Source organism: Nicotiana tomentosiformis, chromosome 8 (assembly GCF_000390325.3).
Source record: "Nicotiana tomentosiformis chromosome 8, ASM39032v3, whole genome shotgun sequence".
Taxonomy (NCBI): domain Eukaryota; kingdom Viridiplantae; phylum Streptophyta; class Magnoliopsida; order Solanales; family Solanaceae; genus Nicotiana; species Nicotiana tomentosiformis.
The window spans coordinates 77,115,848-77,237,743 of NC_090819.1; the positions used below are offsets into that span (position 1 = coordinate 77,115,848).

The 121,896-nt window shown below is 39.7% G+C and overlaps 3 protein-coding genes and 2 long non-coding RNA genes across 7 annotated transcripts; 1 reads left to right on the forward strand and 4 right to left on the reverse strand.

Moving 5' to 3' along the window:
- Positions 1-32,409: 32,409 nt before the first annotated feature.
- On the reverse strand, positions 32,410-37,528 carry LOC104117292 (pre-mRNA-splicing factor CWC21-like). 3 transcript variants are annotated; one of them, XM_070182434.1, is made up of 3 exons: positions 37,200-37,528; positions 33,826-35,869; positions 32,410-32,739 (listed from the first exon to the last, which is right to left on the reverse strand). In XM_070182434.1, exons 1-2 carry the CDS (start codon positions 37,511-37,513, stop codon positions 35,245-35,247), a joined length of 939 nt encoding a protein of 312 aa, XP_070038535.1. In that variant the 5' UTR covers positions 37,514-37,528; the 3' UTR covers positions 32,410-32,739; positions 33,826-35,244. The 3 variants fall into 3 exon arrangements, with proteins under 3 accessions (XP_070038535.1, XP_070038534.1, XP_070038533.1); XM_070182433.1 differs by having other exon boundaries at positions 32,410-32,733; positions 33,826-35,884; XM_070182432.1 differs by having other exon boundaries at positions 33,826-35,884.
- Positions 34,230-35,085, reverse strand: LOC117273006 (uncharacterized). The gene is made up of 2 exons (XM_070183707.1): positions 35,074-35,085; positions 34,230-34,973 (listed from the first exon to the last, which is right to left on the reverse strand). The coding sequence occupies exons 1-2, from the start codon at positions 35,083-35,085 to the stop codon at positions 34,230-34,232; spliced, it is 756 nt and encodes a 251-aa protein (XP_070039808.1).
- A 43,746-nt stretch (positions 37,529-81,274) lies between the features above and the next one.
- LOC138896891 (uncharacterized) lies at positions 81,275-81,601 on the reverse strand. The gene is made up of 2 exons (XR_011410413.1): positions 81,482-81,601; positions 81,275-81,348 (listed from the first exon to the last, which is right to left on the reverse strand). It is a non-coding gene; the product is annotated as an uncharacterized lncRNA (long non-coding RNA).
- Positions 81,602-81,713: 112 nt separating this feature from the next.
- On the reverse strand, positions 81,714-82,415 carry LOC138896890 (uncharacterized). The gene is made up of 2 exons (XR_011410412.1): positions 82,330-82,415; positions 81,714-81,801 (listed from the first exon to the last, which is right to left on the reverse strand). It is a non-coding gene; the product is annotated as an uncharacterized lncRNA (long non-coding RNA).
- Positions 82,416-103,413: 20,998 nt separating this feature from the next.
- On the forward strand, positions 103,414-117,193 carry LOC104100958 (DDB1- and CUL4-associated factor homolog 1). The gene is made up of 14 exons (XM_009608339.4): positions 103,414-103,851; positions 106,464-106,545; positions 106,648-106,764; positions 106,853-107,031; positions 107,117-107,999; positions 108,083-108,180; positions 108,310-108,730; positions 108,903-109,499; positions 109,582-109,761; positions 109,837-110,433; positions 113,357-113,467; positions 114,340-114,458; positions 114,557-116,171; positions 116,306-117,193. Exons 1-14 carry the CDS (start codon positions 103,589-103,591, stop codon positions 116,987-116,989), a joined length of 5,946 nt encoding a protein of 1,981 aa, XP_009606634.1. The 5' UTR covers positions 103,414-103,588; the 3' UTR covers positions 116,990-117,193.
- The last annotated feature ends 4,703 nt before the right edge of the window (positions 117,194-121,896 follow it).

Consider the following 121,896-nt stretch of genomic DNA (forward strand, 5'->3'; position numbering starts at 1 on the left):
TTTCCACAAATAAGTTCGGGAACGTACTCGTCACTTCGCGTACACGGACTACAATTAGCATAGAAGACTCAAATCCTAAGGGGTAGTTCCCTCACACGAAGTTAGGCAAGATACTTACCTCAAAGAAGACAGACTGATACTCTAAAATGAACTTCTCGTGTGAAATAACCTCTAGACGGCTCAAATATAACCAAAAGAACTTCAAAGAATTGAAATCTACCACTAACTCAGTTATGTCAATAAAATCACAACACTTACTGAACTCTCACCCTAGTAGAGTATTAAATCACAAATCGTAACCAATTATTGAGGAATCACGTCAAACCTGCAATAATTGACAACATGCATTCGCTTCTAGTCTCGCAACTCTCAATAATGGATAAAAACAAATGATACACACGGGCTATCCCTCATAGAATCTCCCAATAGGGGGAAATACATAAACATAATACTAAGTCATGAACTCACCCATAGGTGGAGAAACCAAATAAGGGGACTCACCTCGATAAGCAAAACCAAATCAAAATATGAATGGTGCCCCTCTATAAAAAATCAAAAGCATACCTGTAAGACATCATCTGTCGTAGCGACCTCAAGCCAACTATATGAAACACATCAACGGGTCGGGCCTTCCCCTCTTGGGCACCCTCTACCCGCCTGAATACCCCACTATGACACATCTGTCTGGAGTCTAGAACAATCTCTCACCCTGTGGCTAGTATCTCCACACTCGAAGCAACCTATCTGCTGACGTGGCTATGGAAATTGTGAGGTACGGGCACTCTGAGACCCATGAGTACCTGAAACACTGTGTGAAGCCTGAAGTGCAAACTGAACTAGCTGACCCACAAAACCTCTACCATGTCACAACCTGCCTCCAAAATAAGGACCATTAGATCTCTCAGGTCTACAAGGCCTCCACGCCTCCCTGTCCTCTCTCTCCTGACCTCTCATGTCCTAGCTCTCATGGCCTCGCCTGTCCTCTCTCTCCTGGTCCCACATGCCCTCTACTCGGCGAGCAATCCCTACCACCTGCTGAAACAAAACATCTGACTCTAACTCCCGAGCCATGCTGAACCGAATATCATGCCTGATCCCCTTAATGAATCTACGGACAAGCTCTCTAACTATAACGACCAAAGAAAGTGCATGTCTGGCCAAATCACTAAATCTAACGGCATACTCTGACACTAACATAGTGCCCTGGCGCAGCTGCTCAAAGTCTGCGTGCCATGCATCTCGAAGGGACTGAGGTACGAACTCTCTCAAGAACATCTCTGAAAACTGACCCCATATAAGTGAAGCTGACTTGGCCGGGCTAGCCAACTCATACGCCCGCCACCACTGATAAGCCGCTCCCCTGAGCTGGAATGTAGCAAAAGAAACCACGCTATCTCCACAATACCCATAGTATGGAGAATGAGGTGACACTCTTCCAGAAAACCCTGAGCATCGTCTGTCGCCAACCCACTGAAGGTAGGAAGGTGGTACTTCTTGTACCTCTCAAGTCTAAGTTGTCCTTCATCAGATGTTGCTGCCCTAACCACGGCCTGAACTGAAACCACAATCTGTGTTGCCATGACACCTAGAACCTGACCAATATGAACTCGATGCTCTGAAGTGTGGGCGGCGGGAGTCTAGGATACTCCCATGGTCTGTGAAGTAGTTGGTGCAACCAGAATCAACCCCGCCTGAGCCAATGTACCAAACATGCTCAGGAACTATGCTAAGGTCTCCTGAAGTCCGGGGGTAACAGCAGGTGCCTCTGGTACCTGCCCCCAACCGGAGCTACTGGCGGCTCCTCAACATCTCGGGTAGATGCTCTAGCTACGGCGCGTGCTGCTCTTCGTCCTTTGCCTCTGCCCCTAGTTACATCTGCTCTTGGGCCAACGTCATCAGTAACTGCAGCTCGTGTCCTCGCCATCTGTGAGAGAATGGAATGATAAAAGTTCGAACTTCGAGATCAATGAACTCGCACAATAGGAATGAAGGAAGTGAAACTGTCCTAATAGTTTTGTAGCCTCTTGAAGATGTCACTGTACCAATCCGCAAGACTCTACTAAACTCGCTTATGACTCGTAGCACCTATGAACCTAGAGCTCTGATACCAACTTGTCACGATCCAATTTCACCTCCGTTGGGCGCACCTAGTCTTAAGGACTAGGTAAGCTTAATGTCTTCTGAATAACAACAATAATTAAATAACATCTAACAATTTTTGAAATGGGAATCTCTATAAAATTTATAATTCCCAAAACCGGTAGTACAAGTCATAAGCTCTACAGAGTTTGCTACAAATTTCTAAATAAACCTGTTTGGAAATAGGTAAAACAATGTGAATACAAAATAGGAAGGTGACTTTGAAGCCTGCGAATGCAGCAACAGGTTTAACTTGAGTCTCCACAGTAACAATCAGCACAGCTAGCTAATGATCAACTGAATTTGAAATACCTCGATCTGCACAAAACAATGTGCAGAAGTGTAGTATGAGTACACCACAGCGGTACCCAGCAAGTATCAAGACTAACCTCAGTGGAGTAGTGACGAGGAACAGTCAAGACACCTACTGGACTAAATAACCTGAACAAGTATAAGTATAGGAACAACAATGTATGATATCTACATAAAGAATACGCGAAGTGGCAAATAATATGGTAATTGCAATAAAGAAGGAAAACAACAACTATCAGCGGAACACCATAATAATGACATAGAAGACTGAAAGGAAACATGGACTAAATCTGATAATCACAGATAAAGAAAGGACAAGTAAAAACTCAACAAAACGACAACTTTCACATCGGGTTTTATTTTTTGTCAATAATCTCCACGATGTACCGAACTTCATATTATTCATAACTCATGGGTTCCAATACCTGAACCCTAACACTTGGCATCTTGTGCCCTCATTACACTTCATAACCGCACTGACGACTCATATGCCAAATAGATCCATTCTCACATAGAAGGCAAGTAAACGAGAGTATTCATCTATACTCACCAATAACAAGGAAACTTCTTAACCGATAAGAGTGCTCAACAACGTGTATGCTTGTGCAAGTGTCCTCACATAGTTCATAACTGCTAGCAAGTACAGGAAAAGAAATTGGCAGCACGTAGAATGTTTTTCACATAATTTTCCACAAGATATAGCTCACACAAGTAAGTGTACCACTACAAAAACATCAACAACAAGAACTCCCCCAGGCCATCAGAAGTCATCACAAATCAATCCCTAACATAGCCCACCTTGTCTCACCACATGTGTAATAGTAAAACAAATGCCCGCCTTGTCTCGCCACACGTGCATAATAATGTTCTCACCTTGTCTCGCCATATGCACAACCCACATATATATATCCCGCCTTGTTACGCCGCATGTGAAAATATCAATAGTAACAATAGCACGACAGAAACCTCGTGCAACCCCATAACAACAATCGTACAGCAGAAACCTCGTGCATAACAATAACAACAACCGCACGGCAGAAACCTTGTGCATCACAATAACAACAACCGCACTGTAGAAACCTCGTGCATCACCACAATAAGTACAACAGCAACAATGACAATAATACAAAGGTACGACAAATAAGTCAACTCAGAAATTCCATAACTCAAAGTAATGTAGAAACTAATTCACAAGGAGTAGCCAAAATAGAGAATGCTAGTCATAATAAGAACCGCTCAACAAGGGAGAAAATAATATGTATCAACGGTCCCACAAAGTACAGTTCAACAACAAGGGAGATATGACGAGTCAATAATTCCAACAAGGATAAGTCAACTAAGATATAGGATACCTAAACTTCTTTTAAGGTTGAGAAATTACGAAAGAAATACTACAAATTTAATTAAGTATAGGTAGCGGGAAGATAATCATAACCTCAATTTAGGATGAACAATTACAAAAGACATAATATAACTTCAAATAAAGATAAGCAGTTAGGGAAAAGACAACATGGCAATAGAAGAGATAATAATTTCAGTTAAGGCACATATGAATCAAATGAACAACAAGAGTATATCATGAAGCAGTTGATTCTAATAAAAGTAGGTAGAAGTAAAACTAGTAACTAAGAAATGTAATCATAACGAGAACAACTGCATATTCAGTGAATACAAGGACCTGAGAACCCTAAAAGGCCAATTTTCCACAAATAAGTTCGCACACGTACTCGTCACCTTGCGTACACGAACTACAATCAGAATAGAAGACTCAAATCCTAAGGGGTAGTTCCCTCACACGAAGTTAGGCAAGATACTTACCTCAAAGAAGACAGATTGATACTCTAAAATTAACTTCTCGGGTGAAATGACCTCTAAACGGCTCAAATCTAACCAAAATAACTTCAAAGCACAAATAAAACTCATAAGAAACTATTTTGGATCATAAAGCCTCAATCTTTATCAAAAATCTAAAAATCGACCCAAAAGTCGACCGCCGGTCCCGCACCTCGGAACCTGACAAATTTCACAAGACCCGAACACCCATTCCGATACGAGTTCTACCATACTAAAATTATCAAATTCTGATACTATTTCGTCCTTCAAATCATGATTTTTCATTTTTAAGTTTTTCTTCAAAAACCTCCATTTTCCTCAACTAAAAATATAAATTAAATGATAAGAATAAGGATAAAATCATGGAATATAATAAATTCTAGGTGATGAACACTTACCCAATCAATTTTTTTGAAAAATCCACGAAGAAGCTTCCATAACCAAGGTCTAAAACTCAAAATATGGAGAAAATGGCCAAACCCTCGACTTATATGATTCTGCCCGGGACATCCGCATTTGCGGGCAAGGAAGCGCATTTGCGCTCTCGCATTTGCAAGAAATCGTTTGCATCTGCGAACTCAGCTATCCAGGCCTGGATCCGCATCTGCGGAGTTACAGTCGCACCAGCGACACCACAAAAGCGCAAGAGGGGATGCAGAAGCGATCGAGGAACCGCAGAAGCGGCCTTCGCATCTGCATGCAAGCTTCCACAGAATCGAGCGAGCTCCCAGGCCTCAAGGATCGCAGAAGCGACTAGGCTCATGCAGAAGCGGAGCCGCATATGTGCTCCAAAGCATCGCAGGTGCGAAAACACTAGAACCAAACCTGTTCAAAACCATGAAAAACATCTTAAACTCGCCCGTAACACATGAGTCCCCCGGGACCCCGTCCAAGTATACCAACAAGTTCCATAACCTAACACGGACTCGCTCGAGGTGTCAAATCACATCAAATAACATCAAAACTAAGAATCGCACCATGAATCAAACTTATGAACTTTCAATTCTTCCAACTTCTAAAACCCAGGCCAAAACCTATCAAATCAACCCTGAATGATGTCAAATTTTGCAGGCAAGTCATATTCAACGTTATGGACTTACTCCAACTTTCGGAATTAGAATCCAACTCCAATATAAAAAAAGTCTACTTCCGGTCAAAATCTTCAAATATTTGACTTTCGCCATTTCAAGCCTAAATCAGCTACAGAACTCAAATTCACATTTTGGACATGCTCCTAAGTCCAAAATTACCCAACGTAGCTAACGGAAACAACAAAACTCCATTCCGAAGTCAGCTTCACATAGTTCCAACTACGGTCAAAATCCTAAGACTTAAGCTTATATTTTAGGGACTAAGTGTCACAAATCACTCTGAATCATCCAGTAACTGAATTCAACCATGCACGCAAGTCAATACACATATAATACGAAGCTGATTAGGCCTTATGCCACCGAACGGGACTTAAATTCTCAAAATGACCGACCGAGTCGTTACAAGTAGCTCCTTACACTAAATGGGCGCAAGGAGCATGGGGACTACAAGGAGACTACTGGTAATTCCTTCAAATATTTATTTCTATTTTTATCGAACCATATTTATCTATTTTAATTTAGTGGACATGTTTTATTATATTTATAGGAAAAATAATATGGGATGAAGATGATTCATGATGAGTTCTTCATGGAGACTCATGTCCAGAAGAAGAAGGCACCGACAGATCCAAGTAGATGCGTCGAGGATCGGCTGGAGACTACATATGTAAGTTTCATAACATGAAATTAATGTTTATAATATTATATAGTTAATAATTTTCTATCTTCTAAATAAAGGGTCGCTACAAGATTAATGTGGAGGAGTACACTCAGAGCTTGCCACCGAATGAGCAAGGCGATCGACCACCCATTTCAGACGAAGAAGCACAGAAGATATGGTTGGATGTGGTCGGTGGTCCTAAAAAGGGGATAGCATACGGCTTTCCATAGAGATCATTTCGGCGCTACAGGGTCGGATTGCAAGGTATAGGGACTTCCTCCCAGGGCGAGGCAATTGATAGGTCGACTCTCTCATCTATGGAGAAGAAGATCGCAAAGTTGAAAGTAGAGCTTGAAGAGATAAAGGCTAGAGAACAAAAGAGAGATAAACAATTTGATACCCTTAAAGTTTTGCTAGAAAAGAGCGACCAACAATTTAATATCCTTCAAGGTCAACTAGCCAATCTTCTTGCTAGTGGTGTTTTCCCCATTCCCTGGTCTCGTGAGCCTTCCCCAAATGTTAATCCTTTTAACCATGCCGACGATGAATGCTATAGTAGTGGAGATGAAGATGATGTGGTACAAAACACTCATTGAATGATGTTTGAACTTTTAACTTGTGAAACGTTTTGTTGTTAGGTATGAAGTTTGTTAATCTAGTTTAGTGGAGATGGAGATGGTGATAATGTTTTGCTAATATAGTTTTGATAGTTGTTATTGTTGTTGTTATTGTTGTTATTGGTTGAATGATAGCAATATAATCCTGTCATTATAGATGATTGGTTGTTAGCAAGTGGTGCAGCCATAAAACAGCTGTATTCTGCCAAACAATGCCCAGAAAACCGACCGACTATGGTCGGAAATGTTCATCAGATTTCCCAGAAAATCAAATTTACCGACCGACTTCAGTCGGAATTTTATTTTAAATTTTAATTATTTACATAATACCGACCGATTTCGGTCGAATTAACAATTTTAAATAAAATGAAAAATTATATATTTTAACGATGCCGACTAATTTCGGTCGGAATTGAATAGTTTTAAAAATGAATAATTAAAACTCCGACCGAATTCGGTCTGAATTTTAAAAATTATTTAAAATTATTTTCACCACTACCGACCAAATTTAGTTGGTAGCTTGGTCAAAGTTCGTTGACATTTACCGGCCGAAGTCGGCCAGAAAATATCGACTGTGTGCGATCACTCCTCGTTTACGACCATTATTTTATCGACTAATTGAAAACGATCGGAAATCGGTCGATTTTTGTTAGATTTCGACCGATTTCGGTCAGTTATTGTGGATGATTTTTGGCAGTTTTTTAGTAGTGAATCATAATTCGCTCTTGGCTTAAAATGACTAATTGATTTATCTGGATCGTTGATTGGTAGGGTTGATAATGCTCATAAGAATCTGTCAAGTTCTTACTAGCCTATTCAAGCTAACTTAATGCTTATATGTCTATGGAATTAAGTTTAACAAGAATAAATTTACACTTCCTGTATTTCAACCAAGCAAGGCAATCAGGTATATTTCTATCCTATTTGCGAATTCATTCCCCGATGCTCGGGTTCAAGAACTTGCTCTATTTATTTCTATATGCAATCTAGAATTTCCATTTTCAAGTTCAACTCTAGATTCGTAGATAGTATTTCACTGTTGGCTACTCAGCAAAATAATTAAAAATGGAATTAACTAAACAACACAATATGATAAAATCAAACTCGTCAATTTAAACTTCAAACGTCAACATTCATGTAGCACCCATGACCCCAGAACAATAGGGTTCTTAGCCACTCATGTTCATACAATCATCAAAAATAATGTTTTTAAACATAAAATCAATGAATACTAGAAGAAGAATGGAAGAATTGATCAAATTTATGCTCCCGAGTGTTTTGTACTTTTGTTCTTCTCACAAAGTCACATCCCCCACCCCCCCCCCCCACCTCAAAATAGGTTTAGGTTAGCTTTTATATGAGTTGGGGCATCTTGGGGTCGAAATAACCGAGTCCTAGCCGAAATATGTCCCGTTTTGAGCATCCAGAGCAGCATGGTGCGCTGGACCTGGCGTTTAGCTTCCCAAGTTTCTGTTTTGTGCGCCCCACGCTACTTGTGGCCCTCAAATGCGCACTTTTGCTTTTTCTTCTCATTTTCGCTCCAATTTGCGCATTTTCATCCCAAATCGCGTCCGAATGATTCCTACACATAGAAATACAATCCGAAATCTACGAGACATGAGCACAATATGAGGCAATATACATCAAAATATGCATACTTTAAGCCAAATATGATTAGTTTTCTGAATATTCAGTCGGTTTAATTTTAAAGTTTTTGTATGTGTTAAGCAATTGCGTAGATTGTTTATTCTATTAAATCAGAAAATATAGTGTATAATAAAAAATTACAAACTATTCATTTAAATTAATCCATACACTGAATTACAAAGGATCCACATTTATAATCAATCCATTTCTCCAAAGGATGAACTAGCAGACATTCTTACAAAACCTTTATCATCGGCCAGGTTTCAATTTCTCAAAGATAAACTCAAGGTGAAAGATCCACCTTTAGTTTGCAAGAGGAGTGTTAGACCATATTAACCTTATCTTGTATATTCAAATATTATGATAGATCTCCACATGAAGAGTTTACTGTCCTTCAGAGATATTCGAGGTAGCTGCCCTGGCGTCCGCAGACCTCGACTCTCCTCCCCTATCCCTAAGTCTTATTTATTCAATTTCAGTTTTCTTAGATAGTATTTCTGACTTGTATTGTATAGATGCTCATGTATTCATTGACACCCTAGTTTTGGGAACCTCTGTATTGCGTTGCGATAGTTTAATCATTTTTATGAGATTTTTATTTATTTCAACCTGTTTTAGCATATCTTAAATTTGAAAGTGTTGGAATTGTCTGAGTAGTCGGCCTAGTACCATGATATGCGCCATCATGACAGGTTGAGTTTTGGGTCGTAACATCCCGGTTCCACAAGTCATTCTATCATTCGAGTATTAATGTGAACTGATTTTACCATATACAATTTTCTACGTCCTCTACCATCCTCAGCGCCACATATTCTTAGTCTACTCACTAAAAATGTCCATCTTCAACCTCAGTACCACCCCCGATAACACCACCCAACTCTCTGTAACACTCAACCTCATACTTCATACCGTGAACCCAAACAAGAAGCTCACATATGACTACAACACTCTCTCTATAACTACATTGGCAAATGAAGTTATTTTAGCCAGTGGATCATTTTCTGGGTTAGGTAGCCGTCCAAATAACATTACCATTACTGTTAGATCATCTTAATCTTATCTTGTATATTCTAATATTATGATAAATCTCCACATGAAAATCATCCACCTTTGTGGCCGATGCTTTTCATTTGAACTTGAAGATCTTTTCTAGAAACTTTATCCCTCACAAAATGAAAATCAATCTCCACATGATTTGTTCTTGAATGAAAAACTGGATTGATAGATAGATAGGCTGCACCAATGTTATCACACCATAAAGAGGGAGCATTAGGAAGCTGAATACCAAGTTCAAAAAGGAGGGATTGGATCCAAGTAAGTTCAGTTGCGGCATCGGCCAACACTTTGTATGCAGATTCAGTGGATGAGTTGCATTTTGGATAACCAAGAGATAAGATTTTTGCCTAGAAAAATAGCATAACCACCGATGGATTTGCGATCATCAATGCAACCAGCCCAATCGACATTCGTGAAAGCTTGCAAGTGAAGATGTGAAAATCTGGAGAAGAAGAATTGTTGCTTCTTTGTGTGTTGGACATACCTTAGCACCCTTTTCACGGCTGTTCATTGATTCAAAGAAGGACAGTGCATAAATTGGCACATCTTGTCCACAGCAAATGCAATGTCGGGCTGTGTAAGAGTAAGATACTGAAGAGCTCCAACGACATATCTGTAGAGGGTAGGATCTCGAAACTCTGGACTGTCACCATTGAAAAGTTTTATTGTTGTGGCCATTGGAGTGAGTAACGATTTACAATTATGCATGCTAGCTCTATCAAGAAGATTGTTAACAGCACACCTGAACGCACAGTAAGGGCAGTGGCACTGCCACGAGTGCGCTTCTGCGCACGTGACAGCTGAACGCGCAGACAGTGCATTATCCAGTAAAACGTACATAACTGTTTACACGAAAAACTATTCTGGCTATGTAATATATCACTGGAAAGGTATTTCAAAGGGCTAAAATTTTCATGTTTTACATTTTCTCAAATTCCTAATAGACTTTCACGAAATAAGGCTGTAATACAGACCTTTCATAAACTTCATCGATTTTATCGAATCTTATGCACCTCACTCTCCATCTTGATTCAAAAACAACTATTTCTACCCATGCTTATCCCTATAGGACTTCACATAGACTAATAAATATGCAACAATATCGTGAGAGTTGAAGATGAAGAAGGAAACATCAGTTTTAGAGGGTGAGAAATCTATAGAGATAAGAAACTGTTGGAGCTCGTGTACCATGCCCTCGGAGCTTGCTTGAGTCCGTACAAGGATTTTTTAATCTTACAAACATGTTGTGGATTTGGTTGAGAATTAGTCGATCCTTCAACAAGATATAAGGGTGAAGGACAAGGATTTGTTCCATCTATGAATCCTTGAAGATTCTATCCTCTAAGATATGGCAGTAGTTAAGTTTTCCAGAAGAGATAATTGGTTGGTGTTAGTTTAATTGAGATAAAGTGGTGAGCATGGTTTAGAGTGTTGGAATTAGTAGATGGCAAGAAGTTGTTTGAAGGTGAAGAGGTTAGAACTGTCAGAGAAGAAGAAGTTACCATTGTGTTGTGGAAAGAGACGAGAGATATGGTGCTAGAGAAAGAAGAAGAAAAAAAGAAGGATCACGGCTTAGTCTGATACCATGTTAAATGTAATACACAGAAGAATTCAATAGTTGGAAGCCCACACTTGTATTCTTTATTTCATGTAGTTTATATAGTACAATGTACAAGAGATAAGTCATAAAGAGTCCTAAGAGTCTAGACTACAATTCTACGTCATTATCATAATATTTGAATATACAAGATAAGATTAAGATGGTCTAACAATAATGGTAATGTTATATGGACGGCTACCGAACCCAGAAAATGATCCACTACTAAAATAACTTCATTTGCCAATGTAGTTATAGAGAGAGTGTTGTAGTCATATGTGAGCTTCTTGTTTGGGTTCACGGTAGGGAGTATGAGGTTGAGTGTTACAGAGGCTTGGGTGGTGTTATTGGGGGTGGTACTGAGGCTGAAGCTGGACATTTTTAGTGAGTAGACTGAGAATATGTGGCGCTAAGGATAGTAGAGGACGTAGATAATTGTATAGGGTAAAATCAGTTCACATTAATTACTCGAATGATAGAATGACATGTGGAACCGGGATGTCACGACCCAAAACTCAACCTATCGTGATGGCGCATATCATGGTACTAGGCAAGCCGACTACTCAGACAATTCTAACACTTTCAAATTTAAGATATGCTAAAACAGGTTTAAATAAATAAAAAACTGATAAAACTGTCGCAACTCAATACAGAAGTTCCCAAACCTAGGGTATCAGTGAATACATGAGCATCTATACAATACAAGTCTGAAATAATGTCTAAGAAAACTGAAACTGAATAAATAAGACTTGAGGGATAAGGGAGGAGAGTCAAGGTCTGCGGACGCCAGGGCAGCTACCTCGAATATCTCTGAACGACAGTAAACTTTGAGAATCAGCAACCACCGTGTTCGGATACACTTGGATCTGCACACGAAGTGCAGGGTATATCTTGAGTACAACCAACTTAGTAAATAACAAGTCTAACTATTTGGCTAAAAGTAGTGACGAGCTTCATAGGTACAGTTCAATTACAAGATTACAGTACAGAACTGTAGGCATGCTTTCAAGTTTAACAGTTAAAGCCCAAATAGGTAAATCATGTCGAGTTCAATTGAAACAAGATATGGTACATCTCGGTATTTACATGACAATCATATATGCCAACTGAAGTATAAAAATAGTAATGAAATCATATGCATACTCTCTAAGTATCACTCACTTAGTCCTCCCATTCACTCCATCCTCACAGCCACTCAATCCTTCACGTCGCCCGCCACTCTCACTCGCACTCAATAGATACCTGCACTCACTATGGATGTGCAGACTCCGAAGGGGCAATTCCAGTCTATCCTTACAGCCACTCAATCCTCCTAATCGCTCGGCACTTGCACTCGCACTCAGTAGATACCTGCGCTCACTGTAGATGTGCAGAATCCGGAGGGGCAATTCCAGTCCAAGCGCTATAATAAGAAAATCATGGCATAAATCAAATAAACATGTTGCGGCATACAGCCTGATCCCATAAATATCCTCACAGTCAGACCATCGGCCTTACTCAATCATCAATCTCTCCAGTCTCTTGGGCTCACAAGAATCATGATAACCAGCCCAAACAATGATGATATAATGTATCAATAAAGAACAACATAGACTGAGATATAATATGTAAATAATAGTTGTGACTGAGTACAAAATGGAAAATTAAACAAATAATCTAACATGTAACACGACCTCTGTGGGTCCCAACAGTACCAATATATAGCCTATGTATGATTTCTAACATGATTGGCAGCTCAACTTCTCTAACACATGGTGAAAATACGGGTAATGAGAAGATTGTTCAACTATACATTTCCATGGAATTGATCAAGTCACAATTCCTACGGTGCACGCCAACACGCCCATCACCTAGCATGTGTGTCACCTAAACACTAATTACATAACACGTAGTTCGGAGTTTCATAGCCCCAGAACTAACTTTAGAAGTGTTACTTACCTCAAACTGTGCAAATCCCTACTCCAATAAGCCCTTGCCTCGTGAATCATCCTCCGAATACTTCGCATCTAGCCATAAACAATTCGATACAATCAACACGAGTTAAAGAAATCAATTCCATAAGGAAATACTAAATTCTTAATCAAAAATCAAAAAGTCAACTCAAAAGCCGACCCTCGGGCCCACATCTCGGAATCTAATAAAAGTCAAACAATCTTAAAGTTCATTCAACCACGAGTCTAACCATACCAAATTTACCAAATCACCACTCAAATCCCCAATTAAACTCTCCAAATCACTAACCTCAAACTCCCAATTTCCACTTCAAAAACAAACAAACTGGGTGGAAAATTCAATGGGGAAGCAATATTATTGAATAAAAATGATCACAAGTGACTTACCTCTAAAATTCTCTCAAAAATCTCCTTAGACCGAGTTTCCAAAGTCCAAAATGAGAAAAATCACGAAACCATCGAATTTAATATTCTACCCAGTGCTTTTGCTTCTGCGGATCATTTAACCGAACCTGCGGTTCCGCTTTTGCGGTAATTCTTCCGCTTCTGCGGACCTACCTCACCATGCCCCCTTTCGCTTCTGCGATGCTTCCTCCACATCTGCGAACTCGCAGGTGCTGAAAATCCCTTCGCACCCGTGCAACTCCCCCAGCTAGCCAATCTTTGCTTATGCGCCCAGTGCGCCGCATCTGCGACCACGCAGGTGCGGAAAATAATCTCGCACCTGCGACCACTGTCCACTTCCCTCCAGGCTGCTTTTGCGATCCCCTGATCTTTACTGCGAGCTCGCACCTGCGATCAAAACTCCGCATGTGCGATCGCACCAGACCTGGTGCACTCCAACATTCTTTAATTTCCAATTTTGATCTGTTAACCATCTGAACTCCACCCGAGGCCCCCGGGACCTCAACCAAATACACCAATAAGTCCTAAAACACGATACGAACTTAGTCTAGCCCTCAAATCACATCAAACGACATCAAAAATATGAATTCACCACAATTCAAGCCTAATGAAAACTAAGGAAATTCCAACTTTTACAATCGATGTCAAAACCTATCAAATCAAGTCTGATTGACCTCAAATTTTTCACACAAGTCATAAATGACATAACGGACCTACTCCAACTCTCGGAACCATAATCTAATCCTGGTAACTACAAAGTCAACTCTCGGTCAAACTTTTAATTTTCAAAGCTTCTCATTTTTCAACTTCCGTCATTCAAGCCTAAATCAGCTACGAACCTCTAAATCACTATCCGGACACACTCTTAAGTCCAAAATTATCCAACGGAGCTATCGGAACCATCAAAATTTCATTCCATAGCCATTTACATATAAATCAACATCCGATCAACCTTTTCAACTTAAGCTTCCAACCTTGAGACTAAGTGTCTCAACTCATTCCGAAATACCTCCGAAATCGAACCAACTACCCGGCAAGTCACATAGCAACTAATAAACATAAAACTAGCAGTAAATGGAGGAACGGGGCTACAACACTCAAAACGACCGAAAGGGTCGTTACACGAGAATAGGCAAAAGACTTTTCGGAATAACTATAGGGTTTAACAAGGGTATTAACTTTACTTCAAATAATAATAGGGTCTTATAAGTCACCGTAAATTTTGACTATGTAAATGAATTTTCGAAATAACTATAGGGTTTAACTATACTTTTAAAATTTTATATTAATCATGTTTAAAAATGCACCGGATTTGCGCGTGCCTCAATGTGAAAATAATGGTAATAGTAATATTATTTGAATTGCTAGTGAACCCTAGAGACGATCGCTAAAACAGTTTTATGTGATCGTGCATATATAGAGTTTGAGGTTATGGGGATGAGATTGTGGTGTTTTTTCAGAAATTTGCAGTTACTGAAGATCTCCTATGTAGCGCTAAAACAAAAAATTTCTATTTAAAAACTTCTCAGTAGTTTTCTTTTATTTCATTTATCATTATTATCCCAAAACTTATCCCAAAAAGTTTGTTTGGATGGATGTTATGTGTCGTTTCATAATATATCGTACTGTATTATACTGTATTGTTTCAATATATATAATGTCTGGATAAATTGTATTGTTTGTCGTCGCTTCATGATGTAATGCACCAATAATATGAAAATAAACTTGCAACAATATAAAATAAAATTAAAAAAGACAAGGTACGAAGTAGATTTATTATATAAAAAAATAGGGTAAATGATAAAATAGGATTATTTAATAATAAGGGCAAGATGAGGAAAACAATAAGGTAATGACGTGACCAAACCAAATCGGTTGTTCCGTAAAGTGACATTTTTTATCGTTTCGTAACGACGAATTTAACGATATGAAACAATAAAATTTGAATAACAATAAAAATAAATATTATATTTAAAGTAACAATACGATACAATACAATAGGTAATAATTATCCAAACAAAATGTTAATTTGTACATCGGCTTCCATTCTTTTGCATTTTAATTGATTTTGTCTTTTGTTTCAAGAAACTCTTAACTCTATTCACTTTCAACCTAGTCTCTATTATCTCAGTCAGGCCAAACAGGGATTTGGAAAAAGATTTGACCCGCGTACTTTTCTTTTCCCTAATTCGCAATGTGACAGTGACAAACCATCAAACGCTAAAACGCTCTTCCTCCCAAGAACCCTCAAACTCTTCTTCCATTCTTCTTCCTCCGGGCTCGGGGCAAAGTTTTCTCCAGCAAACTACCAGATAATGCTCTCAATTTCTCTTTCTCTCAACTTCTTACTTTCAACTATTTCGTTGCTGACAAGATTCCTGTAATGTTATGCGAAAACCTTATTTTTTTCAATTGTTTAAGTGGGCGTTTGGACATAAAAAAAAATTTTAAAAATGATTTTTTTTTTGGAAAAAAGAAAAAATTTTCTTATGTCCAAACGGGCTTTAATTAGAGTTGTGTTTGGACATGAATATAATTTTGAGTTGTTTTTTATGTTTTGTGAATGATTTGAGTGAAAATTTTGAAAAAATAACTTTTTGTATTTTCGAAAATTTCCAAAATGTATATTCAAGTGAAAATTAAAAATTTTATGAACAAACGTTGATTTCAGAAAAAAGGGAATATTTTTTGTAAAAAAGAGAAAATTTTCTTATGTCTAAACGGGCTCTAAATCTCTTTGACAACTTTAAAGTAGTATTTCTGGAAGTTTCCATTTTTGTTAGAGTGCAGAGTAGTTGTGCAGTAGTATTTCTTTTCATGACGTAGAAAAAGTATTTTTTATCCACAAAATGAGTACTTTTTTTTCAACTGTAGAAAAAGTAATTTCTGTTTTTTTCAACAAAAAGAGTATTTTCTTTTCATAATGTAGAAAAAGTATTTTCTTTTTCACAAAAATGAGTACTTTCTTTTCCTATTGTAAAAAAATTATTTTCTTTTATTTCAACAAAAAGAATATTTTCTTTTCTTGTTATAGAAAAAAAAAATTATTTCATTTCAATAAAATGAGTACTTTATTTTATTTTATTGTGATACTTAAAAAATAGCTCAGTACTCGTCCTTTGTTTTATTGATATAAATTTTATTTGTTATTTTTTCTGTTGTGATACTTGTTTCTTCTTTATTTACAGATTGTTTTTCATGTTTGATGATTATTTTTGTCAACAAGGTTGAAAAAGAGTTTTGGAAAATGTTCTCTTCTCTTGATAGAGAAATCATTTTTCGAAAAATATTTTCCTTCAATTGGAGAAAAATAAAAGAAAATATTTTTCAAATATTTAAACCAACCAAACATGAAAAAATAAGAAATTATTTTTGTAACGACCCTGCCGGTTGTTTCGAGAGTCATAGTCATGTTTCCCCCATTTATGCTTCTTTTAATGTAATTCAGCTATATTGTATTATATCGGGTTAGTTGGTTCGGGTCCGGAGAGATTTCGGAGTGGATTGAGACACTTAGTCTCAAAAGTAGAAGCGGAAGTTGGAAAAGTCAACCGGACGTTGACTTATGTGTAAACGACCTCGAATTTGAATTTTCATGGTTCCTTTAGCTCCGATAGGTTATTTTGGAGTTAGGAACGCTTCCGGAATGTGATTTGGAGGTCCGTAGTAGAATTAGGTTTGAATTGGCGAAAGTTGGAAATTTGGCGACTTTGGTCGGTAGTGAAAAATTTAATTTCGGTGTTGGAATAGAATTCTAGAAGTTGAAGTAGGTTTGTGGTATCATTTGTGACGTGTGTGCAAAATTTGAGGTCATTCGGACGTGGTTTGGTAGGTTTCGGAATCGTTAGTGGAATTCGGAAGTTTAGAAGTCCTTAGGCTTGAATCCGAGGGTAAATTGGTGTTTTGATGTTGTTTTGGGTATTTCGAAGGTTCGACTAAGTTCGTATGTTGATATATGACTTGTTGGTATGGTTGGTTGAGGTCCCGAGGGTCCCGGGGTGATTCCGGGTGGTTAACGGATTGTTTGAAGTTGGAAAAATGGAGCTAAAGTTGCTGCTACTGGTATTTCCGCACCTGCGGAGAGGGAGCCGCAGGTGCGAGGTCGCTGGTGCGCATGTGAGGTCGCAGATGTGGATAGTGTTGAATTGTACTGGAACCGCAGGTGCGAGAAGGCTATCGCATATGCGAGCTCGCAGGTGCGAGACCTTGAGCACAGATGCGGAACGGAGGAAAATGGCTGGCTACACAGATGCGGAGAGTTATGCACAGGTGCACGAGCGCAAGTGCAAAAGGTTGGCCGCAGATACGGAACCTGGGATCCTAAGTGAGTTCCGCACCTGCGATGGAAATTCCGCAGATGCGGCGTCGAAGAAGTGGAAAAAGGGTCTACAAGTACGATATTGCTGGGCAGAAAAGCTCCACCTCGAAGTTTTGTCTTTCATTTTCAATTTTGGACTTGAGAAACTCGGGAGAGAGGCAATGTTTTGAGGGTTTTCAAGGAGCAACATTGGAGTAAGTGATTCTAACCCATAATGGTATAAATTTCGTGAATCTATGATTTTGTTCATCAATTAATTAGTAGGATTTTTGAAGTGACTTAAGGGGTTAGGGCTTGGGGGTTTTGGAGAGTATAATTTGAGAATTTGAAGGACCAAATCATGTTGGATTTTGATGAATTTTATATGGTTAGACTCGTGAGTGAACGGGCTTTCGAATTTTTTGACTTTTGTCGTATTTCGAGACGTGGGCCTAGGGGCCAGGTTTGAGACAATTTCGGGTTTTGAGTCTAATTAAGTAGTTTTTCTTGTGGAATTTATTCCTTTAGCATATACTAATGGTATTGTACTGCTTTTGGCTAGATTCGGGATGTTCAGAGGCCGTTTCAAGAGGTAAGAGCATAGCAGAGTAGAGATTTGCTCAGATTGAGGTAAGTAACGATTGTAAATCTGGTTCTAAGGGTATGAAACCCTGGAATTTTATATCATTTTACTATTTTGATGTGGCGCACATGTTAGGTGACCGGCGTATGGGCGTGCGCCATTGGGGATTGTGACTTGGTTCGTCCCGTATTGTCATGCCCCAAAATTGAGGAGCGCGACCGGCGCTCAATCGAGTGAACCCGACCGAGCAAGCCTGTTAGATTCCTTCTACCCAAACTCATTCATGAATAAAGAGAATATATGTTTTCCTTAATTAAACAATAATGTGGCCATGTCTGCAATTACTAATTTCTTACCATAAGCTTCACCATTTTTAAAGTCTCAAATGGACAAGTAATACAACCACAACATAGCATTGTTTGTCCTTCCCAGCACCAATACACAACCCACACTCAGGGGCGAAGCTACATGCAACCAAGGGTGGTCAACTGACCACCCTTCGCCGAAAAATTATACTCCGTATAAGGTAAAATATTACTTGTTATTGATTAAAAATAGACTTTGAACACCCTTACATAGCCCACTGGCAAAGATTTGAACACCATTGCTAAATTTCCTGGCTTCGCCACTACCCACACTATGTCTACAGAGCCTCTATAGATAAAGATGAGTACAATGATAATGTCGGTAACAAGGCCCCGGCTATACCTCAAACAATATACACAAAGAACAAAAGATACACGACCCAGGGATGAAGTGGGGATCACCAAGTCAGCTGGGAAGAAGGTGTACTGCTATCACTGATCAATATCTCCGTGTGTTGGAACCACCTGCATCCATTTAAAGATGCAGCGCCTCCGGCAAAAGGGACGTTAGTACCGTCGAATAGTACAAGTATCAAAACTAAACACCAATTTAAAAATTCAGAAATACAAGATGAATATGATGAACCAGTGCGGCAATAGTATAATATAGATAATCGTTTAAACCAGAGCAAGCTTATTAAGAGCTATCAATAACATTTATAGGATTTAATATGAGATCCTCTGTAACCATCTTCACATAAAGCGGCCCTGCCGCCTCACCCGATGTATGCAGGTGGAAGTGTACGTATAATACCACAACTCTAATCAAACGGCCCTGCCGCCTCACCCCAATATATGCGGGTGGATATATATAACCACAGCACTAAGAACTTACACAAAGCGGCTATGCCGCCTCACCTTAATATATGCGGGTAGTGGTGCCACAAAAATACCAAAACTATATACAAAGCAGTTGTACCGCCTCACCCCAATGTATGCGGGTAGAGGTGATGTCCCACAATACCACAATCACTACACAAAGAGGTCATGCCGCCTCACCCTAATATATATACGGGTGGAGGTGTATCACAATCATAATATCTATACCCTAATCCCCACACAAAGCGGTCATCCCGCCTCACCCCAATATATGCGGGTGGAGGTGTATCACAATCATAATCTCTACACAACTTGGCATAATAACTTTCACATAAATCACGACTAGAAATTATAACATGTGGATACATAATCCATTGTTTGGGACATATCCTTAATTTATAATGAAATATGATAAGAGCATTTGAAACACGAATTGAACATATATCTTCATCACAAAACTTATCGGAATACTCCATTTATAATCCACATCTCGGAACTTACAAGGATATTGGGAATTCCAATTCTTAAAGAAATGTTTAGCCAACATACCTCACTTGAGCTTCCTTACACTCTACATGTTCCGTAATTCTTAGCAACTTCAATCTTTTTTAGAAATGTAACAAATTAAACCAAAATTAGGAAGATGATCATGGTTCTAGCTCATTTGAACATTTTATCAAACACAAGGTGTGCACAAAGTTACAAGGTCTTTTTATGGAGGATTCCATCATCCCACAACCCAATATTTACCATGCTTAGTTCAACAATCTTCCTACACCCCTTGATATCACATGCACGTAAAATAATCAACTCTCATGCCCAAAAATTATCTTGCTAATTACCCATTTTCAGATGATTTCGAAATTAAGGTTTAGGGTGTAGAATCTTACCTCTAGGATGAAGACCTAGTGAGTTTGCCTTCTTAATCTTCCAAAACTTGAGCAAGAATTGAAGAACACCTTCTCACTCTAGGGCACTCTCTCTCAATCTAAAATGTCAGATTATCTCTCAAAAATGGCCCAAAACGTGTATTTAACGAAGTAGGGTCGGGTTTTAAAAATTCAAAAATGAATCTGGAACAGGTTCTACGGTCGCATATACGACCGCATAATGATTATGCGGACCGCATATCGGTCGCATAATTGGTTACAAAATAGCCAAAAGAAGTGCATGTGTATGTGGTCACTATGCGGTCCGCATAACTGTTATGCGGTCGCATAGTCGACCATATAGTTGCTTCCAACTGACCCAATTAACTGCCTCACTCAAACACGTAAGCCTAATCTGGAACCATAAAATATTATTTTCTTTGCAAATTTTACCAAGCCTTACACTTAAGTACTTTGAAAGTTTTCAGGGTGTTACACGTATCAACTGTAAAGTTGAATATTTTATTGAAACTATATGATTCATAGGTGTTTTAGAAAGAATTTTTGTAAATCAAGCTGGATGCCATGTTTAGGCCTTATGCCAGTGTTGTTATGACCCTTAGAGGTCTTTCCTTGCCATCCTCTCATTATTTTTTATTGAAAATCTATACTTAGTCATGTTTATACATATTTACAGCATAACTCAGTCTCTATTACTCTATTTTGATGCATCATATAAATGTTGTTTGGGCTGAATACTTTGTTTTCTAAGAGCCCGAGAGGTTGGAGAGGTTTATGACTGAGTGAGGCCGAGGGCCTGATTTGTAAGGATATTTATAGGATCGGGCTGCATGTTATAGCATGTTTAATATAGGCCGAGGGCCTCATTGATATATACCGTGATTGGCTTGATATAGCGCTTGGGCTGAAAGAGCCCCTCCGAAGTCTGTACACTCCCCGCAGTGAGCGCAGGTACCTACTAAGTGTGAGTGCCGAGTGTTGAGTTACCGGGAGGCATGAGTGATGGTGAGGTATGCCCAAGGGGCTGTATACGAGTGATTGTGAGGTTTACCTGAGGGGCTGTATATGAGTGAGGTTTCCCGAGGGGCTGATTATGATTTCATTATTTTTGCTCACCTTTGCATGGAGCCTTTGTTTGAAAACTGTTGAAAGATATCTTTAAATGATTTTACCGGAACTGGATTTAAAAAGAGCTGATGTGATTCAAACTCTTGTTTTAAAAGCATGTTGTATTTTACTGAATTTTATGATATGAACTTTACTTGCATTATTGCTCGTCACTACTTCTCGGTCTTTATTTACTGTTGTTACTTACTGAGTTGGCGTACTCACGTTACACCCTGCACCTTGTGTGAAGATCCAGGTGTATTTGGACATGGTAGCGGCTGTTGACTATTCTGCTTGCAGATTTTCTCGGGGATAACAAGGTAGCTGCCTCGCGATCACAGCCCTGCTCTTCTCCCTCTTATCTTTCTTTAGTTGTATTTAGCTATTTTCAGACTATGTTAGTCTCGATATTGTCAGACATATTGTAGTAGATGCTCATGACTAGTGACACCCCGATGTCGGGCTTTTTTTTTCCGCACTTTTCTTTTGATTTGAACTCCTTTACGAAGGTTTTTATGTTAAATAGCCTTGAAATTATCTTTGAAATGAAAATATCAGTTTTTTTTAGAAATGAGTCGGCTTGCCTAGTTCCACGATAGGTGCCATCACGACAGGGTTAGTTTGGGTCGTGACAAGTAGGTATCAGAGCCTAGGTTACATTTGTCTCACGAGTCATGAGCAGGTTTAGTAGAGTCTTACAGATAGGTACTGAGACGTCTGTACTAATTTTCGAGAGGCTGTAGAACCCTTGGAAACTTCACATTCTTGAATGCTTATCGTGCGAATCTGTTTATACTGGTAACTAAACTTATGTTATTCTATTCTCTCACAAATGGTGAGGACACGGGCTACTAGATAGGATGGACAGCCACCAGTACTATTAGCCAGGGCCGCAAGAGGACGAGGTCGCGGTAGAGGTCGCGGTAGGGGCAGAGGTGCAACCCGCACAATAGCTGGGGTAGTACCTGCTGACCCACCAGTTGCCCCAGATCAGGATCATGTTCCAGTTGTTGATGCACCAGCTCAGTCACCACCTGTGCCTATTGTGATTCTAGGCCTTCAGTAGGCCCTAGCTCAGATTCTGTCAGCGTGTACCAGTCTTGCTCATGTGGTCTCTGTTCCGACCGTATCAGCCACTTCTCAGGCCGGGGGAGGTGCTCAGACTAACGCTGCCCACACACCAGAGCAGGTGGTACAGGGATTCCAGACATCGGAGGCACCACCAGCCCAGCCAGTTGCAGCTGCTCAGGACTATGTGGTTCCTGCTATGCCTGAGGATGATCAGCGTAGGTTGGAGAGGTTCGGGAGATTCCAGCCTCCACCTTTCAGTGGCATAGAGAGAGAGGATGCTCAGGACTTCTTGGATAGGTATCAGAGGATACTTCATACAGCTAGTATTCTAGAGACTTGTGGGGTCTCATTCACTACCTTTCAGTTTTTTGGGGCTGCACTCAGATGGTGGGAGACTTACGAGAGGCGTAGGCCTGCTGGCGCAGCACCCCTTACTTGGCAGCAGTTCTCTGTGGTCTTTTTGGAGAAGTTTGTGCCTCAGTCCCACAGAGATGAACTGCGCAGACAGTTTGAGCAGCTTCGCCAGGGTGATATGTCTGTGATACAGTATGATATGCGATTCTCAGAGTTGGCCCGTCATGCTCTATGGTTGGTTCCCATAGACAGGGAGAGGATCATGAGGTTTATAGATGGTCTCACTTTTCAGCTACGGTTGTTTATGACTAGAGAGAGGGTGTCCGGTGCTACTTTTGATAAGGTTGTCGACATTGCTCAGCAGATTGAGATGGTTCACGGTCAGGAGAGGAATGAGAGGGAGGCCAAGAGGCCTTGAGGACAGGGAGTATTTAATGGTGCTCCTTATGGGGGTCAGTTCCATCATGGCAGAGGTCATCCATTCAGGCATGCTCAACCAGCCCGTACAGTTCACCGTGGTACATCATCGGGCCATGATTCTCACAGTTCTCATCAGGGCCATTCATCACTCAGTGCCCTTCCAGCCCAGAGTTTGTCCCGTGCTCCATCAGTTCAGGGCTCCTCTATGTCAGGTTCTTCTACCAGTTATCCCGGTGCTCGGGGGCCCCTTCAGCCCCCGCCACCAGCACCAAGGAGTTGTTTTGAGTGTGGGAAGTTTGGGCATATGTGGAGGTAGTGTCCTCATCTCCATGGAGGTCTATCTCAACAGAGGAGTCAGCCTTCGACTTCTGCACCAGTTACTTCAACACTCGCGCAGTCAGCTCGGGGTAGAGGTCAGTCAGTTAGGGGTCGCCCTAGAGGGGGAGGCATATCAGGGGGTGGCCAGGCCCGTTTATATGCCCTCCCTGCCATACCATATGTTATTTCTTCAGATGTTGTGATTATAGGTATTGTCTAAGTTTGTCACAGAGAGGCCTCTGTATTATTTGACCCCGGTTCCACGTATTCATATGTTTCCTCGTACTTTATCCATTTTCTGGATATGCCCCGTGAGTCTTTAGTTTTATTTGTTCATGTATATACTCATGTAGGCGATACTATTATTGTAGACTGCGTATATCGGTCATGTGTGGTGACTATTGGGGGTCTGGAGACCCAAGTGGACCTTTTGTTGCTCAGTATGGTTGACTTTGATGTGATATTGAGTATGGATTGGTTATCTCCATGTCATGTTGTTCTAGATTGACACGCTAAGACCGTGACGTTGGTGATGCCGGGCTTTCCGAGGGTTGAGTGGAGCGGTACTATAGACTATGAACCTAGTAGGGTGATTTCATACTTGAAGGCTCAGTGTATAGTTGAGAAGGGTTGCCTGTCTTATTTGGCTTTGGTGAGGGATGTTAGTTTAGAGACTCCTACTATTGATTCTGTTCCGGTGGTACGTGATTTTTCGGATGTGTTTCCTGCAGACCTACCGGGCATGCCGCCTGACAGGGATATTGACTTTGGTATTGATTTGGTGCCGGACACTCAGCCCATTTCTATTTCACCATATCGTATGGCACCATCGGAGTTGAAGGAATTGAAAAAGCAGCTTCAGGAACTCCTTGATAAGGGGTTTATTCGGCCTAGTGTGTCACCTTGGGGTGCATTGGTTCTATTTGTGAAGAAGAAGGATGGTTCCATGAGGATATGCATTGATTACAGGAAGTTGAACAAGGTCACAGTCAAGAACAAGTATCCCTTGCCTCATATTGATGATTTATTTGACCATCTTCAGGGAGCGAGGGTGTTCTCCAAGATTGATTTGAGGTACAGGTATCACCAGCTGAAGATTCGGGATTCGGATATTCTTAAGACAGCTTTCAGGACCTGATATGGCCATTATGAGTTCTTAGTGATGTCTTTTGGGCGGACCAATGCCCCAGCAATGTTCATGCATTTGATGAATAGTGTATTCCAACCCTATTTGGACTCATTCGTTATTGTATTCATTGATGACATCCTGGTGTACTCTCCTAGCCAGAAGGAGCATGCTCAGCATCTGAGGGTTGTATTATAGAGATTGAGGGAGGAGAAGATTTATGCATAGTTCTCTAAGTGTTAGTTTTGGCTCGGTTCAGTAGCATTCTTGGGGCACGTGGTGTCCATTGAGGGTATTCAGTGGATCTGAAGAAGATAGAGGCGGTTCAGAGTTGGCCTTGACCGTCCTCAGTCAAGGAGATTAGGAGCTTCCTTGGTTTTGCGGGTTATTGCCATCGCTTTGTGAAGGGATTTTCATCTATTACATCGCCCTTGACCAAGTTGACCCAAAAGGGTGCTCCATTCAGGTGGTCGGATGAGTGTGAGGAGAGCTTTCAGAAGCTCAAGACTGCATTGACCACAGCTCCAATGTTAGTTCTACCATCAGCTTCAGGTTCTTATACCATGTATTGTGATGCCTCGAGGATAGGCATTGGATGTGTTTTGATGCAGGAAGGTAGGGTGATTGCCTATGCCTCGCGCCAGTGGAAGACCCACGAGAAGAACTATCATGTCCATGATCTTGAGTTAGCGGCCATTGTTCACACCTTGAAGATTTGGCATCATTATTTGTATGGGATTCATTGTGAGATATATACTGATCACCGGAGTTTGCAGTATCTATTAAAGCAGAAGGATCTTAACTTATGTCAGCGGTGATGGTTAGAGCTTCTTAAGGACTACGATATTTTGTACCATCCGGGGAAGGCCAATGTGGTGGCCGATGCTTTGAGTCGTCGGGCAGAGAGTTTGGGGAGTCTAGCATATCTTCCAGCAGCAGAGAGACCCTTGGCATTGTATGTTTAGGCCTTAGCGGACCATCTTGTCAGATTGGATATTTCGGAGCCGAGTCAGGTATTGGCTTCTGTGGTTTCCAGGTGTTCTCTTTATGACTGTATCAGAGAGCGTCAGTATGATGACCCCCACATGCTTGTTCTTCAGGATAGGGTTCAGCGAGGTGATGCTATGGATATGACCATTGGTGATGACGACGTGTTGAGGATACAGGGCCAAATATGTGTGCCTAATGTAGATGGGCTCAGGGAGTTGATTCTTGAGGAGGCCCACAGCTCGCGGTATTCCATCCATCCAGGTGCCGTGAAGATGTACTAGGAATTAAAGCATCACTATTGTTGGAGGTGGATGAAGAAGGATATAGTTGGGTTTGTGGCTCGGTGTATCAACTGTCAGTAAGTTAAGTACGAGCATCAGAGACCGGGTGGCTTGTTTCAGAGGTCGTAGATCCCAGAGTGGAAGTGGGAGCGGATCACCATGGACTTCACAGTTGGGCTCCCACAGACTTCGAGGAAGTTCGATTCTATTTGGGTTGTCGTGGATTGGCTTATCAAGTCTGCGCACTTCATTCCAGTTGGTACTACTTACTCTTTAGAGCGGTTGGCGGAGATTTACATTCGAGAGATTGTTTGCCAGCATGGTGTCCCAGTTTCCATCATTTCAGATAGGGGCACTCAGTTTACATCGCAGGTTTGGAGGGGCGTGCAGCGAGAGTTGGGTACTCAAGTTGAGTTGAGCACAACTTTTCACCCTCAGACGGACGGGCAGTCCGAGCGCACTATTCAAATATTAGAGGACATGTTGCGTGCTTGTGTCATTGACTTTGGGGTTCATGGAATCAGTTTCTGTCGCTCGCGGAGTTTGCATATAAAAACAATTATCAGTCGAGCATTCAGATGGCTCCATACGAGGCTTTATATGGGAGGAGGTGTAGGTCTCCAGTAGGATGGTTTGAGCCGGGTGAGGTGAGGCTAGGCTCTTGGGTACAGACTTGGTCCAGGATGCATTATATAAGGTGAAATTAATTCAGGAGCGGCTTCGCATGGCACAGTCTAGGCAGAAGAGATATACGGATAGGAAGGTCCGTGATGTGTCTTTTATGGTTGGGGAGAAGGTTTTGCTGAGGGTATCACCCATGAAGGGTGTTATGAGGTTTGGGAAGAGGGGCAAGTTGAGCCCCCAATTTATTGGGCCTTTTGAGGTGCTTCACAGGATAGGGGAGGTGGCTTATAAGCTTGCCTTGCTGCCTAGCTTGTCGAGTGTGCATCCAGTGTTTCATGTTTCCAGGATCAGGAAGTATGTTGGCGATCCGTCCCATGTTTTGGACTTTAGCACGGTTCAGTTGGAGGGTGATATGACTTATGATGTGGAGCTGGTGGCCATTTTGGATCGGCAGATTCAGAAGTTGAGGTCAAAGGATATAGCGTCAGTGAAAGTGCAATGGAGAGGTCAGCCTGTGGAGGAGTCCACCTGGGAGACCGAGCGGGAGATGCGGAGCATATATCTACACCTATTTGAGATTCCATGTATGTTTTTAGAACCATTCGAGGATGAACGATTGTTTAAGAGGGGGAGGATGTAATGACCTGGACGGTCGTTTCGAGAGTTATAGCCCCGTTTTCCCCATTTCTGCTTCTTTTTATGTAATTCATCTATATTGTATTATATTGGGTTAGTTGGTTCAGATCCGGAGTGGTTTCGGAGTAGATTGAGACAGTTAGTCTCTAAAGTCGAAGCGGAAGTTGGAAAGCCCAATTGAACGTTGACTTATGTGTAAACGACCTCGGATTTGAATTTTGATGGTTTTATTAGCTCCGTTAGGTGAATTTAGAGTTAGGAGCGTGTACGGAATGTGATTTGGAGGTCCACAGTAGAATTAGGCTTGAATTGGCGAAAGTTGGAAATTTGGCGATTTTAGTCGGCAGTGAAAAATTTGATATCGGGGTTGGAATAGAATTCCGGAAGTTGGAGTAGGTTCGTGGTATCATTTGTGACGTGTGTGTAAAATTTGAGGTCATTCGGACGTGGTTTGGTAGGTTTCAAAATCGTTTGGTGGAATTCAGATGTTTAGAAGTCCTTAGGCTTGAATCTGAGGGTAAATTGGTGTTTTGATGTTGTTTTGGGTATTTTGAAGGTTCGACTAAGTTCAGATGTTAATATATGACTTGTTGGTATGGTTGGTTGAGATCCCGAGGGCCTCAATGTGATTCCGGGTGGTTAACGGATTGTTTGAAGTTGGAAAAATGCAGGTGAAGCTGCTGCTACTCATATTTCCGCACCTGCAGAGGGGGAGCCGCAGGTGCGAGGTCGCTGGTGTGTATGTGAGGTCGCAGATGCGGGCAGTGTTGAATTGAACTAGAACCTTAGGTGCGAGAAGGCTATCGCATCTGCGAGCTCGCAGGTGCGAGACCTGGAGCATAGATGCGAAAGGGAGGAAAATGACTGGCATCACAGATGCGGAGAGTTATGCGTAGGTGCGCGAGCGCAGGTACGAAATGTTGGCCGAGGATGCGGAACCTAGGATCCTAAGTCAGTTCCGCACCTGCAATGGAAATTTCGCAGGTGCGGTATCGCAGAAGGGGATAAAGGGGTCGCAGGTGCGATATTGCTGGGCAAAAAAGCTCCACCTCGAGGTTTTATCTTTCATTTTCAATTTTGGACTTGAGAAACTCGGGAAAGAGGCAATTTTTCGAGGGTTTTCAAGGAGCAACATTGGGGTAAGTGATTCCAACCCATAATGGTATATATTTCGTGAATCTATGGCTTTGTTCATCATTTAATTATTGGGATTTTTGAAGTGACTTAAGGGGTTAGGGCTTGGGAGTTTGGAGAGTGTAATTTGAGGATTTGAAGGACCAAATGATGTCGGATTTTGATGAATTTTGTATGGTTGGACTCGTGAGTGAATGGGCTTTCTGGTTTTTTGACTTTTGTCAGATTCCGAGACTTGGCCTGGGGGCCGGGTTTGAGCCAATTTCGAGTTTTGAGTCTAATTTAGTAGTTTTCTTATGGAATTAATTCCTTTAGCATATACTAATGGTATTGTGCTACTTGTGGCTAGATTCGGGACGTTCAGAGGAAAATTCGAGAGGCAAGGGCATTGTAGAGTAGAGATTTGCTCGGATTGAGGTAAGTAACGATTGTAAATCTGGTCTTGAGGGTATGAAACCCCGAAATTTTGTATCATTTTACTATTTGGAGGTGGCGCACATGCTAGGTGACGGGCGTATGGGAGTGCATCGTTAGGGATTGTGACTTGGTCCGTCCCGTATCAACTATAAAGTTGAATATTTTGTTGAAATCATATGATTCTTAGGTGTTTGAGAAATAATTTCTATAAATCAGGCTGAATGTCATGTTTAGGCCTTATGCCAGTGTTGTTTGGACCCTTAGAGGTCTGTTTTTGGCATCCTATTATTTTTTATTGAAAATCTATACTCAGTCATGTTTATATATATTTACAGCATAACTCAATCTCTATTACTCTATTTTGATGCATCATATAAATGTTGTTTGGGCTGAATACTTTATTTTCTGAGAGCCTGAGAGGCTGGAGAGGTTTATGACTGAGTGAGGCCGAGGTCCTGATTTTTGAGGATATTTATGGGATCGGGTTGCACGCCGCAGCATGTTTGATATAGGCCGAGGGACTCATTGATTTATGCCATGATTGGCTTGATATAACGCTTGGGCTGAAGGAGCCCCTCCGGAGTCTGTACATACCCCTAGTGAGCGCAGGTACCTACTGAGTGCGAGTGCCGAGTGCTGAGTGACTGGGAGGCATGAGTATTAGTGAGGTATGCCCGAGGGGTTGTATATGAGTGATTGTGAGATTTGCCCGAGGGACTGTATATGAGTGAGGTTGCCCGAGGGGCTGATTATGATTTTTTTTTTCTCACCTTTGCATGGAGCCTTTGTTTGAAAACTGTTGAAAGATGTCTTTAAATAATTTTACCGGAATTGGATTTAAAAAGAGCTGATATGATTCAAACTCTGGTTTTAAAAGCATGATGTATTTTACTGAATTTTTGTGATATGAACTTTACTTGCATTATTGCTCGTCACTACTTCTCAGTCTTTATTTACTGTTGTTACTTAGTTGGCGTACTCACGTTACTCCCTACACCTTGTGTGCAAATCCAGGCATATTTGGATACGGTAGCGGCTGTTGACTATTCCAGTTGTAGATTTTCTCGGGGATAGCAAGTTAGCTGCCTGGCGATTGCAGCCCTGCTCTTCTCCCTCTTATCTTCCTTTAGTTGTATTTAGCTATTTTCCAGAATATGTTAGTCTCGATATTGTCAGACAGATTGTAGTAGATGCTCATGACTAGTGACACCCTGATGTCGGGCTTTTCTTTTCCGCACTTATGTTTTGATTTGAACTCATTTACGAAAGTTTTTATGTTAAATAGACTTAAAATTATCTTTGAAATGAAAATATCAGTTTGTTTTAGAAATGAGTCTGCTTTCCTTGTTCCACGATAGGCGCCATCATGACAGGGTTAGTTTGGGTCGTGACAATTTTTCACAGAACTCTAAAATTGAACATTTCTATGGGTCAAGGTTGGGCATCATCATGGGTCCATTTGGGCCGATGATATTTTAGAGAAATTTACCCGGAATACAATATTTTGAAGAGTTATTTATAAGAGTTACAACTATCTTAAAATAATTACAGTATATACAATTTAATACATTTTTTAACTTAATTAGATTATATACCACTTTTCAATTCCTTAGATATCTCATTTTAAAACGTGAAAATAGGGATTATGATTACAATTATGAGAATCTTAAATGCATAATTATCTAAGATTCTCCTAAAAGTACCTCCACTTAACATAAAATTAAGGATTTCTTTTACTTCAAATTATCAAATTTTCTATCTCATTCAATATCTACTTCATACTTGAATCCAATTAATACCGATGTGGTGCTGCTGCCAACAATCCCTTCAGTTGGGATTTCATGGTTTTTTTTAGAGCTTGCCGATGGGGGCTTTATTCTTGTGAGCACTATCAACCCCAGTCCAAACTTGTAGATTTAAATTTGATTTTTCAATTACTTCAAATGGTGATGATTTCAACTATTTTCATGATCTTTCCCAGCCATGGAATAAAAAAATTTAGGACTTAACTTCCTTAGGCTTCGTTTAAGTTCACTGGTGGGAGAATGAATATAAATTTGTTCTTCAACTCTCCATCTCCTTTATTCTAGAATATTGAATTGTCTTTCAATGAATGATATTACTTCTATCAACTTATATATATTTGGTATACAAATATAATGAATAAATGTTATATATTGGTGCTAATATAAATTTTATATATATATATATATATATATATATATATATATATATATATATATATATATATATATATATATATATATATATATATTATTTATATTGCATGTATGCAAATAGATTATGTGATATATTACTTCAAATGTAAAACATATATTGATGACATATACGTATATAATATAAATATACCCTATCATTTTAAGGAGAAGGAGATATTGGAGTTGAAATGCAGATACGTAGAACTATCTTGAAAAGGCACCAAAGGAGAAGGAGATTGTTTTGGAAATAATTGATTGAGTTTGATATTGATTTTCTTTATGTTACCCTAAATAAGGATACTCCCTTATTTTTAGGTGTTTTTTTTAATTTCATACTTTTAGAATCAGTTTCCTAATTAATAGGAAATCTACCGTGAGGGTTAACTTTTATACATTTACTATAGTTATGTTATAGAATATGTTATTTGATTAATAGTTGTAGATTGTGAAATATATTTTTATTTCACTAGTAATTATGCAAAAAAATTATTTTTTTATGGGTTAACTTGAGCTAGCCCAAAATATTCTATTTCAAAAGCATTCTAGCCCAAAACCATTAAAACTTAGACGGGTTAAACGGATCAAATGAGTTTGGATTAGTTGTCACCCCTAGGATCAAGGAACAAAGGTAACACATGTTCGACACTAAGGTTGCTGATTCAGCGTAGATTAGAGTACTAAAGTCTAAAGGTCCTCGAACTAAGGCTGTTTTTCAAAGGCTTCTGCTGACTTTATGTTGGCAATATAGTTTTTCTGTCATGCAAAATATCTCTCTTTTTTTCGGGAGAAATTCAAAAATATCAAGATTTACAAGTGGTAATTGAAAAATAGACACAGTTTCAAAATTAATCGAAATTTAGTCACTTTTTATGTAAAGATAAATCTGAACGAAAATACTGTTCAAAATACGAAAAATATTCCAGCATAATATACTGGAACTCCAGCATATTATATTGGAGTTCTAATATACTATACCGATCCAGCATAATATGCTGGAAGTTCATAAACAGGTGCTCCAATCTCCAGTATATTATGCTGGAACTTTTCGCGTGTTGGAATTCCAGCAATTATGCTGGAAGTTCATACAGAGGTGCACTAATTTCCAGTATATTATGCTGGACTAAGATTGTCCAACGGGACGGGTCATCCCGTCCCGGTCCACTTAAATATAAACGGGATGGACCAATGTTAAACGGTATATGGGATGGGATGGGATGCCCATTTCGTCCTGTTTATCCCGTCCTGTTTATCCCGTTTTCGTCTCGTCTGTCCCTATTACTCAGTCGGGAAAAATGGAAGAGCTACTGCTAAACCTGCTTGTATCCACATCTTCCATACCTCGACATCTTTAGCAGAATATATTGGCCATTTTCAGCCCGGAAAAAGCCGGAGCTTTAAGGTGTCAACACGGCATTCGAAGCGACATGTTTGGGAAGGCACGTTCAAAATTCACCAGAAGATGCAACATATTATACATGAGCCTACGAACCTTACTTCACAAGTAAGCCACTGTAGCACACTCCCAAATAGGAAATCACAAAAGATTTGAAAGAATGGTAACAGAAGAAGAATCATTACTTATTACAGCTAACTCTTGCACACCAATTTTGACGGTCAATAATAAAGATAGCGATTCATCAATCCTGTTTAGGTACACTGAAAAGTGTTTCGAGGACCAATCCCCCACATATAGCAGAAAGCTCTGATACCAAACAGCTAACCAAGCTTTTCCTCTTTATGCTTGGCATCCGCAATCTTTCCTCCACTGACTGCTGAAACTGACAAAAATACAGATTGTGAGAATGTTAGCTAATCACATTATGTAATTCTTCTAAAGGAAACTGACAAAAATACAGATTGTGAGAATGTTAGCTAATCACATTATGTAATTCTTCTAAAGGGTATCACCACGGCACACTTTTACAACTTTTCTCTGAAGCATAGCGTTTGGAAAGAGCATGTTTCAAAGCGGTAACGACAAATTTTTAATTTCCATATGTATTATGTCAAACAAGAGAATTGGAGTCCAACGGTGTACAGCAGTATGAGAGGGGCATCGAGCAACTGTTATGTCAATGTAGGGAATTTGGGCCCAAAAGAACAAGAGCCTCTTTACCCTTTTTTATGTTAAACAACAACAAAGGAGTCCATTGATCAAACTTATGTATACATGCCAGCTTTAAAACCAGGTTCTCTACATCGCAATGCCTTGTGAATTTTTCCTTGACCAGCAGTTAAATTCCCCTATAGAGAGCTAACTCTCGATAAGGAACACCACTAAATAGCAGCAAAACACTCATCAAATTAAGAGGAACCTTCCTTCTCAATCAATCATGCACATTTTATGCAGCTTTCTTTCCTGGGTTCACATTGTAATTTTGAAACAGAAGAATTGTACAGTCAAATGCCAATGGCAGCTTAGTGCGGTCAAAGCTCCACTTTCCATGAAAAGCATGTACACCTAAATTAAAATTTATTGGAGGAAAAACCAAAGAGGGATGTAAACCATAAGATATAATAAACCCAGAGCCCAGATGTAAACAGAAAGCGATTTATCCCATTATACTGAACCCGTTTGTGGAATTAAATCTGTAAAGTTCTACTGTTATCATCTCCACCTTTTTTATCAACACTTGTGTCTTCACTTCCAACATTATATTATCCATATCCAAATAGTACAAAGTTTAATGGGGTATATATTTGTCAATAGAAAGACTTGAAAGGAAATTAAGCAGTACCTTAATCATAAAAGAAACCATACTCTAACAGTTTCTCTATTAAATTCATTTTTAAAAAGGGATATCTCCCTGTGATTGGCATATAATAGTAAAGAAAAAGGCAAGTGTATCTCAGTTTGAACCCACCTCTTGATATCCTAGCATGACACAATCTAAAGCAGCTTTCACCGCCTAGTCCACTTGTCTGCATACTTGTCATCAGCATATCTTCTCTTTCCACCAGAATGTAAATCATCATGTCTAGCCCTCTTGAGAGAATCATGACCTCTATAACTATCACGTGTTCTGCTTCTATGTTCCTCCTCTTCTTGTTCATGCCTTCCACGCTGAGAATCCCGTTCTTTCTCATGCTTCCTGTACCGATCTTCCTCTTCATCTCTTCTTTGCTTCATTTCCCAGCGATCATCATCCCTACTTTCTCTTCTCTCCCGTCCAGGCACTTCATAATCTCGATTCTCGCGTAGACTTTCACGGTGCAGTTCATTCCGACTCTGAATTTTAGTGTCACGTTCTCCACCATCACCTTCATATTATCCCCCAGTTCTTGCTTGTTGATCTTTACTTCTGCCCTTAATACTCCTGTATGACCTACTTTGATTCTCAGTTTCACTATTAGGCCTTCCATGCTCTTCGTCTTTTCTAGAATCTATCTTCCTTGACTTCCCGTCGGGTTCATCCAAGTTTTCGTTATCTAGTTTTCTCTTACCCCTCAACTCTTGACTAGCACTTGATCCAGCAATCACATCTTCCCTCGATTGATATAACTTCTCCAATTTCTTGAACGTGTCCAATCCTTTTTCAGAAGCTTGTGCACCTTCCCTCTTTTTCAAATCATCCTCCTGAAATTCCCTATCTTTCATAACCGAACTCTCCCACCTACCACCAGAATCATCTCCACGACCACTTCTATTGAACTTCTCAGACTTGGTCCTATCTACACTCTTATGTCCACGATAACTCCTCTCGCTATCTGAACCACTGGTGCTGCGAGAATAGTCACTACTGCTGATTTCACCTTCGTCCTTGTCAGAATTGCATCGTTTACTTTTTTGAGTCTTATTTTTCTTTGCAACATAGCCTTCATCATACTCGCTGTCATCAGACTCGTACCTTCTCCCTTTCTGAATCTTCTTGCTTTTTACATCATGATCATTACTATCATCATCATCATCAGAATCATGTCTTCTACCTCTTTGAGACTTCTTGTTTTTAGCATCACGACCATCATCATGCTCACCCTCAGTAACATGTCTCTTCCTTCCTGAATCTTCTTGCTTTTTACATCACGATCATTACTATCATCATCACCAGAATCGTATCTTCTACCTCTTTGAGACTTCTTGTTTGTAGAATCACGACCACCATCATACTCACCTGCAGTAACATGTCTCCTCCCTTCCTGAATCTTCTTTCTTTTTACATCACGATCACTACCATCATCGTCATCATCAGAATCTTGTCTTCTACCTCTTTGTGACTTCTTGTTTTTAGCATCACGACCATCATCATACTTACTCTCAGTAACCTGCCTTCTCTCTTTCTGAATCATCTTGTTATCGACATCACGATCATTTTTGTAGTCATCCTCATCAGAATCGTGTCTTCTACCTTGTTGAAACTTACTGGCTTTTGCATCACGGCCATCATTATACTCACCCTCAGAATGTCTCCTACGGGATTTTGCATGTTTCTTCTCCTGATCAGACTCTGGATAAGAATCAGTATCTGAGGAAGAATCAGAGAGTGAATCACTGTGATGCCGCCTTCTACCCTTTTTTTCCCTGGCAGACAACTTTTTTGACTTATTATCAACAGCAGTATCAGAATCAGAACTAGAATAGTGGGCTTTTTCATGGGGTTCTTCTTCTTAGGCTTTTTGGCATGGCTGTCACCGCTGTCAGTGTCAGAAGAATCCGCACGTTTTTTCTTCTTCTCTGTTTTCTTATGACGCTTACCCTCGTCCTTCTCTTTTCTCAAGTCCTTCCCCTGCCACTTCCTATCAACAAGCTCATTATTATCACCATCTTCATTCTCTTCAGAATCTAAATCTAAAGCCTCATGCCGCTTCTTCTGGGTCTCGTGTTCAGCCCCTATCTTGAGAGCAGCTTTTAAGGTTTCCATCTGCCTTTCCTTCAAAGCAGCAATCTGGTGTGTCTGTGTTTCCGAAACCCTGAAAATGAACAAACTAGCTATTGCATATCAGCCATGCTGTGTGTGTGTGTGTATTATTTATTTATTTGAAAAAGAATCTTGCAAACTATATATTGGCCCGTTAGCTAAACATTTATACGAAAGCAGGAAAGGAGAAGTCAACAAAACTTGGACCTCTAATAGCCCAAATCCCAGTAGCTTTTGCTATACTGAAACCTGCTTTGTAAGCTCAAAAACCTTGCTTTGTTCTATCTAACAAGCCAAATTACCTATCAATTTTTGGAGGTCAAAAAATATTGGTAAAGACATTATGACATAAACACATCACTAAAGGGTTTCGGCTAAATAAGAGTTATATCCCACAAAACCAATTCTTTAACTTCTGAACTGCTGAAACTGCAAATTGCTGACCAGGTTATAACAATCGGACTGACAACAGTCATACAAGTTAAAAACTGTAGTAACTATAGTTGTGATAAAACTGCCCATCAGAACAACTTATACATGATTTCCCTTTTCTACCTTTTCAACCAGAAAGATAGAAGTGTAGAACCACAAAACAAATTCACCAATGAACCTCAAGCTAAATTTACTTTAAGATTTTTGAAGCTGCTCAAGAAATGAGAATGTCAAAGGACGCAAGAATCAAACCACAACCTAATCATGATAATATGTATCTAAAACCTCCTCATCTAGACCTCTCATACAGACAAAAGGAAAACAAAAATCATTTTCAATTTTTATCTCCTTAAAAAGTCTACTAATTCATATAGATCATTAACTTCTCAAAATTGTACCATATTCCATAACGTATTCTTAAAGGTCAAAAACAAAACAAAACAATGTAAACTCAACACCCCAAGGTAGGCCCATTGGTCGATGAGGTGGGAGTAAAACCATGAGGTTAGTTCAAATCTCAGGAGTCGAAAAATCCTAGGTGATTTTTTCCCATATGCCTAACTGTTGGTGGGTTGAGGTAGCAAGTACCTGGTGGAATAGTCAAGGTGCACATAAGATGACCTGGACACCACCATCGTCATTTTAAAAATAAACAACAATATGAACTCAGAAAGAAGCATTACAAAGTTGTAATAACCACACTTCTTTCCCCTTTCCAATTTCTTTCGTTTCTTTCACTTCTAATGGAAAGAACAATAAAATATCTCATATTTCCATTTCCCAACAATTCTGCTAGTTCCAAAGATAATGCATGGAAAGTTCTCTAAGAAACGACTAGTAACAACATCAACTCAGTCAAAACTATAAATCTGTAACTAATTCTTCAACAATAATTGATCCAATGCGTATATTATGCAAAAAGCATAACTATAAATCAAAAAATAAGTTACCTTTCATAGCCAATAGCAGTGGATCCACCAGAATCTTCAGATGTTGCCTCCAGATTACGTCGAGCTTCATCGAGCTTTTCCGCAATCTCAGCATCGGTGTATCCCTGATCGGTAAGCTTATCCTCAAGGACTAGAAGTTTGAGCTGAATCTGCCGTTTCCGGTCGTGTTCGAGAATGTCCTTGTTCGCTTTCCTCGTCACTCCAGCAGTTCCTTGGCCGGACTCAAAACCTTTACCGCCGTCTACGAGGACTTTGTTCGTCTTTGGCTTGACGAAGAACTTGTTGGTCTGGATGTGGCCGTTGGTGCCGGCCATCCCATCCCCTCCCCACCCATCCCATCCATCCCACCCCCAAACCACCCCTAACCACCCTAACCCCTTCCCCCACCATACCCAACTCACCAATGTCACTCACCATCCACCCTAAATCGAAATATTATTAAAAATAATTTCTTTTTATTTGTAAATAAAATACTTTTTTTATTTTAACAAAATGAGTATATTATTTTCATGATATAGAAAAAATATTTTCTTTCATTTCAACAAAATGAGTACATTTTTTCGTGATGTCGAAAAATTATTTTTTTTCATTTCAACAAAATGAGTATTTTCTTTTCATGATGTAGAAAAATTCTTTTCTTTCATTTCAACAAACTAAGTATTTTCTTTTCTTGGTGTAGAAAAAATATTTTCTTTCATTTCAACAAAACGAGTACTTTCTTTTCATAATATAGAAAAAATATTTTCTTTACTTTCAACAAACTAAGTATTTCCTTTTCCTAATGTAAAAAAATATTTTTTTTCATTTCATCAAACTGAGTATTTTCTTTTCATGATGTAGAAAAAGTATTTTCTTTCATTTTAACAAAACAAATACTTTCTTTTCATGATGTAGAAAAAGTATTTTCTTACATTTCATCAAACTGAGTATTTTCTTTTCATGATGTAGAAAAAGTATTGTCTTTCATTTCAACAAAACGTATACTTTCTTTTCATGATGTAGAAAGGTATTTTCTTTCATTTCATCAAACTGAGTATTTTCTTTTCATGATGTACAAAAATTATTTTTTTCATTCAACATGATGAGTAATTTCTTTTCATGTTGTAGAAAAGATACTTTCTTTTTCAACAACAAAAAAATATTTTCTTTTTAGTTATCGAGCTCAAATTTCAACGTTGTTCGTGTGTGAAAAAGTAAATTAACACATTAGTTCCTTTGGTTTTGTGTGAATTTTGAAAAGAATAATTAAATTTTTGAAAAAAATAGGAGGGAGGGGGTAGGGTACAGGAAACATGAGTATTTTGGGGAAGGTGGGTTGAGGAGAGTAGCATAAAAAATTATTTTCCTAAAAATATTTTATACTCTCCAACCAAACAAGGGAAAATAAGTGATAAGGCCACTCATTTTCCATGAAAATAAGTGATAAAACCACTCATTTTTCTTAATACTAAACACACCCCTATACTATAAATTTATTTACCTCTCATAGAGACAGAAGCGGATTTAGAATTTTAAGATGATTGATAAGTGCATTTTACCAGATATTAATCACATAATTTCTCTCATAAAAACATATAAATTATCATGTTTCCTCCGTATTCTTAACTTTATTTTGCAGGAATAATTATTGAAGAATTGTTATGCGCAACATGAAAAAAGAAAAATAAATATTCAAGAAAAATACAACGAAGAAGTGTAAGATCGAGATATGATTCATTACTACTATGAGTGCACTAAGTCTCGATTTGCCATGATGAAATCGACGAAATCGAAATTTAGAATGACAGAATTCTCATCTCTGCAAATTCAAAATCTAGATTAGTCATGGAAATATAGCACTAAATCGAGAAGTCGAATTCTCATTTTTGATTGACATCAAATTTTGCACACAAGTCACAACTGACATTATGGACCTACTCCAACTTCAGGAATCGGAATTTGAGCCCGATATCAAAAAGTCCACTCCCGGTCAAACTTTTCAAAAATCATCCAGCTTTCGCCAATTAACGCTGAAGTGACCTACATACCTCCAAATCAACATTCGGACACACTCCTAAGACCAAAATCACCATACGGAGCTATTGAAACCGTCAAAACTCCATTCCAGAGTCATCTTCATACAAATCAAACTACGGTCGAGTCCTACGACTTAAACTTCTAATTTAGGGACTATGTGTCCCATTTCTACTCTGAAATTCTCCCGAACCCGACACCGAGCACCCCGGCAAGTCAAGTAGCCATAAAATGAGATAGAGGGAGAAATAAATAGGGGATCAGGGCTAATACTCTCAAAACGACCGGCTGGGTCGCTACATCATCCCCCTCTTAAAACAAACATCCGTCCTTGAACGAGTATAGAGACATACCTGAAGTGGTAAAAAGATGAGGATAACGGCTGTGCATATCATGCTTGGTCTCCCAAGTCGCCTCCTCGACTGGATGACCCCTCCACTGAACCTTCATTGAAGCGATTTTCTTTGACCTCAACTTTCGAACTTTCCTGTCCAAAATGGCCACCGGCTCCTCAACATAAGATAGATCCTTGTCCAACTAGACTGAGCTGAAGTCTAACACATGAGACAGATCACCGTGATACTTCCGGAGCATGGAAACATGGAATACTGGATGAACTACAGAGAGACTAGGTGGTAGTGCAAGTCTGTAAGTCACCTCTCCAACCCTCTCAAGTATCTCAAAAGGTCTGATATACCTAAGGCTCAACTTTTCCTTCATCCCGAACCTCATAAAGCCATTTATGGGCAAAACCCGGAGCAAGGTCTGCTCCCCAACCATGAATGCAGCATCGTGAACCTTCTGATCTGCATAACTTTTTTATCTGGACTGGGCTGTACAAAGTCAATACTGAATCAATTTAACCTTTTCCAAAGTATTCTGAACCAAGTTTGTACCCAATAGTCTAGCCTCACCCGGCTCAAACTAACCCACCGAGGACCGGCACTGCCTACCATACAAAGCCTCATACGAGGCCATCTGAATGTTCGACTGATAACTGTTGTTGTAGGCAAACTCTGGAAGTGGAAAGAACTGATCCAAAGAATCCCCAAAATCCATCACACACGCACAAAGCATATCCTCAAATATCTTAATAGTGCACTCGATTTGTCCGTCCGTTTGAGGGTGAAATGTTGTACTCAACTCCACCCGAGTACCCAACTCATGTTGTACGGCTCTCCAGAACCGCGATGTAAACTGCGTGCCCTGGTCAAAGATGATCGATACCGGCAGTCCATAAAGCCTGACAATCTCGCGAATGTAAGCCTAAGCCAGTTGTTCTGAAGAATAAGTAGTAACCACATGAATGAAATGAGCTGACTTGGTCAATCTATCCACAATCACCCAAACTGCATCAAACTTCCTTTGAGTCCGTGGGAGCCCAACAACGAAATCCCCAGTGATCCGCTCCCATTTCCACTCCTGAATCTCTAGCTTCTGAAGTAGTCCACCTGGCCGCTAATGCTCATACTTCACCTGCTGACAATTTAGGCACCGAGCTACATACTCCACTATGTCCTTCTTCATTCTCCTCCACCAATAATGCTGCCTTAGGTCCTGATACATCTTCGTGGCACCTGGGTGAATGGAGTACCGCGAACTGTGATCCTTCTGGAGAATCCAAGTATTCAAACTTCGACGAACGCGTTTGATTCATACTTAAATATTTGACGCCAAACTTTACGCACAAGCCACAGATCATGATACAAACCTATTACAAGGCTCGGAACCTCAAACGAACATCGATAATACCAAAGTTTACTTCAAATCAAACTTAAGAAATTCTAAAACCTTCAAAATGCCAAGTTTCCATATTAAGCGCTGAAATATCCCCGGATCACCCGATACTCAACCCGAACATACGCCCAAGTACAAAATCATCATACGAACCTATTGGAACCTTCAAATCCCGATTTCGAGGTCGTTTACTCAAAAGTCAAACACCGGTCAACTCTTCCAACTTAAAACTTCCGAATTTAGAATTTTCTTTCCAAATCAACTCCGAATTTCCCGAAATTAAATTCCGACCACACGTACAAATCATAATACATGAAGTGAAATAACCCAAGGCCTCAAACCGCCGAACGATGCGCTAAAACTCAAAGCGATCGGTCGGGTGTTACATTAATAAGCCTCTCTATTTTATTTCTTTCACTAGTATCGAGTTATCTCTTCTAGAATCATAATAGAGGTTTAGTTGTTGTTTTTAAATAAATTCCAGTGTAGAAAATTACTCTAGTTCCTATTTTTAATTAAATAAGAGGAATTATTCTTCTTGAATATTTCTTTCTATTTTTTTATTTAATGGACAAGAATATTTCTATTGTTAGTACTAATTCCAATATGGAGTAATTTTTCTTGTGTTGGGAGAAAGACAGATCTTAATATTTCTATATAATAGTAGATATTATTCCTCAAATTCACATGCTTGAGCAAATTCACATGTAAATATAGTTTACAGTTAGATGTTATTTAATTTATTAATATCTATCTATCTTGTACTACATATTAATTATTTATTAATTCTATAATCGAGAGAGGCAAAAAAATAATATAGTTAATTGTAGTATTGATAGATGTTAATATTTATTCAGTAGCATCGATCTCTTCTATGTTATAATTAATTTTACACTTATTTGTAATCGAGATAGGCGAATAGTGTAATAATAAGTTATAACAAGTAGGGTAACCGAAAGAGACTTACTAACAAGAGCATATTTTAGATCAATCATATATTTATGGTTCTTTAGTATTACTATTTTGAAGGTTAATTTGTATAACCGAGAGGAGCGCAATTAATTATTCAATTTGAGTAATAATATATATTTGTAATCGTGAGAGGCATTTATACATTTTTGAGAAATAGAAATTGAAGAATAATAATTCTACTATATAATAGAAATATTAAATGAAGTCAAGATCCCAACACCTTTTTGTTATATTTGTGAAAAATAAAACATTTTCTATTGCTCTATTCATGCATTTTTAGTTAGTTAATTCACAACTCAAATCTTTCTGATTTTCTCAAATAGTAATTGAAATAAGAAACGTCTGTAGAATAGATAAACTAATCTTTGTGGATTCGACATCTTTCTATACTTTTATTTGACAGAGTACAAGTTAGAATTTTATATATGCTAGACACTCGTCAATGATGGGTGCACTATTATGAAGAGGTGAATCTAGAATTTTATGTTTGACGGTTTAACTTTAGTCTCTAACCATGAATTTGTTACACCTTTAAAATTATAGGTTCAAAATTATTGTCTTTTTAAAATTTTAGTGATTTTCACACACACACACGCATATATATATATATATATATATATATATATATATATATATATATATATATACTCTCTGCCGAAACAAGACCGTCTGAAGTTGGATTTGAACCATAAATTTTACTTGTAGAGATGCACTCAATAATTATTGCACCATATGACTCTTTGAACATGGATGCTCACACATATATTTAAGTAATTTTAAAAAAATATATAATATTGTTATACATGATTTAGAGAGAGGAGTATGGGTTCACGTGAACTCATATCCTTAACCTAGATACACCCTTATATAGAGAGATTATTACTTAATTACATTAGATATATAGTTTATCATTTATATACAAAAATATATATTAGACTCCAACCTTACCCATTTTAGGCTTCATTCTTCTTTGTGTAGATATTTCTCTCTCATTGCCTCTTCGGTTCAACTTTTGCAGATGAACATGCTTGGAGCTTTGGAGAATGATGAAGAATAATGATTCAGCTGGTTCAAAGCCATAGAATACATACATGAAGCACCAAAATGGGTTACCAAAAGTTTTTTTTTTTTATGAATAAACAAGATATTGTTCGCAGGAGTGGCGCTTTAAACTGAAATTAATTGACGGTATAATTGAAATTAAATTGAATTAGGCCGCGTATATATGAGCTTAAACTCCATGGATATACATTAGAACGCGTAGAAGCTTTGAATTCGAAAATCGAATTTTGTGAAATTATTATTTGTTTAGATTGGGTGTTGTTGTAAATAATTGGAATATCCTTTGGAGTTTATATCTCAATTTTGAGAAACTTTGATGAAGATTCTGAGGTAGTTTTGGTTGGAATTTCAGATTGAAATTTGAAGAAGAGGACATAAACACATTTTATATATTTTGTATGCCGGGTGTAGAAATGTCATACAAACTATATATACAACTAACATAATTATATACAAATTGTATGTAAAATATAGTTTTTGACCGGATTCTGTAACAAAATTTTGTGTTTAAGTTGTAAAACATTGTGAATTTTGATCGGATTTATATATATTTTGTAAAAAAAAAAATTTAAATACTTTCTGTAAATAGAAAACTTAGATAAACTGGGTAAATAAGTTTAAAATCTAGTGCATATATATATATATATATATATATATATATATATATATATATATATATATATATATATATATATGAAAATGCAAATTGTTAGGTACGACTAATATCATTTTTCATGAAAATATTTAAAGTGAGAAAGTTATTTTTAATCTATTTCCCTTACATATGAATGGAAGTCATTTTCGTGCAACTACTTTAACTTTTGGTTTCATATTATTTTGCTCAATTAACAGTTAGATAATATTATCAATCCTTACTATAGGAAATTTCATCAAAAAGCTATTCAATTAACTAATATTTTTAATATATTTCTTTAATAATATTTTTCACCGACTAAATATTGGAAAATATCTTGTTAAATAATATTCTGGAAAAAAAAAAGACTATACCAGACATAATATTATGATAATTCACATTCTCTTAGGATAAGGTATAATTGGAAAAGCAAATGTATAGAGATCTGTGTTGGCTGTATAGCAGGCCGCGAACTGTTAGATATAATTGAAATTAGTAGTAATAACAATGATATATGAATATCAAATAATTATTAGTAATTTATCCAGATTGCGTCACTAGTGATTTAAAAGATCTTGTGAGTTTTCATTTTTAGGGTCCATAAGAAATTCCGTAGATAATTAATGACAAATTTCGTGGGAAAGATTTTGTTTACCCTAAAAATTGAGTAACAATTGAACTTATATAGTGGTTTTAAAGATATGTGACTTAACCCAATACCAATTGATAAACAAAGAATTAAATAAATAAATTGGACAATAAAATAAATCAAACTGGCCTGCAAATAGTGCCTCGACCTCTGTCACGACCCAAAATCTCATCTGTCGTGATGGCGCCTATCTCAATACTAGGCAAGCCAAAAATCACAATAAACCACTATTTCTTTTAAATTTAAAAAATAAAATAATTATATTCAACGGAATAAATCTCAAATTTTCAAATATATCACTCCCAAAATCCGGTGTCGCTGAGTACATGAGCATCTAATATGAATACAAGTATGAAAAATATGGTCCAAAACAGTCTGAGACCAAATACTGTAAATAAGGAGATAGGGAAGGAGAGGCAAGGTCTGCGAAACACAACAACTACCTCTGAATCTCCGAAAAATTAATTGTGCGAAAGAATCAACACCCGCTATAACTGTGAACACCTAGATTTGCACACGAAGTGCAGGGTGTAGTATAAGTACAACCAACTCAGCAAGTAACAATAATAAATAAGGAACTGAAGATAATGACGAGCTACACAGTTACAGTTCATTTCTAGTAATTCCAGCAAAGAATAGACATGCTTTCAAATCCGACAGTTTAAGTCAAATCAATTTTATACTGTTCAAGTTCATATAATCCAGATATGAAATCTTTCAGAGAATTTCACAACAATGACAAATAGCAACTAAGTACAACAACAAATGAAAAGCAAGTACAACCTCTCAGGCCAACAATCACACCACTCGCCACAAAAACTCATCAACTCGGCTCTCAGCCCCCAACACTCACACTCAATGGGTACCCGCGCTTACTGGAGGTGTACAAACTCCGGAGGGGCTCCTACAGCCCAAGCGCTATAATCTGCACGGACAACTCACGTGCCATAATATAAATATCTGGATCCGCACGGCCAACTCACGTGCTATAGTATAATATAATGATCTGCACGTCCAACTCACGTGTTGCACGGCCAACTCACGTGCAATAGTATAATATCTCACAATCAGGCCCTCAACCTCACTTAGTCATAAAGCTCTCCAATCTCTCGGGCTCTCAAAAATCATATAAATCAGCTCAAACAACAATGATATGATATATCAATAATGAACAATAGAGACTTAGATAAAATGATCAAGTAAGTGGTGACTGAGTACAAAACAACAATTTAAACAGATAATTCAACATGTAGACGACCTATGTGGGTCCCAACAATACCAACATATAGCCTAAACATAGTTTCTAGCAAGACTTATAATCAAGTTTCCATAACACATACACATAACTATCAACTAGTTATTCAGTTTTACAGTTTTCACGAGTCGGACCAAGTCACAATCCCTTCGGTGCATGCCCATATGCCCATCATCTAGCTTGTGCGTCACCTCCAAAGTAACCCTATGATACCAAATTCGGAGGCTTCATACCATCAGGACCAGATTTAAAACTATTACTTATCTCAAACCGTGAAATTCTTATTCCTCTAAGCCTTTGCCTCGTGAATTGGCCTCCAAACGCCTCGAATCTAGTCACAGTTAACTCATTTCAGTCAATAAAATTCATTGGAATTAATTTCATAAGAAAATACTAATTTAAAATAAAAGTCCGAAATTTAGCTCAAAAATCACCCGTGGGGCCCGCGACTCGAAATCCGACGAAACTCATAAAATTCGGCAACTCATTCGATTACGAGTTCAACCATACTATTTTCACTCAAATCCGACTCTAAATCGGTGTTCAAATCCCAAAAATTCATTTTATAAAATTTCTATAATTTTCCCTAAATTTCCATCTCAAAATACTAATTACATGATGAAAACAATGATATATTCATGTATATTAACCAAATCTGAGTTAGAATCGCTTACCCAGATGAATTTCTTGAAAAACCCACGAATAATCGCCACAAACCGAGCTCCCTAGGTCCAAAATGTCAAATAATACTCTAAACCTCGTTTATATAGTGCACCCTCTGAACTCCCACTTCGCGATTCGCGAAATTCCGAGCGCGGCCGCGAAATTCTGCTGCGGTCCACGAAATTCTTGGTGGTTGCACTGCCAGGCTTTAGTATTTTGGCCATAACTTTCCCTACAAATGTCCAAATGATGACTTCTTTACCTTTCTGGAAACTAGACAAGAAGGGATACAACTTTCGTTTTTGAATCATCTCAAAATTCCTTGTAGATCAAAATATATAGGCTTCCGAAATCGGACTAGTGAATCTGCAGAACACCCTAGAGCGCGGCCGCGGACAGAATTGTGCGGTCCGCGAAATTCCAAGCGCGGCCGCGAAATTTTGTTGCGGTCCACACTCTTATGTGCGGTCCGCACCCCTCCTTCACCTCAGCACCCAAAAATGTGCAGTCCGCACCTCCAAAAGTGCCAGAACAATATTAGAGTGCCGAAATTCCCGGAATCTCCCGGACACAAACCATATATGAATTTCAATCATAAATGTAATGACCAGACCAATCATTTTGAGCATTTACGCTCCTTTCAACTATTTGAAGTATTGAATAACTTCCTACGAGGTATTATGACTTGTGTAAATTATCGATTTTGGTTTTAAGGTATTTCGGAGTTAGCTTGGAAGAATGAACTTTCATGTTGGAAGCTTAAGTTGAAATAATTGATCGGATATTGACTTATGTTTATACGACCTCGAATTTGAATTTTTATGATTCCAATAGCTCCGAATGATGATTTTGGACTTAGGAGCGTGCCCGAAAAATTATTTGGAGATCCGTAGCGGAATTAGGCTCGAAATGCCGAAAGTTGAATTTTGGGAAGTTTGACCGGGGGGTTGACTTTTTGATATCGAGGTCGGAATCCGATTCTGAAATTTTGAATACCTCTGTTATGTCATTTATGACTTGTGTGCAAATTTTAGGTCAATCGGGCGTGATTTGATAGGTCCCGGAGTCGTTTGTAGAAATTAGAAATTTCAAAGTTCATTAGGCTTGAATTGGGGTGTAATTCATGGTTTTAGCGTTGTTTTAGGTGATTTAAGGGTTCGACTAAGTTCGTACGATATTTTAGGACTTGTTGGTATAATTGGTTGAGGTCCCGAGGGGCTCGGGTGAGTTTCGGATGGTTAACGGGTTGGGTTATGGACTTGGAACTCTGCTGGAATTTTTCTGATGCACCATCTGGTTTCCTTCATCAAGTTCGTGAGTGGAGCCTCGCATTCGCGAAGAGGAACTGAGAGGCTGGCAATATTTTCTCTTCGCATTCGCGAAGAGAAGAACATGTTCGCGAAGGGTGGACTGGGTGTACATCACGAACACGAGAGGTGTTACGCGTTCGCGAAGAAGAGAGGAAGCAGCTGAGGACCCCAGGCAATTGGTCTACACGTTCGAGTAGGGGTTGTCGTGTTCGCGTAGTGAGGGGGAACGAAGCATAGCGTTCGCGATGGGTTGAACGCGTTCGCGTAGAAGGCATTAAGGCAGAGGCATTTTGTGCTTCGCGAACGCGAGGGTGATGTCGCGTTCGCGAAGGAGGAATTTGGACGGGAACTATTTTGTGCTTCGCGAACGCGAGGCACTGACCACATTCGCGAAGAAGAAAAGCCTGGGCAGTGAGCTTAAGTTCTGAAAATGGGACAGTTTTTGGCGGATTGGAGCTCGGAAGGAGGCGATTTCGGGAGTTTCTCAAGGAAAACAACGGGGGTAAGTGTTCTTAACTCAATATTGGTTAGATTACCCGAATCCATGGTTGTTTTTATCATTTAATTATTGAATTGAGTTGGGAAAGTTTGAAAACCCTCTTGGTTTAAATTGAACATTTGAGGGTCGAGTTGGGGTCGGATTTTGGTAAACTTAGTATGTTTAGACTCGTGGTTGAATGGGCTTCCAGATTTTATAACTTTTGTCGGGTTCCGAGATATGGGCCCCAATATTTGGATAAAATTTCGGATTTTGATGGGAAATTTGTATTTTCTTATGGAATTAATTTCTATCATTTTTATTGACTGAAACGAATTATTTGTGGCTAGATTCGAGGCATTTGGAGGCCAATTCACGAGGCAAAGGCATAGCGGAGTAAAGAATTTCACGGTTTGAGGTAAGTAACACTTCCAAACTTGGTTCTGAGGGTATGAATCCCTGAATTTGGTATGATATGAATTGTTTGGAGGTGACACACACGATAGGTGACGAACATGTAGACGAGCACCATAGAAAGTGTTTCTTGAATAAATCCTGTGAAGTAGTAAAATTAAAGAATAATATGATTATTTGAACATGTGGCACGTGTTAGAGGAATTTAGCTGAGGCTAGTAATAAAAATCATGTTTAGGCTATGTGTCGATATTTTAGGACCCATGGGGTCATGATGCTGTTGAATTAACTGTTCTAAAATATACATCTCACACTCAGTAATAATTGTCCATTGTGAGGATATTTATGGGATTGAGTTGCGCAACACAGCAGGCCATTTGGCTTTATATATGTTATTATTAAATGGATCGGGGTTGCCCGTTTGTAGCAGGCCAGAATGGCTTTATACATTATTATTGTTCTGGATCGGGGTTGCCCGCCTGTAGCAGGCCTTATTGGCTTTACTATTTTATGGATCGGGGCTGCCCGCCTGCAGCAGGCCTTATAGGTTTTGTTACTATACGGATCGGGACTGCCCGCCTGCAGTAGGCCATATTGGTTTTGTATTACACTTGGGCTGAAGGAGCCCTACAGAGTCTGTACACACCCCCAGTGAGCATAGATGATCATCGATATTCAGGATGGACTTCCCAGGGCATGGACTTGCCTTATTTACTGCTTATACATACATATATATATATATATATATATATATATATATATATATATATATATATACACATATATATATTTGGAATGGAGTTTCCCAGGGTATGGACTTGCTTTACTTATTTGTATTATAATGAGTTTTATCTGGACATGGATCTTCTTCGTATCATTTATATTTGGGGATAAATTATTCCAGGGCTGGACTGGCCTTATACGGTACTGGTTGACTGACTATCAGTCGATGTGCATATATATATATATATATATATATATATATATATATATATATACGGGTTGGAACACCCCTGGGTTGGATTGGCCATAAACAGTACCAAGTGACCGAATAATTTTTGACCAGTATTTACATGAGGTCTTTCTACTGAGATGTCATATGCCTCATATCATGCAGTATTGATCTATTTCACTTGTACTGAGTTAAACTGTTGAACTTGAAAGTATGCCTACATTTCTGTACCATTATTTTTACTGGACTGTACCTGCGGATCTCATCATTTTTTTCAGCCCAGAGGTTAGACTTGTTACTTATTGAGTTAGATGTACTCATACTACACTCTGCACCTCGTGTGCAGATCCAGGTGCTCTCGGGTACGATGACTGCTAGAATTCAGAGTTATTTCTGTTTGAGAGTATCAAGGTAGCTACATGACGATCGCAGACTTAATTTCCTTCCTGTTTAGTTATTATAATGTTCTATACTTCAGACAATGATGTTTATCAGTCAGACTTTGTATTCATTTAGATGCTCATGTACTCAGTGACACCGGGTTTTGGGAGTGTTTTATTTGAAATTGTGAGATTTCTTCCGCTGAATTTAATTATTTTGTTTTCAAATTAAAAGATATAGTGTTTTATTAAGATTTTCGGCTTGCCTAGTATTGAGATAGGCGCCATCACGACGGGTGAGATTTTGGGTCGTGACATGTTGGCATCAGAGCTTTAGGTGACATAGGTCTCACGAGTCATGAGCAAGTTTAGTAGAGTCTTGCGGATCGGTACGGAGATATCTGTACTTATCTTCGAGAGGCTGCCGAACCCTTAGGAAAATTTTACTTTCTTGTATTCTATCGTGCGAATTTGTTGATTCTGGAAACTAATTTTCTGCTATTCTATTCTCTCACAGATGGTGAGGACACGTACTACCGGATCAGACGGTCAGCCACCAGTGCCACTAATTAGGGCCGCGAGAGGCCGGGGCCGAGGTTGAGGTTGAGGTGTAGCTCGTACCACAGTTGGATCAACACCTGTAGTACCACCAGTTGCTCCGGATCAGGAGCAGATTCTGAATATAGCTAAGCCGACAGGATCAGCTCATGCACTAGTTGTACCCATTGAGATTCCAGGCCTTCAGGAGACTTTGGCCCAGATATTGGCAGCTTATACTGGTCTTGCTCAGGTGGTTTCGGCTCAGGCCGCACCTGCTGCTTCTCAGGCCGGGGGAGGTACTCATACCCCTGTTGCCCGTACTCCAGACTAGGTAGTACAGGGACTCCAGATACCGGGGGCACTACCAGCCTAGCCGACTGTAGTTGTTCAGGCCCCGGTAGTTCCTGTTATGACAGATGATGAGCAGAGGAAACTTGAGAGATTTGAAAGGCTTCTACCTCTACCATTTAGCAGTACTGAGTCAGAAGATGCTCAGGATTTTCTGGATAGGTGTCAACGGATGCTTTAGACAGCAGGTATTCTGGAGACCAGTGGGATCTCATTCACTACTTTTCAGTTTTCTAGGACTGCAGTCAGATGGTGGGAGAATTACGAGAGACGTAGGCCTATTTGCGCAACACCCCTTACTTGGCAGCAGTTATCCGTGGTCTTTTTGGAGAATTTCGTGCCTCAGTCCCGCATAGAGGAGCTGCACAGACAGTTTGAGCAGCTTCGCCAAGGTGATATGTCCGTGAGACAGTACGAGATGAGATTTTTTGAGTTGGCTCGTCACACAGTCTGGTTGGTTTCCACTAATAGGGAAAGTATTAGGAGGTTCATTGATGGCCTCACATATCAGCTGTAGTTACTTATGACTAGGGAAAGAGTATCTGGTGCTACTTTTGATTAGGTTGTGGACATTGCTCGGTAGATAAAGATGGTTCGTAGCCAGGAACTTGGAGAGAGAGAGAGAGGCTAAGAGGCCTCGTGGTCCAAGTGATTACAGCGGTGTTCCTTCAGGGGGTCATTTTTACCGCGGTAGGGGTCGTTCTTACAGACACGCTCAAATGAGTCATTTAGTTCACAGTGGTGCATCATCTAACCATGGTTCATACAGTTCTCCTCAGAGTCAGTCATCTCGCAGTGCACTTCCAGCCCCGAGTACGCTTCGTACATCATCAGTTCAAGCATCATATGTACCAGGTCCTTCTGGTAATTATTCTGGTTCCCGAGGTCCGCCTCAAGACTCACCACCATTCTTTGAGATGGAGTGCTATGAGTGTGGGGAGCTGGGCCATGTGAGGAAATATTGTCCCCGCAGTACGCAAGGTACAGTTCAGCAGAGGAGTCAAGCTACTACTTTTGTACCAGTTGCTCCACCACCCGTTCCACCAGCTCAGGGTGGAGCTCAGACAGATAGGGGTCACCCAAGAGGAGGAGGCCGATCAGGTGGCAGTCAGGGCCGATTCTACGCTTTTCCTGTCAGGCCAGATGTTGTTGCTTCAAATACAGTGATCACAGGTATTGTCTCAGTGTGTCACAGGGAGGCATCTATATTATTTGACCCTGGTTTCATCATATTTTGTTCATTTCTGGATATGTCATGTGAGTCCTTAGTTCACCTGTTCATGTATCTACGCCGAAGGGTGATACTATAATTGTGTACCGGGTGTATCGGTCATGTGTGGCAATTATTGGGGGACTAAACCTGAGTTGGCCTTTTATTTCTTAGCATGGTCAATTTAGATATTAACTGGGTATGGTGAGATATCTGATGTTTTATTATATGGCCTTGGGCCAAGTGGGAAAGTCTGCTAACTACGATTTGATTGCACGATTAGGTGTGGTATTGGTTTTGGTCTGAGGCATACTTGTTGATTAGTTATGACTTGCAGAGGTTGAGATCGGGGATGACTCGAGTAAAGTATGAAAATTATGGAATGAGTAAGTTGTTATTTTGAAGAGTGTAGTGCACACGAAGTATGAAATTGATTGGTTGTGTTAAGGTAGGGTTACTTATTTGAGTGTTGATTGTGTTAAAGGAGTACATGTCCTTCGGCTTGTTCGGGAGGTACAATTTAGATTTGAGCATAGCAGTGTGTTTGATGAATTTGGATACTGGAGTCCTCAGAAGTATATTATTTTAGGTTGCGGCCTGTTTGAGGTGAGTATTTTGTTTTTACTCAGTGGAGGCACTAGTTGCGTTAATTATTTGTGATAGCTACGCGCTATAAGTATGCATATATGTGAGGTTTGATCCAATGTGCTAGTATCAGGGCAAGTACTCATACTCAAAAGAATGCTAGGCTATGATATGCCTAGAGTTGTCTGTTAAGCGTAAAGTTACAACGTTTCTCATGGTCGTACCTTTGTTGAGAACTATCTGGGCTACATTTGAGGTTTCAAAGAGATTAGTTCCCCTGAATAATGGGGTAGTTACTATCTTTGAGTTAACTTGCCAATTTGAAGTGTGACGCCAGACTTTGCACATGCTTACGCTATGGCGTGTTATTTATACAAGTCGAGGAGCATGTGAATCCTATTTCGTTTATCATGTATATGTGTACTTATTTGATTGCTCCTCTATGATATGCTTGGACTGGAGGCCTGTGACTATGTCTGGCGGATTACGTTATTGGCATGTGAGTTGTCTGTGCAGATCCATATATTGATTTTTTAGCACGTGAGTTGTCCGTGCGAGTGATACTAATGTGAGCTCTAAAAGAGCTGGTTACTGTTATTAAACTTCTATGTATCAGTTGTACAATATATAATGAGATTATAGCATTACAGTTGTGGTGGTGCTTGTTGAACTTACAATACGGTTCTCTACTTTGAGACATTTTTCATTTTTGGGTAAAAAGTTGTGCAGTTGTGGATTAAGTTGTATTGGTGTGGCATGTCAATAAGATAGTTGTATTTAATAATATAAGATCATTGGACCTAGAATGGATACTATCAGGTTGGATTCCGGTATATTGGGAGGATAATATTGAAGGTCGGCATAGAAAGTGAGTTTATCTGGGACTATGGTTATGGCTGGATACAACTTGTTCATACTTATACAGTGGATAGAAGTGAGATTCGGGTATTGAAAAGAATTCTGGATGTTAGAAATTTGGCTCTATGGTTTTTGGGCTAAGGTTAAATTAATGATTTTCAGTTATGTTGTGTGGTAAGGCCTATATAGAATAGGGTGACGTGAGATCACCCCCGGGTACGTGCATGGTAAGATGGAATAGTGTTATGGTGGCTTGGAAACAAATCCTGGCACGTTCGAGGACGAACGTCTGTTTAAGTGGGGAGGTTGTAACGACCCGAACGGTCATTTTGAGAATTTACGCTCCTTTTAACTATTTGAAGTATTGAATAACTTCCTACGAGGTATTATGACTTGTATAAATTATCGGTTTTGGTTTTAAGGTATTTCGGAGTTAGCTTGGAAGAATTAACTTTCATGTTGGAAGCTTAAGTTGAAATAGTTGACCGGATATTGACTTATGTGTATACGACCTCAGATTTGAAGGGTCAGTGTTCTTAACTCAATATAGGTTAGATTACCCGAATCCATGGTTGATTTTATCATTTAATTGGTGAATTGAGTTGGGAAAGTTTGAAAACCTTCTTGGTTTAAATTGAAGATTTGAGGGTCGAGTTGGGGTCAGATTTTGGTAAACTTAGTATGGTTAAACTCGTGGTTGAATGGGCTTCTAGATTTTGTAACATTTGTCGGGTTCCGAGATGTGGGCCCCACGGGCGATAGTTGGGTGAAATTTTGGATTTTGATGGAAAATTTATATTTTCTTATGGAGTTAATTCATATCATTTTTATTGACTGAAACTAATTATTTGTGGCTAGATTCGAGGCGTTTGGAGGCCAATTCACGAGGCAAAAGCATAGCGGAGTAAAGAATTTCACGATTTGAGATAAGTAACACTTCTAAACTTGGTTCTAAGGGTATGAATCCCCGAATTCGGTATGATATGAATTATTTGAAGGTGACACGCATGATAGGTGACGAACATATAGATGAGCACCACAGAAAGTGTTTCTTGAATAAATTCTGTGAAGTAGTAAAATTAAAGAATCATATGATTATCTGAACATGTGGCACGTGTTAGAGGAATTTAGCTGAGGCTGGTAATAAAGATCATGTTTAGGCTATGTGCCGATATTTTAGGACACATGGGGTCATGATGCTGTTGAATTAATTGTTCTAAAATATACATTTCACACTCAGTAATAATTGTTCATTGTGAGGATATTTATGGGATTGAGCTGCGCAATACAGCAGGCCATTGGCTTTATATATGTTATTATTAAATGGACCGGGGCTGTCCGGCTGCAGTAGGCCAGAATGGCTTTTTACATTATTATTGTTCTGCATCGTGGTTGCCCGCCTGCAGCAGGCCTTATTGGCTTTACTATTTTATGAATCGGAGTTGCCCGCCTGTAGCAGGCCTTATAGGCTTTGTTATTATACGGATCGGAACTGCCCGCCTGCAGTAGGCCACATTGGCTTTGTATTACGCTTGGGCTGAAGGAGCCCCTCCGGAGTCTGTACACACCCCCAGTGAGCGTAGATGATCATCGATATTCGGGATGGACTTCCCAGGGCATGGACTTGCCTTACTTACTACTTATATATATATATATATATATAATTTTGGGGGATGGAATTTACCAGGGCATGGACTTGCCTTACTTATTTGTATTATAATGAGTTTTATCTGGACAGGGATCTTCTTCGTATCATTTATATTTGTTGATAAATTATCCCAGGGCTGGACTGGCCTTATATGGTACTGGGTGACTGATTGTCAGTCGATTTGCATATATATACGGGTTGGAACACCCCTAGGCTAGATTGGCCATAAACAGTACCAAGTGACCGAATAATTTGTGACCAGTATTTACATGAGGTCTTTCTACTAAGATGTCATATGCCTCATATCATGCAGTATTGATCTATTTCACTTGTACTGAGTTTAACTGTTGAACTTGAAAGTATGCCTACATTTCTGTACCATTAATTTTACTGGATTGTACTTGCGGAGCTCATCATTTCTTTCAGCCCAGAGGTTAGCCTTGTTACTTATTGAGTTAGATGTACTCATACTACACTCTGCACCTCGTGTGCAGATCCAGGTGCTCTCGGATACGATGACTGCTAGAATTCAGAGTTATTTTTGTTGGAGAGTATCAAGGTAGCTTCTTGATGACCGCAGACTTGATTCCCTTCCTGTTTAGTTATTGTGCTGTTCTATACTTCAGAGAGTGATGTTTATCAGTTAGACTTTGTATTCATTTAGATGCTCATGTACTCAGTGACATCGGGTTTTGGGAGTGTTTTATTTGAAATTGTGAGATTTCTTCCACTGAATTTAATTATTTTGTTTTCAAATTAAAAGATATGGTGTTTTATTGAGATTTTCGTCTTGCCTAGTATTGAGATAGGCGCCATCACGACGAGTGAGATTTTGGGTTGTGACAATAAGACACGCTACGGACCTGCTCGCGCACTCAAAACGCTAAAAAGAGGTCGTCTTGACCCGATATTGACTATGGCCAAACTCCCAAACTTTTTAACTTTATTAATCTCTCAACCAATGATCCAAAAATACACCCAAGCCCCTAGGGACCTCAATCAAATATACCAACACGTTCCATAACATAACACGAACCTACTCGAGGCCTCAAATCATATTAAACAACATCAAAACGACGAATCACATCTCAAATCAAAATCTATGAACTTTGAACTTTCAAATTCTATATCTTGTGCCGAAACATATTGAATCAATCTGGAATGACTTTAAATTTTGCACACAAGTCATAAATAAAATAATGAAGCTATTCAAATTTCCAGAATCAGATTTCGAGCCCGATATCAAAAAGTCAACTCCCCGGTCAAACATCCAACTATTTTAGTCATTTCAAGCCAAATTCTACTACGGACTTTCAAATAATTTTTCGGACACGCTCCTAAGTCCTAAATCACCATACGGAGCTATTAAAATCATCAAAACTCTATTCTGGTGTCGTTTACACATAAGTCAACATCCGGTCAACTATTTCAACTTAAGCTTCCAACATGAAATTCATTCTTCTAAGCTAACTTCAAAATACCTTTAAACTAAAACTGACAATTCACACAAGTCATAATACCTCATAGGAAGTTATTCAAGACTTCAAATAGTTTAAAGGAGCGCAAATGCTCAAAACGACCGGTCGAGTCATTACAACCTCGATTCGAGATAATCTCGAGGTTAATTAATAAGAACAGTAGAGGATGGAACAAGCAGCGATGAACAGTGATGAACAGTAAATAAAGCAGCGTAAGTGTATATTCTTATCAATGAATCATAATCGTGTCCTACAAGTTAATATAGGATCCGCCTTTATGCCTTCTGCCGATATAACATGCCCCAAAAAGGCAACTGAGTCTAACCAAAACTCACATTTTGAAAATTTGGCATATAATTGATTATTCTTCAAAGTATGAAGCACACTCCAAAGATGTTGCTCATGCACCTCTCAACTGCTGGAGTAAATCAAGATATCATCAATGAATACAACCATAAAAGAATCCAAATAGGGCTTGAACACCCGATTCATCAAATCCATAAATGCTGCTGGGGCATTTGTAAACCCAAATGACATTACTAGGAATTCGTAATGCCTATACCGAGTCCGAAAATCTGACTTAGGGACATCAGATGCCCTTATATTGAACTGATGATAACCAAACCTCAAATCGATATTCGAAAATACCTTGGCATCCTGAAGCTGATCAAATAAGTCATCAATTCTTGGCAACAAATATTTGTTTTTGATAGTGGCCTTGTTCAACTGCCGATAAATTATACACATCCATATAGAGCCATCTTTCTTCTTTACAAATAATACTGGTGCACCCCATGGTGAGACATTGAGTCTAATGAATCCCTAATCAAGCAAGTCTTGTAACTGCTAATTCAATTCTTACAACTCGGCGGGGCCATACGGTATGGTGGGATAGAAATGGGTTGAGTGCCCGGAACCAAATCAATACAGAAGTCAATATCTTTGTCGGGTGGAATCCCCGGCAAATCTGAAGGAAATACTTCTGGAAATTTACGAACAACTGGTACTAATTCCATAGAAGGAACATCCGCACTGGAATTGCGAATATAAGCCAAATAGGCTAGACACCCTTTCTTGACCATACACCGAGCCTTCATATAAGAAATAACCATGCCGGTAGAATGAAAAAGAGTTCATTTCCACTCTAATCGAGGTAACCCCGGCATGGCTAGGGTCACCGTCTTGGCATAACAATCCAATATAGCATGATAAGGTGACAGCCAATCCATACCCAAGATGATATCAAAATCTACCATATCAAGAAGTAGAAGATCCACACTAGTCCCAAGACTATCAATAGTAACCACACACGAACGATAGACATGATCTACTGCAACAGAGTCTCCCACCGGTGTAGATACATACACATGAGCACTCAGAGAATCATAAGGCACAACTAATTATGAAGCAAAATAAGAGGACATATAGGAATAGGTAGATCCTGGATCAAATAGAACTGAAGCATCTCTATGGCAAACTAGAATAATACTTGTGATCACAGCATCAGATGACTCAGCCACAGGCCTAGCTGGAAAAGCATAAAATTGGGGTTGGGCCCCACCACTCTGAACTGCGTCTCTGGGATGGCCTCTAATTGGCTGGCCTCCACCTCTAATAGTCTGACCTCTACCTCTAGCTGGATGACCCTTACCTCTTGCTGGATGAGCAGGCGGTGAAGCAACCGGTGCCGGTATGTTGGCACGGGAATCCTGTCGAGATCTATTATTCGCCGACCTAGGGCAATACCTCCTGATGTGACCAATGTTCCCACACTCATAACACCCATCCTGATGTCGTGGCTGCTAAAGCTGAAGCTGCCCGAATGAGCCGGATAACCGTTATAGTAACTCTGGAGTGGTGGTGAATTGATAGGAGCTGAATGTGCACTAATTATTGGCTGCCCATAGTAAGGCATAATAGGACCATGACTACCTGAAGCACCGTGAGATGCCTGAAGCGCTGAATGAAATGGTCTTGGAGAATGACCCCTGCCAAAATTACCCCTGCCTCCAGACGAGGCACCACTGAACCCACCGAACTGACGAGGCCTCTTATCAGACCTCTGCCCTCTCTCCTGTGCAAGAAACATCTCGATCCTCCTCGAAAAATTAGCAGCCGCCTGAAAGGAAATCTCACTTCCAGCCTCCTTGTCCATCTGAAGCCTAATAGGGTGAGTGAATCCCTCAATAAACCTCCTCACACTCTCTCCCTCAGTAGGTAGTAAAAGGAGATCATGACGGGCTAAATCCACAAAATGGGATACATACTGAGTAACAGTCATACTGCCCTGCTGTAGACGCCAAAATTGCATGCGGTAATCCTCCATCAATGTGATAGGAAGGAACTTATCTAGAAATAGCTGAGAGAACTGCTCCCAGGTAAGTGCAGGTGATCCAACTGGTCTATTCAATGTATAATATCTCCACCACCTCCTGGCGGAACCCGTCATCTGAAATACAGCAAAGTCAACCACATTGGTCTCAACTATACCCATGTTCCGCAGCACCTCGAGGCAACGGTCAAGATAATATTGTGGGTCCTCAAGAGGTGTACCACTGAAGTGAACTGGAAAGAGCTTAGTAAACTTATCCAGTCTTAGTAAGGCCTCAAAAGACATGGAGGGCCTATCACCGGTCTGTGCCGCAACAACTAGCTAAACTACCCCAACTGGCGGGGCTGTTGGAGCCTGATTCTGGGGAGCCATCTGCTCCAGAGTGGGAGTAGTGGGAGTTTGTGCTCCTCCCCCAGCTTGTGAGACAGCTGGTGCCACTGCAAATGTACCATTCTGGTCCACGCTCTCCATAAGACTCACCAAACGGACTAGAGCATCCTGAAGCACTGGAGTGGCTATGAATCCTTCCGGGACCTGAACTGGTCCAATTGGTACATTTTGAGCTGGAACCTCCTCCTGAAGGTCCACCTTAGGTTCTACAATAGGTGTTGCTGCTCGAGCTCAATACTAAGCTTCGCCTCTGCCTCTGCCTCGGCCTCTAGCACGACCTCGACCTCGACCTCTACCCCTGGCCATAGTTGCCACTGGGGGATCTGGTCCCTGTCCATCGGTAGAGGTATTACGTGTTCTCACCATCTGCGAGAGAATAAGAGTAGAATGGTTCAATCATCGATGATAGAATAAAATCGCATGACAGAATGCGAAAGAAGTGATATTATTCCTAAACTTCATAGCCTCTGAGAGATAAGTACAAACGTCTCCGTACCGATACTCATGAGACCTATATAACCTATTGCTCTAATACCAACTGTCACGACCCTAAATTCCCACCTTTGGACTGTGATGGCGCCTAACATTTCACTTGTTAGGTAAGCCAACGTTAGAAAAATATTATCCATTTTAAAATAATTTTTAAATTTATTAATAACAAAGAATTAAATGCGGAAGTAAAGTCTGAAATGTTGTGAAAAATCCATAAAATAATGGTGTCTAAATACCATCCCAGAATTGGTGTCACAAGTACACGAGTTTCAATAATAATACGAATAAAGGGTTTGAATAAAATAAAGTTGTCTAAAAACAAACACACAGCTAAAGTAAAGTAGACGGGGACTTCAGAACTGCAGACGCCGTGCAGTTATACCTCAAGTCTCCTCTGGGTAGCTAAAATCCGAGCAAGTCTAAGGTACGCCGCTGGGACCAACTCCAAAATCTGCACAAGAAGTGCAGAGTGTAGTATCAGTACAACCGACCCCATGTACTGGCAAGTGCCGAGCCTAACCTCGACGAAGTAGTGATGAGGCTAAGGAAGGCCACTTACATTAACAACAACAACAACAACAACAACAACAACCCAGTAAAATCCCACTAATGGGATCTGGGGAGGGTAGTGTGTACGCAGATCTTACCCCTACCCCACAAGAGTAGAGAGGTTGTTTCCGAAAGACCCTCGGCTCAAGAAAACAAAACGACAAAACGACAAGAGGAGACAATATTAGTATCACCACAGCAATCATAGGAAAAATAGGAACACCATGAAATGCAGAAAAAAGATGCAAAGCAAAAACGATAGCTAGTAAATAGGACATGCACTGAAAAGTGAAGTAGTAAAACACAACATTGTCACTAGCTATCCTAGACGAAAACCCTACGTGGCTAGTCCCACAATGGTACGAAGTAAGTCAAGACTCAACTACATCCTAACCTACAACTCTAATACTCGACCTTCACATCTTCCTATCAAGTGTCATGTCCTCAAAAATCTGGAGCCTCGCCATATCCTGTCTGATCACCTCTCCCCAATACTTATTAGGCCTCCCTCTACCTCTTCTCGTGCCCTCCACAACTAGCCGCTCACACCTCCGTACCGGAGCATCTGGGCTTCTCCTTTGAACATGTCCGAACCATCTAAGCCTCGCTTCCCGCATCTTGTCATCAATGGGAGTCACGTGCACCTTCTCCCGAATAACATCATTCCTAATCTTATCTATCCTAGTGTGCCCGCACATCCACCTCAACATCCTCATTTCTGCTACTTTCAACTTCTGGATATGTGAGTTCTTAACGGGCCAACACTCAGCCCCATACAATATGGTCGGTCTAACCACCGCTTTATAGAACTTACTTTTGAGTATTGGTGGCACTCTCTTGTCACACAGGACTCCAGATGCTAACCTCCACTTCATCCATCCTACCCCAATATGGTGTGCGATATCCTCGTCAATCTCCCCTCCCCACTGGATAACCGAACCAAGGTACTTTAAGCTGCCTCTACTCGGGATAACCTGTGATTCAAGCCTCACATCCACGCCCACTTCCCCTAGCTCAGCGCTGAATTTACACTCCAGGTATTCCGTCTTCGTCCTGCTCAACTTGAAACCCTTAGACTCAAGAGCCTATCTCCAAAACTCTAGCCTCTCATTAACATCGGCTCGCGACTCATTAATCAGAACAATGTCATCGGCGAATAGCATGCACTATGGCACCTCCCCTTGAATATGGTGTGTTAACGCGTCGATCACCAGGGCGAATAAGAATGGACTGAGCGCAGAACCTTAATGTAACCCCATTACAACCGTAAAATGGTCAGAGTCGCATCCTACTGTCCTAACCCGAGTCTTAGCCCCATCATAAATGTCCTTAATTGCCATAATGTAGGGAACCGACACACCTTTTGCCTCCAGGCTTCTCCAGAGAACTTCTCTAGGAACCTTGTCGTACGCTTTCTATAGGTCAATAAAGACCATGTGCATATCCTTCTTCCTCTCTCTGTACAGTTCCACCAACCTCCTAACAAGGTGTATAGCTTCTGTAGTCGAACGACCCGGCATGAACTCGAACTGGTTGTCGGATATAGACACTGTCATCCTTCCCCTCACTTCAACCACCCTCTCCCACACTTTCATGGTATGACTCAGTAATTTGATACCCCTATAATTGTTACAACTCTGGATATCACCTTTGTTCTTATACAATGGGACCACCGTACTCCACCTCCACTCATCCGGCATCCTATTCACCTTAAAAATAACATTAAACAACCTAGTCAACCACTCCAAACCTGATCTCCCCACACACTTCCAAAATTTCACCGGAATCTCGTCTGGCCCGGTCGTTCTACCCCTACTCATCTTATGCATAGCTCTCACGACCTCATCAACCTCGATACGCCTGCAGTACCCAAAGTCACGGTGACTCTCGGAATGCTTCACTTCGCCTAGCACAATATCCTGATCCCCTTCTTCATTCAGAAGTTTATGAAAGTAAGTCCGCCATCTCCTCTTAATCTGGGCATCTTCCATTAATACTCTACCATCTTCATCCTTGATGCATCTCACTTGGTCCAAATCTCGAGCCTTCCTCTCTCTCAACTTGGCCAGCTAGAATAACTTCTTCTCCTCACCTTTTTTCCCCAGTTCCTCGTACATAGACCATATGCCGCAGTCTTAGCCTCTGTGACCGCCAACTTAGCCTCCTTCCTAGTTGTCTTATACCTCTCCATGCATGCTCGCCTCTCCTCCTCATCTATGCTCCCCACTAACTTCAGGTACGCCACCTTCTTAGCTTCCACTTTACCTTGAACCACTTCAATCCACCACCAGTCTCCTTTGTGCCCACAAGAGACGCCTGTCGAGACTCCTAACACCTCTCTCGCAACCTCCCTAATACAGTATGATGTCGCTGACCACATAGTGCTCGCGTCACCACTGCTCCTCCAAGCTCCTATAGCCGACAACCGCCCCTCCAACTCTTGGGATTTATCCTTAGTTAAGGCTCCCCACCTGATTCTCGAACTTTCTCGAGTAGACCTTTTCCTCCTCTTTAACATAATACCAACGTCCATCACCAAGAGCCTATGTTGCGTCACGAGTATCTCACCCGGAATCACCTTGCAATCCTTGCACAGTCCTTTGTCACCTATAATAACCACAATAATAGAATTAAATCAGATAACTAATTTTTAATAGTTGAAGCCAACTTAGCAGTCATATCCAATTATTATTCCAATCAATTTCAGTTGCAGCGTGCAACCCGCTCTCACAATATATTCAAATTTAATTCTGTTGCGGCGTGCAACCCGCTCCTCCAATATATTTATTTTAATCAAGTCTGTTGCGGCGTGCAACCCGATCCACCGATATATATATATATATATATATATATATATATATATATATATATATATATATATATATATATATATATCGACTTTTAAGCAAGTCTGTTGGGGCGTGCAACCCGATCCATACTTTTAATCAAGTCTGTTGCGGCGTGCAACCCGATCCCCCAATGTGGACATTTAATAAGTCTGTTGCGGCGTGCAATCCGATCCCCCAATATATTCATTTCAATCAATTCTGTTGCGGCATGCAATCCGCTCCTCCAATATATTCATTTAACAATTCTTATAGAAGAAATTTCCCCAATAAATGCAACAATTAATATAAAACTATAAGACAACAAGCAACAATAATTATGATTTAATTATCAAACAAACAATAATAAATAATAATTTATTATAGAAATCAGGAAGAAAATAGGCAGTTTAATATTTAATATGTTAAATGTCAAGTAGAAATTAATGCACATAAATCAAATAAGCATGTAGCAATTATTACAGGAATTCAACAACTAATATTTGACAAAGAATAGGAGAGAAACAATTATTTTTATAACAATTAATTCGTGTATTAAAATAATTTAGGATTTTCAAATAATTATGCAAATAATTAATTTGACGACGTATAGACACCTGTCACCTCACCTATCCGTCGTTCACATGCTTTTCACATAATAAATAATTTAAGGGTTCTATTCCCTCAAGTCAAGGTTAACCACGACACTTACCTCGCTTTGCAAATTCCAATAAATTATTCGACCACACCTTTTCCTTTTGAATTTGTCTCCAAAAGCATCAAATCTATTCACAAACAATTTTATATACTCAATGCGAATTATAGTAATTAATTCCATATGAATTTACTAATTTTCAGGATAAAAATCCGAAATTCATTTAAATATTTGACAGTGGGACCCATGTCTCAAATCCCTGAAAAACGCGCGAAATCCGAACACCCGTTCCGCTACAAGTTCAACCATAAAAAAATTATGCAATTCCGATGTCAAATGAACCTTCAAATCTTAAATTTTCATTTTTGGAAGATTTTATAAAAATCTGATTTTTCTTCCATAAATTCATGGATTCATGATATAAATGAGTATTGAATCATGAAATATAATCAATATAGGATAAGGAAGACTTGACCCAATGTTCTCTCGTAAAAATCATCCAAGAATCGCCTTACCCGAGCTCAAAAATTAGAAATTGTTGAAAATGGGTCGAAACCCCATTTCCAGAACATAAGTTCTGTGTTTTAGATTTTTTATTCATCGCGATCGCGGAAATTCATTCACGATCGCGTAGAACACTTTTGCCCATGTTCATTTTACTCTTCGCGGTCGCGGGAATGTCTTCGCGATCGCGAAGCAGATTTTGGCTTCCTAGATATTTAACTCGAAGCGATCGCGTAAATGGTCAAGCGGTCGTGGAGTACCTTTTCTCAGCCTTACGCGATCGCGTACCTACTTGTGCGATCGCGTAGCATAATTGACGTGCCTAGCTTCTGCCTTCCTTCCTTCTACGTGATCGCAGCTTATCCCTCGCGTTCGCAGTGCACTGGGAGTTTACCTTCCGCGATCACGTGCCTATATTCGTGAACCACGTGCCTATATTCGTGAACACGAAGGGTAAAACTCATAACTTACAATTTCCTCTTCGCGATCGCAGGAATGGCTTCGCGATCATGAAGCACATTGCACTAAATGACAGCAGAAGCTCAAAAACCAGATTTTCTAAGTTTAAAATCATCCCCTAGCCTATCCGAAAGTCACCCGAGCCCTCGGGGCTCCAAACCAAATATGCACACAAGTCCTAAAACAACATACGAAGTTGATCACACGATCAAATCGCCAAAATAACATCTAGAACTACGAATTGAATCCCAAATCGAATGAAACTTTCAAGAAAACTATAAAACTTATATTTTCACAACCGGACGTCCGAATCACGTCAAATCAACTCCGTTTCTCACCAAATTCGGCAGAAAAGTCATAAATATTATAGTGGACCCGAGCTTCGGAACCAAAATACGGACCCGGTGTCAATAAATCCAACATCAGTAACTTCTTAAAAATTATTAAGCTTTTAAACTTTTAATTTTTCATCAAAATTCCATATCTCGGGCTAGGGACCTCGGAATTTGATTCTGGGCATACGCCAAAGTCCCAAATCACGATACGGACCTACTGGAACTGTCAAAATATTGATCCGAGTCCGTTTGATCAAAATATTGACCAAAGTCAACTCAATTGAGTTTTAAAGCTCTATTTCACATTTTAATCCATTTTTCACACAAAAACATTCCGGAAAATTATACTGATTGTGCACGCAAGTAGAAGAGTGATAAATAGTGTTTTTTGAGGTTCTAGATCATAGAAATAATTATTAAATTTAAAGATGATATTTTGGGTCATCACAGATAGATTGCCTAATAGTGCTACCCTTGGGCGGCTTCAAAACGATGCCTATCCCGGACCCCTTCACATTCGAAGCACCGTCTATGAAGAGGGTCCATACCCCTGATGATGTACTCAATTTTAACAAGAGTTCCTTTTCAACTTCGAGTACGAGGGTTGGCGTGAAATCGGCCACAAAGTCCGCCAAAATTTGAGACTTGATGGTCGTCCGGGGTTGATATTTGATATCGTACCCATTGAGTTCAACGGCCCATTTGACCAATCGGACAGATAGTTCGGGCTTGTGCAAAATACTACGAAGTGGGTAAGTGGTTAATATGCATATGGGGTGACATTAAAAGTATGATCTTAACTTTCTAGAGGCGATTATCAGTGCAAGTGCCAATTTCTCCAAGTGTGGATATCTAGTTTCTGCTTCTCCTAAGGTTCGACTTACATAATAAACGGGAAATTGCGTACCTTGCTCTTCTCGAACTAGGACACCACTTACCGTAATTTTCGATACTGCCAAGTACAAGTAAAGCTTCTCATCTGCCTTTGGATTGTAAAGCAGTGGTGGGCTCGATAGGTATCGCTTCAATTCCTCTAATGCATGTTGGCATTCCGTGGTCCATGCGAAATCGTTCTTCTTTTTTAGTAGAGAGAAAAATTTGTGGCTTCGATCCGACGACCTCAAGATGAATCGGCCTAAGGCAGTTATCCGTCCAGTTAACCTCTGCACTGCTTTTACACTATCCACGACGGTGATGTCTTCCATGGCCTTGATTTTATCGGGGTTGATCTCGATTCCCTGATTCGATACCATGAAGCCAAGGAACTTGCCCGAACCGACCCTGGAAGCACATTTCTCGGGGTTGAGCTTCATGTTGTATTTTCTTAAAATCTCGAACGTTTCCTGCAAATGAGCCAAATGGTCCTCAACGCGTAGGGACTTAACTTGCATGTCATCAATATAAACTTCCATTTATTTTCCTATTTGTTCTTCGAACATTGTATTAACTAGGCGTTGGTAAGTAGCTCCTGCATTTTTTAGCCCGAAGGGCATTACATTATAACAATATGTTCCATATTTGGTGATAAATGAAGTCTTTTCTTGGTCCCCCAAGTTTATTTGAATTTGATTGTACCCGGAATAGGAATCGAGAAAAGTAAGGATCTCGTGGCCGGCCGTGGCATCGATCATGCGATCGATGTTACGTAGTTGAAAAGAATCTTTGGGGCACGCCTTGTTTAAATCCTTATAATCTATACACATTCTAAGTTTGTTCCCTTTTTTGAGGACTACAACTACATTGGCTAACCATTCGGGATATTTCACTTCCCGAATGGACCCTATTTTGAGAAGTTTAGTTACCTCGTCTTTTATGAATGTGTAATTCACCTCGGACTGGGGTCTTCTCTTTTGCTTCACCGGTTAAAAACTAGGGTCCAGGCTTAGCCGATGCGTCATTATCTCTGGTGGGATCCCTGTCATGTCTAAATGGGACCAAGCAAAATAATCTATGTTATCAATAAGAAATTGAATAAGCTTTTTCTGGAGTTTGGAGGTTAATCCCGTTCCCAGGTATACCTTTCTCTCGGGCAGGTACTCGATCAATATAACCTATTCCAGCTCTTCGACCGTTGATTTGGTGGCATCAGAATCTTCAGGAACAATCAAAGTACGAGGGATCAGAAAATCCCCATCTTCTTCTTCTATCTCCTGCTCCCCTGGTTCGGTCGAGGCTGGTGGCTGTGATTGCTATTTGACTTCCTGTTTACCTTTGATGCTCAACCTTTCCGAGGTTGATAGTGTCGATATCGGAGTTACCTCATCGACCGCAAATATTATCTTTACAGCATGCTGCTCTCTGTATACAGTTTTTACACCGTCTGACGTCGAGAACTTCATCATTTTGGTGGAGAGTCGAAGGGACTGCCCTCATATTATGGATCCAAGGCCTTCCTAGCAAGGCATTGTACCTCATGTCGCCTTCGATTACGCGGAACTTGGTATCTTGAATGGTTCTAGCCACGTTCATCGATAGAATGATCTCCCTTTTAGTTGTTTCACTGGCCATATTGAAGCCGTTTAAGACCCGAGTTGCGGGCACGATTTTATTTTGTAGGCCGAACTGCTCCACGATCCTCGATCGGATGATATTTGCCGAGCTACCTGGATCCACTAAAACATGCATAACTTGAACTTTATTTAATAAGATAGAAATTACCAGAGCGTCGTTGTGGGGCTGAGAAATGCCTTCTGCTTCTTCGTTGTTGAATGATAAAGTGCCTTCGGGTACACAATCTCGAGTTCGTTTTTCCCTAATGATCGATACCTTAGTGCGTTTGAACATGGGTCCATGTGGAATGTCGACCCCACCGACGATCATATGAATGACATGTTGGGGTTCCTCCTGTTCATTCTTCCTGTTGGTGTCCCTTTCTCTGAAATGATTCTTGGCTCGATCACTTAGGAACTCTCGAAGGTGGACTTCATTGAATAGACGGGCTACCTTCTCCCTTAATTGCCTGCAATCCTCGGTCTTGTGACCATGCGTGCCATGATACTTGCACATCAAATTTGGGTTTCTTTGGGAAGGATCGGTTTGTATGAGTCTAGGACACCTAATATCTTTGATCCTTCTGATTGCCGATACAATGCCCGATGCATCGACGCTAAAGTAATATTCTGATAACCAAGCTGCCTCCGTGGGATCGGCATACTTGTCAAAACCACTTTTGCTCATATGTCCCCGAGAATTCTATCCTCGATCACTTCTTCGATTGTTTCAGGCGGGATTGCGTCCTGAACTATTATTCCTTCGATCTGCAGTATATAGTTGATATCGGTCTCTGTTTGACCTTAGCTCTCTGTCGATGTCCCTCTGATTTTTAACTGCCGACCTGTTTGGATGTACTGAACCGGAAGGGGCTCCTAATTGGTCGTCCTCGACCCTGATCTTCGATTGATATCGATTTTGCACATCTGCCCAAGTTATAGCTGGATAATCGATCAAATTTTGTTTCGATTGACGTGATGCTATCAAACTCCGGTCGTTCAACCCTTGGATGAAATCTTGAATGGCCCAATCATCTGTGACCGGTGGGAACTCCATGCATTCCATTTGAAATCGGGACACGAACTCCCTCAGCATTTCATTATCCCTTTGTCTTACCTTGAAAAGGTCCGATTTCCTCGTTGCGACCTTTATGGCCCCGGCGTGTGCCTTTACAAAATAATCTGATAACATAGCATATGAGTCGATGGAATTTGGTGAAAGGTTGTGATACCAAATCATTGCTCCCTTTGAAAAGGTTTCTACGAATTTTTTCAACAACACATATTCGATTTCATCATCTTCTAAATCGTTACCCTTGATGGCGCATGTGTATAAAGTAACATGCTCGTTGGGATCACTGGTTTCATTATATTTGGGTATGTCTGGCATACGAAACTTCTTTGGAATAGGCTTCGGAGCCGCATTTGGAGGAAACGGCTTTTGTACAAACTTCTTCGAATCCATCCCTTTCAAGATTGGCGGTGCCCCCGGTATCTGATCAACTCGAGATTTGTATGTCTCCATTTTTTTATCGTTGGCTTTGATTCTCTTCTTCCCTGATTCAATTCTTTTGGTGAGCTCCTAGAGCATTTTTATTACCGCAGGATCAGTCCTCGATTAGTTACCATTCGACCTCTATGGTACTGGCTCGGTATGGCGAGTAATTTTCAGCTCGACCCTATTCGGAGTTCTATGTTGATTTTGTAACTGAGTAATAGTGGCTTGCTGAGCCTGAAGCATTTCGAATATCACTTGGAGACTGACTCCTTCGTCTCCTCTGCACTGTGTTCCTTGGCCACTAGATCGACCTTCTTTGCGTATACTCCTATCGAGATTTGCGCGTAAGGTCCGCGTTTAGAGCAACGTGCCAACTGACATCGATTGGGTTGGCAACCGGAGCTCCCCCGGGATTAGCCTGTGGCTCCTAGACTCCTGGAGCAATCACATTTTCATTTTTACCGTGGAATCTGAGGCCATTGTCACCGTGTGTGGATGCGTTTTGTGAGTTTGACATGTTTTAACTGAAAGCAAAAATACTTGACAAGAACAAGCGTAAAATAGTGTGTTTTACCAGAATCAGTACTAAACAATCATTATTATCCTTAGCCCCACGGTGGGCGCCAAACTATTTACCCTAAAAATTGAGTAACAATTGAACTTATATAGTAGTTTTAAAGATATGTGATTCAACCCAATACCAATTGATAAATAATGAATTAAATAGATAAATTGGACAATAAAATAAATCAAACTAGCCTGCAAACAGTACCTCGACCTCGATTCGAGAAAGTCTCGAGGTTAATTAATAAGAACAGTAGAGGATGGAACAAGCAGTGATGAACAGTAAGTAAAGCAGCGTAAGTGTATATTCTTATCAATGAATCATAATCGTGCCCTACAAGTGGATGGGATCCCTCTTTATATAATAGAGGAATCCTAAATAAGGTACAATTCTCATAACGGAAGTAGATCCCATGATTGGCACTAATAACCGCCTTGATTTGATCCGTTCCGGGATTTCCGTCATGATCTTCTACCGGTTACTGATATCTCGCTATTCAGTTATTACGCCTTACTCGAAGTCAATCATGCTCGATCTCGATTGTTGCTGGCTCGATCTCAATGAATCACTTCGATCTCCAGGCTTGATATTCTATCTTCGAGCTCGAGCCCGATCTATTATGAGGTTACCCTCGAGGAAACTCCCCTGCCAACGAAATCGAGTATGCTCGATTTCGACCGTACACAGATTTTCCTATGAGCTTGTTTCCCTCGGTGTTGTTCATGAAGAAGAAAAAAGCACCGATTCTTCCGCGATATTTGTCTGAGAATGTTCATGAAATCTAAAAAAATTTAATAATCACCATAACAATCCTTAGTGATCATAATTTTTCATTTACACTGGTAGTACTATAAAATTAACCAATAAGATAGTTTCTTAAAGATTTATCAAAAGCCAGCTAGTTCATTGGAAAATGATCAAGAAGATTGGACAAGTGCGATCAGTTAAAAAGATAGTATATTTTATAAAAATATACAAGAAAATGAAGGAGATAAAGCTCTGATTAGGAGTTGATAAAATAAACATAAACAGTTGAATTTGATTGTGCTAACTGTAACATCTTAGGTTCTTTTCCTGATTAAAGCTTGAGAATCATTAAGATGATGATGTAGGTGAGCTTACGACCTATTCATGCAGATTTAAGCATTGTACCTTTTCATGACGCTACCAACCAGTTGACATATAACAAAGGTAACAACACTATATAGCTCAAACAAACATTACTTGAAACAAGCTTGATGCTCCAATTAATTTTTTAGATAAAGTATTTCAATGATGCAAAATACGCTCCCGTTACACGTTCGTTGACTTCTTAAATAAGGCTCATGGTCATGGAGCTAATACTATGTTGTATACTATTGCAACAAAAGGTTCTAGGTTTAATTTTCAAAAGGTTCTAGGTTTAATTTCAGGGAGTGATTAGGATTTGGAACTCCATCAAAGCATAGCTGGTTCCTTTCTGTCTTGAAAAACATACACCAAAATATACAGGATGAAATGATTAACCAGATTTCCTTCAAGATAGACATAGACAGACATAGACATAGACATAGACATAGACATCTCTAATGTTGTAGGGCATCAATATCCAGTGAACCCAGGCAAAAATGGAGTCCAGAATCCATTTGTGGTTCTTTTGGACAAATGTGACAGAAATGTGTGTTTAAAAAAAAGAGTGACATTTTTATATATAGCGCTCTTTTAAAGAGCGCTATACTTTAACGGAGTTTTGGCCGTTAAAGTATAGCGCTCTTTAAAAGAGCGCTATATATATAGTACCACTGTAAACTGCGCTATACAGGGCTGATAAAACAGCTATGAATAGCGCGGTTATAGAATAGCGCGGTATATAACTGCGCTATATATGTATAGCGCAGTTATATACCGCGCTATACATAGATAAATAAACGGTCCCCCTCCTTCTTCCCAACATTCGAACCAGCCCCCCTCCCCTCCCCCCCCCCCCCCACATTTAATTCTGAATCGACCCCCCCTCCAAATTTTCTTCTAAAAATATTGTAGTGGACCTCACCCATCACACAAATAAGATAGTAGGTCTCACATCCTAGCCAAGCCTTCTATTGTTGTGGTTTCCTCGTTTCGGACTCAAATTTTCAATTCATCGACTTTCTGAAAAATATAAATCGAGGTATTCCAATTTAGTTTATATCGAAACTCGTATAATAATGCAGATTAGTTGTTTTGAATGTGTTTCCATGTTGTTTTGTCTTCTCTTTTTTGCGATTAAACTAGTATGTTATTTTTATCCGGACTAAAATATTAGTGTTTTGTGTTTGTTTTGTGATTAAAATGTATTTGTTGTTTTTATCTAGTTTAGATTATTTATTTGCTTAAAGACTAGTGCCCTTTTAGCGTAGTGAAATGTAGAGCCTTTTAGCGTAGAATCCCTGTAGTTTAAGTATCTTTTATACTGATAGATCAAACACAAACTCTATCCAATATGATAAAAATTAATTATTTAATTTACAAAATAAATATACAAAATTATAAAAATATTAAAATTGACACACATAAGAATTCAGGATACCTTGGTGCTAGTGAATCTCAAATATCGAGCCTGGAACCCATAGATATATACTCTGTCCAATTAAATATGATATAAATTAATTATTTAATTTACAAAACAAACATACAAAATTATGAAAATATTAAAATTGACACACATAAGAATTCGGGATAGCTTGGTACAACTGGGCCTCAAATATCGAGTCTGGAACCCATAGGTATATACTCTGTCCAATTAAATATGATAAAAATTAATTATTTAATTTACAAAACAAACATACAAAATTATGAAAATATTAAAATTGACACACATAAGAATTCAGGATAGCTTGGTGCTACTGGGTCTCAAATATCGAGCCTGGAACCCATAGGTATATACTCTGTCCAATTAAATATTGTATAATTATAAAAAATAACTATTTAATTTACAGATCAAACATACAAAATTACGAAAATAATGACACATACAAGAACTCAGGATAGCTTGATCCTACTGGATATCAAATATCGAGCCTGGAACCCATAGATATATACTCTATCCAATTAAATATTGTATAATTATAAAAAATAATTATTTAATTTACAGATCAAACATACAATTAATGTTGTTTATTTTACAGTAGACGGCATGGATGTGCCGCCTATGCATCCCGGACCTATCTCCGATGAGCTATTAGTGTTACAGGGCGATCATAGGTCCGCCTACGTATGGGAAGGAGAGTTATTGGCCCAGACTCTCCGCGCCAGGAGAGTGGACGACATGTGGAATTTTATGAAGGACAGAGATCTCCATCCCCGTGTAGTCCAGCGCCTGCGGGATGCGGGCTCCTATATGATTTTGGAGATCGGGCGGCTGTAGCTCGACTGGTCTTTGATCACGGCCCTGATAGAGCAGTGGCGACCGGAGATGCACACTTTCCACGTGCCCATTGGCGAGGCCACATCACGTTACAGGACGTGGAGGTTTTATATGGGATGCTTGTTGATGGACTGCCCGTTGCACTGCCTCAGGCCATGAGAGAGATGACACGTGGGCAGTATTTGGACATGCTGCAGCAGCTCACTGGTTTCAGGCCACAGGATGAGACTGCACACTCAGGGGCAAGTCGCATGAGTTTGACAGCTATTCAACAGCATTTGGAGATATTGCACCCCTACATCACCGGGGAGACAGATGATCTGCATATTTACAGTATACGAGGTTGTTGCTACTCCTTCTGTTTGGGGGGGTCTTGTTCCCGAACACTTCGGGGAACCTAGTCAGCTTGCGATTTCTTCATCATCTTCAGCTGCTAGATGATTTACCCCAGTACAGCTGGGGTGCTACTGTTCTAGCCTACTTGTACAGGCATCTGTGACGGGCGAGCATGGGCACCCAGCATGACATATGTGGATTTTTACCGCTTCTACAGGTGACAACATATTCGAATACTCTGTTCACTCCTTCCAATTCTATTTAGTCAAAATTTAACTTAAATTTTACGTCAACTTTGTATGTTAGGTTTGGGCTTGGGAGTGGTTCCTGCATATGCAGCCACCTCTAACACCATTACCTCCGGATGTACCACCTTCGTTTCTCCCTCTAGCTAGGAGGTGGGTTCTCCGGCGTGGATATGTACGAGATTACGAGGCTCGGCATAATCTCCCCCTTTGCAGGGATGTATTGGATAGGCTAGAGGGCGCACAGGTAAATGTGTACCTAAACTTACTTGGTATAGCTTCACATGTGTTGCGCATACTCACGTTTTCTATTGTTATTTGATAGTTCATCTGGACGCCATACAACGACGACTTGATAGGTGGCCTGCCCGATTATTGCTCGACCGGCCGACTGATTTGGAGCACTTCTGTCCCACTGATGTGCCTCGATATTGTGGAGCATCATGCCACGGAGCGGGTACTTTGCCATTTTGGTCGTCCATAGTATATACCGAGGGGGCCTACATGGGAGGCCACACATTATCAGCGGGATGATCGTTCCAGGGCGGACGACGCATATGTAGCATGGCTAGAGGCGCATGTCCATACTTGGGACCGGCGAGCTGACCTGATCCCTCCCCCCCTCCTTCACAGATCCATACAGAGACTATTCAGCTCTATATACCCTGGTACCGCCGCGTTACCCAACTTTTTGTCGGGAATCCCATTCATCAAGCTGGCGGTCGGTACGTTCCATACACCGGGCAGCATGAGGCCCTGGTATGTTTTCTGTTATTATTAATTATATAACTGTAACTTAGTGTTCTGTAGTTTATATTTTATATGTTGCGCAGGCTATTGGCCTACATATAGTCTACCAGATGGGACTGCAGATGCAGCAGCATGCCGGCGAGAGAGCGGCCGCTTTGCACGATTACGGTCGGCAGGTTACAGAGGTGGCTGCCCAGACACTAAAGCGAGCTCGAGAGGATCAGCGCTTGGGACACGACCCTGCTTATATGGTGCCAGAGCAGTACCATCGAGGTAGGGGTATCGCACTAGGTAGGGGTGCCTCACGAGGCAGGGATGCCCCTCGAGGTGGGGGTGCCCCTCGAGGTGGGGGTGCCCCACGAGGCAGGGCTGCCCCTCGAGGTGAGAGTGCCCCATAAGGCAGGGCTGCCGCATGGGGTCGTGGTGGGAGGCGAGGAGGTGGTCCCTAGCAAGGGGGCGTTGAGGCCTATGTTGATGATGTTGATGTTGATCTGCCGGGTGACCTACATGAGCCGAACGAGTATCCCACCAACATGCCGTCATACAGCCTTGGGATGCAGCTCACTCCAGGGACTTCACAGGTGACCCCGTTAGGTCCATTATTGATCACGGGCACGGACCTTACCGGAGAGGATTAGGAAGCATACTTCCCAGGGTCATCGACCGCTGCTGAGGACCGGCCGACCCGAGATTTGGATAGTGGGCGCCGGCTGAGTTATGGTTCATTATCACAGGTCCAGGTATATTTTTATTAGTATTAAATTTAAATTTGTTTTTTCTTTTCTCATTTATTTTCCATAACTTTATTAATTTTCTTATTAAGGCTTCATCCCCGCCCGTCACGGAGGCCCATTTGTGCGATGCTGACATGGCTGCAATGGATGATTATATTCAGGAGCCCGACGAGACCATGGTAAGACAATTTAAATTATTGTGACTTAATATAAACTTTCCTATACTGAGCTGACTTATTCTTCTGTAGATTTCTACTGGACCGACGGCCCCTTCTACCGATCCTGCCAGCACCATTGATGATCATGCTGCAGCGCATCCTGCTATAAATAGGCGTCATGATGAGGATGATCCTAATAGAAACCTACAGCTCTTCCATCTTATTTTTTTTCTAATTCTGCCTCTTTCAGTTTCTCCTTCAACTCCACAATTTCTCTTTTATATTCTTTTTCATATTCACACTTTTTTAAGGTCAAATCATGAAGATACTGCAAAGATCGTTTGTAGCATTCCTGCTTACAGAGTTCATCAATCCATACCTCAAAATTGTAAAAAGGTTCGTCAAGAACCCTATAAAACTTGTTCACACACATCCAGTAGAGGCGTCCAACTAAACCATCATCCCAACAATCATTCATCAAATATTATTTGCCGCACTGGCACCTTGGTACAGAAAGGCGTTCAGACATTTGTTAAAGCATAAAATAAAACCTTGCTTTTATGGAAAGTTTTGCTATTGGTTATTGGTAAGCGCAGAAAATAACTAGAATGCGCCCGTTATTTATAGGCAAGGCAACACACATAAACTTAACCGCGCTATATATATATTCACATAACGTAGTATTTAACCGCGCTATGCTTTGCATGTTAAATATGATTACGGATACAAAACAGCTTTTTCTCAGACGGACAGCTTTTCAGTTCAACAAGACAATACACATAATGTAGTATTTAACCGCGCTATATATATATTCACGTAACGTAGTATTTAACCGTGCTATATATATTCACATAACGTAGTATTTAACCGCGCTATGTGTATTCACATATTTATCAAAAATCTACCTTTAACTCAACTATTTTTGAACTATATTTATCAACTATAAAAAACTTTCCGTTTTTAATCCGATACAATTTTTGATTACATGAACGGGAGGGAGAAATTCATTAATTTACTCAACTGAAAAATGGATCATTATCAATAAGATTTAACAACAATAGAAACATAATTTTATTTGATATATCTTGCAACATAAACAAGTACATATACTTATTACAACTACATTACGAAATCCAGTTACTACGTGTATCCTTGATAGTTGGGCATATTAGAAGAACTCTCACCAGGAGCTGGATTACCACCGCCACCCAAACCAGCCGAAGGACATTTTCGATGGCCATGTCCTGTTTGCGAGCATATACCACATTTGCGCGTATAAACAGTATCGCTAATATCCATTTGGTTCCGTATACGCGTTCTCTTCTGCACCTGTATTCGACGCAAATAGTCCTTGTTACACACCATTTTAAATGGTTCCGACGGCTAATAATGCTCAGCACCCACTGGCTGCAACTGCCCACTATAGGTGTTTAAGTAAGCAGCAACACTATATTGTTTATCAACGTAGTTGGTTGGCCCTAAACCTGTATGTTGAAAGCACCTGATGGCATGTGACCACGGCATGTGGTAGATGGATCATTTCCCAAAAGAGCATAACCTTCTAGATTCATTTATGGTATGTACATTATTTCTCCGGTTTTGATGGATAGCGGTGCGAACTTCAAAAATATTTTTATCGTGATCATACTACAAAAATGAATGCCAATGTGCTCGCCGCCTGCATTTCTCAAATCTCTTCATCGGCAGTGGCATAAATTCAACACCCATTTCCATCAATGACGTTGCAGCTGCAGCCTTTTCAACAAACCTCTATGTTATCTGCTTGAACGACATCCGCACCATGGCAGTGACAGGCAATCCTCTTGCCGACTTTAATAACCCGTTGAAAGACTCTGACACGTTTATAGTCAGAATTCCCCATTTTCTTCCACTATTCGCATGCAAAGTCCACTTGTGAAGCTCATGTCGCATCAACCAATGATAGGCTCTCTCGTCTTACTACCTCATAGATTTCATGTGCCTCCAGAATTTATAAAGGTTGGCATACTTGGCAAGTTATCAAGGTAGGGAATCTTCCTTGAATAAAACAGCACTTGAGACTTGTACACTCTTGGTCTAACGGAGGGTGGAGCATACTCCCTCGTCAAATCAGGTCCGTCATTCTCTTCTTCCTCATCACCATCCTCACAAGGGAAGGGTGTGTCATCTCCGGAATCATCGGCATTGTTGTTATAATCACTGTTCTCTTCCTCACTCTGTGCATCTGCCAGATCCCGATTTAATATGTCGTCTTCGGGCAATTGAGTGAGGACAGGTGGTTCAACTTGCTCGTTTTCACTGCACAAACAACAAAATAATAAGCTACTGAAATTAATAAATAATGTCCATATAGTTGTATCACTTCAATTACAAGTCGTAACGTGTTGACATTCCTTGATGGACATTATCCTGTTGGTGATGACTCCGGATGGACCACTATGATCCAACACACCAGAACTATACATATTCCAACTGGGCGTGGGTTCATAACTTTTAAAAGTCATATCTTAATGGTACCACCTGTGGAATATATGAGTGTTAATACAAATTCAATACAACAAAAATATACATCGTAACACTAAGGAAAATTGAAGTTTACCATTCATCTTGTGAATTATGTAAAGCAAGAGAGAAATTATTTTCTCGCTCCTCATTCGCCCGTGGTAATAAGTTTAAATCAGGGGAAACTCTTTCATCCGGAACCTGTCCGACAAAAACTGCACCAGAATAACCACCCGATGACTGAGGGTTATCCCTACTATGCGCAACCTCATTATTGCGAACGTCTTCCACCTTGACATACATTTCCAATATTTTTATCACAAGAAATTCCCGGTATGCATCCGGAGTCCTCAAAAAATCCCTCAAAGTTTCATCATCGTCGATGTTAAACTCAACGTAACAAGCAACCCTTTGCGGAGTGATGGAATACGGATCTCTTCCGGTTACTTTAAGGTTCACCGAACGTTTCCTCACACTCATTTTATTACATAACAACGATACCAATCTATCGTACTCCATTGTAAGTGGCAACTTAACATGACACTATAGAGATAAACTATAGCTCACAGAGTTATTCGCCACCATAACCTCCCCCCCCCCCTCCCGCAATATAATGAAACCCTTACTTTTTGCTCTTCAGACATTATGAAAAAATGTTTGAGAACTTAACAAGAAGAAAAAATTGAACGAGAGTTAGGAATATTTTTGAATAGATTTTTGTAAAATCCTAACGCCTTTAAATAAGGCAGTGCCTAGCTCGGTGGGCTGAACTTTTTTAGGTATAGCACTCTTTTAAAGAGCGCTATACCCATTTGAATTATTGTTATGTCAGTTAAACGCAGGAGACTTATTGGTGGGCCCACAAAACAGGTATAGCATGGTCATATACCACGCTATGCATATAGCGCAGTTTACAGTGGCGTTATATATATATATAGTGCTCTTTTAAAGAGCGTTATACTTTAACGGCTTAAAGTATAGCGCTCTTTAAAAGAGCGCTATATATAAAAATGTCACTCTTTTATTTAAACACACATTTCCGTCACACTTGTTCAAAAGAACCACAAATGGGTTCTGGACTGGGCAAAAATGCCCTACTTCTCACAGTGGAGTAGAAGCTGGCAATATTTGCTGCAATCCTCTTCTATTTAGTTTGTCATGTGTCAAGCATCTTCCAAGAATCAACCCGCCGTTATCAACTTGCATGGCCAAACATCTATTTTTTGTAAGCTTTGATAGAGCCAGCATTGACCAGAGTATTGCCCATGTGTTAGATTAACTGATCTTTTGCATTGATAGAGCCACCTTGATACTCCATACTCCAATTGTCTCAACCAAAAAGAAAACTTATTTTTTGGTGTTTAAACAGAATCGTGCTAATGTCAGGCTCAACTTTTTTCACTTGATCTCTCAAGTTGTTTACTAGAATAGAGCTTTCTCTTACACTACAACAGCAAGTGTATCCAATAAAATCTTTAAACTTATCCCTCCCTCCCTCCATCATCAAATTGACCACAATGCTTGCTATCAGGAATCAACTCAATCAATCTCTATTTTTACAACCGTTGCTAATTATATAAGATCAAAAGTATAACTAGGTCGCAGTTTTCTTCACAAAAACCAAAAGATAATTAACCTTAGCTTGTTACAAAACCACATACATAAAATATCCACATCCTAAACTCCAACGTCATTTTATTCTCTTAGAAAAATGTGTGAAGATATTGAAATGTCCCATGAATACTGAGGAGGGAAATATCAATATCCATGCCATTCCCGCGCCAATACTCGAATCTAATGCCTTCTGCCTCTTTTGTTCTTTTAGACTCATCAATCAAGGAAAATCTGTATCGGATGCCTTACCTCATTTTCATCTTTTAAACTCATCATGAAGTTCTTTGTTTCAACCTCTTCACCATCTATATGTAAAACATTGTTCATCCTCAATACTTGAGGTTCAGGAAATCCATTTCCAGTCTTTATACCCAATTTTCATAACCTGAAAACTACATTCAAAAACTAAGAAATAAAAAAGCTACTCATTCATTATTCGCCTATTTAGTCCAGTCACATTGTTCCCTTATGTCAATTTCTTTAAGGAATGTGCAATGATATTAAAAATCTGAACCCCAACTATTCTTAAAGAAGGAGAATAATTAACTCTCAGTTTATATATATCACAGTAAGTCACAACAATGTGTCAATAGCCCGTCAGTGAAAGCGGAATTAGATGCAATTCACCCGAATTAAGGCTATTAAACACCATTAATATTACTGTTGGTGACATACTGACCATTCACACATAGCAAAATCGGCCCTTATTAGGGGCCAATGTATGTGACTGGCTAATTGGTCACCTTTTTTTTTTATTTTTTTATTTATCACATCTACATAAATATATCTAATACAAGCTCACCAAATATATCAAGGGACAGTTTTGTGCATAAATAAATAGCAACAAATTTGAGGTACAACAGGCATTTTCATCGAACTCCGCTGACTTTTGGAGCTGGAGAGTAGCAGAGCGAGAGACACAGTGAGGTTAACAAAAGGCTAGGGTTTTTATGGGATGTATATATAATGTTAAGATGAAAAACAAATATGGTGGCTAGGGTTTTGGAATTTTCCGGGTCGGACTGCTTGGATAGGCTAAAACCCGATTTGACTGGCCGAGTGATGGGACAAGAACAGTAACAAAAGAGAACGGCATTGTTTGGGTTTTTTCGAGATAAATGAGTGTGTGGCATTTTGAAGGTTAATTTGGAATGTTTTTGCTAAATATTCTACTCGGAAAAAGAGAAAAAAACAATACTAAGCGCCCCATATGCTCCAATTTAAGTGAAACACTTGTTTTGTCACTTCGATATAAGTTGTTGATAAAACAATATTTTCAAATAACGGCGTCTCTCATGTCACAAGCTAAGTTAGAGTGTAAAAATTGCGCCAAATTTTAGAGGCTATCTAGATCTTTTACTTTTTGTTTATGGAGATAAATAAAAGTGTGAAGAAAATAAATTTTGAAGAGTTAACTGAAAATCTACCGGAAAAAGCACGAGAAATATTATTTATGGTAACATCGTTCATTCTCCTCTCTTTTTTAATTTCAATTTTTATCTCCCATTTAAAATTTAAACTAACCAAATATGGCAAAGGAAAACACTTGCATCTTAATTTTCCGTTGCTATGCCTATTTTATATTAACACCAAAAACAAGTCCGACTGTGTATAAAAAAGGAGAAACTTTAATTGTGCGCAGAAACTAGTTAGAAAAGAAAAGGAAATTATAAGAGGAGACGAATTGTAAGGAGTAAATGAAAGAGAAAACGAAGTCTGTTATGCTCTAACCAAATAAATGGTTACAAAAATTGTACTTAATGAACTCAAATCTGATTAATTCAAGTTCAAACCCCAATAAGTGGAAACAAACGTTACTTTTTGCACAAACTGCTATCCATATTCATTCAAGAAAAATTGAACTTACCGCCCGCCATGAAGAGCGTAGCAGCTTTTGATCCTACAAAGTGCAAACCCAAGACAAAAGCGTCCAGCAGGTAAAAGTAAATGGCTGCAATTTTCTCCTCTCTTTTTTCTTTTTAACTAGGAAAAAATAGATAATGTAATCCTCTCAACCACTACTCTTTCAATGAAAATTAAAATAGCTCCTATTGGTTTTGTGGGTGGTTGGATGAGGGGAAAGAAGAGGAGATTTCATTCCTGTAATAACTATAAACTCTACAAATCTGTTTTGCAAAAATATCACCTACAAGTTAATAAATCCTTCAGAATAAAGAAATTCTCGAGCAGTAAAAAAGACTATCAGATTGTCACAAGAATAATTCAGAAGAAAGCAACTAGAGATTTGGTGCGTGAACCGAAGACAATAGTCATTATACCTACAAACTGGCGATTTGCAGAGAACCAAAGCTTAAGCTTCAAGTGCCCAGAGAAAGAGCATTCCCGAAGAAAATAGCACCCCGCAATTAATATTGTTGCGGATATATGGACATTGACAGCAATCAGTCATCTTCATCACTTTCATATTGTTGACATAACGATAGTAGACCATTGCTTGTCACACCAGTCTTTTCTGCCTCTTGCTGGTTTCCTTCTACTGTCTTCTTGCTGTTGGAGTCTGAGGGCGGCTTCTTATCTAGGGATATTTTGACTGACGAGGACTTGAAAATGATTTTACCATCACTCGATGATGCTTTATCTGCAACATAAGTCATGAAAACAGGGTCAGACCTAAACGGCTATTTTTCTCAGTATTAATCACCAAATGACCTTAAAAAAGTATCTATGACCGTTATTAGTTTATTTTCAAAGTAAAACCAGCAAAATCTATGATTATTGAAGAGTTAATGACATCTCATCCATCAAATTTCCAGGCTGAAAGCTCTAACTCACAGCCCCCCCACCCCCCCGCCCCCCACCCAAACCCTCCCCAAGGAAATAAAAGAGAGAACAAGCCATGCAAAAAAAAGTGGAAGATAACAGATTGCTTCGTGGACAACTATGCATTCACTATCGTCACCAGCCTCCGATTTCAAGAAGCAAATATTAAGCGCAACGGATGGAAATCACTTCAAAGACTATTCTTCAAATGGAAATCCACTCACATGATTGTCATAAATGAAGGGTATTCTGACCCCAAAAAATAAATCGAGACATAAAAGGTTATAGGAACAGTGGAAAGCGATGATACACTCAGAACAGAATCAGATGGGTCGATTAAACCAACCTTTGTTGATAGAGCTGTCAGTAACGCTGGCTTTTGTCAAAAAATTGGTGGGTTTTTCATTAGGTTCCTCAGAAGCCTTTCTCCTCTGCATTAAAAGAATAACAAGCTTAATGTTAATAAGAAACAACAAAAAGATGATTTAAGACTTCAGGCATGATGAAATTTCAGATTTCAATCTAACAGTAAATGCTCCCAACAAAACTGTCCTCTAATTTTGCGGATGGACATTGTAATTTTCTACTTCTATTTAGTTGCATGTAAAACATACGACAGGTCTAATGCAAAAAAGATTGATCATTTTGTAGACGCTGCCACTTATTGGGCCTCTCTAGTAAAGGAAGATAATTAACAGAACTTTATATTTCCTTCGCACATTTTTTGTTCTATTTAAACGAAAAAATAATATTCCATACAAATATCTGTTGTGTGTATTTACTTTTTCATTTAATGATAATATCAATCTTATGCTATTCATATATCATAATATTCATAACTGTAAAAGATTCCAAGACAAGCTTCGTGCTACAGCCAAGGCGTTGAAAGAAAACTTTACTTCCAAGATTGTCATTTGCAGGTAATTTGAGCTAATTCAACAGCATTATGGTACTTTCCTGTGCACTCAATTTGCCGAACAAAGTGAACTTCCTGTAGAAAAGGTTCTGATATCATATGTGTACCTAAAACACGGTGTGTGGCCAAGGAGCCTAAAAGCGAGTTCCCGCACATAATCCCAAGTTTATTTACTCAACCATTGATGGACGACAAACTAGGACCACTACTAGTTTTATAAATAATATAACAGATTGCTCAAGTGACAATAACAGCTCTACAAGGTGCTTCACCTTAGAGCATAACAACTATCTCCAGTGTAATGCCCCCGAAAATTTTCGCTAAGCATTACCTCCATGTTCAGGCTTTAAGTGAGACACACGGGTGTTTGAAAAGTTTTGAAGGTATATGATGCCTATATTTTATGTTTAGAAGGTAGCATATGGATGTTTAGGAGAGGGGGGAGAGGGGTTTCAAAGAAGAATAGTCGCACGTGTCCCGACTTCAAACTATCATATCTCCCGGTTTATGATGAATTGAGATATGAGCCATATATAAACTGATGAAAGATCTCTGAATCTAGCTTCCAGAACTTCAAACCGTTCATCATTCCGACATTCCTACGAAAAGTTATGACCCTTTTACCAAAGAGTAGCATAACAGCCAAGGCTAAGCGTGTTACCAAAGTTGTTCCGACACGGCAGTTTAGGTGCTGCACCCATGTCGACACGACACTAGTATGGGTGTGGGTATGGGATCCGTACCGGATCTGGTCAAACAATTTTGGGTACTTTGACCACGACAGACGGAAAAATTCGAAACGAAATACAATTTGATTCCGAAAATCAAAACCAAATCTAGGGTAAATTTGAAGAAAATAGTATAATTTATCTAGGAAATCAATCATTTACTTATCTACAACTTGAAAATAAAAAAAAATCCACTTTACATAAGTATTCCACAAAATTTCTCAAAATTTAGAGGTATTTTTATTTATTTATTATTTTAAATTATTTTTTGCCGGATTCCCGCACCCGTATCTGTACTAGGGTCCGTATCCCCGAATCTTAGAATTTACGTCTCGAAGGATCCGACCTCTAGATCTGCACCCGTATCGGATACCCGCACCCGTGTCCGAGCAACTTAGCATGTTACGTGTGGCCACACATAGTAAGTGTGGCCATTTTAAGAGAACGAGATAAAGGGGGAGAAAGGGAAGGGGCCTCGCTACGTGTCAGCACGCATAGCTACGAGTGGCCACGCATAAGCCCTGCTCCAAGTATAAAAAGGGGCGACGGGAGAAAGAAAAGTTACTCTTTCTCATCACTTTTTAAGAGTTTTTGAGGAGAAATCAAACTAGGGTTCCACACTAAGAATCAAGGAGTTCTTCTAGACCCAAAACCTAGGGTTTGTAGAGGCACTGTTCAAGGTAATTTTCGTTACTTCCTAATATTAAAATTAGTAACTTTATAACAGATTTGATTCGGGTAGGAATCGGAATGAGTTGTGGACTTGAGGAATTTCTGATTTGCTGCTGGTCTGTGCGAAGAATTAATCGCAGGAACGCGACCGCAGAACCGGTCATTGCATCGCAAGTGCGGATTTTTTTGGGGTTGAGGGGATGCGCAGGTGCGAGGTTTTGTCTACATCTGTGGGATTGCATATGCGGGAAGTGAAGCGCAAGTGCGAATGTGGCGAGGGGCAGGAGTTTCCGCAGAAGAGGAGCCTAGGTCGTAGGTGCGACTCCGCAACAGCGAAGGTATGGGACCTTCACGAAAACTGTAGAAGCGAAGTTTTGGACGCACCTGTGGGGCCGCAGAAGAGGTTAAGTGAACTGCAGGTGCGAGATGCCTGGCAGATTAATAAGTCGAGGGTTTGAGTTATTTTCTCATTTTTGGACTTTGCAAGCTCGGTTAGAGGCGGTTTTTGAGAGGGTTTTCACTAGATTTCAGGAGGTAAACAATTTTTGATCATTTTTATTCATTAATATCGAATACCCATTCAATTTCCCACCTAGATTATGTGTTTTTAAGGTGGAATTTGGGGGGTTCTGGACTAGGGATTAGAGAGTAATATTTGGGGATTTGAGTGACGATTTGTGGCCGGAATTGGATGATTTTGTTGTGGTTGGACTCATTATTGAATGGGTGTTCGGATTTTGTTAATTTTGTTGGATTCCGAGATGTAGGCCCAGAGTTGACTTTTGACTTTAATTAAAGAACTTATCTTTATTGAATGGAATTGATTCCTATAGCTTTTATTGATTGTATTAAGTTGCTTGTAGCTCGATTCGAGTCGTTCGGAGGCTGATTCGCGAAGCAAGGGCTTGTTGGAGTAGGGATTTGCGCAATTTGAGGTAAGTAACACTTCTAAACTTAATCTAAACTTGACTCTGAGGGTATGAATCCTCGAACTACGTGTTATGTGGTTGGTATTGAGGTGACGCACATACTAGGTGACGGACGTGTGGGCATGCACCGTAGTAATTGTGACCCGGTTGATTCCGTGGACCCGTGTAGTTATCTAATCTTGTTATTATTCATGTATTCTCCATGAGTTAGAGAAATTGAGATGTGATTCATATTAGAAATCATATTTAGGCTATATATTGGTACTGTTAGAACCCACAGAGGTTGTTTATGTTGTTGAGTTATTTGCTTAAATTGCAATTATGTACTCAGTCACCTTGATCATCTGCATATCATATCTCAGTCTCTGTTATTATTTGTTGTTACATCATATATCATTGTTTGGGTTGATTGGCATGAGTTTTGTGAGCCCGAGAGACTGCAAAGATTGATGACTGAGTAAGACCGAGAGCCTGATTGTGAGTATTATTTATGGGATAAGGCTGCACGCCGCAACATGTTATGTTGGCTTATAGTTAGCACTTGGGCAGGATCCGCCCCTCCGGTGTCTGACATACTAACAGTGAGCGTAGGTACCGATGAGTGCTGAGTGCGAGTGCCGAGTGATTGAGAGTGCTGAGTGATTGAGAGTACTGAGCGATTGGGAGTGCCTTGTGATTGAGCATGCTGAGTGAGGATAAATACTCCGAGAGTATGAGTATATGACGTATCACTGTATTGCATTACAGTTGTCATGCATACGTGACATGTAGATATCGAGATGTGACATACCTCATATTAGTCATACTTGGCATATTTTATCTGTGTTGTGCTCAAACTGTTAAAAACTAGAAAGCGTGTCTACATTTCTGTACTGTCTACAATTAATTATGTGATTTCTCTTTGAGTTATTACTGTTATTATCTGGACATGGACTGTACATTTCTAATCTTGTCACTGCTTTCAGCCCAGGGTTAGTCCTGTTATTTATTGAGTACATTAGTCGGTTGTACTAATGCTACACTCTGCACTTTGTGTGTAGATCCAAGTACTTCTGGGCACGATGGTTGCTAGCTTTGGAGCTTATCTACTTCGAGACTTTTGAGGTAGCTGCTTTGGCATCCGCAAACATCGACTCTCCTTCTTTTCAGTCATTTAGCATTGTTTTATCTTTCTAGACAGTTGTATTAGCAATTTGGTCGTGTTGACATTATAGTAGCTCGTGTACTCAGTGACACCCGAATTTTGGGGATTTTGTATTGAGTCACGGTATTTTATTACCGGTTATTTATGAGAATATGTCACTGTTAAACTTATTTCACCATGTTTTCAATTCAAAATGCGTAGTTAATTGTGATTATCAGATTGCCTAGTTCTGTGATAGGCGACATCAAGACATGTTGAGTTTTGGGTCGTGACAAGTTGATATCAGAGCCTACGTTACATAGGTCTCATGAGTCATGAGAAGGTTTAGTAGAGTCTTACGAATCGGTACAAAGACGTCTGTACTTATCTTCGAGAGGCTACCTAACTATTAAGAAAACTTCACTTTCTTGTATTCTTGTCATACAGATTTGTTGATTCCGGACACTAAACTTCTATTATTCTATTCTCTCGTAGATGGTAAGGACACATGCCATCGGATCGGGCGGACGGCCACCAGTACCATCAACTAGGTCCATGAGAGGATAGGGCCGCGATAGAGGCCGAGTACAGCTCATACAGCAGCCAGAGCAGCACCTGCAGAGCCACCAGTTGCTCCAGCTCAGAAGCAGATCCCAGATGTAGTTGAGCCGGTGGGACCAGCTCAGGCACCAGTTGTGCCCATTATGATTCCAGGCATTCAGGAAGCTTTGGCTCAGATATTGACTATATGCACTAGCCTTGCTCAGGCAGTTTCAGTTCAGGCGGCACCAGTTACTTCTCAGGCCAGGGGAGGTGCTCAGACTCCTGTTTCTCATACTCTAGAGAAAATGGTTCAGGGACTTCAGACACCAGGGGCACTACCAGCCCATCTGGTTGCAATTGCTTAGGCCCAGGTGGGTCCACCGATGAGTGACGAGGAGCATAAGAGGCTAGAGCGATTTAGAAGCTTAGGCCTCCATCATTCAGTGGGGCTGAGTCAGAGGATGCCCCGGACTTCTTAGACAGGTGCCAGTAGATTCGTCACACGTCAGGTATTCTCGAGACTAGTGGAGTCTTATTTACTACTTTTCATCTGTCAGGGGCAGCCTTCAGATGGTAGGAGGCCTATGAGTTGAGCAAGCCAGTCGATGCTACACCACTTATGTGGCACGAGTTCTATGTTATATTCTTGGAGAAGTTTGCCCCACAGACTCATCGTGAAGAGTTGCGTAGGCAATTTGAACAGCTACGCCAAGAGGGTATGTCCAAGACCCAGTATGAGATGAGATTTTTAGAGTTGGCTCGTTACGCGATCTAGTTGGTTCCCACGTAGAGGGAGAGGATTAGAAGGTTCATTGATTGCCTGAACTATGGACTGCACTTCGTCATGACTCGGGAGATTGCATCAGGTGCTAGGTTCGACGAAGTGGTTGATATTCCTAGGCAGCTAGAGCAGGTCCGTAGTCAGGAGTGTGAGGAGAGGGAGGCCAAGAGGCCTCATGGTTCGGGTGCTTTCAGTGGTGTTTCTTCTAGAGGGAAGACCCACCACAATAGGGGTCGTATTTAAAGGCCCGCTCAGATAACTCATCCGGTTAATCGTGGTGCATTAGTTAGCCATGGTTCATACAGTGCTCGTCCGGGTCAGTCATCTCTCAATTCCCTCCCAGCTCAGAGTTCATCTCATGTTCTATCAGTTTAGGGTTCATCTGTACCAGGTCCTTCTAGTAGCTATTTTGGCTCTTGAGGTCCGATTCAGTCTCCACCGCCATCAGGAAGTTGCTTTGAGTGCCGGAAGTTTGGACATGTATGGAGGAAGTGTCCTTGTCGTTTTGGAAGTCCAATTCAGTAGAGGGGTCAGGTTATGACTTCCGCACTAGTTACTTCACAACTCGCTCACCCAGCTCATAGTGGGGCTCAGGCAGCTAGAGGTCGCCTGATCGGGTCCAAGCCTGTACTACTATTGAGTAGCGAGGATGGTCGATGCAGTTTTACCCAACAAGGTTGGGATCGAATCCACATGGAGTTAATTGATTTGGAATTAGGTTTATATCTAAGTCTAGATGCGTGTTTTATTCCTAATTACGCTTCCACACATTTTGGTTTTGATTCTAATTCTATTCTATTATATGCAATGATTAAAGTTAAGTACAATATTTTTTTGATGTTGGTTTTCAAGTGTTTAAAAGGACTAGGGTAGTGACTTCCGCCTAGGTGGATATCTAACGGGTAGCAAGAATCTAGGGTAAGCTTGATTAATTTGGAGTTGTAATATAGCTATCATACCCAAGTACTCACTCTATACCTCTCCATAGTTTGAGTGATTTTGCCCAATTTGGCTTTCTCAAGTCCAAATGGGTATTCATGCAAGTCACGTGATATTAGCTCAAGTCGAGTATTACTATCTCTAGGTTTAACCCTTTAATTGGGGCTATCAATTTCTTGAGTTCACCCCAATTCCTTGTTAGCCTAGTTGTCCTAGACTTAGCCCCTCTTTCTTAAGAAGAGACTAAATCATAAAGGCATAAATCAGTGTTTGCAACCATTAATTCTACAATTCTAGCAAGAACTAGGCTAAATATCACTAACCCATAAACATTCAAGCCCTAAAATTCAGTACACACTAAATACCCACACTAAGGTTGGGTCACAACCCTAGATATGGGTCTAGCTACTCATAGAAATAGCATAAATCAAAGATGAAAAGAAGATAAAATTCATAATACTAGATTAAAAAAATGAAAATCTAATGTTATAAGGTGAATCAAATACAAAATTGTCCAAAATTGAAGTTCCATCCATCTCACGTGCTCAGCAAATACACAACATCCTCTAAAAATGACAAAAAGTTCTATTTATACTAAGCTAAAATTTTCATACAAAAGTACCCCTGTAGAGGTTACGCGGCTGCATAATTCTGACCGCGGCCGCACTCTTGCTTTAGTGGCCGCATAATTCTGATCGCGGTCCGTGTTCTTCACTTCTGGATCTGGGTTGAGCATGGTTTTGCTGACCGCATAATTTCCATCACAATCGCGTAGGAAACTTTCGCGGCCGCATAATCTTGACACGGACCGCACTTCTTGTTTTTGCTTAAAATATAAGCTCTCTGAACCTCAGCAACCACGGTCCGTGTAATTCCAATCGCGATCGCGCAGGTACTTTCGTGGCCGCACATTTCTGATGCGGTTCGCGTTCATGTTTTGGCCCAAAAGTCCATCTCTCTGAATCGTCCTTTCGCGGGCCTCGAAATAGTGCCCGCGACCACGTTGTAGCTTTCGCGGCCGAACAATATTTGTGCGGTCCGCGTTTCACATCTTTTGGCCCAATCTTGGTTTTTTTTGTTCAAGTTTTGACTCCTTTATGAGTTGATTATGACTCCTTTGGCTCATTTTGAACAATCCCTGCAAGCAAGCATATTGCATTAGTTTCCGGGAATACCTTCACGCATTTTTGGCCCTAAACACAAGTAAAAGAGAGTAAATAATAGGTTAAAATCCCTACTTATCAACTCCCCCAAACTTAAGATTTTGCTTGTCTTCGAGCAAATAGGGTAATTCCCACCTCCACAAGAAAAAGAAAAGGATATTTCAGCTGGCCTAAGGTGACTCCATCAAGCATCAATTGGGACTAACAATTACCCTCAACACAAATGAATTATCAACAACATCATGTTATGACTTTTGAGTACTATAGTTCTAATGTGACACTAGAGCATCAAGAGTTGACTCAATTCATCAAGGAAGCTCGCTATATCACGTAGGTCATTGTGGATCCCAAACTCTTCCTCCTCTACTCTCCATGAGCAAATCTCACTTTTTAGAATGTACCACTCAAAACAAGGATTGTGAAGAAGTGTGCTCATCACTCTCAAAAGAATGCCACAAGTCCGGCTCTAAGTACCATAAGCTTGTCCCTTATGTAAATCACCACTAATGTAAGCTCACTCAACTTGAATTCGTATAGGGCTTTAATGGGATATAATGAAGTCTTTTGGATCAAGGTAGGACTTATCGAACTATGATGGTTTCATCTTTCCTTAAGCACTCCATTTTCTCATTTCGGCTCATACTTTCTTGACTCTTTGAGTCATTTTCTTCTTCCTTAGGGGAACTAGAGAGACACACCGTCACTCTTTCTTACTCATGACAATTAGTTTTCTCCTTTTCTCATCATTCCATGCCTTTCATCATTGCGTTCTTTGAATCCCTTCAACCTTCACTTTCTTTTTGACGTATTTCTTTTTGGCTTTTCTTCCTTTTCTTTGCCTTTCCTATTCATCAATTCTTTTTCTTCTTTGAACCTTTTATCACTTTCAAATTCTTCGTCTCTCCTCCAAACTTATGGTTTTGCCAATTGTTCATCATGAATGCTAAGGAAAGATTGGGTGCCAAGAGAGGGTCATTATAGAACGGATAAAGGCCTGTAATGTGGCTATTGAATGAAAAAGGCTTAGGCTCAAAGGGGTTGACTAGGGATATCATATTGGTAGTCTACGGATGCTTTCAAAGTTCAAATTGGACCAAGGATATCCTACAATCATTTCTCAAGTCGAGCTACACTTAGAATTTTGCCTAGACAAATATTCAGGGCAAGTTCTAGACTTATTGGCACGGGACTTGGACTTGCAATTTAATACCTCACCTCTCAAGCTGCTGGATTGTTAAAGAGAACAGAGTCGAGGTCCCACAACAACCCTAGCTAAGATTGAAAATTACAAATGGGTCAAGGAAACCACTTGATGATTGTTTTAGTCAACTCAAGAATCTAAAGGTCACAACTAGAGCTAATCTTTGCCAATCAACTTGTCTCTAACCATGAGATCGAAGGTAAATGGGTTAGTAATAAGTGAAGCCTGCTTAAGACACTTTTATTCATTATTACTACTATATACACCAAAACAAAAAGAAAATGGATTCGATCCCTTAAGAAGGTTGTCACGCTATCCATCGTTGGGAAGAGCCACCTGATTCACACAGCATCCACCTTTGGAAGAATTGTGGCATTAAGAAAACCAAAGGCTTATTGTTCACACAGAATGTAAAAAGAAGCTACTAGAGGAAATAAGAAGCTAAGCTATTAAGGAAAAACAACGAAAGAAGTTATGAAGTAAACTACGAAAAATAAACTGAATATGTACAAAATGGAGTAAACGAATATATACATAATGAAAATGAATATATACATCGAATGGTAAATTATATACATACCAAAAGTGAAAATAACGGTAAATAAAGATAAAGAAAAATAGTATCATAGTTATTACATACCAAATGTCATCACAAATCAAAATGGACCACTACCACCACTACCACCCCACCCCCCACCACCCCAAAAAAATATAAAAATAGCATTGTCCTCTATGCTAATACCAAAATAAGATCACGGAAAGGTTAGAGAGTAAAGAGAACTCCCTATGTGGTCTCTGTCTGCATTGGGTCAGGAACATGAGTGGGGTCCTCAGAGTGCATAGGATCATCAGCTCCCTCCGTGTCCTCTAACTGGATCTCCGCATCCTCTGACTGGGGGACCACGAGGTTGCTAAGCATCTGGATCTCTCCACCATTTATTGGCGGAACCAGTCATCTGAAATGCAGCAAAATCGACCCCATTGGTCTCCACTATACCCATGTTCCGTAGAACCTCGTGACAGTTGTCAAGATACTCCTGGGGGTCCTCTGAAGGAGCACCACTGAAGTGAACAGGAAAGAGCGTGGTAAACTTGCCCAATCTCTATAAAGCATCAGAAGACATGGTTGGCCGATTTTCGACCTGTGCCGCAATAATCAGCTGAACCAATCCGACTGGCTAAGCTGCTGGAGCCTGATACTAGGGAGCTATCTGCTCCGGAGCGGGAGTGGTAAGAGTCTGGGCTCCTCCTCCAGCCTAAGAGACTGCTGGTGCCATGGGAAATGCGCCAGTCTGGGCCACACTCTCCATAAGGCCCACCAAATGGACCAAAGCGTCCTGAAGTACTGGGGTAGCAATGAACCCCTCCGGAACTTGAGCTGGTCCGATAGGAACAGTCTGGACTGGAACCTCCTCGTCAATATTTATCTGAGGCTCCATTGCTGGGGCTGCTGCTCGGGCCCTAGGCTGAGCCCTGCCCCTGCCTCGGCCTCTGGCACGGCCTCGACCTCTGCCCCACATAGGAGCTATCACTGGAGACTCTGGTTGCTGCTCAGTTAAGGAAGCAGTACGTGTTCTCGCCATCTGCGAGAGAATAAGAGTAGAAGAGTTCAATCAGTATTGAGAAAGAAAAATCGCACGACAAGGAATAATAGAAGTGAAACTTGTTCCTAAACTTTATAGCCTTTGGAAGATAAGCACAGACGTCTCCGTACCGATCCTCCAGACTCTACTAAACTTGCTCGTGAATCGTGAGACCTATGTAACCTAGTGCTCTGATACCAACTGTCACGACCCGAAATTTTTCACCGACGGAACCGTGATGGCGCCTAACATTTCACTTGTGGGGCAAGCCAACGTTAGAGAATCATTAAACAAATTCCTTATTTCCATTCAGTAAATAACAATAATTAACTAAAATGAAAGATAATAAGTGCGGAATATCATAAAACTGTATTAATTACTACCACCCGGATCTTGAGTCACAATTCACGAGTGTTCTAGAATTTACTACAAGTAATAGTCTGAAAGAAATACAATTGTCTGAGTGAAAGAAAACAGTAGGACATAAAAAGATAGACGGGGACTTCAAGGTCTGTGAATGCCGACAGATCTACCTTGAGTCTCCGAACAGCGGACCAATAGCAAATCTCGATCAACCTGAGCCGGTATCAAAATCTGCACAGAAAGTACAGAGTGCAGCATCAGTACAACCGACCCCATGTACTAGTAAGTGTCGAGCCTAACCTCGACGAAGTAGAGACGAGGCTAAGGCAAGGCACCTACAATCAACCTGTACAATTTAATAGTGTATACACAAATAACATGAATGAAGAACTAAACAGGAAATGTCGGGAGAGGAGTCATACTGAGGGGAATACAAATAAAGAACTACAACAGAATTATCATCGGAGCAGTCAATATACCATGAATTAATTGGAATAGTGAATATAGTAAGAAAAAATACACTGCATCACCCTTCGTGCTTTTACTCTCAATCTCACCATAAAATTTATAGAAACGGCACGACATCACCCTTCGTGATTTTACTTTCATATCATGGCACGGCATCACCCTTCGTGCATTAACACTCACAATATGGCACGACATCACCCTTCGTGCATTAACACTCACAATATGGCACAGCATCACCCTTCGTGCATTAACACTCACAATATGGCACGGCATCACCCTTCGTGCATTAACACTCACAATATGGCACGGCATCACCCTTCGTGCATTAACACTCTCCCTTACCATAATGCAATGCATAAATAACAACAGGGAGATAGAATAACAAGTACAAACCTTACTTCAACATTTGATTCCATAATATCAATCTCAACTTTGAAATAAAAACTCAGTTATCACCAAAAAAATCCGTAAACATAATAAGAACGACAATTTGGACAACACTAGTATAACACGTAGCAATTTGGCATAGGAATGAGACAATATCAGAAAATAACAGAGAAACATGAAAAAACAGGTAAATTGGCAGCGCATAGGTACTCGTCACCTCACATATACGCCGCTCACATGAATTTCACTTAGCAAATAATCTAAGGTTCCCAATTCCCTCAAGTCAGGGTTAGACACAACACTTACCTTGCTCCGAAGGCCATTTAATTCTCAATCATAGCTTTTTCTTTGAAATTCACCTCCAAACCACTCGTATCTATTCAAAATTGACTCAATAATATCAAATATTTCTAAAGGAATCAATTATATTGCATAAATTATATTTTCCAAATTTTCCTCCAAAAAGTCGAAAAATCGACCTCGGGCCCGCTTGGTCAAAACTCGAGGTTCGGACCAAAATCTTTTTACTCATTCACCCCCGAGCCCGAATATGTAATTAGTTTTGGAATCCGACCTCAAATTGAGGTCTAAATCCCCAAATTCCCGAAATCCCTATTTTCTACCCTAACCCCTAATTCTACCATGAAAACTCTAGATTTTAGGTTGAAAATTCATGAAATTTAATGGGTAATTAAAAGAAAATGGTTTAGAATCACTTACCAACAATTTGGGGAAGGAATGATTCTTGAAAAATTGCCTCTCACCGTTTGGTTTTTGAGAAAAATGACTTTTTTGGCAAAAATCCCGTTTTGGATTCTGTTAAGTGCTGGGTGACAGTGTTCATCGCGTTCGCGAGAGCACTGTCGCGTTCGCGAAGTGTATGGGCTGCCAAGCCTTCACGTTTGCGAGGCAGTGCTCGCGTTCGCATAGGCTACCCTTCCCTGGCCTTCGCGTTCGCGAGACATTGCTCGCGTTCATGATGAAGAAAAGGTTGACTCCCCCCTCCCCAGTGCCTAACACTATGCGTTCGCGATGGGCTTGTCGCGTTCGCGAAGAAGAAATCCTCAACTGCCCAGTTTACTCTTCGCGTTCGCAAGAGGACCTTTGCGAATGCGAAGAAGGATATGCCAGAACACAGATTCTGCAGAAAAACCAGACTTCCAAAGTCCAAAACATCTGTGGCCTATCCGAAACTCACCCGAGCCCTCGGGGCTCCAACCCAAACATGCACACAAGTCTAAAAATATCATACAAACTTGCTCGCGTGATCAAATCGCCAAAATAACACCTAGACCTCTAAATTTAGCACCAATTCAAATGAAATTTTCAAGAACACTTTAAAACTTTTAATTTCTCAACTGGACGTCCGAATCACGTCAAATCAACTCCATTTCTCACCAAATTTCACACACATATCTTAAATATCATAATGAACCTGTACCGGGCTCCGGAACCAAAATACGGACCCGATACTAATAATGTCAAATATCAATCAATTCTTAAAAATAAATAATTTTCAAACTTTTAATTTTCATCAAAAATTCATAACTCAAGCTAGGGACCTCCAAATTCGATTCCGGGCATACGCCCAGGTCCCATAATTCGATACGGATCTACCGGGACCGTCAAAGTATGGATCCGGGCCCGTTTACCAAAAATGTTGACCGAAGTCGACTAAAATTAACTTTTAAGGCAAAAATTCTTATTTTCATCAGTTTTCAACATAAAAGCTTTCCGAAAACCTGTCCGAACTGTGCACGCAAATTGAGAAGGGTAAAAATAAGATTTTTAAGGCTTAAGAGTGCAGATTAGAGTTTTAAAACATAAAATAACCTTTTGGGTCATCACAGTTGATCACAGAAGTGGAGAATGAGAGAGGCTGAAAGGGGTCACGCTTGCCTAGTACCACGATATGCGCCATCACGATGTGTTGGTTTTGGGTCGTGACATATATATCTGGGGTTTCAGTTGGCCACGCCTCTTCAGGTTTGGGGCGTAACCTGGGAGCGAGACCCAGTTGGTCTAATCTCCATATAAGTATATAAAGCATTGATTAATTGGTGACAATTAAACATCTTAATAGAAGAATTTAAAACAACACCAATTAAGTAAATATGAGGAATTGGAAAGAAATATTTTTTGAATTTTGCTTGCCTTTTTTCAACAGCATCCTTATATTTTTCTTTCTTCTTAAATTCAGAGAGCATAAAAGAAATTTCAGTTATATGTACTAAAGTGTCACGACCCAAAATCTAACCATGGTCATGATGGCGCCTATCGTGTTACAAGGAAAGCCTATTTCCCAAAATATTACTACTAAATCAATTATAAGAATTTAATAAAATATTTCCAACATTTGAATTTTTCATAAACTAAATCAACTCTAAATATAATTATAGAAAATACGGAAACGAGCCCCAAACATCGAGGTGTCACTAAGTCATAGGCGTCTAAAACTATGAACTAAGATATATAAACTGTCTAACTGTCCAAAAAAAGAAATGACAAAAGGAGTAACAAGGTCCTGTGGATGCTAGTAACTACCTTGCAGTCTCCAAATATAGCCGGCATGAACTCAACAATCACCGCGTTCTAACTTACCTGGATCTGCACATAAAGTACAGGGTGTAGTATGAGTACAACTGACTCAGTAGTAACAGAAATAACTAAGGAACTGAGTAGTAGTGACGAGCTAAGTAGAATAATTCAATTATTTCTTTATCACAATTTAAAATAAACAGAAATAAATAGGTAAATTCCATCAACTCAATAAATGCTACAAAGAAATTTAACAGGTAAAATGCAGCAATAGCAAAAACAATGAATCCTCACAGCAATGTCACTCCATCACTCAGCACTCGGCTCTCGGCACTCGCACTCAGCACTCAACACTCAATAGGTACCTGCGCTCACTGGGTGTATGTGCAGACTCCGGAGGGGCTCCCAAAGCCCAAGCGCTAAGCACGAACAACTCACGTGCTGCACGAACAACTCACGTGCCATAATATCAATCCCTGGATCTGCACGGTCAACTCACGTGCTACGCGGACAACTCACGCGCTATGGTATCAATACCTGAATCCGCACGGACAACTCACGTTTTGCGCGGACAACTCGCGTGCCTTAATCAAATACCTCACAATAGGCCCTCGGCCTCACTCAGTCATGTACCTCTCTAGCCTCACTATCACCAACAAATAAGAGAAACATAGCCCACATCAAGTATCATAGCATATCAACAACATAATAGGGACTGAGGTAAACATGTACAATAATATCTATGATTAAGTGCAATTAATGTGAGCATGAATAAAGCCTAAGCATGATCTCTAACATGAAGGCAAACAAGTTTAACAACAAATAAACATATAACCACACATAATAGCCATTAGGCCTCATAGCCTCTCGGGACTGACCAAGTCTCAATCCCTCACGGTGCACACCCACACGCCCGTTACCCAGCATGGGTATCACTTCCAAACAATTACATGATGTCAAATCTCCGGGTTTATACCCTCATAGCCAGAGTTAAAATTGTTGTTTACCTTAACAGCGTAAAATCCTACTCCGAGATGCCCTCGTCTCTAGACTCGGTCTCCAAAAGCTCCGAATCTAACCAAAATCAAAATATTACTATTAACATAGGCTAAAGAATCGAATTCCACAATAAAAATTACATAAATAGGCCAAAAATCCGAAATCGGCCAAAACCCAGCCCCCGGGCCCTCGTCTCAAAACCAGTCAAAAATGGCAGAATAACAAACCTCGTCCTCACCCGAGTCCAACCATATAAATTTCACCAAATTCTGACATCAACTCGACCCTCAAATCTTCAATTAAAGTCTTTGAAGATTTCTACCATTTTCAACCCAATCTATACCCATTTGAACTCAACAATCTTTCCACAAACCTTATTGATATGTATAAATGATACTATTATGCCCTAGGATCATACTCTTAATCACCCATTTTTACCCAAACTCAAAATTGAAGACTAGGAGTTAGAACCTTGCCTCTTGGGTAAAGATCTTGTGATATTTCTTTGTTGGATTTCAAAGCTTGAACAAGATCTTGATGAACAAAGCACTTGAGATTCTTCCTCTCTCTAGAAAACTCTCCCTTCTCTCTAAAAAATGTCAGATTTTTGCCCCAAAATGAGTCCCAAAGCCTATTTATCAAAATGGGTTCGAGTTATGAAAACAGAAAAATTAACCCTCCGAAAGCAGGTCTGCGGTCGCATAATGGATCGAAAAATGGGTATGCGGGTCGCAAAATGCACCACAAAATCGATGCCCAGGAATGGGCTTCACTGGACAGGTCTGCGACCATTTTGCGGTCGCATAACTACTTCTGCGATCGCATAATGATTCTGCAATCGCAGAATTGGTCGCAGAATCGCACTTTTCCAGACTTTGGTAATTTGGTCATAACTTCTTGTAGAAATATCCAAATGACAAACGGTTTGAAGCGTTGAAAACTAGACAGATAGACCTTTCTTTTGATAAGTAATACACCATATAAAACTTTGTATCATGAGAGTTATAATCATTTGAAGTTAGGTCTTGTGCGAACTCACTTGAAACTTTAGTCTTATGAAATTTCCAACTTCCAAACTCCCCAATACCCATCTGAAATCATCCCGAGTCCCTCGGGACCTCAACCAATAATTCAAACAAGTCATATACCACTACTCAAATTTAGTCAAACCTTCGGAACTCCCAAAACACCACCAAAACACCAAATCAACCATGGATTCAAGCCTAAGAACTTCTAAACTTCCAAAATTTGCCAACGACGCCGAAACCTATCAAACCACGTCTGATGACCTCAAATTTTGCACACACATCACAAATGACACTACGAACCTACTCCAACTTCCAAAATTCTATTCCGATCTTGATACCTAATTTTCCACTGCCGACCAAAATCGCCAAATTTCTAACCTTCACAAATTCAAGTCTAATTCTACCACGGACCTCCAAATAACATTCCGGACATACTCCTTAGTCTAAAATCACTCAACAAAGCTAACCGAATCATAAAAATCCAAGTCCGAACTCGTTTACTCATAAGTCAACTTCTGGTTGACTTTTCTAACTTAGCTTTCTAACTAAGAGACTAAGTGCCTTATTTCACTCCAAAACTACTTCGAACTCAAACCTACCAACTCGATACAACTCAACACTGCTGAACAAAACGTAAATAAGCAGAAGTGGGAAAAACGGGGCTACAACTCTCAAAACGACCGACCGGGTCATTACATAAAGCCATAGTAACAGTAGGGTAATATGCTCCAGAAAACTCAACAGTAATTGTATAAAATTTATGTAAAAATTTAACAACATCATTAGCAACTTCAGTTATCAACAATCTATATTTGTAGCAATATTTTAAAAATAAGTATGTATAATTCCATCTAGTAACAATTTCATCTGACATAAATTTGGATTTAAGGTTATGTTCGGTACACTTAGTCTTAAATTCCCTATTTCTAGATTGTCTATTATTTCCTTAAATAACACCAACTGCTCTTCTAACACAAGTAATCTCAGTCAAAAATAAATCAAGGCCACTTTTAACAATTAAATTATAAACATGACATGCACACCTAACATGAAAAATTTCGTCAAGTGCTGGTTTCAAATGTAGTCTTAATATTGAAATAACGACATTATTGTTAGAAGCATTATCAAAAGACATACACAATACTTTTTTATTAAGATTGTAAAATGCAACAACTTCGCAAATAGTAGTACTTATAAAAATAGCAGTATGACTTTGATCTTTATCGTATTTAAAAATGATAATACGTTTTTGCATACAATAATTATCATCTATCCAATGACACAATGACATGTAATTGTCAAATAATCATTTCCATTAACAGCATGGCCAATATCAGAAGTTAGAGAAACTCTACAAGGAAGACGGTCAAACAAATAATGTATGTATGTATGATATTGTCCATGAAGTCTAAAGATATCAGATCTACAAGTACTTCTAGGGATACCTTTAAATAAAGGATGATAAATCCTTTGAATATACATAATAAGATATGATGAGCAAAATTAAAAGGTAGACTACCTAAAGCAATCATTTTTGCTAACTCCTCACGATCCTTCATTTTATCATATTTCATAAATCCTCCAGTACTAGGGTTTAGAGTTCCTTGATTTTCATCTAAATCAGAGCCCCATTCTATAGGATGAGTAATTCCCATATGTCTACTAAGTGTCCCACCCCACCCTACCCTACCCCCACCCACCCCCAAAAAAACTTCCTCCAGTCTTGTGTTTAAAATCATCTTTACAAAATTTGCATCTAACTCTATCAGTATTCTCTATTTTGTCAAAATATTTCCAAACTTTACTTCTCCTTCTCCTTCTCCAATTACTAGTCGAGGCCATAGGTGATCTACTACTAGTGCCACGACCACCACCCCTGCTACCAACTCCAACACTACTAGGTATAAGTGGTGTCTCATCTTCAATTTCTAATTAATTATCTTCTATACCGTAATCTTCCCGTAATTATTTATAATCTATATTATTATTAGGTGATGTTTCAGAAACATATGTAAAGTCATCTAAATTACTACTAGAAGTTGAAGTAGTACCTCTTTTTCTATTTTTCCGATTAACCCGATTAGTAACCTTATTACAAACTTATTTTGCAGCATTACACATATTGTGAAAATTTAACTATTAATAAAAATTAAATATGCACATAAAATATTAAATAGGAGAAAGTGTTGGAACGAATGCACCGAATTCCGCAATAAATTGAACACTTGATGATTTTTGAAGTCTTGAAATTGAATTTCGCAACTTCGATGTTACCACGAAGAAACATCAATTGTCCAAAGTTCAAACTTCAAATAATATCATAAATAAAATTCCAAAAAAAAAGAAGAAGAGCCAAATAGTTGATTGCAATTCAGGTGAAAAATGATAGAATGACAATTGAGAATTTGGGTTTGAGAATTGAGAGATGAGTGAAGAAATGAAGAAGATGAGGAGGTCTATTTATAGTTTTTCAAAGGGCTAAATTAGTAAATAATAAAAGTGTTATTTTTGAAAAATAATGTCCAAAAAGGGCTATTCTTACAAATTAGCCGTTGGGCAACAGTCAAAATGGCAGCTAACCGTTGCCAATGGTTAACTTTATTTAAAAAAAAATTGAACTAGCCGTTGAACCGGTCCGGTTAACTAGTACCAAAATTCTACCCGGCACAGGCCGGTTCCCGTCCCAACCCAGCCCTGTCCAGTGCCCTTACTACTAGGCTGGGCCGGTCTGATCTAAAATCGGTCCGGGCTGGGCCGATCCAATCTAAAACCGATCAGGGCCGGTCCGAAACCGGGCCAGGCCGGACCGTTTGACACCTTTACTTGCAGGCATACAAAATATATATTATATATTAATATACAAATATTTTGGAGGGCGACTATACAATATAGATTTAAATTCTTATGAAATAGAAAAATTTACCTGCCATAGCTGAATCTAAGATCTATTTATGGATGATAGCTACCTTTTAATTTGGTTACTTTTCATAGCCACAAAGTGAATTTTTTATTTTCGCCGGAAAGCTGACGGGATTTGATTGTATTTTTCATTTTTTAAATACAGTGTATTTTGTATTTTGGTCAGAGATTTGACCGGATTTGACTGTATTTTTTATTTTTAGTATAAATACACTGTATTTTGTATTCTCATCAGAGATTTGACAATATTTGACTGTATTCTTTATTTTTAGTATAAATACAGTGTATTTTGTATTCTCGTCGAAGATTTGATCGAATTTGACTGTATTCTTTATTTTTAGTGTAAATACATTGTATTTTAAAAAGGATTTGAATGTATTTTTTATTTTTTAAAGTGTAAATGTAGTGGTATTTTGCATTTTGCAGGAGATCCGACCGGGTTTGATTGTATTCTTTCTTTTTAAATATAGTGTATTCTGTCTTTTCCCAAAAGTTTTGGCTGGATTTTACTGTATTCTTCATTTCGTCATTTTTAGTGTAAATATATTCAAATACAGTCGAATACGTTCAACCTTGCGACACCAAATAAGGTTGGATACAACTTAACAGTATATTCAAATACACTCGAAGACCTGCAATTTTTTTTAAACAAATACAATTGAACAATGTATTCAAATATACTCAAATACAACGCATTGTCAAAAACTAGCTACGAAATGTAAAAATATATAATGTAGCTATGGATTGTTAAAAATTCCTTAAAAGGTAGCCATTTCTGAAAATTCCCCCATTAAATAAGGATCCTAAATATCGGGGTGCTTATCGGGCGAATTGAGCGGATATTTACGCTAACCGTTTGGGTAATCGATTATTGGTTTATAAATATAGTAATCCACTAGCCAATCAATAAGACATCGGGCGGATTGGTATCGGACTAGCGATTATCGAGCGATTATGGGGCTGTTTATCAGATTATCGATTAAGGAAAAATTTGGAGTAAAGCATCACATTTGCTTTTGTCTTTGCAATGATTCTGGACGAAGTAAAAATTGAAATATACTAAGTAAAACTAGAAAATAGAAATTGAACCCCAATAAAGGCACTCTTCAAAGCTGAACTAACCGAATAAGGCTAAAATTTCTTGACTTTGCTTTGTCTTTGCAAATCAAATTCATTCAAAGTTGGAGTGAGTGTAGTATTTGGGCAACGATATTATCAACCACCTTTAGCTTTAATCATATATTTTTATATATATAAGTAGCAGACTAGCAGTACTATTGTGCCCTAACTAACTCAAATCCAATCCTACATCAAGGGTCTATATCTGTTACCGGATCATGATGGGTTCCATATACCTTGGACCGACCAAAAATATTATTTATATACATAAAAGTAAAAGTATAAATATAAAAATTCTTAACGAGTTAACGGTTTATCCGATAAGGAAGTTAAGTAATCCGCCCCCAAACCATTAAGCCGTTAATTATAAAATTTTAATCCGTTCACCAACCATTATCCCGAGAATCCGATACCAATAAGCCAATAAGCCATTTGCGGTTCGGTTAACGGTTATGGTTCGGTTTTGAACAACTTTAGTCCTAAAAATGTGAAAATAGCATTGGCTAGCCAATTTTCGGACTGGTAATTAAAAAATAGCCAGCGTTTGCAAAGTCATTGAAAAATAGCCACTATTTTGCTGCAACACGGAAAGTTTCAGTATAATATACTGGAGATTGATGCACATGTGTATGAACTTCCGGCATATTATGCTGGAACTTCAGCACACGAAAAGTTACATCATAATATACTAGAGATTGGAGCACCTATGTATGAACTTCCATCATATTATGCTGAACCAGTATATTAGCTGAAACTCCAGTATATTATGATGGAATATTTTTTGAATTTTGAACAGTATTTTCGTTCAGATTTATCTTACATGAAAAGTGGCTAAATTTCGATTATTTTTAAAATTTTAGCTATTTTTCAATTACCACTTGTAAATTTAACTATTTTTGAATTTCACCCCTGGGAACGGCTATTTTTGCAGTTTCCCTATTAAAAGCATTGGGCTTACGAAGTTGGGCTTTTTATTAAGGGTCGGGTCAAGAAGAATTCGGCTCGAATGATTCTTCGAGACTTTCCTCCCCCCGTGTTCATATAACACAGAAGAAGCTGGTGGCGTGGGCTTTTTTTGTACTCTTTTCTTCTACACTAGAAAAAACACTTGCATTTACAGAATCACTTCAAACCTAAAGCAAACGCTTTCTCATACTCTATTTGAAAAATCTAGTTTTTTGAATTTTTTGTTGATTTTATTTTAATATGGAGGAGGAGCGGCCCCAACAACAATCAGTGGCGGCGGCGGAGGGGGAGGAGGAGCGGCATCCGGAGACGACGCCAGCGGAGGACCAGGAAGAAGAAGAAGAAACGGGAGGAGGAGGAGATGAAGATGAAGAAGAGGCGGAGAATGATGAGTTGATCATGAAAGCACAAGCTTTAATGGAGAAAATCACTGCTGCGCCTGATAACCCTAACCCTAATACTATCCATGCCCTTTCTTCTCTTTTTGAAACTCAAGAATCCAGGTACAGTTTCATTTGTTGATTTCTTTGGTACAGTATCATTTGTTGATTTCTTTGGGTATTCAGAATTGTGGGGTTTTAGTGAAGTGAATTTTGTGTTATATTTGAAGTGAAGTTCGATTTTGTGGGTTTTAGGGATTATATTGATGCACAGAAAAAATTCTACTCGGCAGTATGTGTGTATGTGTGGCTATTGATGTAGAATTTTAATCTATAGAATTTGTTGGGGATTTCAAAATGGTACAGATGGTTTAGCATTTAGCAAGCAGATAAGCAATGAGACACATGAACGTCATTTTAATACGTCCTATATATAATAACAGGGTAGTTAAGTTCTGTTACATGTACCTCTGCTGGTCTTTGTTTTTTCTTTTTTTCTTTCTTCTGAATTTTACCTGGTTAATGCCTAGACAGCATGGTCATAAAAAATAAAAGATAAAGTAAATGCAGTAAACAAGCCTTATAAAAAACAGTAAGAAGCCTTATAACAGAAAAATAACAATATAGTAACTCGTGGATTATTGGGAGTTGTGATGTCGTGCCTGTGCTAATTTATCTTGCTTCTAGTTATGATTATTGGGACACACTGGTCCGATATGATTTTATTTAGTTTTAATGTTTTCAGTGGTGGTTGCGAAATGATTTGGTTTGTTATTGGGTTCTTAGTGCAACATGTCTTCTATATTGGCGTGAAATAGTGAACTTACTCATCTTTGTGAAACCATTTTGCTATTTGGAATTGGGTCAATTGTAGTCTTCTGCCTCTCAATCTGCCCTTCCATATCTAAAGGAGGAGACCAAATCTGTTGTCTTGAGAACATTTCTAATTCACCCAATTCGTGTGTGTGTGTATTAACAAACAACATGTAGCTTGAAGAGATGAATATTTTACTATAATTGTACCTCCATATTAGAGTACAGCTTTTGGATTCTTTTACCATGATATGAAGTTATGAACTTAGATATCATCTACTGTTTTATTTGTTGACCAGTTACAAGATTATGCTGTCAACATAGTAAATGTTTCTGGACTGTTTAGATTTCTATTCCCCCCTACGGTTTATTATCTTCTCTTCCCAGAGAGATTTGGAGCTACAGCTTAATTATTTTTTAATCAATGAGTTGAACTGCACCTAATTGCCTTAGCTATCAAATGGGTTTACATTCTCTATGTTTCTTTCTTTTGTTATCGCTGGAAGTTGTTTCACAGAGCATCTAGCACAGGGAATTAGAAACGTCAATTCTATAATTCCTTCCTAACCAGTATATTGAAGTGTCATTATTTTTAGAGAAATTTCAATTATGAAACTTGGATACTTAGTGGGGAATGTATTAGAGAGAGGCCTTTTGATGTTGCTACGCCACTTTTAGAGAATGCACCATTCTTTATTGTCATTGAGTGATTGAGTGATTTTTCCCGATTGCGCAACGTACAACCATATTCCCTGCTGTTTTATGATAATGAGAAGGGCTTTTTAAACCAATTAGCCTTGGGCCTTTGCTAAAATATGTGAACCCAAAGTTGTGAATTTGAATCAAAATGCTAATCATGACTAGTATCGTGTATACGTAGTGCTTGCAGGATATTGGAAGTCTAACTGCATTTTCCTAAACTTTGGGTTCTTTGTGACAATTGGCATTGCTTTTAGTTTCTTGCTGCAGTGGTCAGTTTGACTGATACTTTTTGATCTTTAAGTTGACTTCTTTTAATTTCTTCCTTTCTGTGTAAAGGTTTTATGCTGGCTTCATTAAAGGACCTGAGCACTGGTACCCATCAGTAATGAAGGGAATGGGGGAGGTGGAACTAGTTCAATTTCATTTTTAGTATAGTTGCGCCCAGTGTCCTTTTTTATGATGAAGAATGCTATATATTGGAGTATGGGGATCTTGTCTTTGTTGTGGTTTTATATTAGTGCCGCATTATATTCGTTTTTTTTAATTGTTTCTATTTTAAAATTATGCGGATGGTCTCTACCTTTTCATTAAAAAAAGAGAATGCGGATTATGCTTGTTAGAAACTGCTGTAAATCCGTGTTACGTTGCATGATGTGTTTGGACCAGCAAGTTTAAAGGTAGAGTGCTATTTTATTTCATCACAGTTTTAAGATGGTTATCCGGAAGTTATCACTAGCAATTTGATAATTGTATGTAGTAGGATACTACTGAAGTGCTACATGACATTTTCTTTTGATAAGTAAGGTGAAGTTTTATATATCAGCATCAAGAGGATGCTGGTATGAAACATCTGTATACATAAAAATTAATTCTCACAGATTTGTAGAGAACTAACAAAGATAACCATGGCCTCTATCCTGTAGCAAGTGCTACATGATATTATGAATAATTTTCTACCTTTGCCTCTTTTTTCTCCTTTTTTATTATCAAATTTATTTAAGTTTAAGTCAGTGCCTTCCTACGATTATTCCCTACTTCAGGAAATATATTGAAAAAACATGATAGTTGACCTTAATCAACTTTAACATAGTGGGGCTAGGTCTTGTTTCCTGCTTGCATTATTCAATACATCCACCTCTTGTCAGAGGTAAACACATCAATGCTTTGTCTCACCCGTTGGAACAAGACAATGACAGATTTGTTCACTTTTTCAAGTGCAGATACATGGAAGAGAGTGGTCATTCTGCCTCTAATAACAGTCGGTCTTCCCATAATGTTGGACGACTAGGAAACCTTATCCGGGTAAGCTATAGTAGCTCTTGCTTTTCTTCTTTGACATTTGTATCTGCACCTCGTATACTAGTGTGTCGCAATATTAACTACTCACTTCCCATCATCCTGCAGGACAATGATGAATTCTTTGAACTGATATCTTCAAAGTTCCTATCTGAGAGGAGATATTCAGTTTCTGTGCAGGCTGCTGCTACAAGGCTGCTTTTTAGCTGTTCACTAACTTGGATGGTAAAGTTCTATTCTTGATTATTTTATTTAAAGGATTGTTTTTGTCATTGTTATGCATGTAGATTAATACATCGCAAATGGAATCCAGTATCCACATGTTTTTGAAGACACTGTGCTGGAAAATCTAAAAAGCTGGACAATGGATGACACAACCAGATTGTCCGGTGATGATCATTATTGGAAGCATGAGACAGGTGATCGGAGGTCCTTCGATTCTGAGATGCTGAAGACCTACTCTACTGGACTTCTTGCTGTATGCTTGGCGAGGTATGCTCTTAGGCCCATATCTTTATTGGTTTTATGACTCATCTCCTGTTTCAGTCATGTTCATTATTTGCTCCATTGATGGTAGTGGTGGTCAAGTAGTTGAAGATGTATTAACATCTGGGCTCCCAGCAAAAGTTATGCGCTATCTTCGGATTAGAATTTTGGGGGAGACCACCACAAGCCAAAGAGATGCAACGGCATTGGTGGATGGCAAAGCATCATCTACAGGTACTGGCGTAAGAGCTAGAGAGGAGTGTAGAAGTAGATTGCGTCAAGTTGCAGAAAGTTCTCACTTGGATATTACCAGAGTAGCGGAAGATGGATTTCATGGTGATCAAGTTATGGATAAGGACCGCGATAGAAGTGCCAGTAGGCATATACGTGGGGATGAACGTTGGACTGATGAAGAGCCACCTGATTCTATGGCTGTTGATGAGGATAATTATCAGGCAGATGTAGATGGTGAAGAAAGATGGCACATCAGAGATTTACGCGAGGGAAAGGCAAAACCTGGTAACAGATCCCTAAGGGAAGAAGATCATGATGAGAATGCTAGAGATGACTTATCAAGACGCAGGGTGAATCGTGGGTGGACAAGACACAGAGGACGAGGAAGGGTTACTGAGGGTGTTCCAGAGAATGAAGCAGCTTTGACCTCTCCAGGGTCCACAAATAGATTGGGTGGGCAATCTCGGAACAGAAATTTATTCCGAAATCAAGAATCGATAAGAGCACCAGATAGCAAGAAGAATCTGAGTAGGACTAATGTTGATGGTTTTGTGATGGAGAGGGATGAAAATGATGAATGTTTCCTAGAATGTAAAGTCGGCTCCAAGGATATCACTGACCTGGTGAAAAAAGCTGTTATAGCTGCTGAAACAGAAGCAAAAGCAGCTAATGCTCCAATCGAAGCCATTAAAGTAGCTGGTGATGCTGCTGCAGAAGTAGTCAAGAGTGCTGCTTATGAGGTTTGTCTTCAGTTCTTATCCTGTGTAGTATTTTACGAAGTCTTTGTTGATTTTTATCTTAACACCATCCCTACGTATCTCAGGAGTTTAAGAAGACAAATGATGACGAGGCTGCAGTTTTGGCTGCTTCAAAAGCTGCATCCACAGTCATTGATGCTGGTATTGCAGTTGAAGCTTCAAGGTTGGTGTGTTGTTTTTGTGTATGAGCCATCCCCAATTGATGACTGGAAAAACATTTTATTTTGCCTTCATCTGCGACTTTCCGTGATTTACAGTTAACTTATAGTAATGTGGTGCTGAGACATTGTAGGAGTGTTATTTCTGAAGCTGAATCACATGATATTAAAGCAACAACACAAGAAGCAAATGAGGATGTCGATGAATTCTTCATATTGGATAGCGACTCTCTTGCAAAGTTGAGAGAGAAGTTCTGCATCCAGTGTCTTGTTATTTTGGGAGAGTATGTTGAAGTACTTGGACCTGTGTTGCACGAAAAAGGAGTCGACGTGTGTATTGCGCTGTTGCAGCGCAATTCCAAACATAAAGAGGGGGGCAAGATTTCGCTTCTTTTGCCTGATGTTCTGAAGCTAATATGCGCTTTGGCCGCACATCGGAAATTTGCTGCAGTATTTGTGGATCGTGGTGGCATGCAAAAATTGCTTGCTGTCCCAAGAGCTCCTCAGACTTTCTGTGGTCTTTCTTCATGCTTATTCGCTATAGGGTCAATTCAGGTAACTGTCTCTCATCCATCACTTTACTCCTTTTAATGTTATATTTTGGTTGGGTATACCCTGAATCTTGATTAATAATGACTTATTAAAATAAATCTTGATTCATTATGGCTCTAGAAATTTTAGTTGCTGACTGAATGAAGTCCGTAACTTCTGAAAAATGATTTCACAGGGAATAATGGAACGTGTTTGTGCCCTTCCTTCAAACATTATTCATCAGATGGTTGAGGTGGCGCTTCAGCTTCTTGAATGTCCTCAAGATCTAGCCAGAAAAAATGCTGCTTTATTTTTTGCGGCTGCATTTGTTTTCAGAGCTGTTCTAGATGCTTTTGATGCTCAGGATGGATTACAGAAAATGCTTAATCTTTTGCATGATGCTGCAGCAGTGAGATCTGGAGTTTCTTCTGGGGCATTAACTGCTTCAGGGTCATTACGAAGTGATAGATCACCACCAGAGGTGCTGACAGCATCTGAGAAGCAGATAGCATATCACACCTGTATCGCTCTTCGCCAGTACTTCAGAGCACATCTTCTCTTGCTGGCGGATTCAATTCGTCCTAATAAAAGTGTTCGCAGTGCTGCTCGAAATATCCCAAGTGTTAGGGCTGCGTATAAGCCCCTTGACATTAGTAATGAGGCTATGGATGCAGTTTACCGTTTAATACAGAAAGATCGAAAACTTGGTCCTGCATTTGTCAGGGTCCGCTGGCCTGTAGTCGACACGTTTTTAAGTTCCAATGGGCATATTACGATGTTGGAATTATGTCAGGTAGTACATGCTTCTATAAAACCGTTCATTCTTTTGTACTTGCATATGCTTTCTGCTTTACTTACTATATTTTCAAATGTAGGCTCCACCTGTTGAGCGTTATTTGCATGACTTGCTTCAGTATGCGCTCGGTGTACTTCATATTGTCACTTTAGTACCTTATAGCCGTAAACTTATTGTAAATGCAACATTAAGCAATGATCGCGTGGGTATAGCTGTTATATTGGATGCAGCAAACAGTGTTGGTTATGTAGAACCTGAGGTATGGTCTCAATGAACTCTTCTCATTCTCTCATAATGCGATTCGATGCTTATCCATTTATTTTGATATTGGTAGATTGTTGAAGCAGCATTGAATGTGTTGGTCTGTCTCGTGTGTCCTCCACCTTCAATCAGCAACAAACCATCTGTATCTACGCAAGCACAGCAAACCATTGCTAACCAATCTGCAAATGTTCCTGGTGGGGAGACCAGAGAACGGAATCCAGAAAGGAGCGAGACCAGGGACAGAAATGCTGAGCGGTTTATTCCAGATCGAGCTGTTAATGTCTCCAGCCAGAATGAAAATAGAGAAAGGAGTACAGAATCTACTATACCTGACCGTGGAAGCGCAGCAGTTCCTGGCACATCCGCGGTCAGTGGTACTTCTCAAGCGCCTGTGTCTACAGTGGCATCAGGATTAGTTGGAGAACGAAGAATTTCATTAGGTGTTGGAGCTGGTTGTGCTGGCCTTGCTGCTCAGCTGGAACAAGGATACCGCCAAGCGAGAGAAGCTGTTCGGGCCAACAACGGTATTAAGGTCCTCCTGCAGCTCCTCCAACCCCGGATTGTTACTCCTCCAGCTGCAATTGACTGTCTTCGTGCTCTTGCTTGCCGAGTACTTCTTGGTTTAGCAAGAGATGATACAATTGCACACATATTAACAAAACTTCAGGTAGGCTTGCCTTGGGCATGATTGCTCTACTCATTTTGACCTCTGCTAAATAAACTAAGAAAGGAAAATGAAAATGAACGTGAAGTACCATGCACAATATACCTATTTGAATGTTTGCATTTTCTGCCTTTTAAAAGAATCTATATTCATTTTTCTGTCTCCAATTTCCCGCGTGGTTGACATCATTGATTTCAAGGGTTGATTGTAATAACTGGTGTATGTGATTTTGTCTGTTGTTATATTTATTCTTACATTTCTTACCTTCAATGTTTCTTGAAATGGTTAAAGGGTTGATCCTTAGTTGAAATCAGTCAGTTCAGCAAATGGAAAGCTGCTAATTTCTTCTTATTTTTTTTATAAGGTAAAGGTATCAATGAATAAAGTACCAAGATGGTACACAAAGGTACATGACAGAAGGCTCAAAAGAGCCTATTACAGTATCCCCCCTAGCATCTCTAGAAAATCCTAGTATTCTTCTACATTTTCCAGTATGCTACTCTTACACCAAAAGTATAAATTGTGAAGATCCTTTTGTTCTTAATTCTAGAGACATCACTTCCCTGTCCTTCAAAGCATGACTTGTTACTTTCCAACCATATCATCCAAAAGATGCAATGATGCATGGAGGGACAGTTCTCCAAAACTGTTGCTGCCTTTTATCTATCCCTTGGAGAAGTGCTAAATTCTTAAGAACATTGAGCCGAGTAAGGGATTTCAATCGTGGAAATATTGGGCTTGAAAATAAATACTCAATTGGAAGCTACCCGTGGATGCGTTTCCAACCATTTGCTATATCTGAAACCACCGCTATCTGCACTAGTTGCTCTCATGAAGTTATAGTGCTGGCTTGACTGGAACTCAGTAAAAGATTATAGTTTGATACACTGGTGCTTAATGTAACGTATGGTGTTAAACCAGAAGATGGTCCAATGGACAAGGGAAAGGGTATGCATCCAACAAAAGGAAAAAGACGAGGCAAGTAAAAGGAGAAAGCTGCTGGACTTGTTTCAGATCATTGTCCTATGCTTTTAGATACTGGTAGAATAAGTTGGAGAATCTCCTTTTTTGAACCAAAAATATGTGGTTGTAACCGGAAGGGTTTAAGAATTGGTGAAATTATAGTCCGAGAGATTTACAATCCAGGGGTGACCTAGTCTAGATTAGCGGCAAAGCTAGACTTGCTAGACTCTGTGCTCCGAGAAATTCTTTCGTTTTAGTCTACTGAGGAGGTGCGACCTTTTTCTCCTTTTATGTCACATAGCTTTTCCTTGTGGGATTACACTGGGTTTTTTGTTGATGATGATATCACATCGCTTTTCATTTCCTCGATAGGAGTCCTTATCTCCCCCCCCCCCCCCCAAAAAAAAGGATAGAGTCTTGCAGGGTCCATTCCGTCCTAGGTTAAAGGTGAGTTTATCTGAAATGTTCTTGACTTGGTGGTGGTAGGAACCGATCAGTGCCAACGAGGAGGGGGACAAACAGGGGCTTCACCTGATATCCAAACAGTGGAATGTGGAATTGTTTGGTAAGGTGAAACACATACATTTAAGTCTGATGCAAGAATTAAGATCGTTGGATTAAACGAGGTTAAAGGGCAAAGTAGGATGGATGTTGATAGCTCTAGAGATAAGCTGGGAGCAGAAGTCGTGTCAAGAATACCAGGTTCTTACACCGCCAAAATGCACAAAGGATAAACAACTTTATTTAAAACTCTAGATAGATTAAAACATGTTGGAAGGGGAGAGTGAATCAAAGAAGGTATCACATATTACTACCCGTCCAGCTATGAAGAACACGAGGAGGGGAGACCAAGTATTGAATGCATTACCTTTAAGGAAATCAATTTCGATGAAGAATTAAGCTCTTAGGGCGGATTTTTGAGAGGGTGCAGGAAGCGGTGTGGAGTTGTGCTAGGGACATGGCACAGTAGTAATGGTTTCACTCTTGCCTTCTCCCACTGTTTTTGGGAAGTGGTGTAAGTTGATGTTTTCTTATTCTTAGAGGATTCTTAGCGGTGTTGCATCTTGAAAGAAGCCTTAACTCCTTAGTCATTGTTTTGTTATTGTATAACCCACGTCATCTGAAACTTTAATCTGTTAGACATGATACATTTTAAGTTATTTATTTTTGGGTCTTTCCCACGCCTTCAGGTGTGGCTCTGATACCTTTTTATGGGTCAATCATGTCTCCCTTTTTTTTAATAGCGGGTGCTAGTAATACTCGTTAGGACCTCTGCATGCTCTAATATCATGTTCGTAGCCACCTCATCTAAATGTTAAGCTGTCGGAGAAAGCAGCTTCCAGATGTGTAAGTATGGTTTTAGTTTGTGAAATTTTGAATGGTTCATCAACAATATATTTCACATTCTTTGCCAAGAAAAAGAACCAGACCTATGCATGAAGGGGCATTAAAATAGAAGTGTCTATATAAATGAGGTACTTACTCTATCCCAGAAAAAGAGGATACAACTTGTAGCCAGACTCCACTTTGGATTTTGCAATGGATGAAAAGAATTATTGACCTATTATCGTAGTAGCAATATTTACAACATCATTGCATGGGTACTTGCAACATCACTAAGTTGGGGCATTTGTGGGTGGAAGACAAATCCTAGATGCGAGTTGTTGCAAATAAGGTCGTGGGTTATTGATTTTCTTTATTGTTCTCATTTTCAAGGGGATATGCTAGGCAGTGACTTGACTGTAATAAATTTGCTTTATGTCTTAGTTCCATGTTGCAGATATGTAGATAATTTTCCAGTTAGCACAAACATTTAACCTTTCTCTAGTTTCTGTATACTTGAAAATCAATGTCCAAGATTCATCGTGGATGCCCTTATGCAACATCAGTGCAAAAGATTTGGTCTTCTGGTGTTGGTGATGTTGAAATGTACTTAGTTACATTGTTCTTTTTGTGGTTTTAGGTTGGGAAAAAGTTGTCAGAACTCATCCGGGATTCAGGAAACCAGACTCCCAGCAGTGAACAGAATCGATGGCAAGCAGAACTTGCCCAGGTGGCCATTGAGCTTATTGGGGTAAGAAAACACTTCTATCTCTTTCTGTACAATTTTTAATACTTGAATTGGAAATAGGGGCTTGGATACGAAGAAGTTGGATGATAATTTTGAGTTTTATGATCTCTCTCTCTCTCTCTCTTTTTTTTTTGGGGGGGGGGGGGGGGGGGCAGGGACTATGACAGAGGGATGTATTTTCACAGGTTTTCTCCTGTGTTTAAGCAAACAAATTGGACGATCATTTTGATGGTCTCTTTGGGGGATGGGAAATGAGAGGAGAGATAGAGAAATTTCACTGGCTTTCTCCTGCAATTAAGTATTTCTACTCCTTCACATCTGGATTTTGTTTTGTTGGCTATCTAGTGTCAATCTTATTAAGTATTTCCCCCTCCATTGTTAACTCTTTGTTAATCCATGCTTCTTAGGTATGACTACATGTGATTATGTGCATTACACTAATAATTTTGTAAGAATACATGTGTAGCTCTAATGTTGGCTTAGATTAACACACACTCACACTTGTATGTTAAGTACTAAATTCGCGCTGAATAGAGTAGTTGGTTTGATTAGCAAGCAAATGATGAGGAGAAAATTTGAATAGATTATGGACTACTAATTGGAAAAGATGCTGCATCTCATTATCATTATGCGCAGTTGTATCAGTTTATTTGAGTTTAATTTTTGGAGAAAGGGAGTTACGATTTAAGGATCAGGGTTAACAAAAATCCAAAAAGTAGGTCAAGACATTTGGGATGGCGAGAGTGATATATTAGTTTTTTGGAATGCTTATACCGAGTGATCTTGCAAGTGTGCTCTGCAGAGTTGCCTATCATTCCTTTCCTTTTTTTTTTTTTATTAATTGAGGTGCAATGGTGTCTTTTGTAATTTGATAGGTTGTAACTAATTCCGGGCGTGCAAGTTCGCTAGCTGCTACAGATGCTGCTACCCCAACATTAAGGCGTATAGAGAGAGCTGCTATCGCTGCTGCTACTCCAATCACATATCATGCAAGGTAAATTGGTGTTTGCTCCAACCCAATTAAATTTGAGGATCATGGTTTACTTCTTTTTTCCTTTACTAGTTTCTGACCTCCTTTGTCTTTGAGTTCAGGGAACTTCTACTCCTCATCCATGAACACCTACAAGCTTCTGGTTTGACAGATACTGCAACTATGCTTCTACAGGAGGCTCAGCTGACACCTTTGCCATCTTTAGCTGCTCCGTCATCTCTGGCACATCAAACATCTGGGCAGGAGACGTCGTCAGTTCAAATTCAGTGGCCTTCTGGTCGTGCACCTAGGGGCTTCATATCAGTTAAACCGAAACTTGCATCACTCGATGAGGATAGCGAACAAAAATCTGAGTCGATTCTCTGTTCTTCAAAAAGGAAACCGTTGGCCTTTTCATCTGCACGTAATCAGTCCTCAAAAACTCTTCCTGGTGAAACCTCTCCAATGACATCAGGTTGCAGGTTCGGTGCGAGAAAGTGTGTCACACCTACAGCCACAGCAGAAACTCCATCTCTATCTTCAATAAAATCTGGTGGAGATCCAGACATCATGTTTAAAACTCCCATTGTATTGCCAATGAAACGTAAGTTAACTGATCAGAAGGAAGGTGCATCAGTACCATTAGGTAAGCGACTCAATACTGGGGAACATGCAATCAGGTCTCCAGTCTGTGTTACTCCAAATGCGGTCCGTAGAAGCGGTCTACAATCGGATCCTAATGTGCCTTCAACACCAAATTCTACTGTGAGAGAGATCCATAATCGACCTGGTTCAAGTACTTTTCCAACTGAGGGTGATGATAGCCTGTGCAGCAATGGTATGCTGACTCCAATGGTGTCGTCTTCTCAACACGGTCTTCTAAGTGATATACAACCCTTGAATGCAGAGCGTTTGACCTTGGACTCTGTGGTTGTTCAGTACTTGAAGCACCAGCATCGCCAATGTCCTGCTCCTATCACAACGTTACCTCCCCTTTCGCTCTTGCACCCTCATGTCTGTCCTGAACCAAAACGAAGCCTTGATGCACCATCAAATGTGACATCCCGGCTTAGTACTCGTGAATATAGAAGTTTGAATGGTGGGACACATGGAAGGCGTAAGGATCGACAATTTGTCTACAGTAGATTTAGACCTTGGCGAACTTGTCGGGATGATGCTGGTGTCTTATTGACATGTGTCTCTTTTATGGGAGATTCTTCGCAAATTGCTGCTGGCACCCATTCGGGGGAGCTGAAAATTTTTGACTCTAACAGCAACAGTATCTTGGAAAGCTTCACCAGCCACCAGGCACCTTTGACACTTCTACAGTCATACCTTTCTGGTGAGACTCAGATGCTCCTGTCTTCAAGTGCTCATGATGTGCGGTTATGGGATGCAACTTCTGTTTCAGCTGGGCCTAGGCATTCATTTGAAGGTTGTAAAGCTGCACGATTTAGCAATTCCGGTACAACATTTGCTGCATTATCTGCAGAACCATCCCGGCGTGAGATTCTTCTATATGACGTTCAGACCTGCCAAGTGGACTTGAAACTTACAGACACATCCAGTATCCCTTCGGGTCGTGGACATATGTATTCTTTACTGCATTTTAGCCCATCAGACAATATGCTTCTCTGGAACGGGGTTTTATGGGATCGTCGTGGTTCTGGCCCAATACATCGTTTTGATCAATTTACTGACTATGGCGGCGGGGGCTTTCATCCTGCTGGCAATGAGGTAAAGATATTTCACTTATTTTCCTTTGGGTGGATAATATTGTAAGCCTGATGGTAAATCTTTTAAACAGTAGTTCATTGTCACCTTTGTGGATCTTTAGTTTTAACTTTGCTGAAACTCTCATCTCTGTATAGGTCATAATAAACTCTGAGGTATGGGATTTGCGGAACTTCAGGCTTCTGCGAAGTGTACCTTCTTTGGACCAGACAGTAATAACATTTAATGCGAGTGGTGATGTGATATATGCCATCTTGAGGAGAAATCTTGAGGATGTCATGTCCGCTTTCCAGACACGTCGTGTTAAACACCCACTCTTTGCTGCTTTCCGTACGGTAGATGCTGTTAACTACTCCGACATTGCAACCATTCCAGTAGACCGTTGTGTCCTTGACTTCGCGACGGAGCCAACTGATTCTTTTGTTGGGCTAGTCACCATGGATGACCAGGATGAGATGTATTCTTCTGCTAGGGTGTATGAAATTGGTCGGAGGCGGCCAACAGATGATGATTCAGACCCTGATGATGCTGAAAGCGAAGAGGAGGAAGAAGATGATGATGACATTGACGAGGAAGCAATCCTTGGAACGGATCTTGATGGGGATGGTGAAAGCGATGCTGATGATATGAGCAATGATGATGATAGCGTGAGCGAGCTTGATGACGAAGAGGATGAAGACGGAGACTTCATTGTAGATGGTGTAGACTTTGGTGGTGGAGCTGGTATATTGGAGATTGTAACGGACGGTGAAGATGATGATGACAGTGAGCTTGTTGAATCTTTTAGTAGTGGGGATGATGATGATGATGATCTCTTGTAGTTGATTTAGGTTGCTGGAAAATAGATGTAATCAATGGATAAATTATCATATAATTTGCTTGGCAATGTAACATTTTTCATGTATTTTAGGAAGGGCAAAGTTAATATTTTTTTCCGCCAGTTTCGAGTTCTTTTCCTGTTTTATCCATGGCGAGGCTTCTGTGCATATGAATCAGAAATGAAAGAGATTATGCTTTTTGGTCCACTTCATGTTTGGAGATTTGTTTTGGTGTCAAGTGATCAGAAGATACAGAAATCTCTTTGTTTACCGGTACACTTATATTTTGGATTTAAGACAATGGCACATATATACAGCTCTAAAGAACAATTGACACTCATTTAGCCAATAATTGGCATTAGTATCCGCAGCCTAAAAAAATTGGCAATGAATAACTCCTACATATAATTTTGCCCCTCTTTCTTTACATTTTTCTTAACCCGCCTTAGACATCTTTTTCATTAACCCCTTGGTTACCCATTAAAATTTTTAGGTGGTCTTTTATAGCCAGAAAAACTAGCAGGTCGCTGAAAAGTTCCATTTTTGACACATTTTTCATACACGGTATACGGGAAAGATATACATGGAAGATGTACTTCTTTTTAGCCGGAGAAAATGACACACCGTCGGAAAGTTCCATCTTCAACACTTTTTCCGACTATGTATATTGCGTTGTATATACTTGTTATCATTGTATATCACACATCCAACAATGTGTATGAGGATGTTGTACGGTATATGAGGATATACAACGGAATACACACACATGTATACATGATATACACCACTTCAAACGTCCATTTTCACACACCATCTACCATATCACCACCACAAAAGCATCGTACCACCAATTATTCCATCGTAACAATATAAATACTATTTCAATTAGGGATGGCAATGGGGCGGTGCGTATTTGAGCTTATGTGGGGCGGGGATGGATAAATGCGGGGAGGGGCGGGTTAAAAACATTTTAAAAAAATTTAATGCGATTGCGGGTTAGATATGTTTCAGCGTTGCTCCTTCCTGCCAATTTATATCACTCAGCACCTAGCCTGCCATCTCCGACGATGTGATAAAGCTCACAGACTTGTTCCATCCCTTATACTCTATGAAACGGACCTGTTTTTTTTTTTTTTTTTTTTTTTTTTTTTTTTACATTTTCTCACTTCTTTTCTCTCTTTTAATTATCTCATTTAACCAAAAATGAAACGATTAAATTATCTTCAAATCTCATAGATCTGAGTGTTTGTACTTCTCATTTCTGTTCTAATTTCTTTTTCTTCTTTAGACTTTTCATTAAACTCTATACGATGCAGTAATAGAAGAAAAATGCGGAAAGTAAATGTTCTTGCAATCTTTCATTGAACATAAAATTTAATTTATTTATTTATTGAGGTATTATATTATTAATACTAAAAGAAAATTTAAAATTATTAAGTTAAAAAGTTAGTTTGAGAAATCAAACATACATATACACGTTCAATATTTAAATATATTATATACTCTCTCATCGACACATTAAAGGTCACTAAATGATCAGATTGATAGTTTATGCGGTAAAATTGATATTACATGCACTTAAAAAATTCATATTTAGTCTTATCCATTATAAGTTAACTTATGTTTAGTCATTTTTATTTTACACCTTTTAAACTAGTCAATACTGGTATGTGAGTTGAAAAAAAAAACCAATTCGAGAAAAAAAAGAAACGGAGAAAATATGTTTTAGTTTTCGTGATATACATTATAGAAATTGGAAATTTTGTTATGCGGCGCGGTGTGGGGCAGGTTGAATTTTTGCGGGTTGAGGTTGAACCGCCCCGCCCCGCCCCGCCCCATTGCCATCCCAATTTCAATCCAAAAAAAAAGGAAGAAAAAGAAGCTTGAAATCTGCTGAAATTGAGGAAAAGTCACAGATCTGCCAACCTAAGGGGAATAAAACTTGATGCTCCGATGGAGATCTTTCGTTAATTATCTCCATAGTTTAACCAAGATTCTTCTTCCATTGGCTCAACTTATTTGTGTGAGCGTAGTGGTATTTTTGGTGTCACCTGTCCTTCTCTGCTAAATGGCGTTTGGATAAGATAAATCAAGATTCTGGGGCATAGGGCAACAGTGATTCTAATAAAATGTTATGCAAGGATGATAACTCACACTCCATAAATTTTAAAATTCTTCCTTTATTTCTTAATTTTAAATTTTAAAAGATTCTGGGGCATAGGACAACAGTGATTCTTGCTCATGTCAATACTAGTGCAAAAGTGAACAAGATTCAAACTTTGATTGACCAAAAACATAAAAGAATGAGAACATACTCCCGAAGAAAATATATTGTAACACACTCCAAATATTACAAACGATTAACGGAGTTTCTATTGCAAACTGAGAGCAAAATTACAATAGAACTTAGGAAGAACCAGAAATGCATAAAAAGAATAAGAGGAGGATGGGAAACAGACTCTGACAGAGGAAAAGGGGATGAGAGAAAAACATACGAAACTGAATACAAAATAGCCTACTTGTTCCACTACTATTCTGCTACTAATAATAACGACATTCTCTTGGCTACCACTAATCTCTTGACACCTGTCCTTCCAGATTCTACACAAAGTCCTTCAGCAAAGTATTGGGCTTTTTGTTTCGCTGGCTTTTTCTCAGTTTTGCCTCAGGCCCAATGTTTTCATTGTCACGATCCCAAATCACAAATGTCGTGATGGTGCTTATCATGATACTACGAAAGCCGATAACTCACACATACCAACATCTTAAATTCAAAATATACTGAAATAGGTTTAAGTATGTAAGAATCTCATAAAAAATGGATGAAAACGCCACAACTTAATACAAAATTTCCCAAAACCCGGGTGTCACTAAGTACATGATCATCTATTTAATAACATAGTCCGGTACACTGTCTAAGAAAGTAGAACAGAATAAGTAAAACTAAGAGACAGGGGAGGAGGGTCAAGGTCTACGGATACCAAATCATCTACCTCGATAATCTCCGAACAGGTAAAACTCCACGACCAGCAACCACCGTGCCCGAAAATACCTGGATATGCACACGAGGTGCAGGGTATAGCGTGAGTACAACCAACTCAATAAGTATCGTAAATAAACAAGGCAAGGTAAGAGAAGCTTAAATTATTGAGGATACTGGTTATTCCAGTGTAATTCTGCCTTTTTAAACCAACACAGAATAATATTTAGAACTAACTCATCAAGCTTCGTGAGAAGAATAACCGTGTGTGCATAGTTTCTCAAATACCCTGCTCAGACAATGTTATGGCATGTAGAGGAAGGAAACAAGTAAATTAGATAAATGATCAAGAAAATACAAGTTCCACACACCGCCTCAATGCGAGCTCCCAAAATCAAATTGTGAAATTTTACTCTAACCCTCGTATTTGAAATATTTAAGTATGCCCAGATGTCCTTCTTCGCGATCGCGAAGCACAAATCCTAAGCTGCCAAACTTTACCCTACGCGAACGAGGATAAGACCACGTGAACGCGATGCACTGCCTTCCCAGACCTATGCGATCACAAACATCATCATGCGATCATGATTAACAAATCCGCGTGAACCCAGTCTCCTCTTTTCCTCTTCACGAACGTGACTAGACCCGCGCATTCGCGATTCACTGCCTGACTATCCTACACGATCACAAACTCCTGCTCGCGAGCGCATAAAGAAAAAACCCTAGCTGCCCAAATAAGCCTTCGCGATCGCGAATAAGGAAACCAGGCGTGCAACATCAGAAATTTCTAAGTCCCAATTCCAACCCGATAACCATCCGAAATCTACTCAAGGCCCCCGGGACCTCAATTAAACATACCAATAAGTCCTAAAACATCATACGAAATCGCTCGAAGTGTAAAATCACATCAAACAACACTAAAATCACGAATTGTGCATCGATTCAAGCCTAATGAACTTATGAACTTCTAACTTATACATTCGATGCCGAAACCTATCAAATCAAGTTCGATTGACCTCAAATTTTGCACACAAGTCATAAATGACACAACGGACCTATACCAACTTCCGAAACCAAAATTCGATCCCGGTAACCACAAATTCTACTCTCAGTCAAACTCCTCAACTTTCCAAACTTCTAAATTTCCATCTTTCGCCGTTTCAAGCCAAAATCAACTACAGACATCCAAATCACTATCCTGACACACTCCTAAGTCCAAATCAACCAACAGAGCTATCAGAACCATCAAAACTCAATTCCATATCTATTTACACATAAGTCAATATCCGGTCAACCTTTTTAACTTAAGCTATAACCTTGAGACTAAATATCTCAACTCATTCTGAAACATCCCCGGAACCAAACCAACTACCCTGGAAAGTCACATAACATCAATTAAGCAAAGAATAAGCAGTAAATGGGGGAACGAGGCTATAACACTCAAAGTGACCGATCGCGTCATTACATCATCCCCTTCTTAAACAAACGTTCATCCTCGAACGGGTCTAGAATCATACATGGAGTCTCAAATAGGCATGAATATCTGCTCCGCATCTCCCGCTCGGTCTCCCAAGTAGCCTCTTCAACTAGCTGACCTCTCCACTATACCTTCACTATAGTTATGTCCCTTGACCTCAACTTTCGAATATGCCGATCTAAAATGGCCACCGGCTCCACATCATAAGTCAAATCACCATCCAACTGAACTATGCTGAAGTCCAAAACATGAGACGGATCGCCGATATATTTTCGGAGCATGGAAACATGAAACACTGGATGAACGCTCGACAGACTAAGCAGTGAAGAAAGCTTGTAAGCCACATCTCCAATCCTCTTAAGCACCTCAAACGGACCAATGTACCAAGGGCTCAACTTGCCCTTCTTCCCGAACCTCATAAAACTCTTCATGGGTGAAACCTTGAGTAGTACA

Coding starts and splice junctions, on each gene's coding strand:
- LOC104100958 (XM_009608339.4), top strand. CDS start 103,589: ATGGAGGAGGAGCGGCCCCAACAACAATCAGTGGCGGCGGCGGAGGGG. Junction 109,500..109,581: donor CGATGTTGGAATTATGTCAG/GTAGTACATGCT, acceptor TTTCAAATGTAG/GCTCCACCTGTTGAGCGTTA. Junction 113,468..114,339: donor TGGCCATTGAGCTTATTGGG/GTAAGAAAACAC, acceptor GTAATTTGATAG/GTTGTAACTAATTCCGGGCG.
- LOC104117292 (XM_070182433.1), bottom strand. CDS start 37,513: ATGGCCGGCACCAACGGCCACATCCAGACCAACAAGTTCTTCGTCAAG. Junction 35,885..37,199: donor ACTGCTATTGGCTATGAAAG/GTAACTTATTTT, acceptor TGCAATAGCTAG/TTTGTTCATTTTCAGGGTTT.